Genomic DNA, 123,323 nt, shown 5'->3' with positions numbered 1-123,323 from the left:
AGTCAGTATGTGCTAGGCCAGCCAGCCCCCTTGGCAGCTCAAGGACAGAGCCTGGGACTTGTCCAGGCCCAAAAATGATAACTGTAACCCCCAACCAGTAAATTCAGAGGTTACACACCCTCACCCAGTCATATGATGCCAAGGCTTGTACCACCCTGCTTGCAGTTTTTTCCTTTAAAAATCCCTCACCCTGAGAGCACAGGGCCGTCTTCCTCCACCCGCGGTGTCAGATGTTGGACTCAGATCAAGCCCGGGCTTGCATGTTATCAATAAACCCCTGTGTGTTTTGCATCCGATATTGGCTCAGGGGGTCTCGTGACGTGGCCACAACAGATGGAAGAGCCCAGCTTCAGATACATTGGGTTTAAGAAGTATATGAAGAGACCATAAAGTATGGACTTCAAAGAAGTCCAGGCTAAAGATGTGCTGTATTTTTGTCACTTTTGTAATATGCATACTTTTGTATTTTAAAATCTGTAAATTAGGGATATAGCATCCGTGTGATTATCTCTCATAATGAATTGGCAGTGTCTTTTGTTTCATAGTATGCTACACATTGTATGTCTTATAATTCGTTGTACTCTACTTTGATGGAAAACTGTAATTGGTGGGCTTTGCTTTGTGAGGGTTAGTTAAACTTATTAACACTATTAACTGCAAGTACAGGGTATCTGGGCCGGGCGGCGGTGGCGCACACCTTTAATCCCAGCACTGGGGAGGCAGAGCCAAGCGGATCTCTGTAAGTTCGAGGCCAGCCTGGTCTACAGAGTGAGATCCAGGACAGCCACCAAAACTACATGGAGAAACCCTGTCTCAAAAAACAAAAACACAAAAACAAAACAAATAAGAACAGGGTATCTGAACTTAGTGCTGAAGGGGCCTGGAGCAATTTATACCTGTCATTCTGACGCTGTGAAAGAAGAACTTGGTTCTTAGCCAGGCCGAACTTCCCTCTCATTAAGGTATTTTATGTCCTTCATGAATTAGGCCAGCTAGTATTTACCTCTCTTCCAGATAAAAACCAGAAGTTCCGGGCTGGGTTGTAGTTTGGTGGTAGAGCTTGCCCTAGCCCGTGTGAAGCTTTGGGTTTGGTCCTGAAGCACCATGGGAGAAGACAGGGTTGGAAGAGCTCTGCCTGAAACACTTGTGCTTCACAGTCAACCAAGAAATCCTCTGGGCAGCTGGCTTAGATAACATGAGTGCATCTGAAAGCTCCCGTGTGACCAGGCTGAGAACTACAGCAGAGGGTTGGGGGTGGCATCCACCACACCACACATCGGGATTAAAGCCATTCTCAGAAAAAGTGTGCAATCGAAGCCCGTGTTTATTGTCAGTGGAATTACAGACTCAGCGTACTTAAAGAGAGGAAACAAGAACAATTACAACACAGCTCTGAATTCCCTGGAGAGCAGAAAATTGGGAGGGGAAGAAGAGTGTATCGGTATAGATGCCATTCACTTGAAAACACATGGCCAACAATGGAAGCGTGAGCGCACGCACGGTTATTCCTTGCAGTGGTATCTGTAATTGCCATATAATTGAAACAGTTAAAATTTTTGAAAAGCAGGGAGCTTGAACTTTTTGTTCTTATCCATTCTGCAGAAGATATGTTGAGATTATCTCAAATCTATCATCTCTTCTAGCTTTTTATGTTTATCTGTAGATAAAAGCAAATTTCTTTGCAGGAAATCCCCAGGAGTTTGTTGTGATCACAGATTATGCATGAAGTGACCAGCAGTAATTCGGGTTTATCAACCATTACTGTCTTCATTACTATTTATGCTTTACAACACCAATTAATTGTTGAAAATGTGTTTTATGATTCCAGATAAATAAAAATATGTTATAGATGGGTGAGAAAACTATTTACCAGTAAGAAAACCTCATCTCTCACATTAAGTTTTTTTTTTTAAAAAGTAAATCTGTCGTTCAAAAGTGACAGCAAAAGAATGAAAATAAAATAATTGTGAGCACTGCCTTCCACGAGATGTAGCCGTTCACACCTGAATCCCAGCACTCAGGCCAATAAAGGATGGTTTGGAGTTAAAAGCTAGCCTCGGCTACATAGTGAGTTTGAGGCCAGCCTGGGCTACACTTTGGGGATGAGAATGTATCTCAGCCACAAAGCCCTTGCCTATCAAGTATGTGTGAGACCCTAGGTTCAACCCTCAGCAGTACAAAGACAAAAAGAAACCCTTTGTACAACTTTGTGACAAGAAGCTTTGGAAACATAGAGGAACGTGCTGATTTTTTTTCTGTTGACATTATATATTTGCAAAGCTAATTTATCCAGAAAGAAAAAGAACTCATAGCCATGGCAAATGTTGAAGCTTTTAAAGACAGCCCAAGGGCAGGCATGGTGCAAGTTTCAGTCCCAGCATTTGGGTGACTGAGGCAGAGGACCTAAAGTTCAGGGCCAACCTGAGCCATGCTATATAGCAAGATGCTTTCTCAAAAGCTAAACTTAAAAAGGAATCGGGGAGGGAAGGGACGGGGGAAGGAGAGGAGAGACGTATCAGAAAGGGCAAGGAAAGATGCAAGGTTTTCGTGTGCTCGGATTTCCATGTCTACCTTTCCCAAGCATCACCCCATCCTTAGCAGCTGCTTGATCTTTGGGACTTACATCATCTTGAACCACTCATAACTGCTTTGCTTTCTTGCTAGGGACCAACTAGACAATTACAGTCAGAATCCCCGGCAGCAACGAGTCAGCATTAAGTTTATCCTCTCCTCTATTACTGGATCATTTTTTCTCTCTTGAATATCTTTTCCTTAATATAATTTCAACTAAAAAAAAAACCCTCCTGAGTCTCCTGGGGTCCTTCTTCCAGACCGATGGAATGAGGCTCCCCTTCCATCCTGATGCCCATCTCTCCCTTCCGACTGTCAGGAGGAAACACATCTTTGGGTCTCGGCTACCCCGGGTATTTCGACTTGCTTTGTTAGCTGTCGACCTCATCTGTCTACTGGTCAGTACTTATTGGATGCCAACCTTGTGGGTATGTGAACCTCAGACCTTGGCAGGATCTGGGAGCCATTTATTAGACTGTTCTCTTTGCTCATACTTCTGTGGGCCGCGTGTAGTTTTTATTCTAGCAGGGCGCTAAGTCCCATCATAGCTACCAAGATGTCATCTCTAGTCACCTCACATCCAGCTCTGTGCCTGTGGTGTGGTCTAGGGTAGTCTCCTTTCTGGAATAGGTAGTTTTTAGAAGCTAATCATACCTACAGTTTCATCTGTTAGAACTAGCTGTATTGGAGCCCAGCAGTGGTGGTGCACGACTTGAATTCATAGCACTTGGGAGGCAGAGGCAGGGGGATCTCTGAGTTTGAGGCCAGCCTGGTCTACAGAGTGATAACCAGCTGCACTGGAAATGAGAGTATATGAAAGGGCAGCCGTAGCTGGCATATGTTGGGGGAGGGGGGTTCCCTGGGAGTAGGAGCCAGCCAGCCTGCTGACACTGACCTTGTTTTTCTCCGAATCCCTGTCCTTCCTCTTATCTGGTCAGCTTGGCTGACTCAGCCCCAGCTGCAAAGTCCTGTTTTTTACCTTCTTCAACGTTTCCTGACTTCAGCATTTTAACGCTAACATTCCTTTTAACATTAACGTTGGCTTCACTGCAACAAAACCCGAGGCCTGTGCACGCTGGGCAAAGAGCTCTGCTGAGCGCTCTAGCCTCGCTCGTAGATTAAATTTTTTTTTTTTTTTTTTTTTTTTGGTTTTTCGAGACAGGGTTTCTCTGTGTAGCTTTGCACCTTTCCTGGGACTCACTTGGTAGACCAAGCTGGCCTCGAGCTCACAGAGATCCGCCTGGCCGAGTACTGAGATTAAAGGCGTGTGCCACCACTGCCTGGCTAAATTTTTTTAGACTTACTCACTTATTTACTTATTGTGTGTGTGTAGGTGTGTGTCCATGGCATACTTGTGGAGGTCAGAGGACAATCTTGGGGTAGGAGTCGATTCTATTTCTACTCTGTGGGTCCTAGGAATTGAACTCAGATCATTTGACTTGGTGGCCTTTATACGCTGAGCCATCTCCCGGCACCCCTCGTTATAGATTTTAAATTAGAGTAGAATCGAATTCTCACCTTCTGCTGTATAGCCCTTTCCTCTGAATTCTCCTCCTAGAGGAAGAGGAACTTAAGACTCAGCAAGCTTCCAGGCATTGACAGTGCACCCCTTTATTCCCAGGTCCCAGGAGAGGCAGGGGAATCTCTGAGCTTGAGGCCAGTCTAGTCTACATAGGATGTTCCAGGTCAGCCAAGGTTGCATAATAAGGCCTTGTTTGTTTGTTTGTTTTTTGCTTTTTTTTTTAAGGACCCAGAAGACTTAAGGAAATGTGTAAGGCTTAGAAAACTCAGACATTTACAAGGCTCCCAAGGTTGTATAAGCCACAAACAATTGCTGAGAGGAGAGGAGACTTTTCGGTGGAGCCGGCTGCAACTTGGGTTGGTTCTCCGGTGATGGGGTGGTCCTTTGTCGGCACCTCTGCCTAAGGGGACTTTCTGGGGATGCAGTGGCCTTCAGCTCCCCCGTGCTTCTGTAAGTGTTCCCAGGAAACTCGTCACCTCACAAGCCCGACTGGAGTCAAGTTGGTTTTTGTTCTCTCGTCATTGCACACTTGTTCGTGTCTCCCTAGGGAAAGACATGCTCGCCCTTCCTAAGGTCTGTAGAGCTGTGACGGCTCCCACCAAAGCCTCTGTCAACCATTCTTCCCCCGCCTGAGAGGGGGAGCCCCTGTCCTTCGAAAGCCCTGCCACCAAGTGACACCTCCTCCTCCTCCTCGCTGCCGGCACCTACCATCTTTCCTCTGCTCTTCACAGTGCCGACTGTTCAGTGCCGACTCCACCCTCTTTTTCATCCTCTCCCTGTCATCATCCCGGTGACCACCACAACCTGGCCGTTTGATCCATCACCTTGACTTGCTGGCTTCTTGCCTTCTCTCCTCCAGTGACCCCTTTGATGACACTTTATTGCACTCCAGCCTCTCACTTCCAGGGTCCTAATGCTGTGACCACCAAAAAAACAAACAAATACACAAAGACCTGCACCGCCTTTGAGATCTCAGTTTCAAGTGCCCCATTCTCAAAAATATACATCCTGTTTTTGTGGCCCCCTTACTCTAGTCTCCTGGTCAAGTTTTCATCCTTATTAAGACCTCTGTGACTTCCGGTCCAACGTTGTTCTCTTGCAGTCCTCTCGCTTAGATGCACAGGCTTCTTAAACTCACATCCAGCTCCAGTGTCTGCATTGTCCCACACTGGTTGCTTAGCCTATCCAGGTGCTTAGCTCGGGCTTGGTGGACTATTTGGGAAGGATTAGGAGGTATGGTGTTGTCAGAGTAAGTGTGTACTTGTTGGAGGAGGTGTGTCACTGGGAATGGGCTTTGAGGTTTCAAAAGCCCACACCAGGCCCAGTCTCTCTCTCTCTCTCTCTTTTTCTCTCTCTCTGTGTCTGTCTGTCTGTCTGTCTGTCTGTCTGTCTGTCTGTCTGTCTGTCTGTCTCTCTCTCTCTCTCTCTCTCTCTCTCTCTCTCTCTCTCTCTCTATCAGAATGTAAAGCTCTCAGCTACTGCTCCAGTACAGAGCCTGTCTGTTTCCTGCCCATATGATCATGGACTCACCCTCTGAAACTGTAAGCAAGCCCCCAGTTCATGCTTCCTTTTATAAGAGTTGGTCATGGCTTCTCTTTACAGTGATAGAAACGTAACTAAGACACTGTCTTTGTTTTTCTTTGTTTCCTTGTCAGTAAAATGGATTGTAGTCAGGATTAAGTGAATTACTGTATGGAAACATTTATAATAGTACATAATACTCAATGCATGTGCCATTATCTAGATCCTTCATAATTTGAACTTTTTACATTTAGAATGGATAACTGGGATGGGTTTTGCTGATTTTGTCTTGGATTTACTACACGATTATTCGGGTCTATGTTTTCCCAAGATGGTGCTATGATTTGAATGTATGTTATGTGTTCCTCCAAAATTCAGGTTGGAACTTAAACCCCCAAGATGGTAGTATTAAGAGATGAGTCCTTTAGGATGCTACAGTTTGGATCTTGGGTGCCCCTCAGAGGTCCATGTGTCAACAGCTTGGTCTCCAGATGAAGCTATTGAGGGATGGTTTAATGTCTAGCCATGAGGCTCTATGGGAGGCCTGCTCTTGAAAAGCATGGTGGGGGCCCCTCCTCATCTTCTCTTTGTTCACTAGTCCTGCAGTCAGTGCTTTGCTTTGTCACATGCTCCAGCAATGGCACACTGGCTTCCTTGCCCAAAGGGCTGCTCCTTCCCCACATCCCTGCCAGCTTTTTCTATCATTTGTTTTCTTAGTGATAGTCATTTGGACTGATTTTGAGAATCTCAGAGTGGTTTTCATTTGCATTGCACACTTACATAGATATTTATTGGCTATGCCCATCTCTACCTTTGAGAGCGGTCTATTCAGTTCATTGGCCCATTTTTCGATCGTGCGGTTTAGGGGTTTAATTTGTGGAGTTCTTTGTACATTCTCGACAGTAGTCCTGCCAGATGTGCAATGGGCGAGGAGCTCTAGGGATGCAGCTCTCCAGAGCCATGGCTCATGCTAGGGTGGGCTGTCCAGCCATACAGCTGCTTCAGTTATCTGTGCTCCAGTGAACTTGCTGGTTCACTAAGCCAGACTTGTCAAGGGTGCCCACCTGGAGCATGTAGACAGTTGTTCATGATGTGACAGATGTGTGGATCCCCCTCCTCCCGTAGATGTTTGAGTGTCGAGTTGCCTTGACCTTGTCGGTCATTACCTCACACTCCCCCTTCCTCCTGGTCGTATCTGTTGATGATGCTTTCCCCCATTTTTATAACTTAATTCTTTATTGATTCTTTGGGAATTTCACATCATGTACCCCCATCCCACTCACATCCCAGGCCCTCCTTATCTGCCCCTCATTCCTGCAGCATCTCCCCCAAGAGAAACCCACACACACAAAATCAATTCAAAACCAAACAAAACAAAAACCACCTTGCCCCTCCATCTTTCCACATCTCCAACACTTCTTCATTCATCTTAGTGGCACTGGCCTTTCCCATTTTTAATTTGAGTCCTTGAGTGTTTCTATTTTTTTTCTAGAATTTCAATTTCCCTGTTTATCTTCTCATACACTTTACTGTTTTTTTCCATCCATTTTGCTACCTTGCCTTTCCAGTTCCTGGATTGATTTTCTTACTTTATTCATCTGCTCATTTGTATCCTCTTTGAGGTCACTGATTAATGTAACAAGTGAATTTATTTTTAAAGACAGAATCTTACTGTGTAACTCTGGCTGGTCTCAAACTCATCACCTTCTCTACCTTTTAAGTATTGGGATTAAAGGTGTGTCCACTGTGCCAGAAAAACTTCTGAATTCTTTTTGTTGTTGTTTGTTTGTTTTTCACTCTGTATAGTCTGGCTGTCCTGGAACTTGTAAACCAGCCTGGCCTCAAATGCACAGAGATCCATCGGCCTCAGCCTCCTGAGGGCTGGGGGGCTGGGACGTGCACACGTGGGGTTGGGGATTTAGCTCAGTGGTAGAGTGCTTGCCTAGCAAGTGCAAGGCCCTGGGTTCGGTCCTCAGCTCAGGAAAAAAAAAAATGTACATGCACCACATTACTTCCCTGCAGCACCTTAAGTCTTTTTTTTTTTTTTTTTTTTTGGTTTTTCGAGACAGGGTTTCTCTGTGTAGTTTTGGTGCCTTTCCTGGAACTCACTCTGTAGACCAGGCTGGCCTCGAACTCATAGCGTTCACCTGCCTCTACCTCCTGAGTGCTGGGATTAAAGGCGTGTGCCACCACCGCCCGGCCGCACCTTAAGTCTTTATTCAACATTTTTTAACCTGGTTCAGTATCTTTCAGTTCGTTAATTAAAGAATTTATGATTTGGAGAGAAGTCATGGTGCTTTGCCTTTTCATGATTCTTTTATTTCTGTATTCTATTCTGTACTTTTTTTTTTTTTTTTTTGGTTTTTCGAGACAGGGTTTCTCTGTGTAGCTTTGCGCCTTTCCTGGAGCTCACTTGGTAGACCAGGCTGGCCTCGAACTCACAGAGATCCACCTGGCTCTGCCTCCCAAGTGCTGGGATTAAAGGCGTGCGCCACCATCGCCCGGCTCTGTACTTTTTTCTTAAAGTTATCTCTCCTGGTATACTTGGGGAGTCTTTGTAGTGAGCAAACTACTCTCGTGAGGGTGTGTGTGCCGATCTCAGTACCACTTAGAGAGGAGAGAAAAACTGCTGTAACAGCAACCTCGAACCACACAAGTACAGAATTTAAAATCAGTTGCAACCCAGTAATACCTCACCAATGGCCATAAAACAGAACCCGGTAAGAATAATGTCGAGTGTATTATTAAGTTAAAAAGTACTTAATGTACATCTAGAAATCGCAAATGAGTGAGATAAAGTAAAAGGGAAGGGAGAGTGAAGAAGAGAGGAGAAAGAAACAATGTTAAAGGAGGAGCAGGGGCTGGAGAGATGGCTCAGTGGTTAAGAGCACTAGCTGTTCTTTCAGAGGACCCGGGTTCAATTCCCAGCTCACAGCCATCCATAACTCCACTTTCAGGGGACCCAACATTCTTTTATGGCCTTCATGGGCACTGCATGCATGTGGTACACAGACCACATGCAGGCAAAATAAAATAAAAAAAAATTAAATCATTTTGAAAGACAGGAAAAACGAGTGCAACTTGTAGGCTCTGATCTCCCTGGGATTTATGTTTGTGCCCAGTGTATATGGATCATGTGTGTAATGTCAGCCTTCACAGGCTGCATCGGTCTGTAGTCCTTTGTGTACTGGGGCCTCTGCTGGACACACTTAGCTTTGCAGTCTTCGGACCAGATAGGTTTCCTCCCCTCCCTAACTCTCCAGATTGTATGTGGCCAGTGTTCTGGCCGGGACTGTCTCCCTGCTAGGCTGGCATTAGCAGAATTAAGCACACTGAGTTCTATACTGGCGGACCTCTCTCCACATCTACAGAGCCCTCTCAGCAAATCATCCTGCTGAACGGATGGAGCTGTAGACACCAGGCAGTCTGTGGGACTTTCAGTGTTCTCAAACTGTAAGGAAATGCCGGAGGATGGTCCACCTCCTGGCCACTCCTGTCATTCGGAGTGGATGAGGTCTTCTTCCACGTACACAGGGCAAGGGCACCTTTCTCACTGCTTGAGGCCCATGCCTGCTGGACTTTTCAGCTGGCCAGTGCCCAGCCCTCCTGCTTTCCACAGCTGTTTCCCAGGGCTCTCTCTTGCCTTGGGGCTACAGCAAGTTTAATTAAGGCAGCATTACTCAGAACTGTTCCTTCTCTCTGGCCCTCAGGACAGCTCAGGTTTCAACAGTGGCTTCTGCCTCCCTGTGGTGCCGACACAGTGCTCTGACCTGGGGGGACTTTGGTCATCACTGACCCATTCCCCTGGAGAAGGCACTGCTTCAGGGAGCCCTGCAGCTGGATTGGAGACTTCTGGAGGCTGAGGGCTTGTCCTGTGGTTAGGACTGCCAGCCCTTTTTCCTCAGGACTCCCTCGATTTCTGCTTCCCCTGCCTCTTCAGAGCAGGAGCTGTATCGTGGCCTGTGTTCTTTTTGTGGAGTTCTGCTGCTTTCTCTGGCCCCTTCTCTCTGTTTTATCTTACCTTGCACACCACTCCCCTGCCCTTTTTTTGAAACAGGGTTTCTCTCCGTGTATCCCTGGTTGTCTTGGAACTCACTCTGTAGCCCAGGCTGGCCTTGAACTCACAGAGATCCACTTTGCCTCTGCCTCCCGAGGGCTAGGATCAAAGGCCTGCACCACCACCGCCAGCTTCCTTGACCCTTCTTTACCAGATGAGCCAGATGTAGCTCCTAGAGGTCAGCCATTTTGTTTTATAAGTAGGCATTAGTTGCAGTAACCACTGGGGCCGTTCCTTCTCTTCTAGCATGAGATGGCACAGCTGTTGTCTCTTTTTATCCCTCCACTCTTCCATTATGAAGACAGCATTACATCTCTATAGCTACAGCAACAAGGCTCCATCTGCAAAGCAGAACTACCCTTGCCAGGCACCACGTCTGCTTGCACCTTGACCTTGGGCTTTCTGGCCTCCAGAACTGTGAGAAACAAGTTTATTCTAATTATAAATTATTGGGCTTTCTGGACTCCAGAACTGTGAGAAACAAGTTTATTCTAATTATAAATTATTCTATCTATGGTTTTCGTTATAGGAACAGATTGGTAATCAGTTTTATCACATACGTCTTTTTCCCACTTACTCAAAATGTCACTTACTTCTAGCATACACTAAGGAACAAGTTGTCCCTAGGGCACTAAGAAACTTCAATCTGTGCATGGCCACCCATAGTAACTCTGCTGTTTCTCTATAAGAATTGCTTGGTCACGATGTCTCTTCACATCATAGAACAGTGAAGTTGGTACCAGCGACTGGGGTATTGCTGTACAGGGCTGACTGTGCTGTTTGTTGGAGGAATACAGAAGACTCTGGGACTTTGGACTAGAAAGGGGGCTGGACACTTTAAGCAGGGATTAGTGGGCATCATAGTAGGAGCATGGAAGACAGTGCTGAAGGTGATTTGAACGGTCGGGGGGGGGGGGGGGAACAACTCAACAAGTTTCAGAGGGAAAGAATATTAGTAAGTGGCCTAGAGAATATTCTTGCCATATTTTGGTAAATAATGTGGCTGGGGTTTGCCCTGTCCTAAAACTGCCAGAGGCAAAATTGAAGAGTTTTGGATTAGTGATGTTGGCAGAAGAGATTTCAAGGCAGCCTAGTATTGCCTGTGTAGTGTGGTTATTAGTAATCACTCTTATGCAGATCTATAATGAAAAGAAGCAAGATAGACAATGAGAAATACAAAATGTACAATTTGAGGAGAAAAGGAGCACCAGGAAGTGTAATCAGAGCTAAGTCCAGTTCTTGTGGAGATGAAAATGTTTAAAGAAAGCCTGATGCTAAATGGCATAAAGGGAATGGTGACCTCAGGTCAAGACCCCACCCAGCTAAGCTTCCATCTTATGAAAAGGAATTAAAGAAAAGCTTAAGCAGTGAAGGAAACCATCAACAATAGAAGGCTAATACAAGGAGCTGGAGAGATGGCTCAGTAGTTAAGAGCACTGGCTGCTCTTCCAGAGGTCTAGAGTTCAATTCCCAGTAACCACATGGTGGCTCAGAACCATCTGTAATGGGATCTGGTGGCCTCTTCTGGTCTACAGGCATAGATGCAGGCAAAACACTGTATACACAATAAGTAAATAAATAAATCTTTAAAAAGAAAAGTCACTGTGTGATGCTGTGAAGGTAAAACCTGGATTGTGTTGGAGACCCCAAGATGTTGGAGATGCCAGAGTTGTGGGATACCTGCCAAGGAGAGCTGCAGACCGGGTGTGGAACCAGCCCAAGAGAGAGAAGTGTGTTTCAGTCAACAAAGCTGAAGAGCTGGGAGTATTTCAGCAATCTCCCAAAAATGGAAGGACAACAGGTCATGGAGGGAAGCAGGGCCTGGGAGCATCCTGTGAACATATGAAGGGAAATGAGAAAAAGCTGAAGCCAAACAGGTAACCCCTGTGACATAAATGTGGTCTTTATTATGCAGCACACCTGGTATCCACATCTTAACAACTCACAGAAGACTCCACAGAACCCAGTGTAGCCATTCAAATTACACTAAATGAAGACAAAACCTAGGGCTGTGTCTCTCAAAAACAAAATACACACAAGTAAAATGGTCCCACTATCACGATGCCACGAAAAGAGCCATACCACACAAAAAGGAGGTACAGAGGCTGAAAGTGTGTCAAAAGTAATTTTTTGTTATTGCACTTTATTCTACACTTAGTATGTTACACTTTTATATAATACTGTAATAAACATTAGTTCTTTAAAACAAATAAAAACATTACCTAAAAGACAAAAAAAAAAAAACCCAGCAAGCCATCCAGACTGTTTCTCGTCCACCCTCTGGGCTAGTCGGCCTCCACGACGTCAGGTGTTCACAGTCTTCACCACTATGTCAATCACACTAAGTGCTAAAAAAGCAGACAAAGTTAAAATAAAACTCCTTTAAGACCAACAGTACTACTTGAAACTTCTGGGGGAGTTTGTAGTACAGGTGTCTTAAGGCCACTCTAATATCACACTAGCTCTACCCCACATACCCAACACTTAGAAGACTAAATCCTCATTTTCTTTTAAGGAAAATGTGGAATGTTTGACCCAGCAAGTGCAAAATGCAAGTTCTGAACACTTAAAGCAGCTCCTCCTTTGGAATGCACTTTCTAAGACTGTTAATCCATCCTGACACAAGGTGGGCTTGGGAGGTCTCCCAGTAAGCGAGACCAAACAAGCAGGGCATCTCTCTAGAGCGAGATCAGAGGGTGCCTCAGTTTCCCTAAGTGTGACTGCACTGACCCGTCCCCGCTGCTCAGTGCTGAATAAGACAACAACGAAAACCCAGGGTCATTAGCGCAGCTGTCACTCGGCCCCACCGCCCCAGGCCGCTGCCGGGAAGACCATTTCCAACCCCTCTTGACCTCTGTGTTTGCTTTGTTTTGGTTCTAGACACTGACCCAAGCCCACGCGCATGCAAGCACAGTCTACCCCTGAACTGCACGGCCCTGAGGGCTCTAGCCCTCTGACAGCTCTGGGGAGCTGACGAGTGTTCAGACTTGCCATGACCTAGCTCTAGCTGTGGAGTAATGCAGCCTTTCCTCAGCGTCTCTGAGCTTTAGTGTTAACGTTTTGACCCAGTGGCTGCCTAGCCCTGTCCCTTAAAGTGGACGGGGTGGGCAGTGACTCTCTTTGGTCTGGGAACAACCAGGGCAGTCCTCTTTCTGAGGGCAGTGGAAGGCTGCTCAGTCAGGAAGCTCCTCGGCCGCTGCTAGCTCCAGGGCACAGGCGAGCCGGGCAGGGCCAGACCACCAGCATGTCTCCTGATTGCTCTGCAGGAAGGCCTGTCCCCCCATTCCAAAGCAAAAAGAGAGACCAGATTTTCAGCTCCTAAGAAGCAGCCAGGTGGTCACGTCTCGGCTAGAGTAAACTGCCCTCATGGAAATTTTTGTTGAAGGATGGCACACAGTAAAGGTAACTCTCTTTGCTACCCTTCCTTCTGCCTCAGCCTGGAGGTAAATCTTCAAAACTTTGGCCCTGTACTACCCTAAGTGCACCTCACTTCTCTGAGGACCTAGTGTCTTCCCAAGTGACATACAATACAGTACATTTCATGGCATTTTATCACTGAAATAATAATAGATGCTAAAAAACAAAGAATCCAAAATTAGCTTACAATGTTATAAAGTAAAATACACACAAATTAGACATACGTACACATGCTCAGCCTGCTGAGCATTGAAATACCACCACCAAATACCCCCATGTGGCCTTTGGCTTGTCCGGACACTTTCAGGAATATCTTGGACTTTTCCGTATACTTTTTTATGAATGAACTATAAAACTACTCTTTATCTCCTTACTTAGCATTAGCCTCTTCCTCTCACTGTGTAGAAAAATGTAGGGAATCTTCTTTTTAAAAATTAAAGATTGGGAAAAAAAGAACCTGTAATCTGACAAGAGACTGAAAATGGACCCTGGATGGGGAAAAAAAAAATCTAACCTCTCACTTACGAGTCTGAGCCTGAGCTAAGATGTGCAAAGAATGCAGGAATATGGCTTCCATACTGGAACTATAGCCTTTGTGTTACAGCTGGAGTTCAAGAACAAGGGCCAGCATCTCCTGCTACATAGAGCCTCTTTAAGTGTCACACACAACAGACCCAACGAACAGAGATGACTCACTTCTTCTTTCTTGACGCCTGACTTCCTGTACATCCTACTGTGTCCAGGGGACAACAAATTAATGCTCAGAGCAGAGTAACTAGGTATAGTTGAGTAGATGTTAAAATTCTAAGAGCTAAACTAAGCATTCTACAAAAAATGAGGCCAGAGCCAACGAACCCAAAGACACCGGGCCCATCACTTGTCCGTCACAATTGCATGTAGAAAGCATTGCATGGCATTTCTGAGGAGCTATGAGGATGTAGGAGACCATCATGCTCAAATGCATCATTATCAAAGCTCAGTGCCTAGTGTTAAAAGTCAGCTTTGAAAGCTCTAGAAAGCTGGAGTGTAGCTTATCGGAGAGCACTTAACAGCACATCTGAGGCTGGGGGGCTGCCCCCAGCCTGAAGAAGGAAATACAAGAGTGTTATATAGCTAAAAGCCAGGCATGGTAGCAGATGCCTGTAATCTCAGCACTTTGGAGGTTGAGGCAGAAGGATGAGATTTTAAGGCCAGCCTGGGCTACATCCCATTAAACACAACAAAATTATAGTCTATTTCTGATCAGATGCCTAAGTCCAAGTACCATGATATCTGCAGTATTCCCATGATGTCTGGAGTACTCCCTCCTTTTTAGGGAAAGAAGGCAGAGGGTGGGGGAAGCCCACGAATCAAACAGACTCTCTTCTGGGTTAGCCCTGCCCTGCAGAAACCAGGGCTCCCTTACCCTGGAAATGTAAACACTGGGTTGTGAGGGTAGACAGCTTCACACCCAACTGCCTCCTGGGGCTTCTGACTTACAACCTGAGATCCTGGCAACCACAACATATATCTGGCTGAGTTGGTTTTTTGTTTTGTTTTTGCCCTTACAATCGTACACTCCTGAACTAAGGTCATGTTTCTAAGTGGTCTCTACCACTGGACAGAACTGAACTGTTCCCAGCTAGAGCTGAAGTCGTGAAATGATAGTTTGGATACCCTGCACTGCAGGGCCCCACGTGTTTTAGAAGCATATACAGTGACTAGACAGTGGTAACCGTTGCCTCCTTTTCAGTTCTGAGGCCAGAACATCACATTCCTCAGCTTTCACACATCTGAGACAATCTTTTGCTAAAGAGATAGTGTGAGGCAGCATAAATACTAAACAGCCACTGAATTCTTCGCTGTCCAGGAGCCATCTCTGCCCAGGAAGGTCTTGAATTGCCAACAAGCACCAATTCCCTCAGGAGCTCCCTTAACGAACAAATGACAACTTCTCCCCATGGCCAAAAGGTGAGAGGGAGGGAAGGAAGAGTGGAAGAGAAAGGCTTTGTCTTCAAGTAGAATCATCCAGTCCTCTGTTTGGTCGCTCAGAGTTGCACTTGCAAAGCCGGTCCATAATGCCTCGGAGCATAGGCTGGACGATGCCCAAGAGAGGCCTCTTGGAGGGGTCACCATCCCAGCATGCTTCCATCAGCTGCCAGCACTCCTCATCAAACACAGGAAGACGCTCTGGACGGGTCCCTGGAGGAGAGCGAGGAAACCAGCCGATCAAGCAGAGCTGGGAGAGCAAAGAGCGCAGGCTTCCATTGCAGAGACCGAGACTATAACCTAACAGGAACGGTGAAAACCAACACACTGGCCTAGGAAAGCCAGCTCTAGAAACGGTGGCAAACACTGTACTTGAGTGCTATCCAGTAGCAACGGTTTGGTGTACAGTAACCTTTTTACATTCTATGATGGTCCGCCTGATGTGGTCATGCTGTGCAGTGGCCAGAACATAAGGGGGCCCTGCTGTGGAGCCCAGGCTGTCTGTTCTCAGTGAGGGAGTCAAAGCAAAGAAGCTTGGTGGCTCTTACCTCTGCGCACGTTGTTCCAGAGATGATCTTTGCTGGCACACCTCTCGAATGCCTCGGGGAGCTTGATAGAGCCTGAGCAGATATACCAGAAGAGGATCCCAAAAGCATAGACATCCACGGAGTTGTCATACTTTCCTACAGTGGAGACAGAGGAGCAGCAGTGAGCTGCCACTTTGCTTCTGCAGGTCCTTACACAAGTTTTAAAGCTTTTCACATCTACTGTTCTTCACAACTTGCTTGGTAGGCAAGGCACATTTGTAATGCCCACTTTACAATCTAGAAAGCTAGATGCTAAGGCAGCTGAGAGATAAGAATTTGTCAAAAGAAGGAAACTCATTTTAACGATTTTAATGGCTTTATCATTTTAATGGGACAGTCTGCAAGATCAATTCTAAAAGGCCATATTAGAGAAATATGGATGGGAACCAGAAAATAAAGATTATAAAGATAAAAATTAACAGGTGTGGTGCACACCTGTAATTCCAGAACTCAAAGAGACAGGCAGAAGGGTCATTTGAAGCCAGTCTAGGATACATAGGAAGATCTTATCTCTCTCTCATAGGAAGATTTTAAAGGCAGAGAGGAGTCTAGAGTTGGTGGGCAGCAGGTCTTTTTTTTTTTTTTTTCAGAGCAGGGATACAAAAGAATAACCTATTTTATAACAGTGTCCTGACAGCAACAGGGTGGACGACAATGAAGGGAATTTAAATAAGCAGCAGGCAAGGCGGAGTAATAGCAGCAGGGGCAGGATAAAGTAAACCTAGGAACAGAAAGAGTCTATTTGGCCCCAGTGAGGGTCAGACACTGTTTAGTAATTCCCAGTTCTTCTGTGTGTCAGCCAGGGAAGAGCCAGGTGACGGCCTCTACGGAATGAAGGGAATCCAGGGCTGGAGGGAGCGCAGTGCTTCAGAGCACACGTGCTCCTACAGGGCCCGGGGTTTGATTCCCAGCATCCACATGGCTCCCGACACATGTAACTCCAGTGCCTGGGAACTCAACCTCTTTTGACCTCCCTGAGCACCAGGCACACTCTTGGTGCGCATACATACATGTGGCAAAATATTCATATATATAAAATAAAATAAATCTAAAAAAAGAAAGTGAAGTGCATTGCTAATTTTTCCTCATATCAATACTAGCGACTGACCGGTGATTTCTTTCCCATCTTCCTTGGCACAGTACCATCATTCTCCATCTACTATGGCTCAGAGTTTCAATCTTCCATGCCAGCCATTCTTTTCTAGTCAACACTCACATCAAGGCAGTAAAAAAAGCTTCCCCACTGTCTTCTGAATTTATCTCAAATCTGCAACCCTGTTTATTTCAGCATCAGTACCAACCTAACCATGGACACAATCTTTGCCTAACTGGGCACCTCACACGAGTCTTCTCCTTCACATCCCTTCCACCAATGGCTGTGAAGCTGGTCCAGGCATATGTCCTCTGCCACCTTCCCCTGCTCAGAAGCTCAGCACCTCCTTACTTGCACAAGACCCTAACCCTCCCCAAGGTTTTCGGTCTCTGGACTTCTCGGGCCTTGTCTGTCACTATTTGCCAAGTGACTTCTTTCCTGTCATAAATATTTCTGTTTTGCAGTTCCCTTTGGTATTTCCCCTTCTCAGCCTCCAGATGTTTCTGCCCTCATGACTGGACTGTAGAGACAGAAAGGCCTAGATTCAAATCACAGGGTCAGGCCTTCTACCTCAGTGTTTTAGGGGTCAGTTACTGCATCAATTCAGTCCCAATTTAATCTATGAATCTGACATAGAAATATACCAACATCACCACAGGCTTGCTGAAAGGATGAAGTAAAACAAGATCTCCAGAGACATGCCTGCCCTGCCTTCTGCAAAGTGGACGCTCAGCCCTGAGTTCCCTTTCCACCACCTCTTTTTCCAGCTAGGACTCAATGTCAGCCCAATCCTCACTTCTACCATAACTCCATCCAGCACTCCAACCTTAGTTTGTGCTTTCACTCTGTATCACAGTACATCATAGCACCTATAATCTAGCATTTAACGCTGCCTTACACTGCTTCCAAATGACTTTACCTCTCAGTATATCTCCATGTTGATAATAAGTTCTTTAATGACAGGTTCCATCACCTACAAGTTATTCAACCGAACTTTATGACTAAGTAGGTGCTAAGTGTGGCAGTTACAGCACTAATAGCCCAGAGACACAGCCGAAAGAGTACTTGGCAACTCCATTACGTCTCACCGTCTCTCATCCTTTCCCTCATCCTCTCCCTGGTCTGCTTTCTCACTGCCTGTGTCAGAGCTGCCAGCAGGACTTGTACACACTACTTAACCGAGGGGAAGCACCCCAAGGCAGAGTACTGGGGTCTGCCTAAACCCACTCTTGGCCCTCCAGTCTTACCTGTGAAAAGTTCAGGGGCCATATGGATGGGTGTCCCAACAATGCTGCCTGACATCATAGCTTCTGGCTTGCAGAATCCTAAGTCAGTGATCTTGGCACGGTTTTGTTTGTCCAGCTGCCAAAAAGAGCAAGTCAAAGTCACCTTGGGTCAGCACACCCAGCCTCAGAGCAGTACTTAGTGAGTCCTGCCTCCAGCCTCCCTGTCTCAGACTCCCTTCTGTCACTGTCCTCCTCCCCACAGTGAACAACCTGCTGGCAGGGAGTGTTTCCCTCATCTTTATACCCCTGGAACATGCTAGGATCCCTAGACTCTTGGAAGAGTGAGGATGAAGGTCTGTAAGATGAGGAAAACATGTTGGCACCTGATTTCCCTCTTAGTCAGCTGAAGTGACTCTTGAGTTCTTAAGGCTCTAATACAGGGCTAGGGCGTACCTCTGTGGTAGAGACCTGAGCCAGCATGCACAGACCCTGGCTCTACCCCAGCACAGTAGAGAGAACAACAATGGTACAAAAACAAATCAGCACATACCGATCCCAGAGAATCAATGTGTCTCATCTGGCGACTGACTGTCTCTTGGCTTCCTATCTATAATTTTTGGGCTATCTTTCTCTCCCCCAAACTGCAACTTCATGGGGTGTTGACAGGTGATATTAGAAGGTATTTTTTTCTCTAAATTATTACATTTTATTTATTTACTTTGTGATATAGACCAGAGGACAAGTTGTAGGGGTCTGTTTTCTCCTTCTACTCTATAGTAATGGGTACCATAGTTTGTGAGCCATCTCAGTGACCCTGATGGATGTTTTCAAGAGGAGTCAGTCAAAAGATTCCTATGGTTTAATGCAATGGGACCTTTTAAGGTGCGTTATGCACGTTAGCTCTCGTCTAGCATCTCTGATCAAGCCCTAAGCAATGACAAAGACCTGGACCCCTCAAAAATACCAATGACATTAACAAAAAAGGACAAAGGTTATTCTAGATTGAAGAAGGCTGAAATAGCATGGTAACAAGATATACTGCAGCATCCTTGGATTAGATCCTAGGTTACAGACAGACAGACAGACAGACAGCAGACAGACCGTATTTGGAGCAACTGGACATAATGGAGATAATAGCAGAATATATATTAATAACAGTACTGTATCAATGTTCTGATCTCTCAAGGTGGCAATGGCATCTTAATTGTGTAGAAGATTCTTCTTCTTAGGAGAGACAGACACGTTGGCATATTTAGGATTGAAGTGTTATCAACAACTGACCTTCACGTGGTGCAGGAAGACAAACAGAAATTACAACTGAGTGGGTATCCTGACAGGAACACAGGATACAAGGAGTCTGGGTTGCCATCATGCCATTCTTAACTTTTCTATGAAGTTAGAATTTCTCAACAGTGGAGGAAAGTGTTTGACACAGGCGCTCGGTTGAAATTGCTCCTTAAGCTTAACTTCAGGACACCATCCACCCGCCATCATGTCACCATGCCTGCTTCCACATAGACTTTTCCTAAATCCAAGTGCCTTTTTCGCAGACCCTCTGCAGCGGCAGGGATCTTCTCTGAATAGAGCTCTTACTTACCAGCACGTTTTTCAGTTTGATATCCCGATGGACAAGCCCCTGGCTATGCAGAAAGCGGATTCCCTCCACCACATCCAGAGCTATCTGCAGACGCGTCTCCAGGGTCAGCCCAGCCTGGGAAGACAAAAGAGCCTAGATGTCACAGGAGCCCAACTCCTTGACCCAACTGAGACTTCCAGTTGTGAGCAACCAAATGACTTACGGTGGCACAAAGGGCAGAGCAGTGAACGGGAGGTGCAGGAAGAACAAGCTGTACAGGACACAAAGCAACATGAAGCCCTTTGCAGGCTGCAGCTGGTCAGCGGGACCACATCCATATCAGAGCAGCAGTTCAAGGACTAACCACGTCTCACTCCCAACATCACAGTGACTCTGGCACTGCCTCGAGGAAGATTTGTTTTCACAGGCTTGGTCAGCCCAGGTTTGAGTTTATAGGTTCCAACTCCAAAGGCACTCTGATTACTTTAACTTAGAGTCCTCGTGATTCTGAAAATCACCCTATTAATTTCCTCCAGGATCCTCAAGTGGATCTTGGAGCCCATTTACAGGAAAACTCCAGGTACTCCTGAGATAAAGAAGGAACTACTTGGAGTCTCCTCTTCATCTCACCAATTTCTTGTGACTCCTGAAAATATTCCTCCTGTTTTCTCTACCTTACTTCTGAAAGTCTCCCTGTAAGCTCATATAGGAGAATCCAGACACTGAGATCAGCTTCTCGCTCCTTCTACTCAGCTCCAGTGAAGGGGACAGATAAGAAAAACCTAAATCCCTTACTGGTGATTTATTTTTTTAGATGAGAGTTTAAACTCAGCATTCAACTGAGTTTCACCTTTATTCAAATGTAATTCTTCAGTGGCATACCCCAATTTATTTTTTAAAAAATCAAGATCACATAACCAGACCATATAAGTGACTCTGTGGCTGCCCCCACCCCACATCTCTCTCATACACTACATAAATTGAGTGTATGAGAAAACAAGAGGAATATTTCTTAAATGTGCCTGGAAATTACATATTTTGCTATTATCTAATGGTGCTTAATACAAGGCCTTGCACAAAATAGTCATTAATAAATACTTGTTCACTTAACAAATACTGGCTTTATCCAGAAGAGTAATAAAAAGCTATTCTACTCTTCCAAAGAATCTGTATTTTCAACATACCACGGGACATCAAAATGGTAAATAAAATTAAAGGAAGGTGGCACCTTCCTTTAATCCTAGCACTCTGGAGGCAGAGGCATGTGGATCTCTTGTGAGTTAGAGACTAACCTAATCTACATAGCAGAGTTCCAGGCCAGCCAGTGCTACATAGTGAGACCCTGTTTTAAAAAACAAGCAAATAAACAAAAAAAAAAAATTAAAAGTAGTGAATAAAAGCATCACAGAAATAGACTGGGACAAAAATGGATTCTGAGAAATGTCTGACATTTTTCTGGAAATAATGCAGCAAAGCCAGATTAGTCCAACAACTTCTGTGACCATCAGAAGTCCTGAATAAACAGGAAAGGATGAAGTCGAGATGAAGGGCAGAGCGTGGCTCCAGCTGGCTCCGGCCTCCCTCACCTTCAGCCCCGTGTAGAGGTCCCGGTGCAGGCGCTCCATAATGAGCAGTACCGCGATGCTGGAGCCGCCGCCGTAGCTGTAGTCAATGACCGAACCGTGCAGGTCCACCAGTCGCTCGTGCTTTGGCAAAGACCTGTGAGAAAGAGAAAGGCTGGGGCCACCACACTCGGGCTCTAATTCGGCATGAGATGCCAGGGTATAGGGAGAAAGAACCTCACAGCCACGCTTAGTCCAAGTCCAGACAGAGGGAAAAGAGAACTACTTCTCCACCAAGGTAAAAACTGTGGACAATCAATACTGACAGTCCTTAGTGACCAAGAAAGATAACAGAATGAAGAGCTGAGGAATTATGATGGGAAATGATTAAGCAAAGATAGCATGTCTGGCCTAAATCTATAAACTCTAGTTACGTTACAACGTTTTGAAATCCAGGTATATAGAGAACAGACATGCTGTAGCTTGTGGCACAAAACTAATCCAGCCTTTGGCTTCTCTGGTCTTCCCCAGAGAGATTAATGAAGCCAAGACCTACCTCATGTAGTGAAACTCCAGCGCCAGGTCATTCCAGTGCTTCTCATCTGGAGGGACAACCGACTTGAGGGCACAAGGGAAGTGTCCCCCCCAGTTGTCACACAGGTACACCACACCATATTGGCCCCGGCCTAGTTCCTGGCCTAATTTAGGTTTACCTATAAGATATAAAGACAGCAGTAAGGCAGAAGGAACAGGAACTCACCAGGCATTCTCTTGAAGATTCTTAGATGCGACCGGCCTAGAGGCCAGAAGTGTGACCATTCACCCATGCAATGGGAAGAAACTCAAGAGTTGTTCCAACCCAGGAGAAATAACTGAGCTGGGTGATTCCGAATAAACTTTGATCTTGTTATTCATATTACATAAGCAGCAGAACCAAAATGAATTCTGAAGCATCACTAAGTCCTGAGGCAGCTTTGCCAGGCAGGAGCAGCCTGACACCGGGATTCTTGGAGGCAGGCAAAGGAATGCTGGAAGACCCTGCATGTCCTCCATTTACTTGGAAAGAAACAAGGACTCACGGTGAAGCAAGACATCCTGTAAAGACCGGCTTTCCAGTGAAAGGCGGGCCAGACGGGGGGCATGGTCTTTTCGAACCTTTAGCCACAGGTCTTCAGTTTTCTCCAGACGGCCAGAGTGGCCAGCTTCTAGCTAGGAGAAAAAGACAACACAAGACTCAAGTCCTCACCTCAGCTTCTCCACCTGATACATAGAAATAATAGTATCTCCTTCACGCCAACAACTGTGAGAACTGAATGGTAAGCACATGACATATTTAATACAATGACAGTCATCTTCCTCTTAGATAGATATGAGTATTCATATCTAGTCATCCTCTCCCTCTCCCTCTCCCTCTCTCTCTCTCACACACACACACACACACACACACACACACACACACACACACACACACACACATGCTCCCGAAGGGAGCACATAATTATGAACTGGTATTAAGTTAGAAAGTCATTCCTCTGTCATTCATTCTTAAAATACAATATAAACTTTATATTTAAATGTGTACTCTTTATACTCTTTTTCATTCAGTTATATGGGAAGAAATTAACTGTACTCACTCCAACTTTTCTAGAGTTATAAAAAGATCCACATGAAAAATTTGGTGATGAAACTTTCTATAACATATTATTATTCTTTAACAGAATAAAATGTACTGATTTTTTAAGTATAAGGACAGCAGAGAGCAATTCTTTGCCTCTTTTCTGCTTATTCCAGCCTTCACTCCTTTCCTGCACACCTACCTGCCTCAAGGACGCCGCAAAAGCCTCATGAGAACTATTGAGCCGAGTGCGGAACTGGCTGCAAATGCTCTTGGCCAACTTGGAGGCGCTGAGGCTCTCGATGGCTTCCTGGGCCACCTTCCTCTTCCACTCTAGAGTGATGGTGGGTGGGCTCACCCATGTGATGCGCTGGATGATCTGCCAAGACGAGGACAGTAAAGTCACCGACGGAAGGAGGAGGAACTCCCAGGCAGCTCCAACAATGCCCTTCCTTCACTGGGCTCTTACTCATCAGGAGCAGCTCTTAATGTAGGAGCCTAGGAAATCCAACATCATCTCTAACTCCATCTACCTCAAAACCAGGGTTCAGCCAGAGGAAGGCACCAAAGACCAGTAAGCCTAACCTAAATGCTCACAACTCTCCACCTGTTACACTCCAGGCCAGGGAGTAACTGATGACTCTCCTGAAGCAGTAATAACTCTACATAGATGCAAGTCCAGGACAGGAACCACACTCTTGGCCCCCGGCAACAATGCCTGGTTTTTCGTGTGTGCTTGTTTTGTTTGAAGCAGGTCTCTCTATACAGCCTTGGCTATACTGAAACCTACTATGTAGACCAGGCTGGCCTTGAACTCACAGAGATCTGCCTGCCTGTCTCCTCAATGCTGGGATTAAAGACGCATGCCATCATAACCAACTCAATGTCTAGATTTTTGTTGTTTGTTTACTTGTTTGCTCTTTTGGTACCGGGGAATCAAACCTATGACCCTGCATATATCATGCAAACCATCTATCACCAAGCTGTATTTCCAGTCCCAACAATACCTACTTTTGAGAAAACATTTAGGCTGAATAAAAGAAAGATGAAGAAACTAGTGAGGTGGAATTTTGTGGCTTCATCAAGTGTTACATACATCTATGGCTTTTTAAGGGTTAAGGGGAGCATTTGTAGTCATTAATTGAGAATAGGCATACAACAAAATTCTCTCAGAGAGCCAAACAAGAATAATGACCACCCTACTTTAACGGCATGATCTAAGACTCTGTTCTGTTGGAGAGTCTAGGATGTAAGTAGCCCGACACAGATGGAAAGACTTCTCTGAGGAGCACTCACCTGCTTAATTTGTTCCCAAAGCATCCTTGTAACTGAGGACCCAGAGTGGAATGTGACTTCAACATGATAGGCGGCATTTAAGATCTGAAAGAGAACAGTGAAGAAGTATATACAGATAGTCATTTCGGAACAACTTCAAGAGCAAATCCAAGCAAGTTGGGTGTGGTGGTATATACCTTTAATCCCTGTACTTGGGAGGAAGAGGAAGAAGGTGGGGCTCTCTGAGGCCACCCTGTTCTACATAGCAAGTTCTCAGCCAGCCAGGTCTACAGAGAGTCTCCCCCTGATATCTCTCTCTCTCTCTCTCTCTCTCTCACACACACACACACACACACACACACACAAAACAAGCATAGTTGGCCAGACACAGACCATGACTGTAATCCCAGCACTTGGGAGGTAGAGACAAGAGAATGCAAGACAGAAGAGCAAGTTCAAGGCCAGGCCAGTCTTGGCTACATGGTCCCCACTCCTACCTTTTGCTGCCCAAACAAAAGAATTAGTCCAGCCTGAATATTCGCAAATTTATCCCTCAATATATAGTCAACTCAAGTTCATCACCCCTACTTTGTGACTAATTAGGTTCTTTACTTTCTTTTCATTTTTATCAACCATGATTTTACAGTTCATCAGCACCTCCCCAGGCAGTAGTCATGTAGTAGGAAAACAAAATGAAATTTCAACTAGACTGTTTCAAAGGGAAATCCTTGGCTAATTTGAGGTCGGGCTTGTGTGTGCATTATTCTAGATGTTATCTGTGACACAGTGTCTTAGCGACCATTCTTTTCATACCTGTTTGAGATAATTGCTGGTAATATGAACTGAGACATCCTGTGATTTTTCAAGGCTCTGCAGACACCGTTCCAGGGTCCCAACAAAGCTTTCCCGTAGGTAATCCACTGAGCTGATCAGTTTGTTGGCCACCGCCTGGTTAAGCCTGGAGATGATGAGCTCTTGGATCTGTCGGATGCAGCATTTGATCTCTCTGGTGCCTACTGTTTCTCCATTCTCAGGGACAATGACATCTACAGAGGTAGAGACTACACTAGTTAGCAGTGAAGGAAAGGTACAGACACACTAAATAAGGGCATCTCCCAAGTCATCACCGGTGAACTACCGTGATGGTGGCCATGAAAAGATATGGTTGGAGCCGGGCGGTGATGGTGCATGCCTTTAATCCCAGCGCTCGGGAGGCAGAGCCAGATGGATCTCTGTGAGTTCGAGGCCAGCCTGGTCTACTGAGTGAGATCCAGGACAGGCACCAAAACTACACAGAGAAACCCTGTCTCGAAACATGCCCCCACACACAAAAAAAAGAAAGAAAGAAAAGATATGATTGGCTATCAAATTCTGACTCTTAGTATGATCAAGAGCCAGGCAATGCTCAGCCACTTACATTAAATAAGATCCTGAAAATGAACAGTTATGTCTAAAACAAATCTGTTGATCTTAGTAGCTTTTAGGTTCAGTTACAGGAGGAAAAGAACACCATTCACTCAGTGGAAACTATTTGAAAGGCACTATATGTAGATAACCTAACTTCATCTTCAAGGGACCTTTGTTGGTAGATATTAATGGATATATTCTGTAGGTCAGGAAACAGCCTCAGAGATAAGACAAAGTGGGCACTGTGGTGATATCTTATTTGTGCACCCCAATAAAGCTTATCTGGGGATCAGAGGAAAAAGCCAGCCACTATATTAAACATGGAGGTCAGGCAGTGGTAGTTCATGCCTTTAATCCTAGCATTCGGGAGGCAGAGATCCATGGGGATCTCTGTGAGTTCAAGGCCACACTGGGAACAGAGCCAGGTGTGGTGGCACAAGCCTTTAATCCCAGTGCTAGTTAACCATAGAGTTCTGGAGGTCTGTACAGACAGACAAGAAGTGATAGAGCTGGGCAGAAAGAGGAAGTGGTATAGCTGGGTGGAGAGAGGAAGTGAGATGGCAGGGCACAGAAAGGATCTAGGCGTGAGTATACAGGAAGTAGCTCTCTCCAGAGGCTGAGGAGTTGGCAAGGTGAGGGTGGCTGTGGCTTGTCCTATTCCTCTGATCTCTCAGTTTTCACCCCAATATCTGGCTTCAAGTTTTTTATTAATAAGACCATTTACCAAGTCGTCTTACAGGGCACTGGGAGAAAAGATGAGCAGTCGGGAAGCAATACAGCTAGAATCTGAGCACAAACCTCACTTCCAAATCTAGGATCTTTGTTAAATCTCACACTGTCTGGCTCAGTCATCAGACAAGCACTGATTCCACCTGGGCGGGCACAGGTGTCAAAATTTTAAACCAGCAGTGACAACTCTATACACCCTCTGACTGGCTATGCTTCTGGAAATTCTTTCTCCAGAATTCTGTCCTCACAAATCTCAGACTGTGTGTACAATGCTACTAATTCAATCACTTGTAATAATAAACAGGCTGAAAATGATACAAGGTAGATCCATTAGAAGATAGAATTAAATGAACATTTGAAGAAAGTTCTCTGCAATACATATTAGAAGTCGAAGGGAAATGCAAAAGAACCTAAGGAGGGGAACTGGATGTTTAGGGAACAGCATCCTCATGTGTTTGAATTAAATATCATATATATGCATTTATCTTATTGGGGGGAATGCAGTTCAGTGGTATATTCTCTAGCATGCATGAGCCCTAGGCTCAATTCCCACTACTATAAAACAAGGGGAAAAAATTGACATGTAACTCCCTACATAGCCCAAGCTGACCTCACACTTACGATTCTTCTGCCTCTGTCTCCTGAGAGCGGGGAGTACAGGCATATGCCACCACACCTAGATTAAAACATAAATATTTTCTAAAATATGTATATCCTGTCCCCCAGCATACATCCAAGACCATTATTTAAAAACAAATAGCAACCGAAATCTGGTTCTACCAGATTATGTGCAAGCCCTCTTTTAAATCACTTTATTTTTGCTTCAAAGTTACTCAGAAAGGACTCAGAAGAAGGCGAGAATCAGACATTGAATTGCACCTAATACGTAGCTCTTGATGTGTGTGGGTCCACAGACCTACAACGCAGTAAGCAGGGTCAGACACTGAGCTGCTGGCTCCAGGTACTTCCACGGCTCCTCCACTAAACACTGTATCGAAGGCACTCAATGTGGTGTGCCTGCCACAACCCACTCCACATTACAGTGTCTACCTAACCCTGCTGCCCCGGCCGGCCACCGCCGCCGCCTGTGGGTAAGACAGCAGCACTGGTGTGCCAGGATGCTTAGTGACGGGTTCAGAGGACGTCCTAGGACTTGACTGACATGAGCCTTTCTCAGCCATTAAAAATCCCTCTATCCATTTTTACTGAGAAAGGAGAGGAAAAAAAGAAGGAAGGAAGGAAGGCAAGGAGGAGATACTTTGTCTTTTGCTGCAAGGTGTAAGATGATGAATAACCCCACGTTCATATTCTTCAACTCTGGCATTTCAGAACGCAGAGGTGTACACTGAAGTAAGTGAACTATGACAGCAGTCACAGGTGAAAGGCGTGGGGGCGTAGTGAGCACAGATGACGGAGACGCAGCACTAGTGACTGACAAGAGCAGCATTTGAGGCAGGTCGGAGGTGGGGAACCGAAGAAAAGTAAACGGTATTTCAGCTTTGCAGCTGGACACGTGCGAAGAAGAGGTCGAGGGAGTGTGTGGGGGACAGCGAGCTGTGAGGACCAACCCGGCTAGAACTGCAGGAAGGTGACGAGTGGGACCAAGATTGGCACAGGTGACAAAGGCTCTGGGAGCTCTCGGAATAGACTGGACTCAGTACTAGCCTGTGGGACAGTAAGCCAGCACAGATGAAGCGGAGAAAGAGAGCAACAAGCTAGGAGACGGCTTAGGTAAAAATACTTCAGGCCGACTAAAGACAGAACGGGAGCAGGAGTGTTTTGAATGCTTATATCCCAGCACTTAGAGAGGCTGAGACAGGAGGAATGCCTCAAAGCCAGCCTGGGTTATACAATGAAATCCTGTCTCAAAAGATATACAGAAAAGCAGAGCATAGGTAGATATAAAATTGCAAGGGACTCATGGGTACTTGACAACTAGTTAAACAAGAGAATTCAGGATATGCTGAGGCTCTGAAGCTGGGTAACAGGAAGAAGGGGACATCAGTAACAGAATAGTTTAAGCCAGAGGTTCTCAGCCTCCCCAATGCTGTGACCCTTTAATACAGTTCCTCATGCTGTGCTGACCCCAACTATAAAATTATTTTGTTGCTACTTCATAACTGTAATTTTGCTACTGTTATGAATTATAATGTAAGTATCTGATATGCAGGATGTCTGATGTGTGACCCCTGTGAAAGGGTCTCAACCCACATGTTGAAAACAGCTGGTTTAAGCAGTGAAGCACTGAACTCTAAAATACAGGTTCAAGGACTGGGGGTGGTGCGTCCCTTTAATCCCAGTACTCAGGAAGCCAAGGCAGGTAGAGCTCTGTGAGTTCGAGGCCAACATGATGAGTTCCAGGACAACATCCAGGGCTACACAATGAGACTATGTTAACAACAAACAGACAAACAAACAAACTCTCTTTCTCTCTCTCTCTCTCTCTCTCTCTCTATCTATCTATCTATATATATATACACACACACACACACATATATATACACATACATATATACATACATACATATATACATATAAAATACACACACACATACACTCAAGAATGAGACTGTCTCAGTTCATATTCTGTCTCTATTATTTACTAGTTGTAGGACCTTTAGCAAAATCGTTTACCCTTGAAGCCTTTTTGTCCCCTCCCCTCATCTAAACAACGAAACCCAGCAGACCCTATGCGGTGAAGGTTCTGACAGACAGCCCTGACCAAGTCCACGTGGCCTTCATGGTTTGGGCCCCCGAGATGATGTGCATGTGTGCTCACAACTGGAAATCTAAACAATAACTGGAAACAATGTCCTTTGAATTACTCTGTGGTAAAGCTGCTGCTCATGCGTGGAGAGTCAAACAACCGTCAGCACCAAAAGCCCTGACTGATGGCTCTCCCCAGTTTTATTAGCAGTCATCTGTGATGGATGAGAGACTGCCGGAAATGCTCAACATGCCTTGGGAAATTTTCCTGAGCTGGGTTTCAGGAGCAGCCTGAGGAGAAGATAAGACCACAGGACAAAAAGCAACCCAGTGAGGCCATGCTGACAGAGCCAAGGTCAAAGTACAACACAGTCAATTCTTCAAGCAGCTCTTCTCAGGAATGCTGGGATGCAGACAGAAGGTGGAGAGTAGAGAGCGCTAAGGATAAACTTAGGAAAAGCTAAGCTCATGGCCCACAGAGGAATGAGTGAATCTTAAGTCCATGAAAGCAAGAGGCCACCTCATCTAAATGATTAAGGTGCTGTGGTAGTTCGAATGTAATTGGTCCCCATATGCTCCTAGGGAATGGCACTATTAGGTGTGGCCTTGTTGGAGCAGGTGTGGCCTTGTTGGAGGAAGTGTGTCACTGTTGGGGCTTGGCTTTGAGGTCTTATATGCTCAAGCTATACCCAGTATGGACATAGACTCCTGCTGCCTAAGGATCAAAATGTAGAACTCAGCTCCTCCAGCACCATGTCTGCCTGCATGACACCATGTCCGCCTGCATGACACCATGTCCCACGATGATGATAATGGACTAAACCTCTGAAAATGTAAGCCACGCCATTAAATGTGTTCCTTTATAAGAGTTGCCACGGTCATGGTGTCTCCTCACAGCAACAGAAACCCTGACTACGACAGGTGCCCTCTTGCTGGACTTAAGAATCAGGGTATTCAGTTTCTAGCCCAAGGAATCAGAGGCCGCTGCAGTCCTGGCACCCACCAAGCTCTAGAACCTACCCTTAAACTCCATGTTGGCAGCGTCATCCAGGAGTTCCTCTTTCATGGTGTTCAGTGTCTCAACAATCATGTCCTTCATTTCCTCCTGCTTTCGGTTGGCAATATTCATCAATGATTCATACAATTCATTCTCCTTTTTTCTAGTATATTCTAGACGTTTGGGAGTGATCTGCAGGTCCCGCTGCATGTCAAAAGCCTGGTTAATAAAGATGTCAAGGCAGTGGCAGTGCACCACGTTCAGAGCCTTGGCTGCATCCACTAGGCGGGTCTGTAGCAGCTGGTGAGAAAATGTACTCAGTTGTCTCAGCTTCTCACTTTGCTCCACCAACATGCTCTGAGCTTTGCTGTCCTGGTCGGAGCCTCCACAGTTCCTGTGGCTGCCACTCAGATAGCCCAGCTCCACTAGCTGTCGATACAGTGGTGATCTGTCACACTCTGCTCTCCCACTGGACGGGTCCATTATCTCTAGCTTGGGTGCTTTGAAAAAGAACACGGGAAAGGAGAAATACTTTCTGATTTCCTGAAGCTCTTGCTCATCCCTCTCAGAGAGTTCATCTTTGTGAAGTGCATAGGTTATCACAGGCAAGAAATCATTGGCCAAGTCACCCAGAACATCGACGGCAGGCCGGTGGCTGTTGCATGGCGCCACCACAATGTCCACTTCCTAGAAGGAGAGGGGTCAGGTTAGTACTTCAGGGTGGGAACCAATCCGTGCCTCCCTTGAGTTTCACCTACACTGGGACCAACACCCAGATGAATAACGGAGCAAGTGGACTTGAGTGTACCCCAGCCACGTGTCCACCTCCTTCTTGGTTCTCTACCCCCTCCTGTGACCTACAAAGGCAAGCATTCATGTCGATAGTGAAACTATGTAGAAAGGATGGCAGGCCCAAATTCCTATTGATTCCCCATGGGAAGGAGACAAATAGTGCAAGAAAAATGGATTCTTAGCGCAACCATCAGACAGGAAGTAATCCTTATTCTTCCTCTTGCCTTCCTCTCACATCTCTATCCCCACCTGCCAGCCTGGATAACTCCAGCAGCTTTTAACTGCTGGTGTGTAAAGCATGTCATACCTTACAGTCTTTCCTGTTACAGAACCCCTGGCACTCTATTTCTCCTTATCTACATTCAACACATCCACAGTGTACTCAGTAAAACTCATCTTGTTCCGACAGCAGTGGCGGCACATGCCACCTGGGACACAGTCCCATCCAGGCCAATCTGGGCTGGAACCTATCTCTGAAAGGAACAGGAAGAAAGAGGAAAAGAAAGAGAAGTGAAAAAGGAAAATGATGAGAAGAGGGGAAGAGGAGAGGAAGAACTAGAAGGGGAAGGAAAGAAAGGGAAGAGAAGAGACTGTTTCCCTGTTAGCCTATAAATCCTTTCAAGGAAGAGGCCATATTTACTTACTCACTATTAGAATGCCAATGTCTAGCACAAATAAATCCACAATATAATCAGTTGTTGAACCAAGAGACCATTCTGCAAACTGCTAGCCAAGGTCACCAAACATTGCTATCCTTTCCAAGACTCCACAGATGTTGTAATGGCTCAGTCAGGTTTCGCTGTGGTAATACCATTAAGAAGATGATCACCTGGGGGCTGCGGGGGAGGCTCCCTGGGTAACAGCACATAACAGAACTTCCTCTTAACTGATCGATATTCCTAATCTGTAAGGATGCTTCCAGAATGCCCTTTGGCTTTGAAATCAATCCTCCATGGGTCTTTCCCTCTTCTACAGTTTCTGCTTTTGCCTTTTCTCTCTCTCCTGAGGAGGGGCACATATTTCTATCTAGTGTACAGTGCTCCTCACCTCTCTGAAACTATGTCACAAACGTGTGAGTGGGGACTCCTGCCAATCATGGATTATGTACATAACTACACAATTCCTGTTGCCTTCGGAGATCTACAGAGTTAACTTACAGAATAGATCTTACAAAGCTCCAAAAGAATTCATCCTACATCTGCTCAAGTTTAGTCCTTAACAATTGCCAGACTGAATATTTATTTGAAACCTAAGACAAGTTTGTTGTTTGTTTTGTTTTTTTTGAAACAGGGTCTCTCTTATGTAGCCACCTGCCCTCAGACTTGCTACATAGCCAACACTAGCCTTGAACTCCTGATCCTCCTTCTACCTCCCAAGTGCCTGTACTCCAGGCCTGTACTACTATTCTGGGCTGGAAGCAACTTTCTTCTTTTTACATTTTACTTTGTGTGTGTGCATGTGCGTGTGTACGTGTGTGCATGTGTGTGCACATGTGGAATCAAAAAACAACTAGCAGAAATTATTCATTTTACCATAGGTCAAGCTGTCAAGTCTGGAGGCACACACACTAGGCCATCTTGCCTGCCCTGGAGGTATCTATAGTTGATAAAATGTATTTTAAAAGGAAATCCTGAGATCTCCTCCCCTCTGATAGCCTTCTCTACCTAAGAAAAGCCAGGGAAAGCTAGCCTGTGTTTCTATCCAGCGCCTGTCTTCTATTGACCCTGATACGGGTTTGTACTATATTTTTGTTTTGTTCATCTTTTCTATTCTTTACAAAGCACAAGTTCTCACCTTCTTGCTAACAAAGAACTAAACTTGCCAGGCTGTGGTTTAAACCCAGCAGAGGTAGTCAGATCTCTGAGTTGGAGGCCAGCCTGGTCTATAGAGTAAGTTCCAAGACAGCCAGGGCTACACAGAGAAACCCTGTCTCGAAACATACTCCCACCCAAAAGGAACCCTAAACTTTATTTTCAGGTAAGTCACATGACACTTTAGTCACCTGAACTCCAAGGAATCGAAGAGTCTTTCAGCATCTCCTCATTTGTAATTTGAGCAAACTACATCAATCCATCCACTCCTTACCCAAACCCAGGTCAAGAGGAATTGCTGTTTCATCTCTGCCTCAGATTGCAGGGAGTGTGCTCTAGTTGGAAAACATGCCTGGCTCTCCTCTTGCTGTCCAGAACAACCCTTTTTTACTACCCTGACTTACACATACTGGAATGTGAGCAGTCACTTCGGGGAATCATTTTCAAAATGCTGGTATGTAACAAACTTCGAGGTTTAGATTGGAATACACAATTACATAAATAATGATGAGAACAGACTAAGAGAGTCCTAAGGACCAGAGGGAAAGCGAGAACAAGAGGAGGAAGCTGGTCTCTGTACGATGGGGTCAGAGGACACACTCTTCAGGAGTCGGCTCCGTCCTCATCATCGGGAGGTGCGCTGTCTGGTTTCTGTTGCTGTGCTGCACACTCCAGGCTAACTGGTCCACTCAGTTCTCCTGTCTCGGTTCAGCTTCCCACCTTGCTGAGGACACTGGGGTTACGATGCTTCCTGGCACATCAGGCTTGTCAGGAGGTGCCAGATTGATTTTAGGCCTGCTTTCACCCAATGAACCGTCTCTCCGGCTCATACACAGATAAAATATATACAGGTTTGTTTTGGTCTTTAACCCAGCTCCTCTAACTATACACCCCCCAACCCCTGAGACGGGGTCTCATGTAGCCCAGTTTGGCCTCAGACTTGCTGTGTTGTCAAGAAGGATCTTGAACTCCTGATCCTCCTGCCTCTACCTCTGAATGCTACATTACAGACATGTATTACCATGCTTTCCTTATGCAGTGCTGAAGACTAAATCCTGGGCTTCCTATGTGGTAGGCAAGCACTCTACAACTGAGCTATACCCCAGCCCCCCAGATATATTGTAGAAAGATATAATCAATTTTATTATAGGAAGAAAGCAAAATATTTGAAATCAAAGTATTATTTAGAAAATTTTCGCTTGAGGGAATTCATAGTTGGTACTGTAAACCTGATCAAAAGCCCAAGGTTGGAAGGTCACAGGTCGTAGGAAGGAAACAATCACTGCTGCCTTGCTAACTAACCATGTTGTCAAACAGCTGGCCTCAGCCTTAGTCAACTCTGTAGTGGCCAGCAATTAACTAGGAACTCAAAACTGGTCAAAATGCTGAGATTATGTGACTGGGCCCTACATAGGACATCTCTATGACCCCCACATGCATTGAGGCTTAGGGAACACGGTGGGAAGGGGGTAGAAAGAATGTAAGAGCCAGAGGATGGGGAGGAGTGCCGAGAACCGCCGTCTTCCGGAAGACACGGCCAGGGTACCCATGAACTAGCTGTAGCTTTAGTCACCTGCACAGGTCAAGTCAACAAGACCAGTCAACATTCCAACAGGCAGCACAAATTGGACTAAATGGTCACCAAGAATGGGTGAGGGTGGACACATGAGGTGGAGACGGGGACATGCTGGGTGCTTAGAAAGAGTGCGAGGGAAAGGGTTAAGGACAGAAATGATGAGGATTTGTTTACATTAAGAAATTGTCAAAGAATAAATATAAGATATATTTCATCAAACTAATTTTTTAGAATAATTTTATTTGGTTAAATTTTATAAAATAAATTTTCAGGTTTTCCTCAAAGGACCACTTTGTGCATAAGGAAACCATCAGCCAAAACTGTCAAGTCCAAGACCAACACCTACCTTTAAGAGAACAGAAAGAGCCGGGCAGTGGTGGCGTACACCCTTAATCCCAGCACCCAGGAAGCAGAGGCAGGAGGATCTCTGTGTGTTCGAGGCCAGCCTGGTCTGTAGAGCTAGTTCCAGGACAGCCAGGGCTACACAGAGAAACCCTGTCTTGAAAAGCAGAGAGAGAGAGAGAGAGACTTCATTTACCCATAGGTACCAATTCGTTAAAAGATAAAGAGTGTCAGTGCCTCCCACTGCAGGAAATGGGCTCTGGTTGGAAAGCTTGCTTGACACTCACCTCGCTGCTCAGAACCACATCTTCTGCTGCCCTGACTTCTGTGTGCTGGAGAGCGAGCAACCTTTAGGGAAGTACTTTCTGAAAGTTAGTGCACAGTACATTTCCTGAGCTCACTTTTAGGACTTGCTATACATAGCCCCAGCTGGCCTGGACCTTACTACATATACTCTGTTGTCCTCAAACTTGTGTCAATCCCCTGCCTCACATCTGAAGTGCTGGGATTACAGACAGGTGCCACCACACCTGGCAGATTAAGGGCTTTGTAATGATATATTGGCACTTTTGAGAAAAGCTGTATACTCCTAAACCTCTGCGTTGCTGTTTTGCGGTGTTCTGTTTTGTTTTAGGGGTTCTGTTTTTGTTCTGAGACAGGCTCTCCACGTATGTAGGCAGGCCTTAAACTCACTATGTAGCACAAAGTAGGCTCCAACTTGTAATCTTCCTGTTTCAACCTCCTCCGTGCTGGAAGGACGACTTCGCCTGGCTGTATGTGAATATGTGCTGCACTAAACGAAACTGGACAGAAGACGACAGTTCACTGTGCAGCTGGTCTCCTCCGGTGAGTGCAGGCTGACACTAGAGCAGCAGCAGTCAGTACAACCCAGACTGCGGTGTGACTTGATTCTGTAGTACAACTACGGCTAAGGGGTGACTCATGTGTTATGGGTGTAAACAAAAGGGAAGCCAGTGCTATCTTCTGGAGGCAGAGAGCAGAAAATAATAATTAGTACTGAGCGGATGAACCAGAGCGGTCCTAAGTCCATCACAGCCACCTGAGACAGAAGTCTGACCTCAATGACCTCAGTCTAGTTCATGAAGGGTATATACCTTCCTACCACCCAGAACAGTGCCTATAACTAGACGGCATACAGTAAGGAACTGCGGATTAATTGATGAAGAAACCGTGCTTTTATTACTTGCTCAAAACCACATGCAATCATCATCTAAACTCTTCTACCCTTCAGGTCACATCACACACATTTATCTGAAACTGCTGTTTGAAGCAATAACTAAGCATCTTTTTCCTCAATCAAGGGAAAAATCTCAGGAGATCAGGATGAAATCCCTTGATTTCATTTGAATCGCAATAGAAGAGTTCTCCTGTAGAACACACTGCACTTCACAGGCCCCAGAGAAGGTTTCCGTTAACCAGCCATTGCTCTGGCAGCATTAACAGAAGGGAGGTGGGGCCTGGGAGGAGGGAAGGGAGGCTGCGGTCAGGACTACTGTATGAGAGAAGAACTTAAAAGGAGAAAAGAGGAAAATTTTAAAAAGAAAGAATGGAAAAGAAAGTGCTCACGACTCTCCGACACTAGAACCACAGTTCTTCGGTTCTGCTTTCTGTAGGAAGTGGCAATCGCCAAGCGGCATCAATCACTCCATCCCTGAAGACAGCTGAGTGCTTCCTAAGAATATCTGCTTTACTGGTAGGGACTCTGTAGCTCACAGACACTGCTAAGGCTCAGTTACATAAAGGACGATGGCCTGGTTGGTTTTGCTTCTTTTTTCTTTTTTTTTTTCAACCTGACACAAGCTAGAGTTGTCTCAAAAGAGACAAGCCTGTGGGATATTTTCATAATTAGCGATGGTTCTGAGGGGGCCCAGCCTATTGTGGGTGGTACCATTCCTGAGCAGGTGGCGTGGGTTCTGTAAGAAAGCAGGCTGAGAAGTCATGAAGAACAAGCCAGTGAGCAGCACTCCTCCATGGCCTCTGCTTCAGTTCCTGCCTCCAGGTTCCTGCCTTGAGTTCCTGCCCTGACTTCCCTCAGTGATGGAGTGTGACCTGAGAGTTGCAAGCTGAATAAACCCTTTCCTCCCCAAGGTGCTTTTGGTCACGGTGTTTCCCACAGCAATAGAGACCTAACTCAGACAGCTGACTGTCCTGTGACTCCAAAGCTGTATATTCAAGCTGAAGCTGGGAACTGGCAGGTGTCTTGGCGTTTTCCACATCCGAAGCCTCAGGTTCATGACCACATGGAAAGCAGCGTACACTAATCTGTAACAGCCCTGCTCTTGTAAAGCCACTCCACAGGCAGCCCTTGCCCTACCCACCCTTTTTTTCTTTTCTTTTTTTTTCTTTCTTTCTTTCTTCCTTTCTTCCTTCCTTCCTTCCTTTCTTTTTTTTTCCTTTGAGGCAAAACACTTTATCAGAGGCTTGGGAAGGGCTGTCCCCCACAGGGCAGATCTTCGGCGTCTCTCTGCCACTGAGAGAGCCCTCCCCATCTCTGCCTGTTGTTTTCCTCCCCGGCCTCTCTTATGGGCACTTGAAAAGTTTTCTTATTGTTCTACAGGGTTGATTCTGACTTCACTTCCTTTCCTGAACCTTAGCTCTATTATTATTAGGTGTGGATGATGTGTGAGAGAGAGTACAGGTGGTTGTGTGCATACCACAGATGTGGAGGTCAAAGGACAACTTGAAGAAATCGGTTCTTTCCTTCTACCACGGGTTCTGAGGACCAAACTCTGGTCTTCAGGCTTGCTCAACCAGTCCCCCCACTGAGCCACCTCTCACCTGCGCCTCCCTTTCAATATTAATTACATAGTGAAGAAAACGCTGCTCTACTTGTCACATTATAGAAAATATATTGACTATGGTCAGTACAAATGCTCTCCAAAGGGAAACTTAAGTAAATGAGTTCCTAGGTCACGAGATGCCTCCTAAGAAACTGGGGTTCCTATGAGGCCATCCCAGAGCTTCATCCCAGAAGCACAGGGGATGGACAGATCACCTCAATGGGAACCTAAAGCTTTATTCAGCCACTGATGAGGTTCACAGGCAAAGAGAAAACACATGGAAAGAAAGATCTGAGTTAAGTTTCCATACACTTCTGTACTGTAGCTTCTCAAACTTTGTCCTTTCATCTTACTATAAAAGCAAGCCAATCAATTATGAAGAATTTAATTTCTAGTAAGGCTGGATAACTAACGTTAGCTGGCACATGGACTTCAGTTTGAAAAAAAGGAAAAGTCTATATTTGGCTGATTATTAGGGAAGAGACAAATGACTGAAAAATAGGAACTTTGTTCTTTTCAAAAGTAAAAAATTTAAATTGTGTGTGCGCATGTGAGTGCAGTGCCTGCAGAGGCCAGAAGAGGGTGTCAGATCTCCTGGAGCTAGAGTCACAGGCAGTTATGAGTGGCCCCACTTGATGGTGATGGGAACTGAATTCAGATCCTCTGCAAGAACACTCTTAACCACTGAGTCACCCCTCCAGCCCAGGAACTCTTCTTAAGAACACTGATTTATTCATCTAAATGGAAGGAGGAGCTTGCTTATTTTGTGCCAACATTGCTGGGTTCTTTATACTTTTGTCTTATTTTAGCTCCACATCAATCCTAAAAGATAGGGACGACTAGGTTCTTCTTACACAGTCACAGAGCTAAGTGACAAACCCAGATGGCTACACAGTTCCTCATCCACCACAAAGGCTGTGTTTAAGTGGTTCCTGACGGCCTACTATGTATCAGGAACTGTCTGATCTGATATCAGGGACGTTCTGAAAGAGTTAGAAGGCATGACATGCTAAGCAGGGGTCTGAAGAATCCTCTCTCACTGTATGCTTAAGAAGTATGCTGGCTGCAAGGTAGTCTCCATGTGAAACAAGATAGCATCCTTTAAGAATGGCTGAGGTACCACAGAAGAAATGACAGAGCAGATACTGTTCAGAACCTTCTGCCTACTGACAAGCCTGCCAGCCTCCTGAGACTGGATAGAGAAAGACTCCTTCCCCACACTAGCCTTTCCTCAGAGGGAGACATACCAGGGTTTGAAGCAGGGAAAACCAGTATTGTGCAGGATAGCAGTAGCAAAGGGAGAAGATGGAAGAGGAAGATTAGGACTTTGAACTGTCAGCCCCCAAGAGCTAGCTTGGAGGGCAAAGGCAAATAAATGAAGAGTGAGCTGAGAAGAGACAGCGTCCTATCAAGTGTTACTTAAGAGCCACTGTGGAACAAATAAACTCCTTAGGACTTCTCTTGCTTTTCAGTTTTTTTGAGACAAGGTCTCTCTACATTGCCATAGATGTCCTAGAACACATATATATACCAGACTGGCTTCGAACTCACAGAGATCCACCTGCCTCTGCCTCCCAAGTGCTAGGATTAGATGAGGGTGCCACCATACCTGACCCAGGATTGTTTTCTTGAGGCAGGATTTCATATATCTCATGTGGTCTCAAACTCTCTATGTAGCTAAAGATGGCCCTGAACTTCTGATCCCCTACCTGATGCCTCTACCTCCAGAGTGCTGGAATTACAGATATGACCCACCATGCCTCATTGAGAATGAGGTGGACTGCAGGGTTCTGTGCGTGCTAAACAGGTGCTCCACTGTCTTAGTTAGGGTACTTACTGCTGCTGCAATCAAACACCATGGCCAAGAGCAAGTGGGCGAAGAAAGGGTTTATTCGGCTTAAACTTCAACATAGCTGTTCATCCTCAAAGGAAGTCAGGACAGGAACTCAAACAGAGCAGGAACCTGGAGGCAGGAGCTGAAGCAGAGGCCATGGAGGGGTGCTGCTTACTGGCTTGCTTCCCCTGCCTTGCTCAGCCTGCTTTCTTATAGAACCCAGGACCACCAGCCCAGGGGTAGCACCACTGACATGAGCCGAGCACCCCCACACCCATCAATCACTAAGAAAATGTCCCTCAGGTTTGTCTGCAGCCTGATCTTATGGAGGCATTTTCTTAATTGAGGCTCCTCCTCTCTGATGATTCTAATGTGTCAAGTTGACATAAAACTATTCAGAGCATCTACCAACTGAGTTTCATCCTTAGCCCCTAGTGAAGAATTTAAAACACAAAAATTCCCAGCTAGAGGTTTGGTTCAGTGATAGAACTCATGATGGTATACACAAGGCCTTGAGTTCAATACCCAGCACCAAAGAACACATTCACCTTTAAACCACACATCTACTTAGTATGTCTATTAACCTATTCTAGATGGTCCTGATCTTCTTTGGCAGACAGTGTAAGCAGGATGGCTGCATTTCACTATATATGTAGTGTATACTAGGGGGAGGCTAAGATTGTTAGGCAAAAACCACACGCTTACTGTCTCCAAGGTATTTATGATTCAGTGTTGGACTGAACTTCCCATATCCTGCCCAACACATCATTTCAGTTTCCCTTTCTTGCCCCGTAAAATAATCCATTCTTTCCATCAAGGAGCTCTCTAAAATATCACTCTTTACTTCTCTCCTTGGGATATTCTAACCTACCCTTATTTATTTTCTCCTGGAAAACCACCTGGACCTAATTCCATGCATTCTTTCCTCCCAACAGCATTTTGCCCTAGTTTTCTTTTCTACTTCTGACCTCTCAACTCTTACCTTTTCATCTACTCTACATCCTATAGACGGTGTGGCATCTGACTAAAGGTAGTGTGCTGGCTGTCCTGTGTCAACTTGACACACAGACTCCAGTTACCTGAAAGGGGGGACTTCGGTTGAGAAGCTGCCTCTATAGAACCCAGCAATAAGGCACCCTCTCAATTAGTGATCAATGGGGGAGGGCCCAGTGCATTGTGGGTGGTGCCACCCCTGGGCTGGTGGTCCTGGGGTTTATAAGAAATCAGGCTGAGCAAGCCAGGGGAACAAGCCAGTAAGCAGCTCCCCTCCATGGCCTCTGCTTCAGCTCCTGCCTCCAGGTTCCTTCACTGTTTGAGTTCCTGTCCTGACTTCTTTTGACGATGAACCGTGATTGGAAGTATAAGCCAAATAAACCCCTTCTCCAATTTGCTTATTGGTCATGGTGTTTCATCACAGCAATAGAAACCCTAACTAAGGCAGGCAACATACAATGTTTGCTTTATTAGGCACCAGAATAAATGCCAATAACTAGCCAGAACAAGAGAGAAGCTAGTTTCTTAGCAACAATCTTAGGAAATTTCAGGGTTAAATTTTTGCATAAATTTTTTGTTCTCTTTTGATGCTTTGTGGGACTGGATTTTGAAAACACTGACTGCTAAAATATAATTAAAAATCAGTATATGTATTAAAAACAAGTTATTCCCACTGAAGTCTAGTTGAGGGTTATAAAGAGAAAAATCAACACTGTAACTGGTTAATTAAAAATATTTGCCAAATAAAAAAGATAGACCTTGTCTGGAAATATTAGTCTTCCTCTGTTCTCTGAAATATCTCACCAGGATCGTTATGAGCCAATAACCAGCCAGCTGTGTGGCAGGCCAGTTGCAGGTGACATGTACATTTCCCAAAGGGCCAAGAAGCACCTGTCAGGATAAACAGGCTACTGATTAAGGCAGAACAACACAGCTGGCTGTGATGGCTCATATTTGGAGTCCCAGCATGTGGTAGGTAAGGCAGAATTATAAGTTCAAGGCCAGCTTGTGCAAAATAAGTAACATTTATGTTAATGATGATGACGATGATGGAGGAGGGGAAGAGGATGAGGAGGAGGGTGAAGAACAGGAGGAGGGGAGGAGAAAAAGAGGAAGAACAACAACCTCAGAGAAACCAAAATTATGTAACGGCCACAGTAAAGGAAGCACTGCTGAGGCTGAGGGAATCCTCTCAGGCTGAGCAAATCGAATCTTTACAAAAGAAACACACGCACGCATGCGCACACACCCACTCCCAGCAGACTGTACAAGTGTGAGGCAGACCACTGCTCCATTAGCACTGTAAGAGGAGATTTTAAAAGGGGTAGAGAGATGCAGATGCCAGAAAGTAGGGGGTAGGGAGGGAAGGCACGTTTGCATATAAAATACTTTGTAGGAGGAATTAGAAATGGACTGCCAACTGAGGAAAAAGACACATCTGAACACTAAAGAAGGTCTCAAACACTATGGCTTAACAGTGTTCCTCCTATTCAAGTATAAACCAGGAACCTCAGGGCTTATTAGCCAGACTAACAAGTTGGAAATACCAGGCAGTGTGAGCTGATATAAGTTGGTCTATTTTGGAATATGCTGAAAATGGAAGGTTATGAGGACTTGAACGTATCAGAAAAATAACCATTGTATAAGAGGGCGGGGGAAATTCTGCCTTGATAGTTTGACAACTCAAAGGAACGTCCATTTCCCCTAATTCAGTTTTGGTTTCCTTCAGCTAAATGTTTCCTTTCTTTGCCACCCCCCTCTCCAAATCAAACAGAAGCATGAACTCATTGATCCTAAATATAACTGGAGCTGACAAAGTATCTTTTTCACGGTCATGAGCACTCTCCAGGTAGCTGTGACCTGCTCCCGGCAGTGAGTTCAGCATCCCTGATCACTCGACAGATGAAAGCCTGTGGTGAGAGAGTGGTAGCCAAACCCACAGAGGCCACAAAGCCCCAGCATCACAGGAAGCTAAGCTTAGAATCCTTGGAGTCTGCTCCCAGCTCCACATCAGAAGACTGGAGAAGAAAGCAAATCTGGAGAAACTGCTTGAGGGAGATCTCATCAGCCACAGGAAAGAGCTTCTAAGGAAGAGTGATCATCCTCATCTTAACCATGCAAAGAAAAGGCCGCGCTGGTATTGTTATTCCAGTACCCTCTCAATTATAATCTTGGGGTGTGTGTGTGTGTGTGTGTGTGTGTGTGTGTGTGTGTGATGATTGATGAGCACCTGACATAGTGCTCTGGCTTCTATACACACACACACACACACACACACACACACACACACACACACACACACTTAAATAAATAAATAAAAACAAATAAAACCCTAGAAATTTAAATCAAATTGGGTTTCTCTGTAGCTCAGCAGTAGAGTGCCTGAAAACAGGAAGCCCACCACTAAAAGTGAACGGAGAGAAAATGGGGATTGTTCCATATCCCACTCCAGCACATAAAGCTATAAGAAACATGTAGAAGGAAATGAGATCACAGTCACTGACAGAGAGACCAGCTGTCTTAGAAGAACGGTAGACAGAGAGGTACTAACAAAGACCGAGGCACTCTCCCAAGTGGGCCAAACTAGCCCGTCCTGTCAGGCACAGCCATGCGAGGTGAAGAGCCCTGCATTTTGAGCACTATCATGCTCTTCTAATCCTGCCTGCCTGGCCCCAATACCATATCCTTTCCCAACCCCTATTTCCACCTAGCCATGGCCTAGTCCTAGCTATCTAGTAGCAAATGAAGGCCAGAAAAAGAGGAGGCCTTCTTGTGCGGAGGCAGGAATGATGGAGAGGCAACATGACAGACAGGAGATGCCACAGCACCTATGCTTTCTTGGGGACTTTACATACAGAGAAGCCAAGGTATTCTTCAGATGACAGGGATGCTTTGTTCCCTTAGATTGAATCAAACCTGGGTTCCTTATAAGGTCAGGGAAATGAACTGCATGGTCTCAGTTCTACTAAGAATATTAATTATTCATCATATCACTGTCCCTTTAGAAAGAGATGCTCAAAACAGTTCTAGAAACAAAAAGGGCCTTCTAACTTTGGTAACTACTCTGTAAGATCTTGTCAAGATGCAGCAATCACATACCCCTTCCTGTCTGCCAGATACAAGCATTCCCCAGAGCCTACAGTATGATGAGCAGAGGCAGGCACGAAGCTGCTCCCGCCTGCCCAGTCAGCCTCGTGGATTACATTCCTCTCAGTCTCCGTTCCTTTCAGAGCCCAGAATACACAGCACCAGACTACTTTTCTAAAGTCAGAGAAGAAGCTGGCAGACACACATGGAAGGCTGGTACCTGTAGGAGAGCATGGTTCATGGTCACCTCCAGTTCAGCTAAAATATGAGCAGCATCCTCGCTGTCTTCCTGAACCTCCAAGTCCTCCTCAGGGATGGTCTCCCAGTTGTTCTGGTGGGCAGCCAGCGTGTGCACTAGCTCATATTGACCAGGGAGAGCCAGGCTGACCCGGGTCTGGGTCCCGTAGGTGAAGCGGAGGCGCCGGAGCTTACAGCTCTCGTCACTGTCCAGTTTGATGGTGGGGAGCACCTGCACCCCCAACAGCAGGTTCAACAGCTGGCACTTGGCATTACAGTCCTGGCCGAGGATCAATATACAGGGAAGGCAGTCCACAATCTGCTGGAGATACTTCTCTTCCTTCGGTGGGAAGGAAATGCAGCTCAGCGGGCCTGGGTGGGGAATGGGGAGAGTGGAGGAAAAAGAAGTAGATAAAGTGAGGGGAGGACAGAGAGACTCACCTAGAACGGCGCAGTCCCAGAGGGAAAATTTCCGGGAAACTTTTGGTTAAAGGAGGTGCCGCGAAAATGCACCAGTCAGAAAATGTTCTTCAAACGTCAGGTAGTCACCTGACCAGCTCATCACGAGAAACGAAAGGTGACAGTGACCTGACAGTCCCTTCTCTTTCTTTCATACAGTGGAGGGACAGCTTCCAAGGAGTCCCTCACAAACACAAGAGTATTAAATGGCAATAACTAGGTCTGAGTCCAAGCAGAAACTATATCTAAATGAATCAAAATGAAAACCTTCCTTCTGACAGAAGGTGGAATACTTGAATGCACAGCCCTTTTAAATCCCTACCTTATGCAGTTTTAGCTTGTACTCCTCATTTAAACTTATTTTATGCCTAAATGCTGATAAACACACAAATGGAGGGGAGGTAAAGACCTCTGCAAGATGGCATGAGCTCTAACGCGTTTTCCAGTCCATCACCCCAATAGCTGACGACGGCACCCCAGCTGCCAAGTCTTCTTGAGATACTGGATGTTTAATTGCAATCTCTACTCCCTAATCAACTCATACTCTTTCTGTTGATGGCTGACAAGACCATGAGTAAGACAAAGGGACAGAACTGCCCAGCAGGATCAAATCTAGGCAAATCTAAGAGATGTGATCTCAAAAATAATCTCCTTTGTGGATACCATCATCAACCTAAAGGGTTCACTTCCTCAAACAGATTTCCTAGTGTTATACAGACCAGAAAGCTTAAAAACCTGCTTGGGAAAGAATATGGAACTGGTTCCTGAAATGTTCAAGAAAGAACTCACTCATTCTCAAAAAGGTTCAGCAGTGGGGTCTCCAGCCATCTAAGATTCAGGAGAGCCAATCTCTGAGCCAAACACACACGTCATAATTGAAGGTTAAGGTGGTAGGTAACACTGAGATACTATTTGCCTTAGTCAGCTAACAACATTATTATACCAAACCACTTGTGGAATTGTTTTGTTCATGAGGTAAGAGGCTTGACTCACTGAAAAGGTAGTTCTTCAGAACGTACCTGCCTCATCTTCCCCAGAGAGATTCAAGAGGGCTGTCCTCCCTAAGTCCCTCTCTGCATTCATTATGGTCCTCTGTTTCATGTCTAGCTACGAGTGCAGCACCCTGGCCTCAGCCTCTACAGCAGCAACACTAGAAATGGGAACCTACTCTCTGAAAGTCTGGAAAGCATTTCCCGAGTGCCTGTTGTGTGGCAGCTGTCTAAGCAGCACAAGAGTGACCAACACCAGGTTACTCACAGCTCTGATCGCTGGCCTGTGCTCTAAACCAGGAAGGAACAAACAATGGTCTGTGTGACTACTCGGCAAAGAACAATGGGCAAGTCCGAGTCCTGTGTCCCTCTGTCACTCTAGTCTGGAATATACACCCTACAGCAGAGGTTCTCCTATTAATAACTGTTTCTAGGAATCAAAGCTTGAAGAACCTTCCTATTTCTCTGCATCCTGAGCACTAACACAAGGACTGTGACAGGACTGTAACTGAAAATTACATATTTGTTCTGTGTAAGAATTCATCAGATGGGAAGTGATGTCTATAGAAGTGAGTCTACTACATCTGCAAAGCACAGTGTCGTGAAGAAGAATTTCAAGAGAGCCGTCATTCCTAAAGTGCTCCCTCCTGACACAGTGAGGAGCTGTGAAGAAAACAGAGCAACTGAATGTGAAGGGAAGATGTCAGCTGGCCTGCCTTCCCTCTCACCTCCATGTCCCAGAGTCTCACCTAAATGACCGTTCCCACTGGCAGCCTGGACTCACTATCACAAAGGCAGTTTGTAAGGAAAACAAACAGCAGCCCTCAGTAAGTTCGGCCACTGCTGCTGCTCTAGCAGTGTGGGAAATGAAGAAACCCCAGCCTCTTTCAGGACAACAGCTCTGAAAGTAGCAGCAGAGCCAATAAAGCATGCTGCATCAGCCAAAGCCACAGAGACACACCCCATTAGTCACCTGACCCAAATCATCACCTTCCCAGGCTCCATCTCTCCTACAAAAACAGTCTGCAGAAACGAGCTGCTCCAGTCAAAGCAGCCAAAACGAGTGCAATGGCAAGGGGGCTGAGGTGGGGCCCAGTTCTGCTGCCCATTTCCAGGCACTCTGCCAGGATTCCATGTGCAGCCTACTGAGCCGGGAAGGCCTTTACCAAGAGCATTGCTCTCTCATTTTCCAAGCCCTCTTCTTCTCCCATGAGCTTTTTCACTGATCTCCAACATGTCCCTAAGATTTGAATAAGTGCACGAGAGATGTGAAGCCCAAAGCAGATGGGATGTTCTTCCTTCCCTGGGCACCTTCGTGACAAGGAGCCCAGCTGGCGACGGGAACAGCCCTGAGGTGATTTTCTGATCCTGCCAGTCTGCTGGCCCTTTCTGATCCTTGCACTGCTCATGAACTGACGGAGTTAGACCATCTTTAACACTCTTTCCAGTTCTAAATTCTCATTTTAACTGGTCTGGTTGTTGGCAATGCTATTCTGAGATAGGGTCTTACTATGTAGACCTGGCTAGCTTGGGTACTAAGTAGATTCGGCTGGCCTGAAACTCAGAGATCCACCCTCGGATTCCTAAAGGTGTGTGTCACCACGCCTGGCTGTTTTTATTTTTAAGTTGTTCATGAATTTAATTAGGCAAGCTCCTCCTGAACTGCTATTAAGTCGTCCTGATCAAAGGTGACTAGACTAGCCAAGGGCTCTAAGGACCTACAGTGCAGTCTTGGCAAGCTCTGAAGAAGAGCCGAGAAGCTGTGTCTGACACTGGAGGGAGGGAGGAAAGCTGCCTCTGAGCCGCAGCAGCCTCCGCCTAGCAGACAGTTAAAGGACTGGGGAGCTAATCGGGTTTCCTCTGGTAATTAATACAGCAGTATCTGCATATGGGCTGCCAGAAGGGAACAGCGGGGCTTCTCAGCTGGCGCACATTAACCCTGCCAACTCTGACTGCAGGAAAATTCAAATCCAATTGTCCTGAACGCAAACCAAGGCTTTATCTCTCCGTCTTTCTTCATGGTGGTTGTTCTTAAACACAGTTATCTGGACTGAACTTCCTTCCACAAGGTTTCAGGTTAGGAGAAAGAAGCGCAAACAAAGGAGCAAGCCACCGTATTTACCGTTCTAGATAGTATTTTTGATCTCTTTCTATACACTGACCTCTGTTTGCCTCAACTCAATGTTCTTGATTCTACCAGATAATTTCTGTCCTCCTTTACAAATCAGAAAATGGGCTTTAAGAAAATCAAAAGCAGTCAGGCTTCTCCACTTATCTGAGGAGCTAAAACAGTTATGCAGAGCTGCACCCTGCTCTCGGCAGTGACCCTGGGCAATGACCCGCCACGCCACTTCCCAAGCCAGGGCTGAATCTACAGCATTTAGTAATTATAGGACTTCAATTTAAAACAAACTGATACAGTCGCTATGAATGTTGCTGTAGACCATGAGGAATAAAGGCCCGGGAGAAAACAGAGACCGGCCAGGCACGGCGGCTCACACTGTAACCCCAGCACTAGGAAAGCAGAGGCAGCAAGGCCAGGAGTCTGAGCCAACCTGGGCATAATGTATAAAAAACAAACAGGCCAGAGAGGTGATAGCTCAGTGGGTAAGAGCACTGCCCACTCTTCCGGAGGACCTGAGTTCAGTTCCCATCCTTCATGTCAAACAACTCAGTCTCCTGCAATCCCAGCTCCAGGGATCCAAAGCTCTCCTGGCCTCTGGGGGTACCTGACATTCTGGGCTTGCGCAGCATGCACATGAATCAAAGTAAACCTTTTTTTTTTTAATTGTTTTTTGTAGGTTTTTTGTTTTTTTTTTTTTTGGCTGGGGGTGGGGCAGGTGTTTTTTCCAAGACTTGTCTATGTAGCTCTGGCTGTCCTGGAACTCACTATGTGGACCAGACTGGCCTTGAACTCACAAAGATCCACCGGTGTCTGCCTCCATGTGTGTTAAGATTAAAGACCTGAGCCACTATGGCTGGTCAAAGGAAGTAAATCTTTACAATAAATAAATAAACAGAATTACTTTTGACTGCTGCACATTCAAAAACACTAGTTATTCTACATATTTTTGGAATTCCTTCTCTAAAAGGAGCTGTACAGGTGCCTTTCTACGAAGTTCTCAATGCTCTTCCCACCAGCCAGGATACATTACTGTTTGGATTTGAAGACTTCTAAAAAGAGAAGGCATATTATGTCACCAGTGCCCTGTCAGGATACACTAAATACTGGGTTGGATTTGCAGAAATGGCAGGTGGGCTTGGATCCATACACTTGCATTCCTGCTTGTTTCCCATCCCAATCAGTCATCCATACTCACGGTGAACGAAGGCCAAGGGAACATCAGCCTACGGTACTATCTGGAGTAAGTGTGACTCTGCTCCTTACCTTTTCATACTACTGCAGCTTACTGGGATCCGGAAAACAGACTGCCAAAAGTATGGCACTTTGGCACGCTGCATACTTCAAGTTAAAGTCTGGAAGGGCTCTGAAATAAAGTCTCTCTCCTGATCTTCTGCCTGCCAGTGTTCTACCCTCCTCCAAACTAATCCACAGAATTCAGAATTTTCTTCCTGAAGGTGGACATGGAAACTAGAAATCCTCCATCCCAAGCCAGCCATAAAGGCTGGAAATTCACTCCTTTTTTCTTTTGAGACAGGCTGGCCCTGAGTGAGTGCTGGGATTACTGATGGGCCACCATACTTCATTTGTCGTCTCTAGATTTCAGCCGTGTCTTGCTGCAGACAGAGAGGGATGAAGGCTACAGAAGTGGCCCAGGAAACGGGACAGACAGGCCATGCTGGGCCTCCCCACTCCATCTCCACTATTAGATGATACCTCAGCTCGTGCCATTCTATACAGCCATCCCTCTTCACCAGACCTAAGCATGATGACCACTTTCCCCGGATTTGGAGGTCATCATTTAAGAAGCTCCAAGCACATAAAACTTCAATCCATCACTGTGCTTTGCTCATTAAGCTGGTTTTGCTACAGGAGATTGGGTTTCGACCTGGAGATGGAAAAAGAACCACACCTCAAGAGTGACCGACAAGGACTTCAGACAGAGTTCATCCAGGTCTTAACCCAGCTGGTGCCCAAGCACATTTCCTTCTTTTGGCTTTTTGTTTGTTTGAGGCAGGGTCTCATTCTGTAGCTTAGGCTAGCCTCAAATTTATAATCCCCCTGCCTCTACCTTCCTACAGTTGGGATTGCAAGTGTATGCCACCACATTCATCCCTCAGGTGTTTGTTTGTTTGTTTATCTCATTTTTAACTTAACTTCTCTATATACTATGATTTTGTGGCAAGCTACTATAAGTCCTGTCTAAAAGCAAATAAAAAAATAGATTCTATAGTTAACTGAAAGGAACTGTGACACAAACATACATTTCCAAAATAAATAGTGAAATTTTACTTCACTTTAGCTCTATGTGCCAAGAGTAAAGGGAAGGATCAATCTACGCTGAAAAACGCTACAGTCTTCTGCTACAATCAATTCTATTACAAGTTTTAAAGTATTGAACTTGGAACAAAATTCCCATGAGCTTAGAGAAAAAGTTTCTAGATAAGAAACATATTTACCATTTCCAAAGAACTCCCTGAGCATCCACTAAATATAAAAGATTCTGAATAATACAGGAGACACATGACTTAAGAAAACACATGTTCTTATTGCAAGCTCAAGTCCAGCTGAAGGAGTGGTGTTTTGTTTTGTTTTGTTTGTCTGTTTGTCTGTTTTCTCTTTGGGGGCAAAATCACACACAGATGGAGGCTTTTTCTTACTTATGAATGCCGGGCCTTATCTTGGCTTGTTTCTAGCCAGCTTTCCTTAATTTAAATTATCCCGTCTACCGTTTGCCTCTGGGCTTTTCCCGTTCTCTTACTTCTGTAAATCTTACTCTTACTCCGTGGCTTGCTGGTTGTGTAGCTGAGTGGCTGGCCCCTGATGTCCTCCCCTTCTCTGGCTCCTTCTCTTTCCAGATTTTTCCCTCTATACATTCTCTTTGCCTGCCAGCCCCACCTATCCTTTCTCCTGCCTTGCTATTGGCCGTTCAGATCTTTATTAGACCATCAGGTGTTTTAGACAGGCACAGTAACACAGTTTCACAGAGTTTAACAAATGCAACATAAACAAAAGTAACATGCTGTGGTGGTATTGTGTTCCCCAAAATATCATGTACCTTAATAAACTTATCTTGGGTCAGAGAACAGAAAAGCCACTAGTTAGGCAGTGATAGCACCTTTAATCCTAGCATTCCAGAGACAGAAATCCCTCTGGATCTCTGTGAGTTCAAGGCCACATTGGAAACAGCCAAGCATGGTGACACACGCCTTTAATCCCAGAAAGCCAGCCTTTAATCCCAGGGAGTGGTGGTAGAAAGCAGAAAGATATATAAGGCGTGAGGACCAGAAACTAGCAGCATTTGGCTGGTTAAGCATTTGGCTGGATAAGCATTCAGGCTTTTAAGCAGCAGTTCAGCTGAGAGCCATTGGGATGAGGACACAGAAGCTTCCAGTCTGAGGAAACAGGACCAGCTGAGGAATTGGCGAGGTGAGATAGCTGTGGCTTGTTCTGTCTCTCTGATCTACCAGCACTGACCCCAATAACTGGCCTCGGGTTTGATTTTATTAATAAGAACTTTTAAGATTCATGCTACAACACGCCTTTAAAAAAATTCTACTACAATGGAGTATTGCTAAAGTTATTCTGTGTGGTAGCCCTGGGAAGACCCCCACATTTTAAAAATCACAAAGGTTGTCCTAGACTAGAAAAACAAGGGAGACCTCCCTAGAAACTGGTACCCCAGAGCCGTATGAAAAGATGAAGACATTCGGCAGCCTGCCAACAGTTCCTTCCTGAGTGAAAGTGCTCCTGGCACCATCACGGTGCACAGGGAACAGAAACACAACAGGCAGCTGAGGCTGTCATTAGGGATGCAGAAATGGAAGAAGCCATTCCTCAAAGGATGCCAGGCCTGTGCATCACACTCAAGTTCTGCCATTTGTAAGGAAGCAGATGAACCATTAGGAATGACTCAAAGGTGAGGATGTACCAAAGGACACTGGAGCCAGACTAAAAAGGGTCTCACTAACCAAACCGGATAATTTAATCATAAAAAAATACTAAAAGTTATGACCCACTCAAAAAAATCCCAAATCCAAGTCCACACTGATATAAATAAAGCAAGCTCTCTTTAGAACAGCAACAAGAAAGACAGAAAGAATGATGGCTATGAAAAGTACCACTGAGCAGTGAAGACCGTCAGTGGATGTTACTCTAGACGCTAGTCTAGAGCAGTGGTTCTCAGCCTTCCTGATGCTGCAGCCCTTTAGTACAGTTCCTTATGTTGTGGTGACCCCCCAACCATAAAAATATTTCATTGCTACTTCATAACTATAATTCTTCTACTGTTATGAACCATAATGTAAATATCTGTGTTTTCCAACCGTCTTCAGAGACCCCTGTGAAAGGGTTATTAACCCCACCCCCACCCTCCACCCCCGCCCCAAATGAGGCCAAGACCCACAGGTTGAGAAGCACTGGTCTAGAGGAAAAGGGTTTTGAGGAACAAGCTATCGGTAAAATCTGAGAACACATTCCCATAAGAGACTGAGCAAGAGCAAAGAGAAATGGAGAAGTTAAAGTGGAGTTGGCTAGAGGACACCCACTTAGTGACCACTTAACACCTCCAGTCAGGCAGGGCAGCCTGTGCTCTGTCAGGTGGCATGGGAATGTCATTTTGCTCCATGACTGAGTCCAGTCATCATAATGACATGCGGATCCAGATCGGTCATTCTACACAAGGTAAGGCCTATTCTTGTAACTTGGCACAGATACAGGTGTCAAGGAAAGGGCAAGGAAACTGCTCCTAAGGGAGTCTGAAGAGGTGTGACAACCAAATGCAACATGCGTTCAAGGGAACTGCCAGGGACATGTGTCGGGACAGTCAGCAAGCTCGAATGTGGCCAAAGACTGGATGGCAATGAATCCATACTGACTTCCTGATTCGGAGAGCTGCATGATGATATGTGGAATCATGTCCTTGTCTGGGGAACTGCACACTGCAGTGTTTAGAGATGAGACAACTTGTCTGCATCTTGCTCTTAAAGGCTTCCAAAGGATGAGACATAACATGGGGGACAGGGGTCAACTGGGAGATGCTGACAACTGTATGAGCAAATACATGAGCTCTTTCCATGCTTCTGAAAGTGTTCATGTGTCTTTGAAATTATTTCAAAATACTTTTTTTAATGACCCAAAAGGACATCCAGTAAAGACACAGCTCTAGATCCCAGGAAATAAAGAGACCAAGAGACATACTTTGACCCTACAGGGGAAAAATGTCAACTACAGTAACAACAGGATTCGGTATATTTATAAACAACTTAATAACAGTTCCTTCCTTGTCCTCACTGCTACCCTGCACGAATCTTGGTTCTTCCTCTGGTTTACTGCTCCCTCTTGGGGAAGAGGGTGCTTTCAGGACTCTAAGTAGTTCAGAATGAAATTTAGAATCCAGCTCCACAAGCTCAGGCAGCAGTACTCCAACAGACCTCCTTATAAGTTCATTAATGAAGAAGCCAGCAGAGAAGCTTGACCTTCCAGTGCCTGCAAGTGACCCCTCCTGTTCACCCAGGAGTAGAGGAAACATCAGCACATCCAAAGAATGCAGGCATCCTCCTGCCCACCCTGAATTAGTTTTAGTGTATGCTAAGAAGACCGATTTTCCAGGTTACGGTGGTAGGAATTCTCTGTCTCTCCGTGGAATAAGCACAAGAGAACAGGTCAGGTGTTCTTCCAAGAGAAAGTGAAATCACTTTCTCTAGAGGGGCCTTGTATGCTAAAAACCAAGAATGACTTTGCTCCCAGGCTGTTCTTCTCCATATCCTTCCTTGTACTTACCTGTCTTCACAATTTCAAAGCTCAAGTCTGTTCTACAGAATATTCCTAAGAAGTAAACTCTCTAACAGCTCAGCTATGGTCTCTCTAACAGGAATAGAAAGAGTTTTCATAGAAAAAAGTCTTGTAACCTAGCCCCTTTGGGGCCCTGCAAAGTCTGGGTAGAAAGGGGGGGGGGAAGAGATGAGAGAAAAGAGAGGAGAGGAGAGAGATGCAGGGAATCTTGTGACTTCTCTCCCACTATCTGGAGTGGAAAGGGTAAAAGCCACCAAAGAGAAGCCAATGTGACATAAATAATGCATTAAAGTTCTTAATCTGATTAATCTAAATTTAGAAACTTTACATCCATCCAAGTAAAGAGATAAAAGGCACTTTAAAAAAAGAAATGTATTTTAAAATTCAAAGGCTTTTATGAATACATAACCAAGACATTATTCTTCAGAACAATTCTGACGCATCAATTAGCTAGACATGTGAAAAGCAAAACAGTTCTGAGATCCTGCTTCCAGCTTCCTGCCCAGAGAACAGTGCCCCAGGGAACAGAAGTGTAATTCCAAAGTGAGCCTGGTCCAAAGGTTCCCATAGCCACACGGCACAGAGCTGGAGAGTACATCCACACCATTCACATTACCCAGGAGAGGGGGAAAAAATACAGGGCATAAGATTGGCAATTCAGTTGGGGAGAGGAGGTTGTCAACGGGTCCCCATGCTATGGCTGGCTTTCCTTCAGGGCTCTGGTCTGGACTTGAGAGGAACGTATATAAGGGACTTTCACAGAAACCCTGATCTATACAGCTCAAAGCAGGAGTGCACATGTCCCTATCACCACTCACATGTTCTCTGTCAGCTCTCAAGTTCCAAGATCCCAAACTACCAAAGAACTGAATCTTCAAGCCCAGAAAGGGACTGACCTGAGACTGGGCATCCCCACAAGGGACCCAGCCAAAGTCCTGCGAGGTAAGAAAGAAAAGTGCACCTTCTACACACCCACATTATATTACTGATTCTCTGTACCACGTAGAGACTATTTTCCTACGTGCAGGGGAAATTCACCTTGGATCTTGCAACTCTTGGTGGGGGGTGGGGGCGGTGGGGGTGGGGGGGGACACAACCCACGTTTCCACAGGAGCATCACATCTTCCTCTAAGAAAGGCAAAGATGGGTGGATCACTAATGGTAATGGGATGGGATACATTTGCAGTGAACCACACAAACAGGGCAATCACCACTACTCACAAAGCGTACAGAATACCCCAACTCCTTTTCAAAGTTTGTTGTTCCTTTTAGCAGAAAGGAGATGAGATCCCGGGCCTTGCAGTTAGGTAAGCTCTCTCTACCACCGAGACAACCCCCACCCCTCAACTCTTTATCAATACAGTTTTTTGTTTGTTTGTTTGTTTTTGTTTTGTTTTATTTGGTTTGGTTTGGTTTTTGGTTTTTGAAGACAGGGTTTCTCTGTGTAGCTTTGCGCCTTTCCTGGAACTCACTCTGTAGCCCAGGCTGGCCTCAAACTCACAGAGATCCGCCTGGCTCTGCCTCCTGAGTGCTAGGATTAAAGGTGTGCGCCACCACCACCTGGCTTCAATACAGTATTTTTTTTTTTTAAGATTTATTTATTTATTTAGAAGAGGGTGTCAGATCTCACTACAGATGGTTGTGAGTCACCATATGGGTGCTGGGAATTGAACTCAGGACCTCTGGAAAAGCAACCAGTGCTCTTAACCTCTGAACCATCTCTCCAGCCCCAATACAGTATTTTTAATGTGTGTACGTAAAAACATATATGCATCATGCACATACCTGTAGAGGTCAGAGGACAACTTACAAGAAGAATTGGTTCTTTCCTTCTACCATATGGATTCTGGGGCTTGAATTCAGGTCTTCAGTCTTTGTTTTTTGTTTTGTTTTTCAGACGGGTCTCTCTACATAGTCATGGCTGTTCTGAAGCATTCTATGTAGACCAGGCTGGCCTCAAACACACAGAGATCCATCTGCCTTGGCCTCCTGAGTGCTGGGATTAAAGTTGTGCACCACCATGCCCTGCTTAGGTCTTCAGTTTTATATGTCCTTCATCCCATCATTCTCCATCTCTTCAAAGACAGGTGATGGTTAAGGAGGCAACCAATCTGTAGACATCCTTCACTGGGGCCTGGTGAAATGCTAAGCTTCCTTTCCTAACTGCAATTCTGGAATGGCGCATCTCAGGTCCCCAGGAAGAATGACTTACATAAAGAGCTGCTGAGTGCATGAACATTGAGAACTCACTTCTCACACCTCGATGGCACTGTGGTCTAGTTAGTACTGCGAGAAAATCATTCTCTGGGACATGAAAACAGTTATTGGTCTAGTTAGTACTGCAAGAAAATCATTCTCTGGGACATGAAAACAGTTATTTTGGATAGGGCCTGGACTCTGACTTCCGCTCACCTAGGCACAGTGGCACATGTCTACAGTGCCAGCTACTCAGGAGGCTGAAGTAGCAGGATCACACACACCTAGGAGTTTAAGAGATGGGAGACAGACTGAAAAGGAAAGGGTGCAAAGGCCATTGTGCTCCGAGAGGCCATTTCCTAGCAAGGTTCTGATCAGCAAAGGTGGTCCCTAAAGCCCTGAGCCTCAGGGAGCAGGAGCCAGGTAAGGGGCCCGAGGAGGGTGTGTCACATTTTCTTTAGTGAGTGGGATAAGGTCTCCTACCACGGTAAACCACAGTTCTACAGGAGGACTCATGTTAACAGTCTCTAGGAAGAGTGCACTTGTACTCCGACGCCGGCCAGGGACACACAGGAGCCACGGAAGCAGAACTGGACTGAAGCCTGGAGACCTGGCTCCAGTACAGCGCTGTTTGTCCCTCCTTACACCTTTCTGTCCTACTCCCCCCTCCCGCCAAGCCCACTTGCTAATCCAATGTTCACCACACCCTACCACGGGCACGAGCCACATCTATTAACACCTACACGTGAGCTGTAGTGTCCACCGTCTCCAAGTGTCACAACGCTGTACGGTGAGCATTATCACTCCCACCTCAGACAGTGAGACAGGAAGGACCATTTTTTTTTGTTTGCTGGTTTGGATTTTGAGACAGGTCTCACTATGAAGCCCAGGCGAGCCTGGAGCTCTGTATATAGCTCAGACTGATCCTGAAGCCCAGATCCTCCTGCCTTCCAAGTGCCCGGCTCCCAGTCACAGCACCTTTGCTGACTACACTCTGTGCTACAGATTTCCAGGACAAAGTCCGTTCTCAGTAAGTGTTAGGGCCTGGCTTCTGAAATTCTAAGAGTGACCAAAAGAGGCCCAAGAGTGCGGAGAGACACATCTAGTAAACAGCAAAAAGCAAACAGCTATTAAAAACCCGAGAATTAAAATTCATTTTAAAAGGCCTATAATCTAGCCACTCGGCCTTCCTGTTTGCAGTTGATGTGTTACATGTGTATAAGTTCTAGGTGAGATTATACCTCTGCAGAGGACCAAGTTCAGGCCTCCAGCTTCTTTCCCATCACCCAACATATGAAAACAGGTGCTCTGCAATAATAACAATTATCATTAGTTTTTCTTACAAGTGTAAGCCAAAGTCGGGCTGCACACCTACAGTCTCTGCACTCAGGAGGTGAGGCAGGGTTACAGGTTTGAAGCCAAGCCGACCTACATCTCGGGACTCTACTGAAAGGAGAAAAAGTGGGAGAGCGGGGGGACTGGTATCCACTCCCCTGAGGCAAGGCAAATTTCTTGACCTGACTCTTTAACTCCCATGTGTAACATACTGACCAGCACACCCCCGGCCCTCACATGTCTACCTAATCATGGCTACTGCGGGCCTGGATGTGTACTCGTAATCCTAGCACTTGAGAGGCAGAGGCAGAGGGATCCCTTGAACAGAGCTTAAGAGCAGCCCGGACGGACGAACACGGGGAGAGCGTATCAAGGACAAACGGCAGCCGCTACTTACCAGCCCCCAGCAGAGCCGCTCTAAACACGCAATACTAACTCCCAACAATCCCCCATCTCCAGATGAGGAAGCTGTGACACAACACAGTTATGATCAGTTAAGACCAAGGGAGGCAACACAAATGACAGCCTTCCAACCAGACACACATGAGTCACTCCAGCTTCTTAAAATGGAGCGCTTTAAGAAGAACTGCAACAACCAGGCCCTGCACTGGGTCATAAAATAAGACAAATGTTTTTCCTTCTTCTGTTTGGTAATACTCTACCCTGCTTCGCCTACAAAGGGTTCAAAGCCTTTATCTCATTGCTTCTGAATGCTCTAGCAGAGAAGAAAAGACAAATAACAAAACAAAAAACCCAACAGGCCGAGGGGTCTCTCCCGCATGGCTACACGAGACGACTTGAACAATGGGGGAACGGACTCAATGAACCTTCTTTTACAGCTCAGTTTTCTTTGTACAAGCAAAGCTACTCAAAGCCACAACATTTTAAGAGCTCTATTTAATCTATACGGCTCCCACCACCACCACCACCACCACTCCAGAGCCCAGGTTGACCCAGAACTTACAGTCCTCCCATCTCAGGCTCCTGAGCACTGCCATGCCTAATTCCATCGACTTCTTCTTTTCCTTTCTTCTTTTCTTTTGAGGGGGAGGAGCAGTGTGAGACAGGGTTTTGCTAAGTAAACCTGGCAGGGCTGGAACTCCCTATGAAGCCTTGGCTGGCCCTGAATCTAACAGAGACCCTCCTGACAGTGATCCTTCTAATTGCCCCCAGGGCTGAGGTCACAGGCACCCTTCCTACCCCGAACCTGGCCTCCTGTCCACACGTAACTTGCACAATCCTGGAGCTATTTATGTTCTATACACCAACTTGAGTGAATGCATACCTACCAAAAATAAAAGAGAAGTGCTATTTTGGGGTTCTTCCCAGGTCTCTATGGTTGAAAGTGAAAGTTTTAAAAAATGGTGTTATGTGTTATGCCAAATAGTATGCAAAGAAATATTTTTAAATGCTTTATTATTGTTGCCATCTTTTTAGTCCAACAACTCCAAAATATAGTTATTTCCAGATCTTCAGTTGCTCAAATATCACACTGCGTTAAACCAAGAAGGGCTTGTTAGGTTAAGAACCGAGTGCCCCTTTCCTCCATGTTCTGAGTCCCTATTAATCAGAAACCAACACTCACAAAAGAAAGCTGAGACACCTCCCAGTGACTTTGACCTTACCAAAAAGCTCCAACTAGCACGAGGAGCTAATTGTCCTTTCTGGAGTAGTTCTACTCTCTAACACCTTTACCAAAACAGCCAGGACAACAGCATCCTTCAACCAGACACAGAAAGAGATACCTGAAACTCTGGTGCAGTCGCACCCCCAAACACAGACCCCTCCCGGATGACTGGGAAGCATGGTATGGAACAAAATCAAACTGGCCCCTACCCTGTCATCTGTGCCCTCCTGGGATTTTATTGAGATGGGCACATTCCAAAGGGTAAAAAAAAAAGCTTAAGTATGCAAAAATTAGATCACGATGCAGTCAATCAGAAAAGCCAATTAAGCAAGAATACAAAGGTGGTTTTGTATGTCTTAGGTTTGTCTTTAAAGGACACAAAAGCCAACCAAGATGCTTGAAAATTTGAAAATCTCCACCTAAGTCAAATCCATTCTGATTTTTTTTTTTTTTTTTTTTTTTTTTTAAGGAATAACTCTGAGACAGTCATTTTAAAGTCAGAGCATCACCAGAGAGCTTTTAAAGCAAAGCTACAGGAGGGTCTTGGGATGGAGGAGGCTGCTGCAAAGCTTGGCGGGCATATCCTCTTTCTGACAGCACGCCTCTGGGTGTGTCAAAAGCTACCAGAAGAGGCAGAGCTCACCCTAGAGCTCTCTATCTCCAGAGGTAAGTGAGATCTTTCTCCTGGCCATGGCGGCACATGCCTTTAATCCCAACACTCAGGAAGCAGAGACAGGTGAATCTCTGTGAGTTCGAAGCAAGCCTGGTCTACAGAGTAAGTTCCAGGACAGCCTACACAGAGACACCCTATTTCAAAAAACCAAAAATAAATAAATAAATAAATAAATAAACAAACAAACACAGAGATACCCTGTCTCAACCCCCCCCCCCAAAAAAAAAGAAAAGACAAGAAGAAAAAAAAAGATCTTTTAAAAATACATATATTCAGCCAGGCGATGGTGGCATTTCATGCCTTTGATCCCAGAACTTGGGAGGCAGAAGCAGGTTGAATCCCTGTGAGTTCAAGGCCAGCCTGGTTGACAGCAAGAGTTCCAAGACAGCCAGGGTTACACAGAGACACCCTATCTCAAAAACCAAAAATAAATAAATAAATAAATAAATAAATAAATAAATAAATAAATAAATAAATAAATAAATAAAAATACATATATTCGGGTGTGTGTGTGTGTGTGTGTGTGTGTGTGTGTGTGTGTGTGTGGTGTGGCAGCCAAGGTCAACTTTCAAGAGCAGGTTCTCTCCTGACCAACTTGGCAGCAGGTACATTTACTGGCTGAGCTATGTTGCTGGCCCAAAACAAGGACTGTTTAAACTGCTATCCTGGGCAATGGAACAGCATCATTGAAGACTCTATCAGAACTTACCAGCACATCTTTAAATCCCCTGTTCCGGAGTCTCAGGCAAATTTAAGATATTAAACATACATCTAATATGAGTGTAGGGTTCAATTCACAAGTTCACCTTAAGTCCAAACTTGTCACCAGCATCTAAATTCGTATTTCTGAGAGTGTTAATAAAACACCTGTATCAGATCCCAGCATCTTGAACTCCTAATTAGACTCTTAGGACCCACCTACCACGGTTACACAACAAGAATCCGGGAGACAGAGCCTGGGACATGGCGTTTTTAATACAGTCCTGAGATGATTTTAATCCACATTGCAGCTTGAGAATCACTAAATAAAAACCAAGGCCATATCTGCTGTAATGCTGTCCCCTAAACACATCCATATGGAATACCAGTGGCTTCTCCCTTCCATCAACTTCCCGAGGAGACAGACACAGCGGCTAAACCCTCCAGTTTCCCTCCAATTGCAGTTTAAAAGCAATCAAGGAGGATCAAAGATCTTGCAGTATTTAAAGTGATTTGGGACCTCTGACACGTCCCAGAAAAAGAAGAAAAAAAAAAATCAAGAAGGGCAAGTTCTTTAAGGGCTCAGGACCGCCCTCCTCCACCCCCAACAACAACAACAAGTCTTCCTTAACTCTTTCACCATAAACCCAAGTAACATCTCTGGCCGATTAATTGCTGGCACCTTTTAGGTATATTTTTCTTCGGCGACTCCAAATCCTATTTAGAGGGCATCTTCACAAGGCTGCCTCTTGATTGGATTACAATCATTTTACACACCCAACCCCCCCCCCCCCCCGCGCGCACACACACACACACACACACACACATGCCAGTGCAGTCCCAAGGCGTCCAGGGACTCCAGGAGCACCCAACTTGATGCCTAACTGGGAGGACTCGGCCCCCAAACTGCGCACCCCCAACTCAGAGCAACTTTCCCACTCCCCGCTTAGCCCGAAAAGGGTTCTGCCTCCCGGTCTCGAGCCCTCGCCACCTCTCCCCAGGGATGTCCTCCCACCTCATCTCAGATCCCCGCGGCCCAGGCCCCGCGCCGCCCCCGCGGCCCACTCCCACCGGCGGCCTCCTCCCGGGGTTTGTTTTGCCGACGGAGGTGCCACCCTCCAATTTTCCCCTCTCCTTCGGGCCTGTCCTCCTTACCCGCTGGCAGCGGGGCTTCGGCGACGTCGCCGGCAGGGCCAAGCTCGGCCGCGCCGCCGCCCGCGGGGGAGGAGGGACAACTGTGGCTGTGGGAGCATTTGATGTCGCGGAAGAACTTCTGGGTCTCTCGCAGGTTCTGCCGCAGCCGTCCCAGGTAGCGGCGGTAGCGGCCGAAGCCCCGGCACAGCTCGCGGATCATTCCGCCGCCTCCCGGGCCGGGGCCCGAAACGGACTCGCCGGCCCACGGCAGCCCGTCGGCCTCCATCGCTCAGCCCGCTGTCTCGGCGGCTAGCTGCGCCGCTGGCCCGGCCCCCTCCTCCCGCCCCCTAGCGCTCAGGGGAGGCGGAATCCGCCTCCCAACGCCCCTGCCGGCGCTCCGCCGGGCCTCCAGCCTCGTCACCGCCGCGGCAGAGCAGCCAGGGACGCCGGGCACTGGCCAGAACCTTTCTCCGCTCCCCCGCGGAGCGAGGGAAGCGCTCACCGAGGCACCGTCGTTGCGCGGGCTCCTGGGACTTGTAGTCTGGACTGGGTGGAATGCCGCAACGCCCACGGGAAAGCGCGGGAGCGGGTGGACCCGACTGATCCCTGTGCTTACAACACTCGTTTGGTTTAAAATGTGTTCTTGCTCTGTACACAAGTCCCCAGGGAAAGGCAAAACCAGCGGAGTCCGAACGCCGGTGGAAATGGGGTACCTCAAATCGAGGCGAAAGATTTAAATAGTCGAAAGAGGAAATAAGACTGAGGCCAGAATATCTCTATGGTTACCCCAGATGGACACAACGGACACTAGAGAATTGATTGAAAATACCCTGGGGATAGTGAAAACTTTCCTGTTGGTGGGACAGTCCACGTTTTCTTTTCTCCTGCTCTAGATGTGGAAGGGGGGTTGTGAAAGGGTGGGTGAGATATAAAGGAAAGGACAGTTAGTTTCTTGTGGAGCCGGCTGGATAAGGGGAAGTTGAGGTCTGTAGCCTTCTAAAGCTTTCTGATTATCTTAACTACGTTTCTGCCAGTGTGGCAAACTTCCATCACTCAGACTGTCACGGACACGTAACACAATCACAAAAGGGACAGAACTTGACACCAGTTAACCTCTTCTCCTGTTACACACACACACACACACACACACACACACACACACACACACACACACACCCCTTGCCTTGTAACCTAAGGCATGACCCTGTTTTATCAACTATGATGTCTAAACAAGTTGATTTTTAAGGCTTTTTAGTTCTTAAGTCTAGCTTTAAAATTTTACACACACACACACACACACACACACACACACCACACAACTCATGGTATCTTGAGTAACCTGGGCTCTTAACTAAGTGATGTCATTATGTTAGAGTAATTTGATGTGAAATATGGAGCCTTTAATAGGAACTTGTGGCACTTTCTAAAAGCCCACCGATTCAAATGAATCTGCACTTGGATGGAGGCTAGCTACAAAGAGGGCGCCTCGTGTGCCTTCCCATTCACTCCTTCCTCTGTGCGTTCTCCACTGCCCATTCTTCTCCTTTACAAGATTGTATTACCATGCTTTCCAAAAGGCTCAGTAAATAAAACAGAAGTGAAAACACAAAATGGTAATTCCAAGAAAAGAAGGTTGATAGTGTTGTTTAAAAATAGAACATGGGCTGGGTGTGGTGGTACATCCCTTTAACGCCAGCACTTGTGGATCTCAGTGAGTTCAAAACCAGCCTGATCTACACACAGTGAGTGCCAGGCTAGCCAGGGGTACACAGTGAGACCCTGTCTCTATTCTAAGAAAGCAGTGCATGATGATTCATCACACACAAGAATTTCCAGTTAGGGGGACCTGTGGAGAGAACACTGAGGCTGGAGGAGGAATCCATCTAGATGAGATACACACAGTGAGACACACCTGTAATCCCGACACTCAGGAGACTGAGGAAGGATAAACACAAGTTTATGGCCAGCCTGGACTACATAACTACCTCATCTCAACGTCACAAAACTATTGATTAGTACTTTATATTTTAAAAATAAGTAGGAGGAGGCCGGAGAGATGGCTCGGTGGTTAAGAGCTCTGACTGTTCTTCCAGGAGTCCAGGGTTCAATTCCCAGCACCCACATGGTAGTTGACAACTGTAATTCCAGTCCCCCTTCACTACACACATGGTACACAAACACACAGGACAAACAGCTATACACTCAGAATAAAAATAAAGTAAATCTCAAAAAAAAATAAGTTAGAGGTTGAGGCAGGAGGATGGTGAGGTTTAAAGTCTGCCTGGGGTACATAGCAAGTTCCAGGCCAGACTTAGGTAGTAAGACCTGTTGTTTCCAAAAAGAAAAGTGATATAAGAAACCAGTACAAACTTCAGAAGATATAAATGGGACATGAGGAAAACTAAGTCTCCCTTGGTTTTCTTTTTCTTTTTTTCTTTTTCTTTCTTTTTTTTTTTTTTAAGATTTATTTATTATGTATACAGTGTTCTGCCTGTATGCCAGAAGAGGGCACCAGATCTCACTATGGATGGTTGTGAGGTACCATGTGGTTGCTGGGAATTGAACTCAGGACCTCTGGAAGAACAGCCAGTGCTCTTAACTGCTGAGCCATCTCTCCAGCCCCCTCCCTTGGTGTTCCATCCCTGACTCCTAGTCATCTAGTTCCCTGCAGGATGCAGCCACCATGGTAAAAACTGCACACGTACTTTAAACATAAACAAACACCACACACACTCTGTTACAGCCTTAAAGACTTTCTTACCAGAACAGAAAGATCTGCTTCATTCTCTTGAACTGTGTAGTATTCGACCATATGGATGGCATGTTTTGTTGGGCAAGTCCTTTACTGATGGAACTTTCAGGTTTTGCAGCAGGAACTAAAATCTATGCATCATTTGAAAATGTGAAAGCATGTATCATCATTTTTGATCTGCCAAGAAAAGCAGTGTTTTGTTGTTACTTAGAATTTTTAAAGTTAGGCTGGTATCGCTCAGTGGGTAGAGTGCTTACTAAGCATGCATAAAACACTGGGCTCAATCCACAGCACCTCATATCCTGGGCATGCTGGCACAAGCCTGCAATCCCCAGCACTTGGGTGCTAGAGGAAGGAGAATCAGAAGTTTAAACTAATCCTTAACCATAGTAGTTAGTTTGAGGCCAGCCTGGGCTACATGAGGCCTTGTCGCATGTGTGTGTGTGTGTGTGTGTGTGTGTGTGTGTGTGAGAGAGAGAGAGAGAGAGAGAGAGAGAGAGAGAGAGAGAGAGAGAGAGAGAAAGAGAGAGAGAGAGAGAGTTGGGGCTGGAGAAAAAGCTCAGTGATTAAGAGTACTGCCTGCTTCCTGGTTCCCCGGGACCCAGCTGACCTCAAGTTCAGTTCCCAGCACCTAGTACCCAGCACCCATACATAATTCTAGTTTTGGGATTCAAAACCCCCTAATGGCTTCATTGGTCACCCGGCACACACCTGGTGTACAGATATACATGCAGGCAAACATTCATGATTTTTAAGATTTAAGCCATTAAGGCTGCAACAGTGAACTGTTGTAGAATGTTTATTAAAGATGTGTTACATTCATTTATGCTGTGGAACATTTGTTTAATGATGCAAAGATGTATTGCATTCTTTTATGTTGCACTTGTTTAATATGTTGTCAGGTGGTGCCATTGTTGCTGACCTATGGACCATAATTTGGGCAACAAGGATGCAAAGGTACATTACGGGAGTCACCAAAGACTCGGGGTTAAAGAAATGAGTCTGACAGAATTTGCATTGAAATCCTTGTTCTCCACTCCTAAAATTTGTATTACCTTAGAGATGTCACTTACTTTCTAGTCTTAGTTCCTTATCTGTAAAATGGGAGCAATAGTACTTTATTTACATAATAATCATATTTAAAAAGGGCTACCATGATCTCAAAGTAGATCCAAGTATGTTTTTAAAATAACAGTTGTTTTTTTCAGGTTGTTTTGTTTTGTTTCCCCTGAGACAGGGTCTCACTAGGTAGCTCTTGCTGGCCTGAGCTAGATGGACCTGCCTCTGCCTCTGGAGTGCTGGAACTAAAGGTGTGCACCACCACTCCCAGGAAGAACAGCTGCTTTTATCAACTGCATTATCATACTATAAACCTGGTGTCTTAGTCAATGTTCTATTCCTGTGAAGAGACACCATGGCCATGGCAACTCTCATAAAGGAGAACATTTAATTGGGGCTGGCTTACAGTTGCAGAGGCTTAATTCATTATCGTCACAGCAAGAAGCATGGTGGCACACAGGCAGACATGGTGCTGGAGCAGTAGCTAAGAGGTCTACATCCAAATTAGCAGGCAGCAGAGAAAGACACTGAGCCTGGCTTGAGCATTTGAAACCCCAAAGTCCACCCCCAGTGACACACTTCATCCAGCAGGGCCACACCTCCTCCAGCAGGGCCACACCTCCTCCAGCAGGGCCACACCTCCTCCAGCAAGGCCACACCTCCTCCAGCAAGGCCACACCTCCTAATCCCTTTCAAGTGGCACCACTTCCTAGTGACCAAGCATTCATATATGAGCCTATGGGGGCCGTTCCTATTCAAACCACCACACCTGGGTTCTCATTTCTCTTGCTACTGTAAAATCTCAGTCATTGGCCCTTCTGAGTCTTGATTTTTCTTTTCCACCAAATAGGACAATAATATCACCCACTTCAGTAGTTATTGTGTGGGTGATAATAATAGGGAAAAGCATATAAAATACCTTACACTTGGGAGGCACCAAATAAAGGTAACTGTCCTCTAGAGAAAGAAAAGTGTGTGTGTGTGTGTGTGTAGTTAGATTTTCTTTGGGCCGCCAGCTCACAAATAACAAACTCTGCCTTAGCTTAGATTTGTTCTCAACTAGCTCTTATAACTTAAATTAACCCATTTATAATAATCTACATTCTGCCATGTGGCATTACCTTTCTTCCATCCTGCACCTCCTGTTTCCTCTCTGTGTCTCGATGAATCTGTGCACCTAGATTCCTCCCCCGAGTCTCTCTCTCTGCCTGGAAGCCCCGCCTATTCTCTCCTGCCTAGCTAGTGGCCATTTATTAAACTAATCAGAAGGGGCCTTACGCAGAGACACATCTTTACAGTGTAAACAAATACTCTACAACATATATATGCATATATGTGTGTGCACATATGTATATATGTATATATGTGTATATATATATATGTATATATAATTTATTGAATCAGCTTATATTGAAATAGTGACTCACACCTGAAAGGCTGAGAACCCAGAAGTTGCTCCGTCCAGGAGGCTGGGTGACTCAGCAGTCCCAATCTGACACCAGAAGACTGGAGGTTCCTGGGAAACAGCTGGCCCCTAGTCAACAACAGATGCCTGGACATGCTGGTTCTGATATCAGCGAAGGAATCAGCAGCTGCAGCTGCCCAGTAACTCAGCTCAGTGGTGAGAGGGAAGGCAGAGGAAGCAGAAGACAAACAATCCTCTGCTGTGACCTCTTTTCCAGGCTGCCACCTGAAGATGCCACCCACAGTTTGGAGAGATCATCCCACATCGATCAAGGCAATCGGGACAATTCCTAAGGTGACACACCCCACTCGGGTGACTCTAATTTTTGTCATAGACTTTAAAACCAACCATCACAGTAACTGACGCGTTGGTAACAATAAACCTGGGAGCTAAAGCTGGTTCTGTGATCACTTCTGATAAAAGGAGGAATCTGCAGGCTGGAGAGATGGCTCAGTGGTTAAGAGCGCTGGCTGTTCTTCCAGAGGTCCTGAGTTCAATTCCCAGTACCCACATGGCAGCAGACAATTGCTTATAACTCCAGTTCCAGGAGACTGGACACCTTCTTCTGTCCTCCATGGGCACCAGGCAGGCGTGTGGTATACATACAAACATGCAAGCAAAGCACTCCTACACATAAAAAAATAAATACAAAAAAATGATAAGCCAGGCGGCGACAATGCATACCTTTAATCCCAACACTCAGGAGGCAGAGGCAGGTGGGTCTTTGAGATTTTGTCTACCATGACTTGAGTAGCCTTTGCCTCGAGCTCTAGCTACTGTGATCTTCTACCTTCTACCTTCTACCTCAGTCAACAGAACTAGGGCTGTCAAGAGAAACCTTAGAAACTCTGATGGATTTCAGAAGTCTTCCCTTGAATATGTTTGGCACAGTCGAAAATATCCATAGAAAATTAGTACTAGAGAAGTGGGGTCATTGCTGTGACTAAATTTGAACATTGTAGAGGTAAACTGTGGGTGGAACTTGGAAAAGTTTGGAGAAGTGAGCTAAAGAAAGCCTAAAATGCTTAAGCTCGGTGTGGTGGTTTGACTGTGAATGGGCCCCATAGGCTGATATATTTGAATGTTTGGCTCCCAGTTGATGGACTAGTTTAGGAAGGATCAGGAGAGGTGTGGTCTTCTTGGAGGAGTTGTGTCATTGGGGGTTGGGCTTTGAAGTTTCAAAAGCCCTCACCAGTCTCCCTGTCTCTGTCTGTCTGTCTGTCTGTCTGTCTGTCTGTCTGTCTGTCTGTCTCTGTCTATCTGTCTCTCTGTTCTCTCTCTCTCTCTCTCTCTCTCTCTCTCTCTCTCTCTCTCTCTCTCTCTCTCTGCCTGCTGCTGCCTATAGATCAGGATATAAGCTTTTAGTCTCTGTACCAACACCATGACTACCTCCCTGACACCATCCTTTCAACCAAGATGACCATGGACTAATCCTATGAAACTGTAAGCAAACACCCCAATTAAATGTTTCCTTTTGTAAGTGGCCTTGGTCATGGTGCTTCGTCACAGCAGTAGAACAGTAACTACAGCACTCAGCTTAATGAAGATCCAGGTGGGGCCTCAGAAAACCAGAATACTGACAAGCATTTAGACAACAAAGACTTGGCTTGTGATGTTTCATGTAGAGACAAGGACTAGAGGCCATTGGGAGTTACATTCTAGAAAGGAACTTATTTTAGAAAGCCCGAATTAAAAGGTGATGGGCGAATTAACCTGGCAGAGAAAATTACAAAGCAGTCCAACATTTCGAATGTGGCGTTGTTCTTGATGACTTCGTCTTGATAGTTTACAGTGAGAATCAGAGCAATAAGCGGCCCAGCAGGTTGGAGATGTAGCTTAGTTTAAGAGGTGCTTGTCTAGCATGCATGAAGCCCCAGGGTTCCATCCTCAGCACTGAATTAAAGACAGCATGGTAGTACATGTCTGCAATCCTAGAACACGGGAGATGGAGGCAGGTATATCAGAAGTTTAAGGTCATGCTCAGCCACATAGCAGCTTCAAAGATGTAGGATACATGTAATCCTGTATGTAAAAAATAAAAACATAGAAAGTTACAGTTTGGCTATAAAGCCTATATAAAGTTAAGGAAGGCATGATTTCTGGGGGGGAAAAAGTGCCATCAGAAGAAAAGTCACACACTTTGCATCAGGAAAGATGCCATGAAGACATCTCAGGAATTGGTCCCACCCATTACAGGTCAAAAAGCAGAAAAAAGCCATTTAAAACACGTTTTTGCCTGGCAGTGGTGGCAAATGCCTTTAATCCCAGCACTGGGATGAGTTTGAGGCCAGCCCGGTCTTTCTCCATGTAACAGCTCTGGCTGTCCTGGTAAACAGATGGATGGATGGATAGATAGATAGATAGATAGATAGATAGATAGATAGATAGATAGACAGAGGGGATTTCTTGAGATGATAGCATCTCCAGAGTGTCCAGCAGCAACAGGCCCACCTTGTACACTGTTTCTCCGGATCCTTTCCATGACGCTCAGCTGACCAGGCTCTCAAAGGCAAACGTAGCCATGGTCTAAGGAGTCCAACTACAGTTTGATTCAGCAACGGGCTGAGGCATCATCATCCACATGATGTTGGCTTTGCAGGCATGCAGAACACAATTAAAAGGTCATGGGGGCTTCTATGACCCTATAATGGCTTCCTTTCTTTTCAAAGGAAGGCTTGGGAGGCTGGCAATAGGGAAAAGGTCAGGATCCCTGCAGGCAGCCCAGAGCAGGTGGTGTGTAATGCTGTGAGAGAGGAGCCTAAGTTTCGATGGATACCCAAGGGAGTTAGTTGGAGATGCCAGAAACATGCAATGTTTACTATGGAAAGCTAGAGGAGCTGGCTGGAGATGTTGAAAGAGTGCCTGCCTCATGTGCATGAAGCCCTGACTAAGATCTCTGAAGGTGTCAATCAAAATAAATCCTAGCCTCCCTTAAAAAACTGAAGGGAGGTTGTATAACAGTACTCAGCCTCACCAGGTTATTGGGAAGATGAAGTGTGTCATAGTGTTTGATACTTTTTTTTTTTAAATAAAAACCCCATAAAATAGAGAAAAAAAAACAATGGAATCAAAGAAACTAAGCTGTCTTGGCTGGGGTGCTCGCTTGTTTCATTGTCTTAAGCAAATCACTTGGCTTCTCAGAGCTTTAGGTGTTATTGTTTAGAAGGTGGAATTAAGCTTTCCCAGTGAGAAATCACTCCGATCCCTTCATAGATTAATACGTAAAACTCTTTAATAAAAGCGCACATCCTGATCCTGGCCAATGCCTATGGGATTCTGGCCACGAATGGAAATCTAATATAAGTTGAGCTATAACACTATGATCATACAGATGCTCTCATCAGTAGGTGGCTTTTTAGGTTCCCACCCCAAATTACCTTTTCTGAACAATTGGGGTGGGTTTTACAGAAACAGAAAGAAACTGCAGTCTGGGTTATCCACACATTACACTCTCTGGGCTGTGAAACATTGACGCAGCTTTCTATTAAACAAGCCAGGTTTGTTCTCTGAGCAGCTGGCAGCCAAGGTTATTTTCTCTTTGCTTCTTCCTCTGATGAGATGAGGGGCCCCTCAAGAGCAAGCAGCCCTGAATGAGTGAGCTCTAAAGAAGCATATGATCAGTGAATCTACATCCTGATTATCTTAGAAGTACTACTCTGCCGCCCTTACCTTCCATGGTGTCTAAGAAGTTTGATTAGTATGTCGGAGGCAATGCATCTTCAGGCAAATCTACTGCTATGTGACTATTTTCTAAGCGAACTTATTGGTAAATCCTCTAAGACACTTGTTTGCCATTTTTAATTCTTTTCTTCAATGGTCCTTACTCCATCACATTGTGAAGGTTAAATGTTATAATGAGCAAAGCAGTTACTCGCTCTCTGTCCTGTGTCATGTCTTCCTGTCTATCATAGCTGTGCTCATTCAGGATTATGTTTTTTTTTTTCCCCAAAGAGGATAGTATTTCTAAGAATATTTTGTTTTTGCTTATGAAATTGTCTACATGAATATTTATTAGCTAGAGGATTAAAGATCTATAAAATTGAACTGCTAAATGCATCCTACTTAATTATACATCAAGTATCATCCCAATGCTGAATATTTCATCAGTGGCTTCCCTGGCTGTGAGGATGCAGAGCCTGGGGAAAGAGGGCAATCAATTAACGAGAATTTGGTACAACCCCCAACAAAGATCATTTTTATTTTACGCCAAGTGGAAGAACAAGGTTTTCCAAAAGAGGTTTTGTTGTGATTGTTGTTGTTCTTTTATTTTGTTTTGTGTAGAATAACTGACCCAAAAATTTTCAGAAGAAGCCCTGAACATAGCTTGGCCGTGATTCATTTTCCATCAGCAGTGTCAGTAAACTGGTATTGTTTTCCCCCATGGTTACAGACTGGTGCTGGAGAGACCACTCTGTGGGTAAGAGCTCATACTTCTCTTTCAGAGGACTCTAGGTGGTTCCCAGCATCCCTATCAGGTGGCTCACACCTGGCTGTAACTCCAGCTCCAGGGCATCTGTCACCCTTCTCTGAGGGCATCTGCATGTGACTGGTGTACATAAACTCACACAGGCACACATTCACATGAATTTAAAAAGTAATAAACATGAACGGTTATGTCCTTCCTTTACCACATTACCCGACAGTTCGGTAAACGCCATCTGTGTTGGTTTGAATGAGAAACGCCTCCCGTAGGCTCATGGTTTTAAACACTTGGTTCACAGTTGGTGGTGCTGTTTGGGGGAAGTTATGGAATCTTCAGGAGTGGGGCTTTTACTGGAAGAATCACATCACGGGGCGGGGGGGGGGCAGGCTTTGAGGGTTTATAACTCTGATGAATTCCACTTCCGGCTTGATCTCTCTCTGCTTCCCGCGTGGATGGAGATGTGATCGCAAGCTTCCTGCTCCTTCTGCCTGTCGCCATTCCTCCCACCATTATGGACTCTATCCCTCTGGAACCACAAGCTAAAATAAACCATTTTTTCTTTAAGTTTCTCTTGGTTGTGGTGTTTTATCACAGCAACAGAAAAGTAACCAATACACTGTCTTCATTTTATTTATCTACAAAGGGTCATACTCTCTGAGTCACTCCTGTATGGAGAAAGATAGATAAATAAAAACCTAGTAATACCCCTTCTCCTTCCTTCCTAACTTCCTTCCTTTTTAAAATTATTTTTCTTTTTTTTAATAGACTTTCACTATGTTACATAAGCTAGCCTCAAATTCACAATTCTCCTGTCTCAGCTTCCTCGAATGTGTGCCTCACTGTGCCACGTTTCCTAGCAAAAGTCAATACTATCATGGTGAAGGTTGTCTAGAAGATTCTGGGTTTTGTTTATTTGTTTGTTTTTGTTTTTCAAGACAGGGTTTCTCTGTGTAGCTTTGCACCTTTCCTGAAACTCACTCTGTAGCCCAGGCTGGCCTCGAACTCACAGAGATCTGCCTGGCTCTGCATCCCGAGTGCTGGGATTAAAGGTGTGCACCACCACCGCCCGGCCTAGAAGATTCTGAAGCCTGACTTCTGAAACATAGTTAAACTGTTTGTGTACCCATAGTTGAGGAACACAGTGCTCCACACAAACAGCATGCTCACGTGAATCGATTCTTCAGTGTTTTGTTTCATCTCCCTGCCTGCCCCCATTCTCATAATCTCAGTCCTGTGAGGAGGTGTTTCGATGGAGAAGGGGCCCAGGTTCTGAAGCAAGGGGAGATGAGAGGCATTCGGTCAGGAGGACATTTGCAACCCTAAACTCCAAAGGGAAAAGAGACCTCCCAGTGACAAGCTTCACTAAAGCCTGAACGTTCCGCCTAAAGCCACCTGCACCTGGGTCTGTTTCAGGGTCGTACTCCCCTCCCAGAGCAATGATCTAGAATATTCTCGGGACAGGGCTCAGTGATCCCTGCAGGTAAGTTTCCAGTCCATATGAACACATTTCTTAAACAATGCATCTGAAGACGCCAAAGGGGAAGGGGGGGAAGGGCGAAACAGTATTACGTTTATGACATCAGAGAAAAGCACTTCAAATACATTTTTAACATCCCATATTTGAGCATCAACCATGATCATTTCTTAGTACCCCCTATCCTTACTCATGATTTACCCAAATTTTATCTATGTAGTTGATGTTGTTAATTCTTACAATGACCCCGGATATTTTAATTCCTGTTTGACAGTCATGTTAAATGATTGGCCTGAACCCACATAGATAATAATACAGGTTCGTCTGGTTCCAAAGCCCTAATCCCGGCTCAACACAGTGCTGCATTTTAATGCTGTCACTTACATTACTTAAACATTGCTTTTTAAATTTTTTTTTTGCCCCACCCTTGCTTTTTACATTTTACATTAATTTTTTTTATACCTGCCTGTTTGGTTTTTTGTTTGTTTGCTTTAGTGTATGTTTTGTTTTGTTTTGTTTTCAAGACAGCATCTCACTATGTAGCTCTGGCTGTCCTGGAACTCACTTGGTAGACCAGGCTGGCCTCGAACTCAAAGAGATCCGCCTGCCTCTGCTTCTGCCTCCTGAGTGCTGGGATGAAAGGCGTGAGCCACTACGTTTTGCATAAGCCTTCCTGTTGGTCTGTGCACCGTATGTGTTCCTGGTGCCTGTGAAGGCCAGAAGAGCGTAGATTCCCTGGGACTGAAGTTATAGATGTGAGCTGCCTGGTGAATGCTGAAAGCTGAATTTGGATCTTCTGCAAGGGGAGCAAGCACTCTTAGCCACTGAACCATTTTGCCAGTCCCTAAAGATAGACCCTGCCCCACCCCACTATGCGCTCACTATTTTCTCCTTCACAGCAGCAAACCGTTCTGTGACACCATTGCTGCTCATCTCTCTGTTCTTGGACCATTAGGTTATTTCAGGGTTGGTTTTTTTTTTTCATTACAATAAATAATGGCACTATAAATTGTGGTTGCTCCCGAACCTTATTTTCTTCTTTTGCATTATTTCCCGGAGATAAATTCCCTGGAGGTATCACTAGGTGAAAAGTTACAGGACCCATGTGGCTCTAGCTACATATTATCAACTTGTCCTCTGAACCGACCGACCGACGGCACTGTGGCATCACATCTTGAAAACAAGTACTATCTTTTCTCACCAGGCCCTCGGGAGAGCTGTAAGGCAAGCCAGGGTGGAGTCCACTGCCGCATGGGTATGCCCCGGGGCTTTATCGTGCTCCCTGAAGATGATGTGTGACACAAGTATGTATATTCCTGAATAAGATCTCATGTGGGATGGTGTGATCCCGACTCCCATGAGAGGATTCCTGGGTTAAGTTCCTCTTTTGGAAGTCATAAGATCAACAGAAGTTACTCATTTGGTTTTTCAGTTTTTTTCTTTTCAAGAAACTAACATTTTCTTCTTGAATCAGATAGTATCTCTCCACTTGTATATCAGAAACAAAGTGTTAGAAATAAAGGCTAGACTTCAGCACATGGTTTGCCATTCCAAACTGGGTCCCCAGGGGTTGAGATAAACTATACCAAGAAAAGGAAGTCCTGGCAGAGCTAGATTTTCAGGATCTGTTGGGAAAGGATAAAAATGGGGGAAGGATCTTTTCAATTGTGTGGTAAGCTATTTGGAGATTGCATATTAATATCATACATGGCAAAGGACCTATTTAAAGTTATGGAAAGGTTTAGATCTGAATCATACAGCACACGGTGGGGCTCACGTGACAGGCATTATTATTGCCACACATGGCAAGCATCACATAGTCCAGCTGACAGTGCAGTGGCCATTGTGAGAAAGTCTGGACACTGAAGGTAAGCAGACCTGGTTTGGCCTTCTCCCCAGCCGCACAGGAGGTCTTGGACAAGATTTGATCCCGCCTCACCTTCTAGGAAATGAAAGTTACACTGCTTCTCTACAAACTTCGCTTTACAGACGAAATGAAAGCGTGTGCCAGGCATCCAGTGAGTGGTCATTTAATTCATAAATGAGTCGATAAATAACCAACCAACCCTACCCTCATGCTTCTCAAACTTCAGGATGATGAAAATCATCTGGGTCACTTCTCCAAAAAGCAGATTTTCAGATTCCATCTCCAGAAATTCCAACTCTGTAGAATAAAAGGATGAAGCCTGGGAATCTACATCTATAACTACATTCTAAAGTGTTTATGCTACTAGTTCACAGGCCATGCTTTGAGAAATACTGTCTTATAATCTCAGAGAATTAAAACAAAGAAGAAAGATTTCTACCACCAAGAGGCTACAAAAACTTGATAGTATGCACGAGACCCAAACAATAAGTGATTTTATTTTCAAGACACCGTAGGCAGTTTCTACCTAATGGAATTAGGATTGTCCTAGGCAACGTCTTATCTTTTAGCCCTTGTGATGGATGACTGTGTCCTTGATCAGACATAGCAATCTGTCCCTTTTCTAGACATTGGTACATCACTCCCATTCAGCAGGCTGACAGACATTGCATCTGTAATCCTGTGTTAGTGCACATTGGATGTGCACTCCATTTCCCACAACTGGACTTTAAGTATCTTTTATTGTTTTATCCTCCATAAGCAACATGGAAATCCTTTGAAGTGGTAAGTATTTCAAATACATACTTTAATAAATACAGATATATGGGGGCTGGAGAGACGATTCAGTGGTTAGGAGCACTGGCTGCTCTTCCAGAGGATCCAGGTTCAATTCCCAGCACCCACATGGTACCTCACAACTGTCTGTAACTCCATTTCCAGGGGATCTGACACCCTCACATACATGCACAGAAAATAAAATTAAATTAAAAAATCAAAATAAACATAGAAATACATATTGAACTGTTGAACAATAGTCATTGTCAAATCTTTTGCCATGAAAGTGTCTCAGACTCAGTCACGACTGGTTGAGGCCTAGGCTTTGGTAAAGGTGGGTAAGTGCTGTAGCCCCACAAGCTGCTTCCTCCTAGAGAGCAGGGAGAACTCTTACCTCTCAGGGCTGCTGGGAGGATTAAATAAGAAAATGTTCACAGCATTTCCAGCAAAATGTCCAGCACTGTGGTTACATTTAAGTGAGATACCAGCTCTTGCTAGTACACCTGAAAGGACCACTCAGAGTATACGGAGCTGTTTTCAACATCCGCTTTCTGATGTGAAGTCACCAACTGGTTATTTCCAAACAAAACTGGTGTTTGATCTTTCTGCACGCGGGTGCGTGCGTGCGTACATGCATGCATGGCACATGTGTAATGGTCAGAGGGCGATTTACAGGAATTGGTTCTCTCCTCCCACCATGTGAATTCTGGGAACTGAACTCGGGTCATCAGGCTTGGCAGCAAGAGTCCTTACCCACTGAGCCATCTTGCTCATTCACCTTGCTTCATTCAGTTTTCTGACGTAAGCCATGGGACCAGCACAGGCATTTTCACAGGGACTGTTGACTGGACTCTTCACCTTGCTTTTTGAAACCTGGAGCTCACTGATTTGGCGAGGCTGTCTGGCTAGCAAGCTGCGGGGATCCTCCTGTCTCTGCCTCTTCAGCATGTGCCATCATCACATCAGGCTTTTTCCGTGGGTGCCCTCAGGTTTGTGTGACAAGCACATGAGCTGTCTCCTTAGCCCCTTTTTTCTTTTATTCCGAGGTCTAGAATTTTAACCTTTGGGAAACTGGTTGTCCAGAAGTGTGTGTGGATTCTCTATAGAGAAGGTCGTTTTACCATGCCAGCTTTCATGGAGCAGTTCAACGAGGTTTATGCTTCACTGACCTTCTCTGGTCATGTGATGATCATGAGTCTTCTCTCATTACTGAGGAACATCCAGCTTTCCAAATAAAGACAATGAATCCCACCTGAGACAAGACACACAAACTTTCAGCTTTGTGCTGTAGTTAGGAAATGCTCCAGCCTGAGTGAGGCAGACAATGGGCTCTCGGGGCTATTGTGAGAGCAATGGGTTTGCCTAGTCCTTTGGAATATAGTCAGTTAACTGTAAGAGGGACAGTGCCATGGAGGAAATGATATAAAACACATCAACTATATATATATAGTTTCTGTATACATATAGGAATTTCAGCCAAAAGCAAGAAACAGACAATTCTCGGTGCATAAGAATAAACTGGCTAGTAACTAAACCATGAGAGATTTATTTGATAGATTGTAATAGAATTGTTCTAAATGGTTACAGAGACCTAGAGAATACGACTAAGTAATAACCTGGAATAATATAAGAAATGCAATAACATGTAAAAGGCTCTGGGCACATTTTAAGAAAACCAGAAAAAAAAATGGCAAAATTTAGTTTAAGCTCAGGGCTTTCAGCAATTGTGGAGTGATGTAGACCCTTCCGAGTGCTCTCTGCCTCTTACAACAGCCAATGAGAACCGGAGGCTTGGGTGGTGGGATTTTTGACATCATCAACCCTCCAGCCAATCACTGTGACGATTATTTGCATAGTTTACTCCTCCTAATCCAAAAGAAGTTGATTTCTTTTCATGACAGCACTGAGTGGAAGTGTTCATCTCTGACAGGAAAGGAAGAAGAAAACTAGAGTAACAAAGAAATATTTGTAATTGACATTGGTATCAAAATACAGTGAGCCAAACTGTAACTAGTCCTGAGAGTGCTTTTCCTTCCTAAGTGTTCCACTCTACTTGGTATGCTAAACCTCAAAATAGCTCTCCAATGACTTGACAGCTCCTTATCCATTCAGGGTCATCCAGAAAAAGCATCAGTTTGCCAAACTGACCTGGGTGTTGACAAGGATTCTAGAACACTCTTCTTTTTATTCATTCACCAGGTTAGCAAATGTAAAACTGGTGAGGGCTGACTTGTTTATTATTCTGTTTGAGATTTCTATTCAGAGAGCATGTTTAGTAGATCAATTCTGCCATCCTCCTACATCCTAGGGGTGTGGAGCCACAGCTTGCTTCATTCGGGTTTACTGACGTCAGCCTTGTGTTCAGCATGGGCGTTTCATAGGCCCTGTCCACTTGGCTCTTCACAAAAGCAATGTGAGCATACACATCACAGCCCCTTCACAGCTGAGAAGAACATGGGTTACAGAGGTTCATTGATTTGGTTGCCCACATAAAATTTTTGACATAAGACTAGCAGTCTTTCCATTACACCATATTTATTTATAATAATTAGACATATCAAAACAGAATGGAAAATTCCACTCCAATATGCCAAACATAGCCTCTTGCTTTGTGAGTCTGCAGATGTTTGTCCTATCTTAAATTTTAAACATAGAGTTAGTGCTTATATTTTCTCAAAGCAACAGAGAAGAGTAGGATGATTGATTCAATACTTTAAGCAGAATTTCAATCAGCCAAAGTACTTCTGAGTTGTATATATCTCAAGTACTTATTTGTTTATTATAGTCAATGAAACTCTGTCACCAACTACAAGCCACAGTTGTCCAGATCTCTCCAATGACATCACTCCCAAACTTCCTTCGAAGTAGCATATTTGTTAAGTAGTATGTCCCTTTGTGAAATTTAGAAATGGCTGGAACAGATCTGAGTTTTATGGTACCATCTGGAAACTGGATGACATCTGTTATAGAAGTCATGACCTTTAATCCTGTGCCAAGTGGCGTCTACATACCTTCTATATATTGCCCAACATTCTAAAAGGTAGACAGCATTATCCCAATTTCTAAATAACTAGGAAACCTGGACATGGTTTAGGGATGGAGGTGTGGTTTAGTGGTAGAGTATGAGCTTGGCATGGGTGAGTCTCTGGGTTCAGTTCCCAACAGCATACCCCCGAAAGAAGGGAAACAAAGTGGATTTTATGAAAAACACTAAAGACTTCCCATTGATGTGTTTCACCCCTTGGACATCATGTGTAATGTCCAATGTTGATTTTATATGATGATATAAAAATCAAACAAGCTAGATGCTTGGAATCCCAACCCTTGGGGGGCTGAGCCAGGGGGATCCCAAGTTAGAGGCCAGCCTGAGCTGTATATAGTGAGGCGCTTCCTCAAACAAACAAAATCAAACTCAAGGTGAACATCGATGTAGTAGTGAAACGAGGTATAAATAAAATATCACGATGTTTCTGTTTCCTGAAGGGTCTTTTAAGGTTTTTGTTATGTATATATTTATTTTTTATGTGTATGAGTGTCTTGCCTGCAGAGATGGTTGTGCACCCTGTGTGTGTGTGTGTGCCTGGTGCCCAGGCAGGCTAGAAGAGTGTGGCCAGAGAAAGGTTTGGATCCCCTGGGGCTGGAGCCACAGACCGTTATTAGCTGCTGTTTGAGTGCAGAGAACTGAACCCGGGACCTCTGGAGGAGCAGCCAGTGCTCTTAACTGAGGAGCCTTCTCTCCAGCCCCATTCTTTTTGTTTTGTTTTGTTTTGTTTTTCGAGACAAGGTTTCTCTGTGTAGCTTTGCGCCTTTCCTGGAACTCACTTGTTAGCCCAGGCTGGCCTCGAACTCACAGAGATCCGCCTGGCTCTGCCTCCCGAGTGCTGGGATTAAAGGCGTGCGCCACCACCGCCCGGCCTCCAGCCCCATTCTTAAAGGATTCCCGAGGAACCCCCTTCTGCCTTCCTTCAGCTTGGAGTCAGTTCATGAACATGGGTCAGGGTGGGCCCACGGCTCATGCCACACTCCTTTGCCACCCAAGGCTTGCCCAGGGTTCTGCAGTTCTCCCAGCTCGGGCAGAGAGCAGTGTGTTCCTCTCCTTTATACCTTGCACCAAGGGAACCTGCCCCCTCCTGCTGTCGTCTAGTCCTACCCACGATCTGCTCTGGCGCCCTGCCATTCCGCACCATTGAAAATTCGAAAGGCTTATAGCTTTGCATTCCCAAACTGTGCCTGATCCTGTGTAGTGGATATGGGGGGTGTTTTTGCATTCCCAGCCCATTCTAGATTCCAATTTTCTAAAAATGGAGCAGCTTAGTTTAGAAAGAGGCTCCCTGTCGGTAGTAAATTCTTAACAACTTGGTCTCTTTTAGGATACACATCAAAATAAGGGGTTGGGATGGGAAAAAAAAAAAAGACTTAACAGAGTCAGGAAACTCACAGACTAGTGGGACTGAAGCGAGGCTACCACGGCCTGGGGAGTGTGAACGCGATTGGTAAACTGTAAAAATCTTTCAGAAGAAGCTCTGTGACTCACACAGGATCAGCCTTTCTCACACTGGCAGCCCAGGCCAGTGGCTCTCAGACGTCATCAGCACACATCAGACTTATCCAAAGGGCTTGTGAAATGTAGATCTCTGGGTCCGTAACTTTTGATTTAATAGTGTCCAGGAACTTGTATTTCTGTCTGGTTCCCGAGTGACACTGATGTTACAGGTTCCCTGTTTAGGCCTTGAGAATTTCTGGCTGCTGGGGAAGGGCAATCCATCACTGCCACAGTAGACATACCGTTTGCAGGAAAAATAGTAATTATTTCTTTTAATACCGCTACTCTCCATTTCTTGGTAACCCCAACATCTGCTCTCATATTCCACATAGCTCGGTGCTAGTATGTGGCAAAAATAGCATTCCTCTTCTGTTCTGCAGTGTGTATCATTAATACCTGCCAGCAATAACCCATTCTTGTTTAAAAACTGCTTTCAGGGAGCAGGGGACTCTCCCATGTTTCTGTGCACCTAGTTTCTGAACGTAAAGCCCAAGTTCTTATGAGACGTGTATTTAAAACAGAGAAAGGGGCAATGTGGCAGAACACACCCTCTTCTTTGCATTTGTAGCTATGAACGCATGCATAGGGGTTGTGACTCAGACCACGTACCCTAGAAGGGACCACCAGCCTGTCCCTAACTGAAGGGACCAGATATAAGGTGCAAAGTTAGGGGAGCGATGATAAACACCTTACTGCGCCCCAGCACAGCGAGGAGGCGGGATGATTGGAAAGGCCTAGCCTGGAAGAGGGTCGCTCCAGAGCCGGCCCTCCGCAGAGCTCCACCGCAGCCTCCGGTCGCCCTCGCCCTCCAGACCCTCCCGGGGGACGCGCGGTGCAACCAAGCCTACAGCGCTGTCCGCGCGCCGCCGCGCAGCCCTCCGGCCTTCCCATTGGCGGGCGGCGCCATCTGCGCTCGCCTCGCCCTGGCGCTGGCGGGCGGAGGCCCGGGCGGGGTAGGCCGCGCTGGCGGCGGGCTGTGGCCGCAGCCTGGCGCTGCTGCCGGTGAGGAGCGGGGCGCGCGGCGGGAGGAGGCAGGCCCATGCGGGGCGGCGGCGGGCGGCGGCGGGCGGCGGGGCCCGGGGCCCAGGGCGGCCCTACCGGACCCGCCCGGCCGGCTCCCGCGCGCCCTGCCTGGCCCAGCAGCCCGGCCTGCGGGCAGGGATGCGCCGTGTGGTCCAGCTTCCCCCCGCCCTGCGGGGCCCTGAGGCAGAAAGTTTGGGGGTCGGGAGCGGCCCTCCTCCCCGGCCAGTGACTGCCCAAGGACTCCTGCAGCCCGGCTTCGCCCGCCACCTGCCTCCGCTCCCCAGGTCGGAATGAACTATCCCGCGGCTCCCTCTCTTCGCCCCTCCCTCGTCCTCCTTTAAAAAAGATATTTTCTTAAATTCAAGAACTCGTGATCTGCCTACTCCCCTCGTCCATAATTTAAACCCCAGGTCCTTTGAGTGCAAGAGGGGGTGCGGTCTCCTCCAAGACAGCACGCTAGAAGGACAGATTCCCCTTGCCGACCCACTTACACCATGAAGAGGTGCAAATCGGACGAGCTGCAGCAACAGCAGGGCGAGGAGGATGGGGCTGGGATGGAAGATGCGGCTTGCCTCCTGCCGGGCGCGGACCTCCGGCCTGGGGAGGCCTCGGGTGCTAACTCTGCTGGCGGGCCAACTTCAGATGCTGGCGCTGCGGTGGCACCCAACCCGGGTCCCCGAAGCAAGCCTCCTGATTTAAAGGTGAGCGCAGACCGTCCCCAGGCAAGCCCAGCCCGCCACGTATAGCTTTCCCCACCCTACGCAGAAGTGTCTTTAATAAAAGTGATGGGGAAGCTTGCAGAGGTCAGAGAGGATGAACGATGTCCCGCTTGGACCCCAGGGGGAAGTTAGGTACCATTTGTGCCTGTCTGTCAGTTCCATTTCAGGCCTCCGTGTTCTTCATTATTCAGCGAACGGTCTAATGACTCACCCAACCGAGATTGTTTGAAGAACGTGTGTGAAATGCTATTTGCAGACAAAGGGCTGGAGAGATCTAAGATGCTAACTTAAAAAGTTCACAGTACTCTTCCTTCTGTGGGAAGGCTGGGAAAGAAGACTGCAGCATGGGATGCTAAATAGGTTACCGTTACCTTCCTATGCCAATTAGCCTCCTGCGGGTGGGATTTTTGAGCACCTTCCTGAGCGAAGCTCAGTTTGTCCATCTATGAAAGGGGGGTGTAGATGTCTTGCCGTTAGGTGGAGCCAGAGGTTAAGCTAGTGCTTGGAGATCCCTGTCTGCCTGCTAAACCAACCCCCAGGGTGGAGAACTGACAGGTGGCAGGGCAGAGCTTGGGCTGGTTGGGGCCTCGGTTCAAGTTGCACACATGCTGAGCCGGCAACTAGAACCAGAATTGGAAAGGGCCGTTCGCATGGAGCTGTTTATTTTCCAGCCCGAGGTCCTCTAGACAATTGGCGAGCTGGATTGAATATATCTCTTGTGTCGATTACGGCAGCAGCCGGGATAAATAATGCGCCTCTGCTGGAGTTACCACCAAGACTGCCAGCTCAGGCTCCTCAGGCCGGTTCACAACTGGGCTGAGAGAGATGTCAGCCCCAGGAAGGAACTTAGATGCCTCCGGGATTAATGCCTTGGGAATTTTCTCCGGAGAGGGTGCAGGGTCTGGGATAGCGGAGCAGAAAGGACTCCCGTTAGGTTAAAGCCTGTGTCCCTCTGGCCGTGGGCACTGAGGAGCTCACCAGAGTAAGCCAATGACATTCCTTCTTTGGTCTGAACAGCTCAGAGTCAGGAAGCCAGGTGAGTGCATGTGCTCTTTTGTGTGGTGCATTCGTGTGTGTGTGTGTGTGTGTGTGTGTGTGTGTGTGTGTGTGTCCCTTGGGGGAAGGGAGCTCCCTCACTACTTGTGTGTACTTTTACAATTTTGTAGAAGTTTTGCAAATCTGACCTCTTGTTCACCGACCTTACGCCTAACGATGGGCTCTGTTGGCCACCTAGGCTCTCTTCACAAAGCTTGTAATTTCATCAGACCCCAAGAAGTCCCTCCCCCAAGCGACATGTTTTCTGTGCTAAGTGAGATGTGCAGCCGCGTGGAACGGGGAGGGGATCCTTTGGCCTTGCTCCGCTGGCTGTGGTATGGGGGTTGGGGGGCGCTGCAGTATCTCTGTATCTCTAAAGCTGCCCCGAGGTGGTTGTCTGTCCCCTCCTGTTTCTTCTCTTTTGATGACACTCATTTGGGTTGGAGTCAATTAGCAGCAAGCTCTGCCCTTGACCGAAACATAGTAACTGCTAAACTGTCCCGAAGGAGGATTGTGGATTGAGGACCCCACCTCCGAGACACACACCCCACCTCCACACACACACCCCACCTCCACACAACCCGCCAGTGTGGACCCAAACAAGGAGAATGCAGCCCCTGCAGCTCGTGGAAGCACAGGGAGGCACACAGAGCCTCTGCCTGCTTATCTCGGCCTGCTTCATCACAACATGTTTACCGCAACAGAGCCCTCTCTGTGATGTGACTTAGGGGCCAACCACAGTCTGGCATGTCACTTAACTTTTCTGAGGAAAGGGACAAGGGATCTTGGCCCGTGGCCAAACTTGTTTTCCAGGACCGGACGAGTTTTCCATGGCTGATGGCTTAATGGAAAAATTCCCTCATTGTCTCTAGAAGTGGGTAGAAGTTGACTTTTTCTCAATTTGACGGCGGTGCCAAAAGGGACGTGTTTTCTTTTTAATTCACGATACTGTTTGTCCCGCACCTGTGGTTAGTGGATGCTGTTCAGCAGTCCTGGCTTGCCTTTGCTTTTCATTTTGGACTTGGAGATAGGAGCTCTCTGTCCCTTAGTCCCACTTCTATTTTCTTGTGACAGCTCCAGGCATTGTGACCGATAGTGTGCCATGGGGGGAATCATCTTGAGCAAGGAGCATGTAAGGCGCTGTCTAAAGCACCTCCACGGTAGGAGAGGAAGTGGAAAATATGTCGTTGCTAGAAGCATCTGAATAATGCTTCACTGGTGATGGGCAGCAATGTCAGGGGCTCAGTTGTCTATGGTCCTTTAAGAAGCATCATATTGTGTGTTGTACATTTCTTAGTTTATTTTGTGTGGGGGAGAGGTGGATGTCCTGAGATCATGACTAGAGTCTTGAGCATGCTAGCCTGGGATCTGTGATTATAGAGTGGGTAGGGCTGAGGGCGGGGGTGGGGGGATGGGGTGGGGGAAATATCTACGTAGTAGGAATTTTTAACCGGTAACTATAACAGAAAAGCAACCTGCAAATGGGCCTGGCCCCACAGGAGGCTTGTGTAAACACTTCTGAGGCTTGCCACAACTTCACAGAAGCATGTATCCTCCAGGGGCGATCTCAGCAGACAGTATGCAAGGGGAGCGTGACAGTCTAGTGTGGATTCCTGTCTAACCACCCAAGCTTATGTCTCCGTTCATTTGTTCTCTCGATCCCATCCTTTGCTGCTATCCGAGTCCCTGCCCGTTGCGGAGAGATGCCGGGGTGGCTTGACACAGAGTGAGCTGTCTGACCGAAAGTGTAACCAAAGTCTCCGGCGAGGAGACTGGCTGCAGTGAGAAGGGGCGAGGGGAGGAGCTCAGGAGAACTCTGCAGACGGAGATCCCGTCCAGTTGGGGCCTGGGGGAGCCGCTGAGCTGAGTGTGTGGTTCTGTCCTGCATGCTGGAGAAGCCTGAGGTTGGGGGAAGGCATTGCCCACCTCCCGCCGATCCCACCAAACTGTTCAGTTGAGGAACAGGGCCTTTCCCGAGAGGAAAAGCCTGGGGACGCTGGCCAGCGAAAGTTCCCAGAGGTGCTCTGTCTCCTTATAAGAGCCGGATTTCCCCCTGGGATTTCTGAGCGGTATCATGGTTGTTCCCTGAAGAAAGGGGAGAGTGTTCCACCATCCACTGTGTCCATCTGGTTGTAAGTACTCTTTTGACTCAAGACTCCTTTGGGATGGTTCAGATCCTGTTCTTCTGTTCATACCACACTCTGAGTGAGGAGCAGAGAAGACAACAGACCACCAAGGGAAATTCACAGCCAAGTCCTGGGTGGTTCACCTGTACGGGTGCTCAAAGGGGCTTCAGTGCCCTGTGAATAGCTCAGGAGCCTTTCTTGGTCATCAGTCCCTTGACAAGAGGTATGTTTGGGCAGTCAAAATACAGGACGCTTTCAGAGGGAAAGATGTTATTGTAAACAGTGAAATGGGACATGCATATAAAAGTATACACAGAGAAACATGCATAAAGTTTAATAACAACAAAAATAGACAGGTCATCCATTCACTACCCAAACCAGAAAAGAACATCAGAATTCCCAAACCTCTGTGTCCTTGTTCTTATGGAGTTTTTTGTTTGTTTGCTTGTTTTTGTTTTTGTTTTTTTAAGACATAGGGGTTGGTTAAATTTTGTGGTACCAGTCTTTAAATGAAGGAGAAGATTAGCTATTGGGATGGGGGTATGAAGGCTTGTGTGTATCCTGGGACTTTGGATGATTCAGTGGCTGTAGAGAATGGCTGTCTGGGACCTTGCTGCGTCCTGGAGTCCTACTGTCCTTTAGAAATGGTGTACTCAGACTTGAAGATCCCTGCAATCTCGGGGACATGAGCCCCCAGATTTCATCGGGGAGGTAGGCTTGAGGGAGACCTAACCCGAGAGATGGAAACTTAGTTCTTCAGCGAGGCAAAGTCTTCACTTTCAGTGAGCCTCCCCAGGTCCCCCCGGGATGAAACACTTGCTAGAAAATTCCCAGGACACCCCAGGCCTCAGTGTGCTTGGAACACCATGCAGCGGCATCTGGGACGTGGGTTAAGCAGGACGGGTGCTTGAAGGGGAAGACGGCTTTAGATCGGGATCTTAAAGAAAGGGCAGAGCGTTAATTACCAGACGAGAAGAGAATTTCCAGCTAGGATAATAAGATGATAAGAACCAAGACCTCAGTATAGTCTTTACCCCGTTCCCCGTCAGTGCCAGGGACCAGAGAGCCCAGAGGAATGCTGAAGTTGCTGGTTTTGACCCGTCCATACCCTCTGAGGACAGAGGATCCCGAGGCCCAGGACTGTCCCCCATCCCTCTAGCCTGCAACAGTATTCAGAGCAGCCCGCCCTATCTGTAGGCTCAGGAGGAACTAGGGCCACCGGCAGGATGTGGTACACAGAGCTCTCTGTTCTGCCACATACTGGGTTTAGATTCACTCCCAGCTGCCCTCGTTGCGATTCAGAATTTACAGAACGTGCTTCTTTTTTGTGTGCATCCAATTGTGGCTTTGCTGCCAATCACATTAAAACCGTCTTCCTCTACAAGGAGTTGAAACATTCAATAAGTTATGAATTTGGAGGTGAGGTTAAATGATACTGTGGATGGATAGGGAGAGGTCCTCAGGGTGTGGCTGGGTGGTCTTACTGCCAGCCCAGAATCACCCTCGAATACCTCTTCCATGATCCTTGGCATCTCCCTTGGAAATCCCCATCAACAAGGATGGTGCATCTTTGGACCGATGACGCCCTGGCTAAAGAAGGGTCCACTTCTCTGCCAAATACAGGAGACTCTCACCTGAATTAAGAAGTTAAAATAAAGCTGCTGGAGGCGGAGGAGGCAGGCTTTGGGTTTGACTTCTCAAACCAAACTACCCAAGGTTTCCTCATTCCAACCGAGGTAGCTAAGTGACATCCACTTTAGAAGACGAGGCTGGCTGCAAGGGCATGAGTCCCCAGCAAACCCTCCCCGAGACACTTGTGGGGACAGTAAGTCCATTCTCCTGCCAAGCCAACACATTCTTGGCAAGTTACTAAGATGATAAATGGAGCCAGGGGTTTAAGCCGTAGCGGGAGGGATCTGGGCTAAACACAAGCAAAAACTACTCAACTGAGCATTTTAAAGTTTTGGAAAAGGTAGTTCTCTAGAGATTGCATAACTTCTTAGGGTGGTTTGGTAGACTCAGGACAAATAAATAAACTGTAGTAGCCATGCTTGCACTGCGGTCTCTGCCAGGTAATAGGTGAGATGGCAACTGCTGGCCAGTCACTCATCTTGTCAAGGGTTCTGCAAACTGGTGGGTGAAGAGGTGGAGAGCCCTTGGAGCAAGAGCACTGGGAGGTGAAGCCGCAAGACAGCACATGATTAATTGCAGAATGAGTGATACAGATAATGAGCCCTCCTGGGTTCAGAGTAGAAGAGGCTGTGTACACTGGAGTGGATAGATGGAGAGGGATGGGTACGAGGGGGAGAGGCAGAGAGAGGGCACGGCACGATGCGACTTTAATTAAAAAAAAAAATCTCCTGTGCTGGGGTACATGAGTTAGCTCTGTCCAGAGACCCCCAGTGGATGAGGTGACCTTTCTCAGCTGACCTTCCTTAGCTCCAGCCAGACTGTTCTAAGTTTAAAAAAAAAAAAAAGGCACAAGAATTCAAATGGGGGTTGAACTCAGACTCAGCTGCTCCTGGGTTAAGTAAGCTCTGCTTTGTTTTATTGTTTTGAATGTGAACTGATCCTGGGGAAGAGGAATGAATCCAGAAACCTTCCATCACTGCGTTTCCAATAGAAACCCCGAGCAGGCTTGAGAACCAGCAGCTGCTGCCTCTCCGTCACCCTGTGGTCAGCGGCAGGAAGCCTGGGGTGATAGACCTTCCTCTGCACCCCCTCTGCTGCCCAGCTCTGCTGCTTCTCGGGGGGCACGGAGCTCACAGTCCCCCTCCGGAAAATCCACGGTTTCTGTGGGTTTTCCCAGTGACACGTTCTCTAGCACTGGTCCTGTTTCCATAGAGACCCTATAAATAGAGGAAACGTTGGCGACCTAGGCTTATAAAGGCTCGGGGTGACCCAGGCACCTCCTGAGTCCTCACAGCAGTATCTGTGATGGGGTAGAGGGAATTTCAGACCAGGTGGAGGAAGGTTAAACAGTAGCTACCTGGGGAACGTTAGTTCCGGGTTAATTGTGCCTTCCCAAAGACCCTCTCGGCATTTCTGGGATTGATGGGGACACAGGGACCTGTGGGTATTAGAACTGCTTTAGGTCATGGTTTTTTTAGCCACATGGTGCCAACACTGCACCCCGAAGCCTTTTCCTTTTGGCTTCTTGAAGCTGTCTTTGCAGAATCTGGAGCAAACTTCCCTTTGCTGGGCCCACACCCAGGGAGGAGAACAGCTGAAACCTGCTGTTCAGAAACCACGGGGCTCTCGGGAAAGAGCACCATTCTTCCTGAGAGCCCAGTGCCGCCCAGGGAGCTCGGGTCCTCCCCACTCTTGAGGACAGTTCCCGGGAAGGGCCGGGTCAAGGCCCTCGCTGCCCTCCCCAGGTGTAGTGCCTCCTCCCGGAAGCTGGCCGTGGATATCGGGAGTTGGTGTCCCATCCCTGACCCTTCGGCCTCACGGCTCTCTCCCTGACATGTGGTTTCGTCTGGCCATCACAGTGGCTTCTGGCAGCTGGAGGACAGCAAAAGTCAATGTGGAAGAGCTAGTGACATTTAGAAGCTGGAACCTGTTATTCAGAGCAGGTGGTGCTTTCTGCTGCGTTGGTGGCTGAGTTCCCTCAAGCTAGTCGCCATGGTTTTCCTCACTTCTGAAACTTGGGGCTGGGTATGTGTATGCACTGAGGGTTTTTTTTTTTTCTCTCCCTCATCATGTTATGTCAAAACCCTTAGGCATCTCCCTGACACCCACAGGTAGAAGAGCTGGCCTGTGTGTCACCCTGCCTGCTATTCTTGCTTTTCACTCCCTCCACCCCACATTGCTTCTTGACTTCGTTTTGTTCTTCCCCTTCATATCTTCTGTGGACTTTTAGGAGAGTCCCGGGTGCCGCTGGCGGAAAGGTCCTTTACCTGCAGGGCACCTGGGGAGGGGAGAAACGAAGGCCTGAAGACCTGTGGTTAGAGGCTTGCCCAAGTCCTGGGGTGAGCCCTGAGCAGACCTCCACGCAGCTCAGTGGTCCTCCCCCTGACCCTGAGGTATTTGCCTTAGGTGTTGTCCCAGGAGACATACACCACCACAGCTACTGAAGCCTCGTGTCAAGTGTGGGCCCGGAAATCGGACCAGAAGTTGGAGGCTCATCTTTTTGGTTTGGATGAGCTACCTAAGTATTATGTGCCTCAGTCTTTTCATCTGCAGAATGGAATGTGATTACTATGATCCGTCGGTCTTTAGCTCCTGGAATGAGACTAGTGTCAGGTTAGACTGGCAGCATACGTTGAAAAGCACTTTGTATGGTTTTAAAAGTAAATTAGACAAGGATTGTCGGGGGTCAGGATTCTCCAATCTACCCTCTGCTCCCCGTAATCCACCAGTCCCCAAGGCTGTGTACCCAGGACCTCAACTAAAGTCTTTTAGGGGAAATGCTGTCTCCCTGAGTGAGTGGGAAAGGGGGGCTTCTGTGTAGGAGAAGCAAGTTAGCAGTGGGGTGTGGAGGAAGGGCCTAGAACAGAACGTTACGTTCAGAGGATGTAGTATATTTAACAAAAACAGTTGGGCAAAGACCAGGGCCAGGAAGCCCCATCTGGGGTGGTGCCTCATGGGAAGTCTTGTGTCAGCTTGGGCCTGACCATGTGAGGAAGAGGGTGGGTAACTCAGCTGGAGTCAGGAGGCCCAGGATCTGGCTGACTCTGAGTTTATGGTGCCTGCATGCTGCTATCCACTCTGCCTTGGACATCTTGGTTCTGACCCAGTATAGATTCAGTGGGCTTGGGGTACTGGCCCTCTCATTCCTGAAGAGAGGGCAATTCTGGGAGCACCTGGCATAGAAGACCTGTTTCTAGGGCTGCCCCGAACCTCAGTTCTTGAGAAGGAGTCATCTCCCTATCTGTGGGTACAAGTCTGTGGTCGCTGCTTTTGTGGATGTCTGGGGAAACAAGGAGATTGTGCAGGAGAGAACATAACCTCCAGAGCTCCAAACTCGGCTCATCCTGAGGTGTGAGGGCGGACAAACGCGGCCCGTGAAAGGGCAGGCATCAGGAGTGGACTGCGGGACTCTAGTGAGGGTCCTGAATGAAGGTCTTATAGTCACACGGAGTGTGGGCGCAGCCAGCATGGACAGTGATGGTGAGCAGCACTGAGTGGGCAGCCACTCAAGAGCTGGAGACTCCCGCTTTCCTGCTTCTCCATGGTCTAGCCTTTGCTCTGTTTGTTTCTAGGAGAAAATAAGGAAGAAAACTAGTATATGTAATTTTTTTTTCTGGACTGTTTAAATTGATTTCCAATGATGGAGGTTGCTGTATGAGGTTAGAGGATGTTACACAGAGAAAACCCCGCTGTGGCTCCTGAGCCCCAGGTGACGTGGCTCTGTCTCCCTCTTAGAGGACAAAGTAGAGTGTTTCCCTGGTCTTCGGAGTCCCACCCGTCCTCCCACAGCTCTGGAGCTCTGCAGAGGACATGGCCTGCACAGATAAGCCATCTCCTCATACGGAAGCTGCCTGCCATTACGTGACAGTTGCCCCGGCAAGCCCATCCACCAGCCATTTGTCCTGAGAAGTGCTGGGGGGGGGGGGGAGCAGCTGAAGTCTCTCGGGGCAGCACCAGGCTCCAGGGCTTCAGCTTGGTTCTGGTCGGAGGGGGAATGAATCCCCTTACCTGGACAGCAGTTTCTGCTGTAGCTACTCTGGGCTCAGAAAAGTAGTGCTTATGTCACTGTCAGCTACGTCAGAACGTAGAGGGGCTGCAAATAGCAGATCGTAGTAGAGTCACGTAGACAGAGGTAGGTTTTCTAGACTCTTCTCTTGGTTGTGTCAGTCGCCCATCAACTGTCGCCTCGTGGTTACAGTGTGGCCACTGCATCCCCAGATACCATTCTCATGTTCCAGATGGGAGAACTAGAAAGGACTGGTGCCTTTATCAAGAAAGCAAAGGTGTTTCAGAAACCATAGCTACAAGCCAGTGTGCCAAAGCGGGAGGTTCTAGCAAGGTACACTAACACCTCGCAGCTTGATTGGTGAGAAAGGGGGAAGGTGCTGGACACGCAATTAGCCGAGCCTGCTCCGTGGTATAACCTGATTATATGGGCCTGCTTTTCCCAAGGAATGTCACAATGAGATCTCTTTGGGAATGGATGTTTGGTGATCTCAATGGCCCCGTGCAGCTTGAAGGGCAGTCTGTCGTGGGAGAAGGGAGGTGCCGGGCCTGGGGAGGAGACCCGCTGAGAAGGATACAGCCCCAGGAGTGCCTTGTGTGCTGCTTATGTGCCTCTAAGCCCCAGGCTCCAGTCTGAGAACATCCTGTTAAGAAATCTGAACTTACTTTAGGAACCCAAGGGTAGATGACCTTGTAGACATGGCAGGCCACCCCTAGGGATCCCAGTATTTACATGTCTGTACTAGCTAGCTGCTCTGGTCTCCTAAGAATAGACCCACCTTCACCCCTAACTGACAAGGCATCGGGGAGCTTTCCATTGACCAGGGCTTTTTTTTTTTTTTTTTTTTTTTTTTTTTTTTTTTTTTATCTCTTCCCCCTTAAGAAAATCCAGCAGCTCTCGGAGGGCTCCATGTTTGGCCACGGCCTGAAGCACCTGTTTCACAGCCGCCGCAGGTCACGAGAGAGGGAGCACCAGGCGTCTCAGGAGGCCCAGCAGCAGCAGCAGCAGCAGCAGCAGCAGCAGCAACAGCAGCAGGGCCTGTCCGATCAGGACTCCCCAGATGAGAAGGAACGCTCCCCGGAGATGCACCGCGTCTCCTATGCTGTGTCCCTGCACGACCTGCCGGCCCGGCCCACTGCTTTCAACCGGGTGTTACAGCAGATCCGTTCCAGGCCCTCCATCAAGCGGGGCGCCAGCCTCCACAGCAGTGGGGGCAGCAGTAGCCGCCGCGCCAAGAGCAGCTCCCTGGAGCCCCAGCGCGGCAGTCCTCACCTGCTTCGGAAGGGCCCCCAGGACAGCAGCCTGGCCGCCATCCTGCACCAGCACCAGGGCCGACCCCGCTCCTCCTCTACCACCGACACTGCCTTGCTCCTGGCCGATGGCAGCAACGCGTACCTCCTGGCCGAGGAGGCCGAGGGCATCGGGGACAAGGTAAGCCCCCGGCGGCGGCGGAGGCGGCAGAAGGAGGGCTTTGAGAGAACCTCTGAGGCCAAACGGATGCCCTGCCTGGCACTGCCGGCCCCTGCTACCCCATTATCTGTCCTGGCTGAGAAGTCAGGCAATGACCAAGCCAAACACAAGGGGCTAATTTTTGTTTGTGGAGGAGATTTTTTTTTTTTAAATGGTTGTTTGCTCAGATTGTTGGACAGTAATTTTGGTCTGTTTTCCTTAAACATGCTTTGAAGAGAGGGATCTGGTTATCCCTCTTATTAGCAGCATTAACTGGCCTTAATCTCTTTGCTCTTCTCTATCACCAGTTGAAAACTGGGATGAGACTGATGAGCTAGCATAGGCGAGGCCCTGGACTGGAACCCGGCACAGTATGTTTACTGTGAGTATTACCAACCAGAAAGGAAGGGGAGGGGCCATGAAGGGTTATCTGGCCCTTCTTGAATGTATCCAACTCATTTGTTTATTGGGTTAACAAATGCTTAGTGGGTGCTGATTGGATGTCACAGGAGTGAAGGAACGGTGAACGGTGCCGCTGTCCTCATGCTGCCGGGTGTCTAGAAACACCAGTGACTGAGCGGGAAGGCGCTGATGACCGCTTTGGGCCAGGGGGTGGGCCGGGGGTGGGGTGGAAACAGAGCAGGCAGTGAGGGTGGAGAGGAATCGGCCGAGACTCTCTGGAAGACACTATGGAGCTCAATCTTGAAGGAGGGAGGGGAGGTTGGTATGCAGGAAAGCAAGGGGCCTGGTGGCAGCTGCTTCTTCTGCTTTTGGAGACTCAGGGCCAGAGGCCAGAGGGTCCTGCCGTGTCCAGTCCGGGGGCCAGGTGAAGCTCGGGGAGCCTGTTAGGCGGGGAAGTGAGTACAGAGCGCGTTAGGACAGCAGGCAGTCGACGAGGAAGGGGGCAGAAAAGGCGCCAAGGAAACTGTCTTTGAGGTTCCTGCAACAGCTGCCGCCACGAGGAGGTGAAGGAGAAGAGTTCAGAAAATACTGGGGCACCAGACGAGGAAGAGGCTGGGAAAGGGAAGGAGGAGAAGAGGAACCTCTGGCTTCCGACTTAGCTTAGTGGACGGCGTTCTATCCGGTCGAGTTGGGAGAGGAAGCAGGGTCCAGGAGAGGGCTTGTCCTGTTGCAGGTGCATTGGGAACTGCCCATGTAGAGAGGGCCCGCTGGTGGCCGGTGAAAACAGCATTGAGGTTGAAGTCACTGATGCCGGTGAGAAATCCTCAGAGGCATTTTGAGTGAGGAGAGGGCTGCAGCCGATCGCACTGACCTAGAAGGACAGACAGGCAGCCAGCTCTGACCGGCTGCCCCTGCCACACTAGCTTCTTCCCCCCACCCCCTTGCCTCCTTTTCCGTGCCTCAACAGTGCCTCTCCACAGGTTTGCTCCCACACACACCTGCGTGCCCTTCCAAGGCTCTGGGACTGTGATTCATTTTCCCTCCAGTGGTCTCCACCAACCGAAGAAAAGTCAGAGCTGAAGGATTGATGGGAGGCATGCTGAAAGGTCACAGATGGCAGAGGGTTTGGAATTAGAGGGCTGGCACGATGTCTCGGCTCGCAGAAAAGGAGGTGAGGAGAATGATGAGGTGGAGGAAAGGAGAGAGGGAGTTGAGGGAGTTAAAGAGTGAGGTCATTGAGAGAGCATGAAGAGGAGGTGGAGGCAGAGGTGCCATTGGGGTTTAAGGACTGGGAACTTGGTTGGATGTGTTTGTACATACCTGTAATCCCAGCACTATGGAGCTAAGGCAGGAGGATCATAAGTTCAAGATCAACCTGCGTTACACAGTGAGACTCTCAATAAAACAAGGGCTAGGGATATAGTTCAGTGATTGGGTGTGTTAGCATGTCCAAGGCCTGAGGTTTGAGCCTTAGAAAAAGAAAAAAGGCGGCAGTGGTGCTCACCTTTAATTTCTGCACTTGGGAGGCAGAGACAGGCAGATCTTTGTGAATTTGAGGCCAGCCTGGTCTACAGAGCAAGTTCTAGGACAGCCAGGGTGACATGGAGAAACCCTATCTTGAAAAACCAGGAGAAGGAGGAGGAGGAGGAGGAGGAGGAGATAGTCCACTTGTTAGAGAGAAGCTAGGCCCACGGGCTTTGCTTGGGAATGATGGAGGAGGTCAGGGAGAGATAAAGGCAGCCTGATGTGTGGAGGGCAGAGCGAGGAAAACCGTTCCAGCAGGGACCTCAAAGCGGAGGGCAGGCCTGCCTATGAGAGCTTGAGGAAGTGGGTGATCCTCCTTCTAGAGCACAGGAACTATGGGAGAAAGGGCTGCCCTGGGAAGAGACGCTGCTGGGACAGCCTGTGATGGACAAGTGCCTGTCTCTGGAGGATGGATGACAGAAGATGGGCACAGTGGGAAAAAGGAAGAGTGGGAGAAATGGCGGGTGACTGGGGAGTCCTGTTTGGGAGTAAGAGGGCTACTGGGTTCTCTAGGATCAAGGTTCCAAGGACATTCTGCTATAAAGTTGTTTCTGCTACAGATTGTCACCAGCAGATTCAGCTCCCTATACAAGATCCAGAGCTTCCTAACACTGACTGTGACTTCTGTGCATTTGACTTTTGGAAATACTTGGGTATTAATGCACTCAGCTGTACCTGGCTCTGGGTGGAGAGTAGCTACTTTGCTATCTCCATTCCACATCCCCACAATTCACCCATCACATTGTCAGAGAGGCTTTTCTGACCAGCCTGTTAAAAGAGCATGCCACATGATACTCTTGATCATGGCTTGATACTCTTCCAATGTAGACATCTTTTTGTGAATTCATTAAAATGATACCCTAAGCCAGGTGAACCAGACTACAAGAGCCCAAGTCTGGGGATAAAAAATATATCCAAAGACTTGTTAAAACCGCAGAGCCCGGAACCTGTAGCACAGTTGTGACAGATCCTGGGTTTCCTAAGCCCACGCCTGGTGCTCTTCCCACCATGCTAGGCTGCCCTGCATGTGTAGCTGGCGCTGGTAATCAGGGTTTGCTTTGGCAGAATTATCACACCAGGGGCGGCTTTGCAACAGTTTCTGACCATGAGCCGGCGAGCCGTTTCATATGTTCTACATGTAACACGGGTTCTACATTTCTTCAAGGAAAAGGACTTTCGGCCGATGGTTCTGGACCACCTGTCCATAGCAGAGCCTCAGCCCGCAGCCATAAGTCAGCAGATGCCCCTCCCTTCTTGGGCAATTTCACTTACACCTCCCTGCTTTCCCCTTTACTGGACAACGTTTATTGAGCATCTACGAAGTGCCGGCTACTATTCTAGGCGCTAAGGATGATTCAGTGAGTGAAAGCAAAGTTCCTACAGCAACACATCACCCATCCTAGTGGGAGGAGGAGATACCACCAGATGACGATGCAATGTATTTGGTAGTGTGAGTTGCTGAGAAGGGAAACAGAAGCAGAGAATGTGGCATGCTCTTTTAACAGGTTGGTCTGACAGTGTGATGGGTGAATTGTGGGGATGTGGAATGGAGATAGCAAAGTAGAGAACACATAATCAAATCAGGGACAGGCCGGGCTGGGGGCTGGGGAGGAACAGGGAACACTGGAGACTGCTTTGGGCCCAGTATACCAGGAAGACGACTTTTGGTTACCCCTTTTTTTTCTTTTTCTTCAAGTGATAGGGAAGGTTGCTCGAGAACTTGGTCCAGGATTACTCGCACTGTCCCGTGAGAACTGACCGGGTTGAGCCAGGGGTCTGGTAGGAAGCTGGTGCACACTCCAGAGGAGCCGATGGTTAGAGCGGGGTGGCTGTGGAAAGGATGTTGGCTGAACTCTCGATTTGCTTCAGACGCTGAGGCCAAGGGTTTCTGATGGATTGGCGATGGGGCGTGACAGGAGTCAGAGATGGTTCATGGTTTGGGGCCTGGCTGCAGGACAAAAGAAATTTCCACGAGCTGAACAGCAAGATGGCAAATTGAACAGCTATTCCTTTGGTGGGGGGCGGGCAGAGCTGGGTTTTGGCTGTGTTAAGTCTGAGGCAGCTATTAAACACCCCTGTAGAAATGCCAAATAAGCAGGAGGATGTACAAGTCTGGAGTCCTGGGGAGAGATCCAACCTGGAGGCATAAATTTGGGAGGTGTCAGCATATAGATAGCATTTAAAACGATGGGACTCTGTTTGCAAGCCTGGCTTCTGCCGGGAGAAGCGTGCAGAAGTGGGGGCGGGGGACAGGACTGGATGCACTTGGCTGAAAGGGTGTGGCCTCTTGAACCCGGGAGCTGGTGGGGGGACCCAGCAGCTGCAACCAGGTTGTTCAGCCCTTAATGAGAAAGCTCTGTATGTACAGCAACAGCCGGGCCCACCTCTCATGGGTGAGTCAGTGAGTATGTTTAAAACTTTTATTTAGAAATATCCTGTCACATGAGGGGCTTGAGTTTGGATTGGGGGGGGAGGGGGAGTGATCCTTGAGACCTCCAGTTAATTGTGGTTCCCCTCGAGTTCTCCAGCTGCCTGGGAAGACAGGGAATAGGTGGGCCGTGGGCACCTTCAGAAACCGGTGATGATTGCTGCTTGGGAGTACAGGGACCTGGGATACTGGGGTCCTTTGGGCAGGTATGCCAGCTGGACAGCTTTCTGGGGGCTTTTCCACCCCTCTGTTTAACTTGACACCGTGTCTGGATGATGTGTGGGAGGAGGGAGTTCCTTCTTCCTGTGTATGGAAGGCTAAACCCAGAGCCTTGGGTGACCTCGGTGGGGAAATGGTTGGTTGTTATTAATTACCGTATAGGTCCTGGGAATTGAACCCAGGTCCTCTAGAAGAGCAGGCAGTGCTCTTAACTGCTGAGCCATCTCTCCAACCCCTCTTCCCTATTCTTTTTTTTTTTTTTTTTTTTTTTTTTTTGCTTAATTATTTAATTAATTTATTTTAGGTAGGGTCTCACTATGTAGCCTTGGCTGGCCCGGAACTTGCAATGTAGACCAGGTTACCCTTGAGCTCTCAGAGACCCACCTGCCTCTGCCTCCCGAGTCCTGGAATTAAAGGCGTGCGCCACGCCTGGCTTCTTATTTGGATCTTTCAGCTTTGTTACTGTTTACCTGGTCCAGCTTCGTAACAAACCATGCCGTTGGCAGATCAGACGTCATTCTTTCCATTTCACAAGTGAAGACTGAGTCCTCCAGGAAGGGAGGGACCGCTTGCTCAGGGCACCTAGCTAGGCCCTGGCAAAGAGGCACTGTTTCTTCCTAAGCTATAGACTTTCCCGACCTGGAGCTCTCCCTCTAGAGATGGGCGTGGCCCTGGGGGTCTTGAGGGGAGAGAGGTGCCTGCCCGTCCTCGGAAGGGGGATCTTCCAGCCACCTTAAGGCTTGAGGCCCCATCATCTGACTCTCCAGACCCAGAGGCCATTGGCTGGGCTGAGAAGCGTGTGGTTCCACTCTTGGTCTGGGTATGAATAGGAAGTATTCTTCTCTCTAGTAAACACAGCCCACATGCTCTCTTGCAGGCTCCCGGGCGATTACTAGCATCTATTTTTAATTCATAAGCCTCCCCCACTCCCCACACCCCTCACCATTGTTTGCAGCTCACCAGCTGGCTCTTCGACCAGGGCACCCTGGTAAGGAGCTTGAGTTACCAAACATCCCGGAGGCAGCCACGTTCCTGACTGGCCCTGCAGAGGCCCCTACAGCACCCACTCAGAGAAAGCAGGGGATCCAGAGCCTCTGCTTGAAGGAGCAGGCAGTGACAGAGGCCAGATGGGGGCTCACGGAACAGCAATTCCGTCCCGATAACGGGAGCTGAACTGTCACTTGGTCCTCCAAATGCAGCTATCTAAGCTCTGCCTTTAGTTATTCCCCTATTAAAAAAGGAACAGCATCCCCCTAGGCCCCACCCCTCTGCTTTCCATTATGTGTGACACTGAGAAAGGTCACCACACTTGGTCTCACATATGTCAAGCAGGGGAAAATCATTTGTCGGTGTCCTGGGGCATCGCAAGTGAACAGACAATGAGCGTAGTGTGTGTGTGTGTGTGTGTGTGTGTGTGTGTGTGTGTATGTGTGTGTGTGTGTATGTGTGTGTGTGTATGTGTGTGTGTGTATGTGTGTGTGTATGTGTGTGTGTGTATGTGTGTGTGTATGTGTGTGTGTGTATGTGTGTGTGTATGTGTGTGTGTGTATGTGTGTGTGTATGTGTGTGTGTGTATGTGTGTGTGTGTATGTGTGTGTGTGTATGTGTGTGTGTATGTGTGTGTGTATGTGTGTGTGTATGTGTGTGTGTGTATGTGTGTGTGTGTGTGTGTATGTGTGTGTGTGTATGTGTGTGTGTGTATGTGTGTGTGTGTGTGTGTATGTGTGTGTGTGTATGTGTGTGTGTGTGTGTGGCCCTAACTTGGGGGAGCAGGCCCTGGGGCATGGAGAGGGAGCCACTAGCTGGGTTAGGTCGCGTTCCCTACTCCCTGCCTCCCTTTCTCTCTTTCATTTCCTTTTTTTCTCCTTTCCAAAGCAGTTCCTGGAAAACGTGGGGTCGGAGGCTTCCCATCCTTTTGTTTCTTCTCTGCACGTCTGGTTGGGCATCCCTCAGGGCCTCTCCTCTCTTCAGCTGTCTCCATACCCCCCACCCAGCTTTGCCCATCCCGGACCAGTGCAAGACACACCATGCCAGAGGCTGGTGAGAGGAGAGCCGCACAGGGGCCAGCTAGGTGGCTAGCTTCTGACCTTGGCCTGGTCCTGCCTTCCCTCCTGACCTGTGTGCTGGAGGAGCCACGAAGGCCAGGGGCTGTGCAGCCTTGAGAGAATCCTATAGCCAGTGAACTCGTCCCTGCTGCCCCTGGGGTAGGTTGGGGTGAGGGGGCAGGTTCTTCATCCTCACTCGGTGGTGAGGGGACGAGCGTCTGTCCTGCCTGGACAGTTCGCTCTAACTTGGAGGCGTTATCTCTGGTCCCAGACGGTGGAGGGGGAAGCGGTGGGGTGCAGCTCATCTCCCAGGCCAGGGCAGATTGAGGACATCCTGTGCCCTTTCCCACCAGATTTATCCAACAGCAGAATTTCTCTACCCCATGTAAATAAGTCCCCTGTTTACTTCCAGGATGGTGAGGGAGGGGGGCCCACCCTTAGCCCCACCTCTTGCCAAGAAGACTGAAGTTTTGGCAGACACCCAGGGGCCCTGGTTTATTTATGTCTAGCAGTCTGCTGGCTCCGTGGTGGGCGGGGCTGCGTGCTGAGAGAGGTTCCCAAACATGGCCCCTAGGCACTGGGGGCCCTCGAGGCCCCTGGTGTCCTGGGCCGGGCCACGTGGGGACTGTGGCGACTCCTCTAGGATCATACCAGCTGTTCAGTTTATTCACACAAATACAGCCGCTTCCCATAGAGCGCAGCCCCCGAGGTGGTCACCCAGGGTCCTGAGGGGACAGTTACTGCCTCCGTTCCCTCTCCCCCACCCCCATCCCTTCTCCTCTTTCTCCCATTTCTTCCCCTTGCACGGAGGAAGAGCCAGAGGCAGCTAGCTGTCCCACCGCTTGGAGGACCCTTCCGAGACTGTGTAGTACTTCCGGGCACGCCCCAAGCCAAGGCTAGCCAGCTCTGCTTCACTTTGAACCACTGCTCCCCTGCTCCCCTGCTCAGTAAACCCTGAGGCCCCCGCTGCTTCTGTAGTCCCCGCCGTGCCCGCCCGGAGAGCCGAGATCTACTTTAGTGTAATTTTATCCCTCGCGCATTCTGGCGAAGCCCGTCACCTGGTTAGGGTTCTGTTTAGACAGGAGAGAGGTCAACGAAGGAAGACTGCCCTTGACTCCAGCGGTCATAAACAACACCGGCCCCTTTTCTTCCAGAACCAAAGCTGGGATCACTTTACCCCAGTACACGCCCAGCCCCGCCAGCCTTCCTCTGCTTTTCCCTACCCCCGCTGACGTTCTCTCTGGGTAGAAATGCCTTGCCCTCCTCAGTAGCTCTGGATTCTGGAGTATACAGTTGCCTGGGGTACCGTGTGTGGGTTAGACAACTCGGCTGTGACCTAAACCCTTGCTGCTAAGCTCAGGCCAGAGCCTTGTGGGAGATGAGCTCTTTGTCCACAGCCCGTGGGGCTGAGGTGATGCCAGTCTGACCCAGGGAGGAGACTACAGCCAAGGCTCCACTCTCTACCTCTCTCAGGCGCGGCTCCTTCAGCCATGCTGGGCACTGCCCAGGAAGGTGTGCTCAGGGTCCGGGTGTCAGCCCCCAGCCAGGGCTGGTGACAGTCAGCAGTAAGCAGAGCTCTGTCATCAGGCTCCAGACTAGGTGGAGCCAGCACTGGGATGTGGGCATGGGTCATGGGAGTTGGCACACATCTCCCAGCTACCTAGCACACTCTTCCCTGCGTTTGCCACATCCGTGAGAAACGTGACCCTGGTCCCTCGGTGCCAGGTGAGGCAATGGAAATACAGTACCATTAACCTGATCCCAGCATCTGCCTCGTTCTAGCCTCAGTCCGTACTTTCTGTCTCTATTCCCCGCAGGGCAGAGGGCTCTGGAATAAAAACAGAGGTGCAGAATGCATGCCGTCGCAGCCCTCTGAGGAGTCTCAGAATCAGGGGCTCTCCTGAGCTACGATGGGGAGGTTAAGATAATGCCTTGTCCCACCTCTCCTTTTCCTCCAGGGACAGGTGCCCAGCTGTCACAGACAGGCAGGCCATCAGGCAGATCTTAGTGGCCCTTGCTCCTCAGATACTCTGGAGGTCCTCTCTGGCCTCCCCCAAAGCCTAGTTTCTAATGTATCCCTTCCCTCTTCCTTACAGCTCTCCTGATACCCCTACCCTCGGCCCAGAGCTGGCTTGCTATCCATAGCTAGTGAATAATTCAGCATGCTCAGCAAAAGCTAAATCAGATCCATAGCGATACCGTGATCAAGAGGCCCCCTTGGGGCAGCTGGAAAGGCGAACCCTGCCCTGGAAAGACAAGCGCCCTGTAATATTAACTTCATTATATAAGGTTTCGTCGCCTCCTGAGAAGCAACTTCAAACCCAAATGTTGCCTGGGCCCCGTTCCTGTCTGCTTACTTCTTGGGACTCCATGGCCTTGTAGGCATGCTTCTGGGACATGCTGGTGCCAACAGTCAGTCAAACAGCACGCTGCAGTTTGCAGAGTGCTTTTGTGCAAATTTCTTGTTTAATCATATCAGCTCCCATGGTAAGCTCAGAGCCCTTGAGTCAGCGGGAGCCTACAGGAATTGTGTTTCAATCCCCTGCTTTAGGGAAAAAAAAAATGTTCTCAATTATTTGTGGCAAATGGGGTCGGGTAGAGGGTACTTTGTGTCCTAAAAATTGTGCAGAAAGGAGATGCCATTTCCTCTGGGTCACTTTCTTCAGGACCTGTTCCCAGTAAGCCCTCCTCCGGGGAGCAGAGTACCATAAAGGAGTGAATTTGTTTTGCCTAGCCATGAGCCAGATATATGGCTGTTTGTGCCGACCAGGTTCCCGTGCCCCGGAATGACAACCCCACCCTCCACCCCATCCCCCACCCCAGAGTATCTGAGACATTAGATCATCCAAGGCCCCCAGGTAGAGGAGATGCCTCCTCCCTCCCTGAAAGCCGCTGAAAGGTCCCATGGTCTCCACATGCCAATGGTGTGCTGTGACATTCCCCTCGATGGCCCTCCTCTTTGCTTCTCCAGTTCCTGAGGCTGATCTCTCCATGTACTCTTCGGGTACACACCTACCTTGATGGCTTCAGTTCACAGTGAACAATACCAACCATTCTCTTGTCTTCCCAGGGGAAAGCCGTTCCTGATGGTGACCCAGTTAGGTTTGAACGTAAGTGTGGGGCAGTGACCTCCCTGGCCCCAGTTTTCAGGGGAGGCATGGTGAACCTCAGGGAAGCTGCCAGCCCCCCAAGAAGGAGCCATCACTTTGCTCACCACACAACATGTGCAGCCAGGATTTTTTTTTTTAAGGCCTTACCTTGTCGTCTTCTAAGGTACTAAATTTAGCTGCTTCTCAGCCTCGTTCTCAGGCTTCCCACTCTGTAAAATGTGTGGACTCTGCTGATTGAGTTTTTAATTTTATTTGTGTTTTGTGGTACTAGGGAATCAAACCCAGGGCTTTGTGCATGCTAAGCAAGTACTCTACCATTGAGCTCTACCCAGCCCTATTTTTATTATATTTTAAGAGAAAAAAATAGTAAATAGTATGATTTTTTTTCAGGAGGGAGAGAATGATAATAAGACAGAGGAAAATGGAATTTAAAGAAATAAGGGCTTGATATCAAAATTAAGTGACGAGGAAGTATGATATGTAAGGAGAAGCTAAATGAGGAAGAAGCCCTCATGGAAGAGAGCTGAGCCCCGCCAAGCGTGGGGAGGAGCATGGGTCCGGCTTCTCCCCTAGGACAATGTGAGCCTATCTGTTGCCCCCAGACTTAGCTCTGTGTGGAGAAGGAGAGGCCAGACACCCCAGCTGCCACCTGGGCCTGTCGACCAGTGGTGAGCACCTGCCATGGCGTTGCCCCTTCCTCAGCCAGATCATAACGGAAGCAACCAAGAGCGATGGCCAAGACTTACTAGGAAGTACGTGCGGTGGCCTTCACCTGGCAGCACGGTTTCTGTGCAAGAGGAGAGTCGCTTGGTGGCTGTCTCCTTCCAGAAGCATCTCCCCATCTCTTCCCGCCACTCTCCCAACTCCCCTTCAGATGGCAGCTCCTTTTCGGTCCCAGGCTGAGTCTTCGAGGTACAGTCATCTAGAATACTGTGATGTGTGCATGGGCGTACACATTCCCGTATGGTGAGGGGGCCTCGGTGCTAACAACCTATTTCAGTAAGGCCTACCGTGTGTCAGGCTCTGGACCATTTGCAGCTGGGAAAACTGAGGCACAGCTGGGTAGCGTCGGAGGCTCAGCTTACACACTGTCTCCATGCCCCATTCGGTTCCTTGGCCTCATCCTGCAGGCTCCTCTGTGGGTACACCTGACTCCTTTGTGACGAGCACCTGTCCAGGCTACACAGCTTGAGGGGAGCAGGGTAAGGATCTCTGCCAGCCATTCTGACTCCCAAGCGCTGCCAGGCTGCTGGCAAGTGTATTCAGAGTCCCTGGAGCCCACTGTGCGCATACCTTCTGCCAGACACGTGCCCCTTCAACTCTTGCCTGTTCACACTCCTCCCTTTGCGCCCGTGGATATTTTTCAAGCAAAGTTCTGGAGCCACTATGGAAGCAAGCTTGAAACACAAGGTCGTCCATGTCCCCTGCTGCTCATCTTGGCAGTTTCAGGGTCTCTGCTCATGGAGAAGGACAAGGGCATCACAGAGCAAAGGGCTCTCTGCCTGCTAGCTTGCCAGGCGGACACTGCCCTGATCACCATTTGTTCCTTCTCTCTTAGAGACTCCTGCTTCGTCCCTTGACCCCTGCCCTCCCTCTTCCTGTCTGTCATTGTGATGAGTTGCTCCAGGAGCGGAGCTGAAATGTCCCATTAGGGGCCGGTTTTCCCTGTGGTCATCTTAATGCTGTGTGGCCTAGCAAAAAACTTTCTGCTGTTCTTAGCTTTCTGGATCAGGAAGTCTGGGAAGAAAGTGCTGCCCTTCAGAGACAATTCCACAATAAAAAAAAAAAGGGGGGGGGTGTGGGGAGACAACGCCAGTCTTAGCCCACTCTCAACCTCTGGTCTCCTGTGGCCACTGCCACAGCCCAGCTTCGCTGTTGTTGTTGTTGTTGTTGTTGTTGTTGTTGTTGTTGTTGTTTGTATGAAGAAGGTTCAGTGAGTAAAGTAAAGGTACGGGTTGCCAAGCTTGATAACCTGAGTTATGGAAGGAGAGAATCAATGCCAGCCAGATGTGCTCTGCCCTCCACGTGTGCCGTGGCCTGTGCACCCGCATGTATACATACCCTGCACATGAAAATAAATAGATAAAATGGAACTTAGGAACAAGGAAAGGGAAGTTTAGAAGAGATGGACAAGGGAGTGCCTTGGAGGATGTGGGGTTTTCCCAGGCAATCATGGGACGCCGAAGACCTTAAGGCTTGAAGGGATGCTGTGCTGGGGTGCCTACTGAGCCCGCTAGTCCTCTCAGGCAACCGGACCCCAGGCGGCCCAGGATAGGCCCGTACACCTCTACTCACGTGGGTCTAGATGCCCTGGGACTTCTGTCGTCTCTCACATACGGTGCTGGTCATTTTCCATGCTCTGACGCTTCCCAGTGGACAGACGAGGGGTCCCTCCTGACGCGGAAGCCTGAGAGTGTCAACTCTTCGCAAGAGCACGGAGATGAATATCAAGCAGTTACAGACTGCGTGTTGTCCGTTAAAGTGGTGACTTTAGAGCAGCTTGGCCAATAAAGATAGACACACATGTATGTAACAGCTTTGCAAGGAGGCTTAGCTGGGAGGATATGGAGAAGGGAAACGGAAGGGTGGAATTTTATAACCATATTATAATCTCAAAAAATAAAAAATATATTTTTTTAAAATCTTAGCTTAGGGGCTGGAGGGGTGGCTCAGAGGTTATGAGCACTTTGCTCTTCCAGTGGACCTCAGTTGGCTCCCAAGCGCCCACATCAGGTGGCTCTCGACCACCTGTCACTCCACCTTCGGGGATCCAGTGCCTCAGGCACCTGCTTACACACACACACACACACACACACACACACACACACACACACACACACAATTTAGATTTTTTTTAAATTTATTTAAAATTCTTAACTTGGTGAAGCCCAAACGGAGAGGGCAGGGAAGGGCTGTCTCGAGGGTAAGAATCTCAGACCACACTTGTTGCTCCCCGGGATGGACCTGCTGCTGAGAGCTTCCATTACAGCCAGTGAGACAGTCAGCTGCGGTCCTACCCGGTCAGTGTCAGGGAGACGGGCCTCGTGCTGGCCACAGGAAGGGGCCCGGATAACCATAAGGGTTACTCCTTTCCTTCCTATAGTTACACAGGGACAGCAGAACTGTATATTAATGACCGTTACCCAGGAGGGACAGTACTTGTCGAAGTCCTGTGTAAACAGGGAGGCCACTTAGGGAAGTGGGAACTGGTGAGAGATCAGAGACGGCCCCAGTCATGGAGACCCGTGTAATGTGCCTTGCCAGCCTCCCCACAAACCCCCAAGTCATCAGCTGACACATGTTTGTACAGTTTCCAAGACCCCTGGGTGGGGGATTCCTGGTCTCGGTGATTTGGGCTGCAAACCTTGGCACTGGCTCCTAGAGATAGCGCTGGGCGCTGCTTATCTCTTGGAACCTTCTTGAACTTGGGACTGCCCCATCAGCATGATCCACGCTGACCCTCAGTATATTTAAGCCCTGTGTGTTCTCAGGGCTCACATGAGTGCGGAGTCTCTGCCTGGGTGTTCTGCCCTGGGAGGCTGCTGGTACAGAGACAGGGGGACCCAGGACTCAGCTGGCTTCTTCATCCCCTTCCTCGACACTTGCTGTCGTCGACCGTGGCCCTCTGGCCCCCTCTGCTGACCAACAGGGTTTCCTACTGGGACCGCACAGATGAAGTCCAAGGAAAAAGGGACTGTTGTGAGTGTGGTCTTTGTTGTCTCCTGGGTGGTTCCTGCCTGGGCAGTGCTGGGGGGTTGGGGCAGGAAGTGGAGGGTAGGAAGTTGAAGCTGGGAGGGAGCCACAGTGGTGTCCAGAGCAGAGTGGGTTCCTGGGACACAGTCTCGGGACAGAGGAATTGAATTCCCTTATTGAGGCTGGCTGACATCTCCAGGCCATTACTGGGGAGTCTGGGTTGGAAGTGACTATGCTTTCAGCCACTGAACAGGTTGAGACGGGGAGAGCTCTGAGAGGGACCCCCTTCTGGGAGACTTGACTTCCACTATGAGCTGAAGTCGGGAGCTGGTGCAGCTGAGCTGCTGAGAGAGGGTTTCTGATCACCATGTACATTTTTAGACACGGAAATGGGAGGAACTGGTCAGTGCCTGTCTGGTGGGCGAACAATTGTCTGTCCTATATTTTCCTGTGGCTTCCCACCCCCTGCACACAGCTAAGCCCGTCACACTAGGACGTTCTCCTACACACCGGGCTGGGGGAGAGGTCCCTAATCACCACCCCGATCCTCCCGCTGGATAGACCTCTATCCTGCCAGATGGGAAAGAGTGGCCATGCACCCTGGGGGAGGAGGAAATCTAGAGCAATCCGCCCCTAATCCCTGCCTGGACCTCACTCAGACTGGAGATGGCGGCTTCAGAGCCTGGGAGTTCTGGCATACCTGCTCTCAGACCCCGATTCCCAACAGCCAGCCCAATGCTGCCCAGGGAATGTGAGTGTGGGAGCCAGGTACTGTCCCCTGACAGCTGGGGCCTTAAAGCTCCTGGCACCTCTTCGCCAGCACGGCTTTGGGAAACAGTATCCACGCAGGTGAGGTGCTGGGTCAGACTTCCTGCCGCCCGGGAGATAGAGTGGGGTTGTAGAGTGGAGGAGAGTCGTTTCTAGAGCTTGTCAGGCAGCAAGCTCCCTCCCTGGGCTCCCCCAGAAATAACCTCTCTCCTGCCCGGTTATAGAGAACTCCAGATACAGGGGAGGTGGCGTGTAATTAAATACAAGGGGTGCTTCTCATCATGGCTGCTCTGTATTCAGAAGCAGTGGCAGGGAGAAGGAAATGGAGAGGTTCTGGGAACACTGACCCCCATGGACCAAAGAGAGTTCGGGACCATAATGTTTGGCTATTGGAGAATCACAGGATGGGAAAGGAAAGACCAGCTCCAGGGTCTCACCCAAGAGTCTACGCCTACTAAAGAGATGGAAGGAGAACAGTGGACACTTATGTGGACAAAAGAGCTTTGTTCTCAGGAGGGCCAGGACCGAAGGGAGGATGTAGTTCTGACCGCAGCCAAGGAGTAGCCGTAACAGAAAGGGTCACCAACCAAGGGGTAGCTGAGATCAGGCCCTCCCCCAGCACTGGAGAGTGGTCCTTGAGGGGCAGGGCGAGCCTCTTGGCTGCAGGGGCCATGGTGATGGAAGGCAGCTAGCTGCATTGCCGCCTTGAGATGCATGGGTGCTGCATGCAGAAAGGCTGTGTTCCCTCATCTGTGTGCGGTCTGCACCCAGCCATCCCCTTGTAGAAGTGAGACGTGGGGGAGGGGCGTACTTTGCCTCCTGGTGTGGCTAGAGCCTTGCTGTGGGGATGTTTCTACCTCTCTCTCTCCACCTATACAAATGCTCTTTTTGTGCCCTATTGAGTAGCTGAGAGTCTGACCTCCTGACCTCTGGAGGCAGGACTCTAGGCTTCCTGGGTATTTCCCTCACACTTCCCCCTTTGCCTACCTGGGAGTGCGTGGGTCAGTAGGATGACCGATCCAAAACTGGAATAAACATCTCCATGGGCCCCACATGTCCCCACTGGGAAGAGAGAGCCACCAGCCAAATAAGGTGATAGCTGCTGTACTGAAGGAGGAACAGCCCCGACCTCAGGACCCGGGGCGGTGAGGTGGCCTTCCCCGCTGCTCTGGCCGAAATGTCAGTTTTGTCAGAAGGCCAAACCGCCTCTTTGAGGCTGGAGGATTTTAGCTGGCCATGGACTTTCCTCTCCATCCTGGGCTGGATTTGCCCTCTTTCCCTCTGGGACTTCATTTTTAAAAGGCAATCAGTGCTCCCCATCCCAAGAGAGTTTACGGAATCAGAGTTTCTCCAGGACAGCAGGGAGCTGGTCCAAGCATCTCTGCTGAGTCACTGCTGAGTCACTTAGCCCTGACGGCCTTCCCCTACCCGCAGCCTGCACACCTTCTGGGCTCTGACACTGTGGAAGCCTAGACCCTGCCTTCGGCAGCAACACCTGTTTGGCCAGGCCCATAGGCAGATCAGAGTAAACACCGGACCTAAAGGGAGGAATCGGAGACCCAGAGATCCGTCTGTTTCTTTTGTCCTTCTCCTCCTTCCCCTCCTCCTCTCCCCCTCCCCACTCCCTCTCTTAAGAGTAGCCTAACTGTTGTCTTTCCAACTAGACATGCCAGCCCACTGTGGGTACCCTGGGCTGCCTGCCCCGAGGTGGGAAAAGGTCATGGGTCCACTTGGGAACATGGGAAGCATGAACTCCTCACAAGCAGTCGTTATTGCTAAAGAAAGAAAATGAGGATTCACGTAGCAGCTGCCTTAGGGTTTCTCTGTGTAGCTTTGCGCCTTTCCTGGATCTCGCTCTGTAGCCCAGGCTGTCCTCGAACTCACAGAGATCCTCCTGCTTCTGCCTCCCGAGTGCTGGGATTAAAGGCGTGCGCCGCCGCCGCCGCCACCACCCGGCTTTCTCTCCTTTTCGAGAGCATCACTTCAGCTGGCACTTTCTGTCCTGAGAGTTCCTACCGTTTGCCTGCCAACTGCCAGGATTCCAACTGCTGGACTGCCATGCAGTGGGGAGGGCAAGTGTCCCATGGCCAGGTTAACACAAGGACTCGGGTCCAGAAGGAGGTGAGCGCCGCAGAGGGTGATGGGAGCCAAGGCTGGGGAAGCCCTGAGCCAGCCGCTCCTGTGATTTGGTAGTGTGCCTAATTCAGTGGCAGTTTGTGTTCTGAAAAGGAGGGGTAGGGAGACAGGTCTGTGGCACACTACCAGGGTTAAGTAGACAGGGTGCCCAGCTATTCATGGACCGTGGGGAGATCTCCCCGAAGCCAAGACAGAAACAGGAAAGACTGGCCCCGGAGACTCAGAAAACTGCAGCTCTGCCTTACCCAGAACGTTCTCGTCACTGTGTGTTCAACTTCAGTCTAGAGAGGCAGCCCTGGCTAGTAGGCTCTCTGAGTAGGACCATGTCACAGACTCCCCAGTGGCTTAGCATGCGCATGACCCTCCCCTCCTTGCCAATCACCCCTTAAAGTCTGCTCAGCCTATCCGTGGGGAGTCACCCCAAGTCAGGTATCTTTAGCGTGACCAGCTTTTCTCAGTCGGGGGAGTAAGGTCACCGTGCCATGGGGGCTTCTGCTCCAGATGTGGTGCTGGCAGCTGGTGGTGTGAGCTGAGTGGGAGGCTCTACGCCATTTGGAGAGTGGAACAGTCTTTGTAGCCAGGCCCTGCTCCAGGCTGGGGCCCTGGAGTTCCCACCTGCTGATGGCAGGCGCTGAGTCGCTGTGCAGGGGCTGCTTCTCTGCTGAACACGAGGCAGTGAGAAGGTCCAGACACCCTCCTGCAAGGCTGCTCTGATGTGGTTGGATCCCGACCTTCCTCCCACATTCATGCTGCATAACGGTTACCTCCCCCTAGTTCCGAATCATCTTTATAATCCTCAGGGAGTCCCAGTACCCACTAGGTTCTCCCTCTCCATTCCTCCCCCCCCCCCCCCCCCCCCCCCCCCCCGGTCCCCAGCAACCGCTAATCTGTAGATTTAGGAACTCTGGAAAGCTCACATAGTGGGACCATTCAGCATGTAGCCTCTACTTAGCAAACCGGTTTTTAGTTTCATCTATGTTCTGGCATTATCAGAATTCCATGCCTTGTTATGACCAGACAGTCTTCCATTATATGGAGTGTCTCATTTTGCTAGCCCCTTCATTGGTTTAAGTGGCTGTTTCTGAGTTGTGCCTCCCCTTTGGCTATTGTGAAGTGTGCCACTGTGGACTTGCACCAGTGTCTATTTGAATATCATTTTGAGTTCCTTTGGGTATGTCATGGTTGCCTAAGCTGTCAATTTGACAGCCCAGAGTCCCCTGGGAAGAGGGAATTTCAATCGAGGAATTGCCTAGCTCAGATTAGCCTGTGGTCATGTCTTTGAGGTATTTTCTTCCTTCCTTCCTTCTTCCTTCCTTCCTTCCTTCCTTCCTTCCTTCCTTCCTTCCTTCCTTCCTTCCTCCCTCCCTCCCTTCCTTCCTTCCCTCCTCCTCTTCTTCTTCCTCCTCCTCCTTTCTTGTTTTTTTGAAACAAGGTTTCTCTGTGCAGTCCTGGATTTGCTCTGTAGACCAGTTCATGTGTACAATGGTCCTGTCATGTCCAGCAAATGTTTCCCTGCAGATGTCCACTCCTCTGGCTCTTACTTTCTGCCCCTTCTCCCAGGATTATCTCTGAGCCTTTGGGGATGGGGGAGTAATATAGATGTCTCACTTAGAGCTGTGTGGAGCTGAGCATCCCAAAGTCTCTTGTTAACCAGTTGTGGGTCTCTGTATTAATCTCTGTCTACTGCAAAAAGAAGCTTCTCTGATGAAGGATCAGAGATGCACTAATTCGGATTCAGGAGTGGTCCACATCCTGGGTCTGCAGTTTCCACTGCTGAAGAGACATCTGTATGTATTTTTTAAGGAACTGCCGTATGCTCTTTACTTAATATTTCATTTTATCCTTTGAGAACCCCTTGAAGGAAGTGGAATCACTCTCTTCTTCCAGGTGAGAAAAGCGAGTCTCAGATCATAAGAGGACACACAACTGATATCTGACTGAGCCAGGGTTCCAAATGGCTACCAGACGGCAAACTGGGGCCCATTCACAGGCTTGTATCCTATCACTATTTTTTAATAGATTTATTTTATTTTATTATGTATGTGAGTGTTTACCTACATGTGTGTATGTATGCATGCATATCTGGTGCACCCAGAAGTCAGAAGAGGACATTGGATCCCCTAGAACTAGAGTCACAGATGGCTGTGAACCATCATGTAGGTGCTGGGAACCAAACCAGGTCCCTTGTAAGAGCAACAAGTGTTCCTAACCACTGAGGCATCTTTCCAGCCCCACCCCTGTATGCTGGGGTTCGAACCCAAGGCCTTGTGTATGCTGGGCAAGCACTGAGCCACCGAGCTCTGCCCAGGCCCCCTTCTTCCTCGGCAAATCTTACCCAGGTGCTTTCTCACCTCTTGAAGAACGCGCACCTTTTCCTTCTTTAACATCCCTTTCCTTGTTAAAATGTAACCCTTCTTTGTGTCTCTGTGGCTGTCCGCCAGACCCTGGGCTCTCTATCCCTTGCCCTGTCCCCCTCGGTCTTAAAGGAGTCTTGGTGGTGGCTGATCCCTCTAATCCCTGCACTGTGGAGGCCAGACTACATAGTGATTCCAAGCCAGCCTAGGCTCCAGAGTGAAACCCTGTCTCAAAACACCACCAACACAAAAGGACTTGGAGAAAGCAGGCCATGACATCTCCTTGGGGAGAATGGGTGTGGAGATCTGGCCACTCTTCGTACTCCTCTGGGATCTGCATCTTCTTATAAACCCTCAGCCAAGATAGGACTGGGTGGAGCTCTTCTTTTGTGTGTGTCGGTCTTTTCTCAGTGTATGTATTGAATTCTTTCATGTGTGTGCACACACACACACACAGTGTGGACAGAGGGCAGAGGACCACTCAGGGGAGTCGGTTCTCTCCTTCCCGTGTGGAGACTGAGGCGTCAGGCTTGGCAGCAAGTAAGTGCCTTTCACCAATACTAAGCCATTTCACCTGTCTCCATAATTCCCTTCCTTCCCTCGCTTATGTGGGATGTGAGACCCCTCAGTCTCACTATAGGAAATGCCAGCTTCATTGCTTGAGGGTGAGGCCAGGTGTCGACGGGAACCACTAAGAGAAATCCTGCTTCTTGGGAGAGTGACAGAAATCCTCATGAGACCACTCGAGGCAAAAATGTCTCAAGCTGAGGATCTGCAGGGACATCCCAGCTCTCCAAGGGGGAAGGGTCAGGCCCTGGGGCCAGGTACCAGCTAGGATTCAAATCTTAGTCTTTCACTCACTAGTGTACTCCTGGGCCAGCCCTTGATTTCCTCTTCTGTAGAATGGGAATGGTAGTGCTGCCCGGCTCTTGGGTTATGCCCAGGATTGAATGGGTGAAAGTATAAATCCCGGAGAGCCACGCATGGCACATGGCAACAGATGGGAGCAGTGTGCACTGTGCTGCCTTATTCTGCTGTGGAAGACATCAGAATGAAAATTGGGGAGGAAAAAAGACCCTAGGGGCCAAGGGGAATGAATGATGCCACTTCTCTGGCAGGCTACAGAGTGAGTCTACAGAGGATGCTGGTCTGTGACTGCAGATGTGTCGGCATGAGCCAGACATTTTATACCCACCTGTCAACATACAGTTCTCCAGGCAGGACGCCCAGGCTGGGGTCTGGGCTAGAGGACAGGGAAATGGGGCGGGGGGGGGGGGGGGGCGCGGACAGACAGCCACAAGGCTCTGCAACCTTCAGGTCTCAAGAATGCCTAGCCTCACCAGATGGTGATGACACACACCTTTAATCTCAGCACCGCAGAGGCAGGTGGATCTCTGAGTTCGAGGACAGCCTGGTTTACAGGGTGAGTTCTAGGACAGCCAGGGTTATGCAGAGAAATCCTGTCTAAAAAAAAAAAAAAAACTAAATTAAACTAAACTTAAAAAAAAAAAAAAAATGTCTAGCCCCTGGGCACTGCATGGCTTCCACTCTGACTTTTCTGTGTAAACCAGACAGATGTCACATGGTGAGGGGAACAGCTACACCTCCTGAGAGGAACCCGGCAGGCAGGCCACGGACTGTCTCTCCCTAAGGGAGGCATTGCAGCTTTCCCAGCATTCCACGTCCATCCCCATCTGCTCTGTCCACTGGCCCCATTCACGAAGAGTGAATGGCAGCGTGCAGACCGCCCAGCACTTTACCACCAGTGCCCATTGCCTGCATATGCTTTGCCCCAGGACATTAAGGGGGTTGGACATCCGCGTTAAGGCCAAGTTCTTTGAGAGTAAAGGCCACGTGTTATTTAGAGAACCGTCTTTGTACAGGCCCATCGATATTGAATAAATATGCTTTGATAATCTCTTAAATGTAGCCCAGCTTGATTATGGGCATCACTCCCCTGGAGAAAAATCTGCCTAGATTCAGATCTGGCATTTCTCATGTGCCCATGAGACACCATGCATGTAACCCTCGCATGAAACTGAGTAGGTATAGTTACACCCTTTGTACAGGCAGAGGCACAGAGGCTCAGGGAAGCCAGAGGGGTCACTGCAGGGAGTGACAGCCACAGGAGAGTGAAGTCCAACAAGATGAGAAAGACCTGGGGATGGATTGCTTTGGGGGGGCAGGGGACATGGCTTGGATTTGAAAGGCCAGAGTCTGAGGAGGGGAGGGGTCATAAAGGGACACCCAAAGCCAGGAGGAAAGCCCTTTCTCCAGGAGATTGTCCTCTTAGCATCCTTAGGGAATCCATGAGTTGAAGGCCCCTAAAGGAGCCCCCTCCCCACCTCCTGAGTTGGCCAGCGCTGTTGACATGGGTGATGTTTTCCTGTAACTTCCGCCTGTAGTTAGCTCTGGCTCTTTCTGGTTCCAGCATGTGTGACTAGGCTGCTTTCTTTTATTTAATCCCTTCTACGACATGGGGTTCACCTCGCCCCTGCCCCCCAGTGATCTGATCCAGCCTTGCTTCTGTTGTGTAGAGATAAGGTACAGGGGCTCCGCTGCGGACAGTAGCCTGGGGTTAGTGGGCTCCCGGCCTGCCAACACATCTATCCTGCATTCAGTATCTTCTCTGCCCCTTCCTTCTGCTCCCATCTCAGACCTCCCCTCCGTTTCTCTGAGTTTGTGCCACGCTGCTGCACTCAGGAAGCCTGCCTGTGTGATGGGGAGAGCGCCCCTCGCCTTCCTTCCTGCTCGTTCATTCTCTCCCTTCTCAGCTCTTCCAGACTCCCGGCCTCTCTGGGCCCCTGAGTTACCTCTGGCTCTTTAGACTTCAAGGACCTGCCCAGAAGGGTGGGTGGGTACACTCTCTTCCCCCAGTTCCAGGAGGGTGGGAGAGCGCGAGTGTTCCCACCATCGTGAATTAGGGGAGATTGCTGGTGCCCTCGGAGAGCAGGGAGGTAACAGACGGGCCTAGGAGGGGGTGTCAACAGGGCCAGTGACCCATGCGACTGTGTTAGTGAAAACATGGTACGAGGCCAGAAGGCATACATGTAGGCCCTCTGTTCCTGGAGGGCTTCTCTCCAGGTTCCACCAAGCCCCACAGTCCCACAATCCACGTATAAAATAATCACTCAGATGCTTATATCACTTATAAACTGTATGGCCGTGGCAGGCTTCTTGTTAACTGTTCTTATATCTTAAATTAACCCATTTTTATAAATCTATACCTTGCCACGTGGCTGGTGGCTTACCGGCGTCTTTACATGTTGCTTGTCCTGGCGGTGGCTGTAATATCTCTCCCCCCCTTCTTTCTGTTTCCCCAATTCTCCTCTCTCCTTGTCCCGCCTATACTTCCTGTCTGGTCACTGGCCATCAGTGTTTTGTTTATATAGAACAATATCCACAGCACCCTTACAGGGATGCTCAAGGTAGGAGCCTAATTGAGAAACTGAATCCAGAGAGACAGCTGAGCTCATCTCTGGTCTCAGGGGTATGTGTCCCCAAGTTACTTGCTAGAATATCCTGTTCCAAAGGCAAAGTAGACCTGCCTGGACTTCATTTCAGAGAAAAAAGCCCTTTATGAGGGGTCATGCTGGCGTGCAGCTGTGGGGACCCGCTGTAGAAGCTTAGGCTCTTCCCCTGAAGTTCTCCTTCATCCTGCATCTATCGTCCAGGTGGAGAAGCCACACCCAAGGGTGTCCAGGGCTCCACGGACAACCCTGCTGAGCCCCCTCCCACGTCTCATGGTTTATTTGTGTTTGCCTCCTCCCCAGGGTGACAAGGGAGATCTTGTGGCCCTGAGCCTCCCCTCTGGCCCTGGCCATGGTGACACTGATGGCCCCATCAGCTTGGACGTGCCAGATGGAGCGCCCGACCCCCAGCGGACTAAAGCTGCCATTGACCACCTGCACCAGAAGATCCTGAAGATCACGGAGCAGATCAAGATCGAGCAGGAGGCGCGGGACGATAACGTGGCCGAGTACCTGAAGCTGGCCAACAATGCGGACAAGCAGCAGGTGTCGCGCATCAAGCAGGTATTCGAGAAGAAGAACCAGAAGTCGGCCCAGACCATCGCCCAGCTGCACAAGAAGCTGGAGCATTACCGCCGGCGCCTGAAGGAGATAGAGCAGAATGGGCCCTCGCGGCAGCCCAAGGATGTGCTGCGCGACATGCAGCAAGGGCTGAAGGACGTGGGCGCCAACATGCGTGCCGGCATCAGTGGCTTCGGGGGTGGCGTGGTGGAGGGCGTCAAGGGCAGTCTCTCCGGCCTCTCGCAAGCAACCCACACCGCCGTGGTGTCCAAGCCACGCGAGTTCGCCAGCCTCATCCGCAACAAGTTCGGCAGTGCCGACAACATCGCCCACCTGAAGGACCCTATGGAAGACGGGCCCCCTGAAGAGGCAGCCCGGGCGCTGAGTGGCAGCGCCACGTTGGTGTCCAGCCCCAAGTATGGCAGCGACGACGAGTGCTCCAGTGCCAGTGCCAGCTCGGCTGGGGCGGGCAGCAACTCCGGGGCCGGTCCGGGAGGGGCGCTGGGGAGCCCTAGATCCAACACCCTCTATGGTGCCCCTGGGAACCTGGACACCCTGCTGGAGGAGCTGCGGGATATAAAGGAGGGCCAGTCACACCTGGAGGACTCCATGGAGGACTTGAAGACCCAGCTGCAGAGGGACTATACCTACATGACCCAGTGCCTGCAAGAAGAACGCTACAGGTCGGTACCTCTTGGCCTCCCCGCAGTGGGTGGGCCAGGGGGAAGTAAGGAAGCTACCCTGAGCTTTGGAGGCCACTGGGGAAGTACCCAGAAGGGTCCTGCCATGCCAGCGGGAGCCCCTGAGGAGCTTTCTCCAGACTGGAAGAGGGGTCACCAGACCTCTGGAAGGAAGGCTCTGCAGGTCTTGGGGTGCTTTAGACCAGTGGTTCTCAACCTTCCTAATGCTGCCACCCTTTAATACAGTTCCTCATGTTGTGGTGACCCCCAACCATGACCTTTCTTTCTTCTTTCTTTCTTTCTTTCTTTCTTTCTTTCTTTCTTTCTTTCTTTCTTTCTTTCTTTCTTTCTTTCTTTCTTTCTTTCTTCTTCCTTTCCCTCCCTCTCTCTCTCTCTCTTTCCTTCTTTCTTTTTCTTTTCTTTTTTTTTTTTTGGTGTGGTTTTTTTCAAGACAGGGTTTCTCTGTTCTCTGTGTAGTTTTGGTTGCCTGTCCTGGATCTTGCTCTGTAGACCAGGCTGTCCTCAAACTCACAGAGATCCACCTGGCTCTGCCTCCCGAGTGCTGGGATTAAAGGCGTGCGCCACCACCGTCTGGCCCATAAGATTATTCTCATGGCTATTTCATAACTATAATTTTTCTCCTATTATGAATCATAATATAAACATCGACTATGAAGGATATCTAATATGTAACCCCTGTGAAAGGGTCCTTTGACCCCCAGGTTGAGATCCACTGCTTTAGGGTGCTATGTGCTTAACTCACAAAGGAGAGAACTAACACAAGGGCCAGCGCCATGTGTACTCTTCTGGAGACTCAGGTTCAGAAAGAACTTTGGAGGTAGCCACCTGGGTTCAAACCCCAGCTCCTCCTTATAGCACCTTCAAGGAGCGGCTAGCACTCCACATCTGGTGTCCCTGTCTGTGGAGTGAGCAAAACACTGGCCTGATGTTATGGAGTGGTTATAAAGAGCGAACGAGTTGGCTAGGTGTGATGGTGCGTGCCCTTAATCCCCGCACTCAGGAGGCAGAGGCAGTCAGGCCAGCCTGGTCTACAGAGTGAGTTCTAGGCCAGCCAGAGCTACATTGTAATACCGTTAAAAAAAAAAAAAAAAAAAGATTGAAATGCGAAGCAGGACTAGATGTATAGCATGGACAGTTGGAGCTAGGTGGCTCCTGAGGTCAAGAATGGGCTGGAGTTTGGTCCTTCCCCTGCCTCCCTGCCTCCCTCTCTGGGATTCGGGGGACCTTTTCCTTAGCACTTCTTTCTAGACGATGGCTTGTAAACTGAGGGGAACCCCACCTAAAAACTAACCACCCTCACTTTATAGTCACCTTTTGATGCTTGGTGCTATTCAGAGCAGGGACCACATCCTCTGTACCCCAGGGCCCCTGCTACCCAGGGAGCATCTTAGCCAGGGCTGAGAGTCAGGTTCAAGTCCCTCAATCCTTAACGCCCCTGTCATGAGCCGTGAGATCCCAGACAGGTTCTCATCCTCCCCACCCATCGATACAGAGGGTATCTATACTCCCGAGTGCTGGGATTAAAGGCGTGTGCCACCACCGCCGCCTGGCCCATAAGATTATTCTCATGGCTATTTCATAACTATAATTAGTTATGACCCAGTACCGTCTGGTGAGGCTGGGCAAGGGTCCTATGAGGCGCTGCCAGTCCGTGCTTAGCACAGGGCTGCCACAGAGGAGAGCAGGCCTGGACACATGGGTGGGCTGTGAGTCACTACCTACCGAAAGAGTGGTTTGTCAGAAGTGATGTCGCCGCCTCTTTTCCTCCCAGGTATGAGAGGCTGGAGGAGCAGCTGAACGACCTGACTGAGCTCCACCAGAATGAGATGAGCAACCTGAAGCAGGAGCTAGCCAGCATGGAGGAAAAGGTGGCCTACCAGTCCTACGAGAGGGCCCGAGACATCCAGGTATGGTCCCAGACCGCCGTGCTGGGGGGACGGTCCTGATCCGTGGATAGAGCCATAGGCACAGGGTGCGGGTGACAGTATCGGGGTGGACATATCACATAGGGCAAGAGGAGCGGAGGTTTATCCAGGGGGCGGATCGGTACAGGATGCAGAAGAAGGCAGTGTTGCCAGGGTAGAGATAAGAGCAAGGTAAGTCCTTGGTCAAGTGTATGCACTATGCAGAGGCAAGCCAGTGGGCAAGGACCACTTATGTTTGCCACATCTTTGGTGGCAGATTTACAGATGAATAATTGTTATTTCCGAGCCTTCGCCTGCCTCACTATGGAGCTGGAATCAATGATCAGGACTCCCATTTCCCCCCATCCTCCTCAGACAGCCGTCAGTCAAGTGTGCTGTCCCCAGCTGCAGCTGATCAACCTGTACCCTTCTTGGCCTTGAAGAAGGGCCGTGTGTTACCACCTTCTTGGTACAGTGGCATATTGGTCTAGTCTTTGCTGTAGCAAGATGTGTGAGGTTGGATAATTTGTAAAGAGAAAAGATTCACCCAGCTCTCACCTCTAGAGACCCAAGAAAGAGGATGTCATCCTCTCCTTGGAGCTGGTAAGGACCCCATTGTTATAGCCTCCCAAAGGCAGGAACTGGTAGAGGGGTCACATGGTGAGGCCGAAAGCCAGAGAGATTTGGGGGTCAGACTTTCTGTTACAGGATCTGAGTCTTTACATTACACACACACACACACACACACACACACACACACACACACACACACACACACACTTTAAAGGTTCTGCTACCCTAACATTGCCACACTAGAAACCAAGCTGCCAGCTTACGAACCCTAGGAGATCACACTTAGGCCTCTACTGGAATGAGAACAGGAGGATGGGAGCTGAGTCTCACCCTCCCTGATCTCTCACCCACCCCGCTCTGTCCCTCGCAGGAGGCCGTGGAGTCCTGCCTGACGCGTGTCACCAAGCTGGAGCTGCAGCAGCAGCAGCAGCAGGTGGTACAGTTAGAAGGCGTGGAGAATGCCAATGCGCGCGCCCTGCTGGGCAAGTTCATCAACGTGATCCTGGCGCTCATGGCCGTGCTGCTGGTGTTTGTGTCCACCATTGCCAACTTCATCACGCCCCTCATGAAGACACGCCTCCGGATCACCAGCACCGCCCTCCTGCTCCTCATCCTCTTCCTCCTCTGGAAGCACTGGGACTCCCTCACCTACCTCCTGGAGCACCTGCTGCTGCCCAGCTGAGCAGCGGCCCTCCCCCTCGCCCTGTGCTCTCCGGCTTCCATTGGCCATACACCTCCAGGAGGGCCTGGGACCCCCCGAGTCCCTTGGATTTTGTCATGTGTCCTGTTTGGCCTCTTGCCCACACTGCCCACCGGGCAGCTCCTGGCCTCTTCTCTGCCCTGCTTGTCTGACGCCATCTCTCTTTTGACCTGAAGGTTGCTGAGATGGGGGAAGGGGTCCAGGCTGGAGGGAGTGGAGACAGCATGACCAAACGGAGCAGGGGAGGATGCCAGGGCTGCAGTGTGTGAACTATTTCCAGTCACGTGAGACCTTGCTGGGCCAACCTGAGGCTGTCCTAGGTCAGGAAGGCCACTAGGATAGAAGGCCAGTCTCAATTTCCCTAGGGAAGAGCCCATCCTGGGGGTGGCAGCCACAGTTTCCTCCCATGGAGATGGCCTGGATATAGCCAGTGGGAGGCTGTGCTGACCAAGTACAGGAAGGGGAGGGTCCCCAGCCTCAGGACCAGAGGGCAGCCAACTGGGAGCTGGGTCTACCCTTCCCCTGCTCCTCTCCCCACTGAGCTGATGTGAGACTGGTTTCTGGAGGCTGGGTGAGGCGTGGCTTTGGATTTGTGTTTTCCTTGCTCATCTTTCTGCCTGTCACCGGGTGTGCTGTTTTCTGAAAAACAGGCCCCAAGGGCCCTGAGCCTCTAGCCCAAACCCTTAGGTCTCTGGGATCAAGTTGAGTTCTATTTATTTATTTATTTATTGACTCACTTATTTATTTGTCCCTACCTTTCCCTTGCTTCTGCCCAGCTAGGCTCCAGGGAGAGGCCCTGCCCATCCTCCCTCTGGAGCCTGGGCTTATTCTTGGCTCATCACACTCCAGACCATGTATCCTCTGGTGTCTCTGGCTGGAAGAAGGGGTATGTGGCTACCCACCCTGCTCTCCCAAGCATCCCCACCAGATGGGCAGGAGGATCGTGGCCTCTTTTCTAGATATCTATTTATTTTATACGTGTGTCTTTGTGGGGAAGAGGATGTTTGTTGACTGACCCCCTAAGGCTCTGGAGTGTTGTGTACAATTCTGCACAGCCCAGCCTCCCCACGGGCCCTTCCAAGCACAGTGGGGATTTCTCGGAATAGGAGAGAGGAACCCATGAAGCAGTGCCTGCCAGCTGTGGTGGACCTTCCTGAGAAATAAATCTCCTCTACGTTTTCCAACCATCCTGTCTGGTGTTGGCTGTCTCTGTGAAAATCTCGGGCTCTCCCCCCCCACACACACACACTCAGGCGTTCTGGGTAGCACAGGCTGGGCCTCATCTGTCGACCGGATGTTGTCATCCTTCAGGAGACAGCATTGAGTGAGGCACATCCACCCTCCAGCCTTGTCCTGAGCAACTTAGGTGATATGACTGCCATCCCATCCAGCCCCAGTTTTGCTGGAGCACATTCCAGGAGGGACAATGGAGAGGCTCCCATAGCAGTTATGACCAGTTGTGGCCACAAGGGGTCAGCAGAGTCCGTACTCCAAAACCTCTCTCAAGATGCAGGTCCAAACCGCCATCCATTGGGATCAGCTTAGCTTTGTCGCTGTGGTCCGGCTGGGGCAGGGAGTACCTGCTTTCCAGGAGCTGTGGTGTGATCTTTTACAAGAAGGCCCAGGACTCAGTATCTGCCCCATGGTTGGAGCAACCAGCCCGCGCAGCCCCAAAGCGCTTCCCGGCAGGAACTTGGTGGGTACTTACAATAGGCCCTTTGAAGGAGGAGGCCACAAAGGGGGGCGGGGGGGGTGGGGGGGGGACGACACAACTGTGATTAAAAACCAGCCAAGAGCCTTGGGTCTTGGCCCATAACTAGTGCCTTCCCTGGACCTCAGTTTCCACATCGGTCAAGTAGGATGGATGTGGCCACTGTTCGTGTCAAGGAGCCCTGGTGTTGATGTGGTTCTGTGAATCCCACACACCAAAATTGCAGCTGTGTCTGTGGCCTCAGGCTCCAGGAGAGCCAAAGCCTGGGGAGGACACCGTCCTGGCACCACAAGGAAGGTGGCGTTGACGATCTGACTTTGCCCTCTGTGTTATGTCGGAGTTTTGCCAGACGGCCTTCCAACCCTTCCCTCCCTGGACCTTGCACCCCTTCCTCTTCCAACCACACAAGTGTGTGCACCTCTCTTGGGGGCCACAGGTGGCTCAGAGCCCACATTCCTGGGCCACAGGTAGGGGGTGGCTGCTCCTGGCTACAGACATTCCTACATTCCTCCCAAGGTCAGATGCCTTCTCCGAATTGGCTTGAAATGTCACTGCCGGCTGCAGCCCACACTGAAGGGCGGGGAGGAAGGAAGGCGAGGCCGTTCTTGGCCAGTTCTGAGGCTGCAAAGCAAACAGCCCTAGGGAGGTGGCAAGCCCCTAGCTACATCTTCTTTGTAGAAGCCAGCATGGGCTGGTTTTCCTCCTCAGAAAGACAATGGTGCATCTAGCAACACCGCCCCCCCCCCCCTCCGCCATCCCGGAGCTTGAGGCGTCCATGTTTGTGTCTGTCTGTGCCGCCTCTGTAGAAAAGGAGGGTGAGTGGCCGCCGCCGCCTGCTCTCCCCTGAGGTCCAGAGAGTGAGACACTGAGTCAGGGTTACCACTTGCAGTCTGCCTCCTTCAGACAACAAGACCTAGAGGCAGGGCCTTCCCTGAGCACCCACCAGCATTGGCCCCACCCCCAGGGTGCTCCAGGGCTCAGTCAGACTGGTGGGCTCCCACTGCAGGCCTGGGTCCCTTCGGGTGGGGGCAGATGAGAGAGAAGACTCGGTGCCTCCTGGCTCCTGGGCCGGCAGCTGGCTCAGAGCAGGTGTGCTTTGGATCCTGCGGAGCCGGCCCGCTCGGCATCCTCCTCGTGGATCAAGTGCAAGCTTGGCAAACCCAAAGGCAGCAGACGGCACAGAACCGGTGCAGGGTGCTGCTGATTCGTCCGTGCAGTGAGAGAAGGGAGGAGCCCCCGAGGCCGCAGCCGAGAGCAGAAGGAGAACTTCGGCCAGATCTTTGGAGCCGGCTGGCCTCCCCCTGCAGTGGCAGGCCCTGGAGTGAATCCCAGATCTGGGCTTAAACCCAGACCCAGCCACTTGCCTTAGACCTGTTCCTGCTGCCCTCATACCAGCTCCCTCCCCATCAATAAGAATGGAGTCTCCAGCTGGGCGACACCTTTAATCCCAGCCCTGGGGGTGGGGGTGGGGATGGGGATGGAGGAGCAGAGGCAGGAGGGTCTCTGAGTTCGAGGCCAGCCTGTTGTACGGAGCGAGTTCCAGGACAACCAGAGCTGTTATACAGAGAAACGGTCTCAAAACACCAAATCAAAACAAAAAGAATGGAGTCTCTGATGCACAGGTCTGGCAACAGGAGACATCACATGACATCACATGCCTAAACTTAACGGCACAGTACCTGGAATTTAGGAAAATAATCCTAAGAGCGACCACTTCACCTGAACACTGACACTGGGTGGTAAGGTCCAGAGCTGCTTGGAGAAGCTGAGGTGGGCTCTGTGGAAACACTCAGGGTGACAGAGGCAAGGCCTCTGACCCGAAGCCCCAGGAGAGGCCCTGATCCTTTTCCTCTGGACTAAGAGCCTGTTCATTTGCCTCAATTTCCCCCTCGGTCTCATCAGCAAAGCAGGCCCAGTGCCCAGGGCTCAGCTCAGCAGAGGATGAGATGAGGCCCACCTGTCCTGAGCCACCATCGGAGAAATATATCTATCACTGTGGGGCCCTCCCTCTTCCACCAGGTGTGGCATCTAGGAAAGAGGGTGGGAAGTGATGTCAAGATGGCTGCGTATGGACTAGGACTATCAAGCCCTACCTTCACGTGTCCCCACTTTAAGTGTGGAAGTGATGCCCGCACTGCCCACCTTGTAAGATTTGGCAAGACACAAAGATGTCAAGCATCCCCCAGTACCCCCAAAGGACCCCTAGGGAGCTATTTTCAGGAGGCTTCGCAGGCATCTGGGACTCTGATCTGCCGTCAGGGCTGGGCAGAGCTTAAGAAGTGGCCAGAGCCAAGTGTCTTGAAGACTTATAACCAACCTGCAGATAAACATGGGAGGAGGAGGCAGTGGGCCCCACCAGGGCCTGCTGAGGTGGTGTCAAGGGAGGAGAGGAGGCCGGGGCTTGCCACAGCATATCCAGACGGGTTGGTAAGTCCTGAGTCACCCAGTTAGCCAGAAGGGCAGTCTGGGTGGGGACAGCAGCTCTGCCTCCTCTACCCAGAGCCTCCAGGAGAGTGCTCCCACGCTGGCAGCCCAGCCCTGACACAGTGCCCTGGGTGACAGGCCACATGAAGCACCCTGGACCCACCATTGCTGAACAGGCCACCCCTGCCGAGCCCCTGCCTACAGGAAGGACTCATCCAGTTGACTCTGCCTCCAAAAACACCCCAAGGCCATTCCCCAGGCTGCCCTTGGGAGTCCAGGCTCTGCACCTTGCTAGGCTCCTCATCTGAAACATCTCGGTTGCCTCTTTCCTTGTCCTTGCAGGAATTTCGGCTTGCTGGATAGAAGCCAGGAGTCAGGAAACAAGCCGTGGCGAGTCGGAGACTCTGGCTGGGCTACTGGAGGGCCAGGATGTCCCGTCACCACTTGAGCTGAGAAGCCACTAGCTCGAGTCTGGAAAGGTGTTGAGCTGTAACTGGAGGTGTTCTTCTGACCATTTAGCCCCAGCACCCAACTCTAGGTGGAGGCAGAGAAAGTTTCCCTTGGAATGGGTCACTAATTGAATTCATCCCAGAAACAAATCACCAGCACAGACCGGCTGCAACCAGCCGACTTTGACCCATGTCCCCTCACTATCTGTCTTGAGGGACACAGCTGAGGAAGGGGCTAAGAGGGGTTCCAACCTTTTTCCACTTCTCCCTCTGTGGCTCTTGGGGTTCCCCTCCACTAAAGCAAATGACCTGGCCTGGCCTTAGGTTCACTTCAATCCCAGAAATATGATATTGAGTACCGGTGTGCATGCATGAACACCCAGACACAATCACACACATGGGGATATATACGTGTGCACTCACAGACGTGAGAAGAGATGCACACAAACAAACAGATGGGCACACACGTACATCTATGAAAACATGAACACACAAACATGTGACTACATACAAAACACACAGAGATGCATGTAAGCACACACATGTGCAGACACAGAAACATGCACTCACATACATCCACAAATGCATACACACATATGAACACAATTATGTGCATGAACACATGCTTGCACAGGTATACATATGCCTGCAATTGCACATACACAGGCATATTGGAGCGCGCGCGCGCGCGTGTGTGCGTGCACACACACACACACAAGAACACCAGCACACTCACATGCACACCGTGTACTGATTAGTTTTGACACAGCTAGAGTTACCTGAGGAGATTTTAACTAAGGAGGTAATTGCCTCCATCAGATTGGCCTGTGGCGTGTCTGTGGGGCATTTTCCTGATGGATGATTGATGTGAACAGTATTACCCCTGGGTGGTCCTGGGTTGGATAAGAAAGCTGGCTGAAGGGCTGGACAGTCAGCTCAGCGGTTAAGAAAAGTGGCTTCTCTTTCAGAGAACACAGGTTCGATTCCCAGCACCCATGTGGCAGCTCACAGTTGTCTGTAACTCCAGTTCCAGGGGATCTGATGCATGCTTTTAGCCTTCACACAAGTGCATACATGTAAACACACACAAAATCACATGCATGTGTACAAGATCACTCTCATTCAAACACACACCCCAGGGTCTCTCCCAGTGTGGACACACACATCACTTCTCTGGGATTCTAAATTCCCATCTTGATTGGAGAACTCGAGAGGGAGAGACTGAGTCACCAGGCCCTGGAGGCTCAGACAAGATGGGAGAAGGTGGGAGGAGGGAGGCCTGTGACCAGAATCCTGTTTATCTGGGAGGCTGGGGGAAGCCTGGGACCATCAGACAGGTCCTCACTGCTGGAGTGCCCAGGCTGGATTTGACTTCGCTGGTTCCTTTCCCCTCACATCTTCTCCATCGTTTGCTGTCAGAACGACAGATCTTCTGACTGGGATGAGGGGCTAGCTCAAAGTCGTTTTAATTAGCA

At 48.3% G+C, this 123,323-nt stretch overlaps 2 protein-coding genes and 1 long non-coding RNA gene across 14 annotated transcripts; 1 reads left to right on the top strand and 2 right to left on the bottom strand.

Annotated features, from left to right (window-relative positions):
* Positions 1 to 11,553: 11,553 nt before the first annotated feature.
* On the bottom strand, positions 11,554 to 60,809 carry Dstyk (dual serine/threonine and tyrosine protein kinase). The gene is made up of 13 exons (XM_006988808.4): positions 60,351 to 60,809; positions 43,286 to 43,674; positions 29,853 to 30,516; positions 24,804 to 25,036; positions 24,012 to 24,095; positions 22,918 to 23,094; positions 22,180 to 22,309; positions 21,657 to 21,813; positions 21,125 to 21,257; positions 19,560 to 19,673; positions 17,984 to 18,098; positions 15,605 to 15,739; positions 11,554 to 15,269 (listed from the first exon to the last, which is right to left on the bottom strand). The coding sequence occupies exons 1-13, from the start codon at positions 60,613 to 60,615 to the stop codon at positions 15,082 to 15,084; spliced, it is 2,784 nt and encodes a 927-aa protein (XP_006988870.2). The 5' UTR covers positions 60,616 to 60,809; the 3' UTR covers positions 11,554 to 15,081.
* A 12,707-nt stretch (positions 60,810 to 73,516) lies between these two features.
* Positions 73,517 to 77,621, bottom strand: LOC143267780 (uncharacterized). The gene is made up of 2 exons (XR_013043247.1): positions 75,313 to 77,621; positions 73,517 to 73,666 (listed from the first exon to the last, which is right to left on the bottom strand). It is a non-coding gene; the product is annotated as an uncharacterized LOC143267780 (long non-coding RNA).
* Positions 77,622 to 79,767: 2,146 nt separating this feature from the next.
* Positions 79,768 to 118,451, top strand: Tmcc2 (transmembrane and coiled-coil domain family 2). Of its 12 annotated transcripts, XM_076547369.1 has the most exons (6): positions 86,399 to 87,246; positions 89,460 to 89,560; positions 90,110 to 90,658; positions 113,129 to 114,069; positions 115,859 to 115,994; positions 116,935 to 118,451. In XM_076547369.1, exons 3-6 carry the CDS (start codon positions 90,137 to 90,139, stop codon positions 117,244 to 117,246), a joined length of 1,911 nt encoding a protein of 636 aa, XP_076403484.1. In that variant the 5' UTR covers positions 86,399 to 87,246; positions 89,460 to 89,560; positions 90,110 to 90,136; the 3' UTR covers positions 117,247 to 118,451. The 12 variants fall into 12 exon arrangements, with proteins under 12 accessions (XP_042114061.1, XP_006988871.1, XP_042114062.1 ...); XM_042258127.2 differs by lacking the exons at positions 86,399 to 87,246; positions 89,460 to 89,560 and adding an exon at positions 79,768 to 80,410 and having other exon boundaries at positions 90,119 to 90,658; XM_006988809.4 differs by lacking the exons at positions 86,399 to 87,246; positions 89,460 to 89,560 and adding an exon at positions 79,844 to 80,410.
* Positions 118,452 to 123,323: the final 4,872 nt, after the last annotated feature.

The sequence above is a fragment of the Peromyscus maniculatus genome, chromosome 11 (assembly GCF_049852395.1).
Source record: "Peromyscus maniculatus bairdii isolate BWxNUB_F1_BW_parent chromosome 11, HU_Pman_BW_mat_3.1, whole genome shotgun sequence".
NCBI lineage: Eukaryota > Metazoa > Chordata > Mammalia > Rodentia > Cricetidae > Peromyscus > Peromyscus maniculatus.
The sequence above is the reverse complement of the archived record's forward strand: the minus strand, read 5'-3'. Positions and strand labels throughout refer to the sequence as shown.

Coding starts and splice junctions, on each gene's coding strand:
- Dstyk (XM_006988808.4), bottom strand. CDS start 60,615: ATGGAGGCCGACGGGCTGCCGTGGGCCGGCGAGTCCGTTTCGGGCCCC. Junction 43,675..60,350: donor CGAAGCCCCGCTGCCAGCGG/GTAAGGAGGACA, acceptor TTCCCCACCCAG/GCCCGCTGAGCTGCATTTCC. Junction 15,270..15,604: donor CTGGAACAACGTGCGCAGAG/GTAAGAGCCACC, acceptor GCTCTCCTCCAG/GGACCCGTCCAGAGCGTCTT.
- Tmcc2 (XM_006988809.4), top strand. CDS start 80,204: ATGAAGAGGTGCAAATCGGACGAGCTGCAGCAACAGCAGGGCGAGGAG. Junction 114,070..115,858: donor CTGCAAGAAGAACGCTACAG/GTCGGTACCTCT, acceptor TTTTCCTCCCAG/GTATGAGAGGCTGGAGGAGC. Junction 115,995..116,934: donor AGAGGGCCCGAGACATCCAG/GTATGGTCCCAG, acceptor TGTCCCTCGCAG/GAGGCCGTGGAGTCCTGCCT.